The sequence below is a fragment of the Bombina bombina genome, chromosome 5 (assembly GCF_027579735.1).
Source record: "Bombina bombina isolate aBomBom1 chromosome 5, aBomBom1.pri, whole genome shotgun sequence".
In the NCBI taxonomy this organism is placed as follows: domain Eukaryota; kingdom Metazoa; phylum Chordata; class Amphibia; order Anura; family Bombinatoridae; genus Bombina; species Bombina bombina.
The window spans coordinates 67,975,176-68,089,669 of NC_069503.1; the positions used below are offsets into that span (position 1 = coordinate 67,975,176).

At 38.7% G+C, this 114,494-nt stretch overlaps 1 protein-coding gene across 1 annotated transcript; it reads right to left on the reverse strand.

Moving 5' to 3' along the window:
* Window positions 1–20,807: 20,807 nt before the first annotated feature.
* LOC128661317 (oocyte zinc finger protein XlCOF6-like) lies at window positions 20,808–76,826 on the reverse strand (the record flags this gene model as incomplete). The annotated part of the gene is made up of 4 exons (XM_053715585.1): window positions 76,655–76,826; window positions 76,208–76,432; window positions 75,378–75,863; window positions 20,808–22,336 (listed from the first exon to the last, which is right to left on the reverse strand). Coding segments are annotated over exons 1-4 (2,412 nt in total), but the record flags the coding sequence as incomplete, so codon positions are not given.
* Window positions 76,827–114,494: the final 37,668 nt, after the last annotated feature.

Genomic DNA, 114,494 nt, shown 5'->3' on the forward strand with positions numbered 1-114,494 from the left:
CATTCAGTTCACTGGTTCAGCTTGGAGTTCCTGGCGGACTTCTTTTCATGATAACCCTCTTGCTGGACCTTTCCCCTTGTCTTTCCTTTCCCCTTTCCCTTCCCACTGAGTCCGCTAACAGTTTTCTTACAGGTTTTTTCCTGGTTGTTTTTTGTTATCATTTTGTTATGTTCTCAAACCCGGATGTCGGGGTACAAATAATGTTGTTTGTATATTCAGTTCTACAGCTTTATGTTACTGTTGGCAATGTTTATTGTCTTTTCCTCGGCAGGTCAAGGTCTTCTAAGTTGTTGGTTTTCAGGTACCGAATGTATCAGAATGTGTTTAGGGTCCAATCCTTATCTTGTTTATTGTATGCAGGTTCACGTCTCTTGTTAGGGAGAGGTGCACTATGATTATTAAAAGAAATGTATAGCAATGTACACATGTTGAAAGCAGATATTAATCGTTACACATATGTCACTTAAGGTGCTTACGCATAATGTTAAAGGTCTTCATTCCAATGTAAAAAGACGCAAAGCCATTAGCATGTATAGATCCCTTGGGGCACACATTATTTTCATGCAGGAGACACATTTCACCATGACAGCAACCCCTAAATATTGGGACAGAGCATATTCATTACAGTATCACGCCACTTGTGGTAAGAAAAAGTGTGGTGTCTCTATTCTTATGCACAATAGTATCAATTTCCAGGAAGAAGAGTCTTTTATAGATACACAGGGTAGATACATAATTCTCAGAGGTAAAATTCATGACACCCCAGTGGTAATAGGTAATATCTATGCCCCTAATGAATCTCAGGCCCCTTTCTTGGCTAAACTCAGTAAGTTACTAACGTACTGGAAACAGTACAGGCTAATCATTGGGGGAGATTTTAACACGGTGGTAGACCCCGAAATGGACAGATCAGGGACGAGGTCAGCTTCTCAAACACAGAAATTTAGAAAAGTACTATATGATTTTTTGTTAGATCACAACCTATTAGATAGCTGGAGAGTTCAAAATGGAAATAATAGGGATTATACCTTTTATTCCTCAGCCCATAAGGTTTATTCACGAATTGACCATATTCTTGTGAGCCAAATATTGGCACCATTAATTATGAAATCAGACAATAGTTAGCACCTGGTCAGACCATAATGTGGTTTTGACGACACTTTCAGGCTTAATAGACCCGCTTAGAAACAAGAGTTGGCATTTGAACCCTACCCTATTCAAAGATAAATTGTTCTTAGAGTTTTTGAGAAGGGAAATCGGAGTTTTTATTGGCTCTAATCAACAGTCAGTAGAAAATCCTTCATATGTGTGGAGGGAGCTTAAGGCCTTTACAAGAGGCATATTAATTAGAGAATCTAGCTCCAAATTAAAAGCAGCACATGCTTATGGTGAGAGGCTAAAGGAAGAAATTAAGCAATTACACAATCTTCACTGCACCACTCAGAGCGCAAATACACTTAAAAGGCTAAATAGTAAAAGGGAGGAACTGGATAAATTGTTATCTCAGGAAGCATCTAGATCCTTAAAACTTATTGATACACAATATTTCATCCACGCTAACAAGCCTGACAGAATGTTAGCTTGTAGGCTGAAAGATATGACAAGGCTCACAACGGTCCCTCAGTTGCAGAAGCCAGATGGTTCTACCACTAACCATCCTCAAATTATAGCAGATACCTTTGCATCATATTACCAATCATTATATGCACTCCCTCGGGGAGACAGGAATCCCCGACAATTTGAAAACTACCAGGAATTTTTGGGCCATGACGATATGCCTAAGCTTGACGCAGATGATGTAGATGGGCTAAATGCACCTATCACATTAGCTGAAATTAGACAAACAATCAAACACCTAAAAATCAATAAAGCATCTGGTCCGGATGGATACATCAATAAAGCACCTGGTCCTGATGAATTAGGCCCCTTATTAGTGAACACCTTTAACCATATGTTAAAAGGGGGATATATCCCGAAATAATTCTTACTAGCTCGAATTTCAGTAATTCCGAAGCCGGGCAAAAACAAGCAACACTGCAAAAATTATCCGCCTATATCTTTAATTAACCAAGACATAAAGATTTTCTCTAAAATTTTAGCCACCAGACTCAACAAACTAATGCCTAAACTAGTCCATCCGGATCAGGTGGGGTTCATAGCGAACAGGGAGGCCCCAGGTAATGTGAGAAAGGTGATTGATTTGATTAATCTTGCGTCGGTTAAAGGGATGCCTTCTCTGTTCCTTTCCTTGGACGCAGAGAAGGCATTCGACCGTATTTACTGGGACTACCTCGATAAGGTATTAGATGCATTTGGCATAACGGGAAACTTTAGAAAAGCGATCGCCACAATATACTCTCATCCTTCAGCATTTGTTAAAATTGCGGGGTATAAGTCAGGACCCATTGAAATTGCAAATGGTACTAGACAGGGATGCCCTCTCTCCCCGCTTCTATTTGCCCTGTGTATCGAACCTTTAGCAGCCAGCATCAGGCGAAATGTAGATATTACAGGCATACATATAAAGGCAAAAGAATATAAAATCAGTCTTTTTGCAGATGACATTATTCTTTCGATTACAAAGCCACTTATTTCCCTTCCAGTACTGTATTCCACTATAGATAAGTTTGCAGCAATATCAGGTTATAAAATCAACAATGATAAGTGTGAGGCTATTAGTGTAAATCTACCAGCACACACTAAAAAACTCATGGAGATTAATTTCTCTTTCTCATGGGCTGAGAAGGGAATGAGATATTTAGGAGTGATACTTACAAATAGGACTGAAGATCTGTATCAATTAAACTACACGCCTTTGATATCACAGATTAAAAACCTGCTACAGAAATGGGAAAAGTTGAAAATTTCGCTATATGGCAGAATAATTGGAATTAAAATGACAATTCTCCCAAAAATATTATACCGATTTAGATGCTTACCAGTCTCTGTGCCATCCAAAACACTCACACAACTCCAGAAGTATGTAATTTTGTTTATTTGGCAAGGTAAAAGAGCAAGAACTAATAGACAAACTCTCTGCAGAAGTAGAAGAGGGGGAGGGATGGGATTGCCAGATTTTCTAGCATATTACCATGCGGCTCGTGTGGCTCAGACTGCGTTATGGCATAACAAGATTGATAATATTCAGTGGGTACAACTGGAGTCAGATATGGTTGGGGTGGAGCCAATTTATAAACTTTTATGGACTAATAGAACCCATAGGCCTAATATATGGAAAACTTTTGCAGCAGTAGCACACTCTGTCTCGCTATGGGACTCTTTGTCTACTAAATTTAAGCTAATCTCAGATACTTCTAAGGCAATGCCATTAATAAACGCTATCTACTACACTTGACGTGGGGCTTCAGAATAAGTGGGCCAATAGGGGGCTGTACAGAATTGCTGACACTTTAAGGGGACAGAACTTTATGGACTTTAACACATATGCTAGCCTTAATGAACAGGATAAACCCAGTTGGTATCAATATCTTCAGTTGAAGGCAAGAGTTTGCGAGGTGATAGGTAACTCATACAAAGGGAGCACCACATACTTAGAACAAATTTGCTTAGCTGGACAGAGAATGAGAGGGACCATTACTGGACTGTATGCCATTTTTAACTCTCCACCAAAGACTCATAAGCTTCCTTTTATGCAAAAGTGGGAAGAAGAATTTCAATTTACTTGGTCTTTAGAAAAATGGAATGATGTTTTGTTTAGGGGACCCTCCTTTTCCATATGCGCTCATTTAAAAGAAAATTACATGAAGACTGCTTTTCGTTGGTATTTTCACCCCTCGAGATTACATAAATTGGAGATAGGTAATAGAAAATGTCTAAGAGGGTATGATGAGTTAGGTACTTATTCACACATGTGGTGGGACTGCCCACGGGTAGCAAACATTTGCATTTACTTTGTTATGTAATTAAGAAGAAAAATACAATAAAAATCTTTTCAATTAAAAATTTATAGGTATATCATGCACATTAGAAGTTGAAGGAACTGCAACTGGCAATGTACTATTACTGATAGAAACATTATCTGCATGTAAAAGTTTATCATGACAACTATTACAAATGACATTTCGGTGGAATAATTTCTACAATTTTACAACAAATGCACTTAGCTTTGGTAGAACCGATGTCAGGCAGCAATGTTCCAGCAGAAACTTCAGAGACAGGATCAGATTGGGACATCTTGCTCAATGTAAGAGAAAAAACAACATATAAAGCACAATTATCTATTTCCTTAAATGACAGTTTCAGGAATGGGAAAAAATGCAAAAGCATAGGCCTCTTGATAGAGAAGAAAGCAGGAGGCAAACATCAATGGGGTATTGAAATAATGGAAAAAATTTGGCGGCAAGTATGACGCACAACATAACGTAAACTTTTTTGGCGCCAAAAATGACCGGAAATGACACACTTGCGTCACTAATGATGCCGCCATGTGAAAGGTCTCGGCATCATGTATGACGCCGGAAATGACGAAGTTGCGTCATAAACGTATTTTTTCACGCCAAAAAAGTTTGCGCCAAAAATGACGCAATAAAGTCTAGAATTTGACGCACCCGCGTGCCTAACACCCGCAATTGCAAAAAGTAGTCAAATTGAAAAAAGACTAAACCCCAGGTAAGAAATAAATTTCTTAAAGTGTTTATATTCCCAAATATGAAACTGACATTCTGCAGAAGGAAATACATGAACCTGACTCATGGCAAATATAAGTACAATACATATATTTAGAACTTTATATAATTGCATAAAGTGCCAAACCATAGCTGAGAGTGTCTTAAGTAATAAAAACATACTTACCCAAAAACACCCATCCACATATAGCAGATAGCCAAACCAGTACTAAAACAGTTATTAGTAGAGGTAATGGTAAATTGAGAGTATATCATCGATCTGAAAAGGGACTTAGGAGATGAATCTCTACGACCGATAACAGAGAACCTATGAAATAGACCCCCATTACATTTGCTGTACTCTGAGAGGAATCAGGCTTCAACAATGCTGAGAAGCACATATCAACGTAGAAATCTTAGCACAAACTTACTTCACCACCTCCATAGGAGGCAAAGTTTGTAAAACTGAATTGTGGGTGTGGTGTGGGGTGTTTTTATAGGCATTTTGAGGTTTGGGAAACTTTGCCCCTCCTGGTAGGATTGTATATCCCATATGTCACTAGCTCATGGACTCTTGCCAATTACATGAAAGAAATAATAATCCTAGGTGAACTCAGGAGCGTGCATGTGTCTTCAGATAGCAGAGTTTGTAAGAACATTTATAGCATTGTTTTACATAGTTACAAACACTGCTGCACAGAGTGCTAAATACACATGCATGCCCCTAAGCTCATATAATATCAGCTTCCTAGGTTAAATCTATAACAAAGATTACCAAAAGAACAAAGCAAATTAGATAATAGAAGTAAAATGGAAAGTTGGGTAAAATTGCTGCTCTATCTAAATTACCAGCGTTAAACTTTCACTGTCAGCTTTGGCTTTTTTTTTTTAATTTATGTTTTTATTGAGGGTAAAGTTACAAGACATACAGTTTGCTCAATTAAACAGAGAAATACATACAGTCAGAAAACTGGAAAAAAGAAAACATGCATAACCTCACACCTGACTGTTGCTAAAAATACACACATCTCCTGGATCAGCAAACAGATAAAGAAATTTGGAGAGCAAACCTATAAGCTACCCCAGTGGAGGCTCCGCTATAGGAACACTTCAGCACGTGAACCCCCTGACCCCACAAACCCCCCTGACCCCTAATGAACAAAAAAAAAAAAAAAAAAAAGAGTGAGATAAAAAAAAACTAATTACATTTTTAAACTTTATTTGCTAACTTAATAAAAAAAATCCTCCAGGCTCCACTGCAGTTTTGACTAAAAAATCATTAAAATTACAGTTTTTTAGGCTGAAGTGGAATGGGCTTTTGCCTAATACTTCTATCTATCGCACATGTTGTGCAGTGCAATAGATAGAAGTATAGGCAAAAGCACTTTCCACTTTCAGCCTGCATTAACTGCAGCGCCACCTACAGGCCAGCCCATAGCCTTCCTAACCGCACAGCTCTTAGTGTGCGAGAGCCAGCTGTCACGTGACACTCGCACACTAAGAGCTGTGTGTGTGTGGTAGAAGGAGCATCGTGGGCTTCCGTTCAGAGACGAGGTGCAGAGGAGAGCAGAGAAGCTGCTGGAAGTTCACAGATAGCTCCTGTTAGGTCTCAGAGTCAGAGATAGAAGTGAGATGTACACAGGAATTGGAGGTAATGTCATTGCTTGATATAATAGGATGGGATTGCCTCTCTATTAAGAGACTTTACATATTTAACTTGGATATGACCCATGTGCTGGATAGTGTTGTCTGTAGCCACTAGAGGCTATTTTTCATTTGCCTTTTGTCATTGTCCTGTTAATATATTTAAATATGCGGCAGCATAGGTGTCACCCTGCTTTGTAGGAGAGTGGTTAGTGCTGGGATATATATATATATATATATATATATATATATATATATATATCAGGTGTATTACAAGAAAAAAAAACGATGAAACACCAGCCATGTGCTCATCATTTGGGTTTTACAAGAAAAACAGAACAAGAAATGCAGGGATTCAATTTTAAGTCAGGGGAACAATTGTAAAAAAACACAGCAGAAAAAATGAATTAAGTGTTGAAAAATGCCCTTAGGTTCCATATTTTCCCTGCGAAAGTGACATGATCTATCTGTATTAACAGCTCAGTGAGGCATGATCAAATACTGTGTATGTGAGTCTGCAACCTCTATACACTGCTGCAGACAGTTTACCAGTTATATTATATTTTTTTATTATATTATATAACTGGTAAACTGTCAGCAGCAGCAGTGTATAGAGGTTGCATGACTCCACTGATTTTGTATTATTTGCACAGGGCTTTTTTTCAGGCAGAATACAAACTTTTCAAATCCTGTCAGAGCAGCCACTGCACGATCTGCAATCCCCTCCCCACATTCTCTCTGCCTGAGACTGAGCCATGCACACTTATACTGCCCCAGTGACAGGACTCTTGTACCCAGTATTAATATATATATATATATATATATATATATATATATATATATATACACACACACACACACACAGGTATATATATATAGTAACTGCAGGGTATATGTGGTGCTCTTGTCTTTCAATATACACAGGTTAGTTATGTACATACCTCACACACAGACTTTAACAACACACAGTAATACACATAACACACTGCCCTCACCTTGTACATAAGGATGTGTTAAGGTAACTGGCAGAGTGTGTGTGTATGTATATACACACACACACATTAAAATTAGCAGAGCCATCTGAGGGGCGGGGCTAGTGCTCCTCCATCTTCAAAAGTCACCAGCCGCCACTGAGCTACCCTCTGATTTTATCCCTCATAAGTAATAAAGGCCACTTTTGGACTTCAAATAACACAACACACTAAACTGAGGGGTTTTGTGGAAGACAGACCACTTTTGGGTCTATAATGCTTCAACGCACCTCCTATGCCTGCCAGGGCTTTGGGTGTGCCCAGAAATCTATAATAACAGAGGAGGGCAAATGATCAATTATGAATAGTGATAGGGCCACTTTTGGGTCCTTGAATAGCATTTGACAACTTATACAGAAAATAGGAACTTTTGGTATAACCAACGTCTATTGCAAAACACTTGTTTAGGAGGGCACTATAGCAGGAAAACGGAAACTTGAACATTAGTGATGTCGCGAATAGTTCGCCGGCGAACATAGCATGTTCGCGTTCACCTCGGCGGGCGAACATATGCGATGTTCGATCCGCCCCCTATTCGTCATCATTGAGTAAACTTTGACCCTGTACCTCACAGTCAGAATACACATTACAGCCAATCAGCAGCAGACCCTCCCTCCCAGACCCTCCCACCTCCTGGACAGCATCCATTTTAGATTCATTTGGAAGCTGCATTCTTAGTGAGAGGAGGGACAGTGTAGCTGCTGCTGATTTAATAGGGAAATCGATAGCTAGGCTAGTGTATTCAGTGTCCACTACAGTCCTGAAGGACTCATCTGATCTCTGCTGTAAGGACAGGACCCAAAAAAGCCCTTTTTAGGGCAAGAACAGTCTGCTTTTTTTTTTTTCCTGTGTAATCTAATTGCAGTTGCCTGCCTGCCAGCGTGTGTGTCAGGCTCACAGCGTATACTGTGCCCACTTGCCCAGTGCCACCACTCATATCTGGTGTAACAGTAGTGTACATTTATAAAAAAATAAAAAAAAATTGACTGTGAAATAATAGCAGACAGCTGCCAGTACCCAAGATGGCTGCCAATAAGGCAGATGGGGAGGGTTAGAGAGCTGTTTTGGGGGGGATCAGGGAGGTTGGGGGCTAAGGGGGGATGCTACACCACAGCATATGTAAATATGCTAAAAAAAAATATATTTTTTTAAAAAACCTTTTATTTTAGTACTGGCAGACTTTCTGCCAGTACTTAAGATGGCGGGGACAATTGTGGGGTGGGGGAGGGAAGGGAGCTGTTTGGGAGGGATCAGGGGGTCTGATGTGTCAGGTGGTAGGCTGATCTCTACACTAAAGCTAAAATTAACCCTGCAAGCTCCCTACAAACTACCTAATTAACCCCTTCACTGTTGGTCATAATACACGTGTGATGCGCAGCTGCATTTAGCGGCCTTCTAATTACCAGAAAGTAACGCCAAAGTCATATATGTCTGCTATTTCTGAACAAAGGGGATCCCAGAGAAGCATTTACAACCATTTGTGCCATAATTGCACAAGCTGTTTGTAAATAATTTCAGTGAGAAACTTAAAATTGCAAATAAATTAAAGTTTTTTTTAAATTTGATCGCATTTGGCGGTGAAATGGTGGCATTAAATATACCAAAATGGGCCTAGATCAATACTTTGGGTTGTCTACTACACTACACTTAAGCTAAAATTAACTCTACAAGCTCCCTACATGCTCCCTAATTAACCCCTTCACTGCTGGGCATAAAACACGTGTGGTGCGCAGTGGCATTTAGCAGCCTTCTAATTACCAAAAAGCAACGCCAAAGCCATATAAGTCTGCTATTTCTGAACAAAGGGGATCCCAGAGAAGCATTTACAACCATTTATGCCATAATTGCATAAGTTGTTTGTAAATAATTTCTGTGAGAAACCTAAAGTTTGTGAAAAAGTGAACAATTTTTTTTTATTTGATCGCATTTGGCGGTGAAATGGCGGCATGAAATATACCAAAATGGGCCTAGATCAATACTTTGGGTTGTCTACTACACTACACTTAAGCTAAAATTAACTCTACAAGCTGCCTACATGCTCCCTAATTAACCCCTTTACTGCTGGGCATAAAACATGTGTGGTGCGCGGGGCGGAGCCTAGCCACGATCCATGATGGCTGCTTTGTAAAAGAGCTCCGGAGTCCACACAAGTAAACAGCAGCAAATTAGTGCATTCCCAGCAGTAATATGAACCCATAACGGTGGCCATAATACCCACACACACCGGAGCCTCAGTACCCTGACCGATTAGCATAATGCCACACCGGACCTGATTACATCCAGCAGCCTGGGAAGACGGCATCCGCAGCAAAGCGCTTATAATAGCGCCAGACAGAGGACTCGGCACCAGGCTTACCTTCTCTGGGCGATTATCCCACCGCGATGGACCACACGCATCCTCCTACACTGACCTGGTGAGGGGTCTGGGCACCAACCGCTCCAAGGGAGGTTGCGACGGTGACGGCTTTAGACGGCGAAAATAGTAGGCCGCATTAACGCGGCTGCATAAAAAACAAGCAGCGCTGTCTGAGCCCCCGTGCAGTCCTTTACTATGTTCAGAGAGGAACAACCTTGAGTGGTAAGAGCACACTTTCCAAATTAAAGGTGGGCACAACAGCTAGAGGAATATTTGATAGTTTTAAAAGGCTCCTCCATCAGATATAAGGGACTGTGACACGTAGGCCTTCTGTTGGTCTCAGCTTTACAGGATTACCACACAGCCATATACAGTAGAGGAAACCTTAATTAACCCCTTGGAGGTAAAAGATGTACTCTCACAAGGAGTCGCAGGAAATAAATCTACACAGGCTCAATAAAAGGGAATGGCAAGCAAAAGGAATATTAAGCCACCCAAGGGTGCTCAATCATCAAATATGGACAGCTATCTGATCCCCACAGAGGCCTCTGCATCCACTAACAAATCTATGGCTGGTGCAGATACACTTGTTGCACTTTTGCAGGCTTCAGGCCCTGAACAGGGTGCTCATTCTTTTGGCTACCTTACCAAGGAAGACATTAGACATCTCTCCTCTAAAGAGGATATCAAGGAGGCTATGCAGGACTTTCGGGCAATGTTTTGGGAGCTAAAAAGAGATGTGGCTCAGGTTGATCAACGAGTTACATTGGTAGAGGAGAGACAGGAGGCCATGAACTCAGACCTACAACACCAGTCTAGTCAGATGCAGGCCCAGGAAGGGGCAGTACAAACTCTGATGGACCGCATAGAGGACCTCGAAAACAGAAGCAGGAGGAACAACCTCCGTCTCCGTGGCATTCCTGAGGTAATAGATCCACCTGCTCTCCCGCAATATCTGCAAGATTATATAAGACATTTAAAGCAAGATGACAATGCGCCTGACATTCAAATTGAAAGAGCGCATAGGGCACTACCTAGCAGAGCACCCCCAAGGGACATAATTGTTAAATTTCTATCATTCCGTGACAAGGAGGAAGTCCTGAGGCAAGCAAGAGGCAGACACCAGCTAGAGTTCAGAGGAGCGGAGGTGCAGGTCTACTCAGACCTTTGTCCAGTCACCCTGCAGAAAAGGAGGGATATGAGGTTTGCAACAACAGCGCTTAAGGAGATGAGGATACCTTACAGGTGGGGCTTCCCCACCAGTATAATCGCCACAAGAAACAACAGATCCCACGTCTTAAGAACAATCGACGACCTACCAAGCTTCAATCAAGCCTTAGGCCTTGACATTAGGCCACCGCGGCCCTTAGAAGCTGTCCCACAGCGACCTCCAGACAGAGGTCAGGAAGAAAACCAGCGGAATCATAATTGACGGTCAGGGGCTTGATATAGGCTCTTTGGTGGGCCTCTTGACTGCTTACTCCACAGACCGAAGGCAGCTTTATTACCGGACACTAAGGGTTGCATTTGCCCTGGTCTTTAAGGTCGTATAATATATTACACATGTATGATTATCTTGGGTTCCACTGTTGAAATGGTTCACTTAGCATAATTTACACACTGCTCTGTTTTTTTTTATATATCTAGCACTTGATATGCTTGGCGTAGGGGCTTATAGACCACTAAAGATGTAGACCCCCAACAGGGATAGTATTCCATGCTTAGGCAAACAATAGCAAGAAATAGGGGGCGCAGCACACGCAAGACTTAGCCCGGGGAGCTTAAACACCAGCCCCTCAAAGAGAGCTAAGAGGAAGGATTAAATTGCAAGCGATAACTGTAGAAGTGGGAAGGAAAAGCAGGGCAGCACCTAACGCAGGCTCCCGGCTGGCCTGAGAACTCAATGGGCCTATACCCTAGCTTAGACAGACTCACTGAGAACCATAACAGCACGTATGGAGGCAGGTGACAAAATGTACACCCTAGCTAGGTCTAATAGAGATCTTAAGAAACACAGGTCACTACCATATTATATTGTACTAAGGAATGTATTGATTTACAGTTGAATGTTTTAAATGTTTATATGCTTAATGTTTACATGGGGACGACTACCCCCCGATTTTGTTACACTTGAATTTTGGAGATCCTCTCCCGAGAGTGTGATCCAAGTTTTGTTAATTGCTGTATATTTAATATTCTTTGTTATCTTATATTATTTTTCTTTTTTGGAACTTTAGCACTTTTTATACAATGTAACCTCCCCAACAGCTACAACCTTAAGTAATTTACTAAAGAAGGTTGCTACTTTCTCATTATCTCATATTCGTTTCTACCCTTCCTTCGTACTCTAATCTTCCCTCCCCTCTACTCCTTACCCTCCTACATATCCTTCCCAACTCCTATTCTCCCATCCCCTCCTAATCCCCCCCTCCCTCTCCTAGCCCCTCCCCTTCTCTTTGCCCCATACCACTACCCTACTCTTGACCCCTTCTTCCTCCTCCCTCTCCCTATCTCCACCTTCTCTCCCCCTCCTAGCCCCTCCCCCCATTCTTTCATAGTCCCCCCCTCCACCCCTCCCTAGCCCCTTCTTCCCAGTCCCCCCCATTTTTTTTTTCCTTCTCTCTCCCTCTTCCCCCAGCCCCCCCACTCTCCATTGCCACACTCGTACTGCCACGTAAACCCTCCTTAAATACAGCACCATGGAGCGGAGGCGAAATCATGCCGAGCCCCCCCCCCCATTTGAAATAATATCAATCAATGCTAAAGGCCTCAATAGCCTCAATAGCCCCAGCAAAAGAGCTATAGCTCTCAGGGATGTATATAGGATGGGAGGGGATATAGTATTTTGGCAGGAGACCCATTTTTCTACTGGTCACGAGCCACAATGGTCTAACCAGCGTTACCCAATTGCATATTTTGCCTCCGGCCCTGCAAAAAAAAATGGGGTCGGGATCATGTTTGGTGCTAAAATGCCATTCAAGCTACAACAGCAATATACAGATCCGGAGGGCAGATTCATTCTGCTTGCGGGCTCACTATTCGGCAGACCTATTACCCTAGCCAACGTCTATTGCCCTAATCGATCTCAGCACCTCTTTCTTTCAGAGGTTATACGCAAGATCACAGAGATAAAGATTGGGATACTTTATGTGGGGGGTGATTTTAATGCACCCATGGACCCCGCACTCGACACATACGATGGCCTATCCAGCACTCCCCACAAAACTCTGAAGCGAATAACGGCCACATTGGCCGAGATAGCAATCCAAGATATCTGGCGCATACATCATCCACACCATAGAAATTACACGTTCTACTCGCACCCTAATAGAAAATATTCAAGAATTGATTATATATACACTGACACTGTAGGCCTAACATACACTAAAAGCAGCAACATACACACAATCACATGGTCTGATCATGCCCCAATCAGCTGCAGAGCAACTTGGCCGGGAACTCCACTCACGCCCTACACGACACTTTGTTGGATGACCCACTATTTTCCGCTGAAATCAAAAAAGCGTTGGTCGAATTCTTTCGCCTGAACGCTGACGATAGTATAGAGAACTCCACCATATGGGAAGCACACAAGTGCACCGTAAGAGGACTCTTAATTAGCTGAAAAGCGAACCTGAACAGGCTGAGGAGAGAGTGCTATCAGTCCCTTCTGGGTCATGTTGAAAAAGCGGAACAGCAGCATAAGAACATCAATGCTTTATTTGAACAATGATAAAAGGTGAACAGCTACAACCGCTGTAAAAATAGCTTGTATACAAAAAGGTACAAACCGCAATAGTTTTCACCACAGCATACTCCAAACAGTACAATGACATTATAAAAATTATGCAAAAACATGCACACATTCTTTCAGGAGATGACATCCTTAGACCCTTCATCGATAACATTAAATATGTTCCCAAGAAATCTAAAACCTTGGAACAAGTCATATCACCTAGCCTAGTCATGAGAAACAAAGGGAATAAACATAATTGGCTAACACACAAAGGAAATTATAAATGTGGCAGACGAAATTGCAAAATGTGCTCACATATTCAGGAAGGGAACATATTCAATAGTACCAGCACAGAGAAAGAATACACTACAGATTTTTATGCCAACTGCAGCACCACCTTTGTGGTGTATTTCCTTACATGCAATATATGCAAATCACAATATACAGGTCAAACCTCTAGAGAAGTCAGAAAGCGATTTAATGAACACGCTAGAGACACCAAATATTATAACAAAGATTCTGCAGTAGCTAACCACTTCAACAGTTTACATTTTTCTAATGAGGCCAATATGAGTATTAAAATAATTGATACTGTAAATATGTCCATCAGAGGGGGTAATAAATTCAAGTCCCTAGAAAGGAAAGAACTTTTTTGTATGTTAAAATTACAAACACGTTTCCCCAAGGGAATGAATCGTGAATGTGATATTAACTTTTTTATTGACAATTAAGGTGTAGAGAATATGTATGTATTTTTTATATTTTTTTCTTTAACTAGTCTATATTTGGAATCAACATTTACATCAACATCCTAGAAGGCCCATCCTTATTTTAGGATGTAAGCAAGAGAAACTTTTTCCTTTCTAGGGATTTATATGCATTATGTGTCCAACTCACATTTCATCTTTACTTCCCACATTTTTGAGTTTCTTTCACATATTACCCTATGACCAGAAAACTCCTAATAGGACAACAATCTAGATCTGTTTACATTTTTGTCCAATAATATTTTTGTCCAATAATATTTTTGTCCAATAATACTTGATATTAATTCATGGAAAATGTATTTTTGCAGTTCTTTTAAAATCTGTAATACATTCTCTTTTTAAATTTAAGAATATCAAGTAGAGTATATTGGTGTTATATACAGAGCGTATACAATATTTGTCAAATGCACCCATTTATCAAAATATCTACTATTGAGAGTATCTACTGTTCAATTGAATAATATGAAACTGAGAATTTCTTTTTTTGTTTTTAACTTTTTCACTAAGGATCAAGAATGGCTTGCCTTTCAGGGGTTAACTTTCTCTGTTTCCCTAATTAACTGAAATAGCTAACAGCTGAATTTTCAAACACAGTTTTCCCTTTAAAGGCAGGCCTTGCTTCCTCCTTTTTATGTCTATGAATAAGAGTCCAGCTTGGACTCAAAACTAGTCAGACAATTTTTTGTGTCTATTTACCCCAGCCTTGACTTTTGCCGGTTTGTACCTTTTGTATACAAGCTATTTTTACAGAGGTTGTAGCCTTTTATCATTGTTCAAATAAAACATTATTGTTTTAAGGAATCCCCAGCAGTGCCTGCATTTTCTCTTTGTCCTGCATCTACATAGTGGCTAGGTTTCGCCACTGCTACGACACTCCGTTGGCTCTCTATGGAAAGACTATACTGAAACCGGTGTCACTTCCGGTTGTCTCGCCAAGCCCGCAGACGCTGCCAGGAATGCCGCTCTCTTGTGTCTAGCATAAGAACAGCCCCCTTGATGGGGACAAACTTAGGCTTCTAACTTCTGCCAGAGCAGATTTATTGTGTTTCTTACAACATGCAGGGGAGGGACGGGGAGGTTAGGGCAGATGGAGCTTCGATTGCGAAAATCTTTAAAGAATATTTCGAATCATTGTATGATTTGCAGAGATCCTCTGGGGACGGGGCAAGCAACTCACCACCGCTGCAGACAGCGGAGGAGGTCCAGAAATATCTGGATGATGTACACCTACCACAGATCACAGCAGAGGAGGCAGAGTCACTAGACTCTCCCATCACCATAGATGAAGTTAAGAAGGCCATAAAGGACCTACCCTCAGGGAAAAGCCCAGGGTCGGACGGCTTTGGTCTTAAATACTATAAGACGTTCACTGATGTCTTAGCGCCAGAACTAGTGACGCTCTTTAACTTGCTGGCCCACAACCCCACACTGCCAAGCTCCATGTTGGAAGCTTTTATAGCGGTAATCCCGAAACCCGGGAAATCTCAAGACAGGCCTGAGAATTACAGGCCTATCTCGCTCTTAAACTCAGATGTTAAAATCCTGGCGAGAATTCTGGCGAACCGGCTGAATAGGCTCTTACCGAGTATTATATCAACTGACCAAGTGGGCTTCATTCCAGCCCGAGAAGCCAGGGATAATACCCTGAAAGTGCTACAGATGATTACACACGCGCATGTCACAGGAGCCCCACTGTCCTTGGTAACAACGGACGCCGAGAAGGCGTTTGACCGCGTGAGCTGGTTGTTCATGCGGCAAACGCTAAAGAAATTCGGCTTCGGAACAGGCTTTATAAATCGGACGATGTCCCTGTATTCCTCACCAAATGCCAGGGTCAGTACCAACGGGATGTTATCTGACACCTTTCAGATTAAAAATGGAACCAGACAGGGCTGCCCCCTCTCGCCTCTCCTTTTCGCCTTAACCATCGAGGTCCTGGCAGCCAAAATTAGACACAACCCTAAGATAAAGGTTTTCGTAATAGGAAACACGGAGCACAAACTATCCATGTACGCGGATGATGTGCTGTTAACAATCTCAGACTCAGCGAACTCCTTAGCTGAAGAAATGCTGGAACTCACAAAGTTTGGTGCGGTTTCGAACTTCTTGCTTAACCCACAGAAGTCAGAGATTTTGAATATCACAGAATTACCGGCCCTATTCGACACTCTCAAAAACACATGCCCTATCAAAGTAGCCACTCATCAGATCAAGTATCTAGGGGTGTTGATTACGCCTAACTTGGCGGAGATTTGTGATATCAATTATAAAAATATCAGAGATGATATACTCAAAGATCTTGCAAACTGGAAAAAAAAATCCATCTCATGTATGGGACGGGTGGGAGTGATTAAGATGAACGTGCTCCTGAGGATGCTCTATGTAATGCAAGCAGTCCCACTGGCACCGCTCGCAACATATGTCCAACAGGTTCAGGCCGCTATCGAGGCCTATATCTGGAATGGTATAAAACCGAGAATCAGAAGGCACACGATCTATCTACCCAGAGAAAGAGGAGGACTTGGAGTCCCACTTTTGAGGGAATACCAGGGAGCCATCTCTCTTCAGAAACTGGTTGAATGGAGCCAGGGCTCCAGCAACAAGGCTTGGATACAAATTGACAACGAGATCGTTCGAAGGGGTAACATGGGTTCCCTGGCTTGGATCTCTCCTAGTAACCGCCCTAACTTAATCAAGAAGTATCCCATGATCAAAGAAGTACTTCAAAGCTGGGATACGTTACTCAAAGCAGAATCCTGCATTTCTATGCCTGCCTCGCCCAATACCCCGGTCAGGGAGAACCCAGACGTGGGTATGGAGACAGGCAAATTCCAGTCAGGAGTTTACTACTGTCTGGCTGATGCGGCCATATCCAATATCCTGCAGCAGGATAAGCTTAAACCACAGACAAAGATGGTGGAGTGGAACCCGGCCACCTTTGGATCATGGTACAGAGTGGCACAAATCTCACATTTCTACAACACGCATAAACACAAAACAGACATAATCAGAAACAGAACGCTCTTTGAAGCGCTCTGCACTGCATCGCAAGCACCGACCCACCTAATATCAAAGCTTTACAAACTTTTGCTCACCAAGGGAGGTACACTATTCCCATCTTACGCACTCGCTTGGCAAAAGGGAAAGGCGAAAAAAGCGTCGGTCTCAATGAGATTACAGGAGGCGCATTATAAATTCCTGAGTAGATGGTACTTGACTCCTAGTAGGCTCCAAAAAATATACCCAAACACCACGGGGGAGTGCTGGAGGGGCTGCGGGGAGAGTGGAACATTGCTGCACATCTGGTGGACATGCCCTGCTATAAGGCCTTTCTGGGAGGAGGTGCTGGGGGAGATGAGCAGAATCCTTAAAATTCTAATACCTCCAAAACCATCTTACCTTATCTATCACAAACTCCCCAAAATAATAGGGGAAGACAAATACCTACTATTCATGCTGATGCTCAATGGAGCTAAAGGGCTTATCCTGAAATTTTGGAAGAAACCGCAGGCCCCTGACATACGAGAATGGAGATCCAGAGTAACGGACCTCCTTAACCTTGAAATATATCACTTTCTAAAAACCGGCAAAATAGCAACGCATGAAATGATGCTACTAACCTGGGAGGGAAAGGGAATCTAGTTAGTGACATTCAATATCTTAGTGGTAGATGCCGGCACCGTCCACCAGCACCGCCTTCCTTCCCTCCCCCTTTTTTTTTTTTCTCTCTCTCCCTTCTCAAATTCCCTTTATCCCTCTCTTTGCTTTCCTGTCATTCACTGCCTATATATTCATTGCCCTCAATGGGCTAACACACCAGGAGACAGGTTAGAGCCCAGCTGTATGTTTCACGCAAGCTGGGCAATCAGACTCATAAGATGATCAAGCCCCTGGTTTTTGGCTTCAGAGATTTAGATTGTTAATTAAAATTTGTGAGGATACGTCCTCACTAAAACAAGCTCAAAATCATTCAATATGATGGACAACACTTTGAATGTAACACTGAAAGACTTATGATTGCCTATATCACTGTTTGTAACTACAATCTTTCGCAAGAATGCCGCTTGTTATATGTTGTTAATTATTTCTTTTCAACGACAATAAAGCTTGTTTAAAAAAAAAAAAACATGTGTGGTGCGCAGTGGCATTTAGCAGCCTTCTAATGACCAAAAAGCAACGCCAAAGCCATATAAGTCTGCTATAATGGCATGTCTGGCATACAGTGTTGGTGCAAGGGTCCATCTGACCACTGATACCTGGTCTGCAAAGCATGGTCAGGGCAGGTATATCACCTACACTGCGCACTGTGAAGTGGGCGTAACCCTTACACTACCTGATCGATACAACATCATACCTGATGTTTTAAAGCACGTTATTCCAAACAATTTAGGAATGTTAGGTGATTTATGCCCTTTATGGATTAAAACCAGACTCTGCATCAACTATGTAATTTTCCATGGGAGTTTTGCCATGGATCCCCCTCCGGCAAGCCACAGTCCAGGTGTTAGTGCCCTTGAAACAACTTTTCCAATCACTATTGTGGCCAGAAAGAGTCCCTGTAGGTTTTAAAATTCGCCTGCCTATTGAAGTCTATGGCGGTTCGCCCGGTTCGCCCGTTCGCAAACTTTTGGGGAAGTTCGCGTTCGCCAACCCAATTTTTTAGGTTCGCAACATCACTATTGAACATATCTAAGCTTATAACTAGGCTGTATTTGAGGTGCTACTCCTGGGCTTAGATAGAGCTATTATTGGGTAACCTCATATTGGGACAGGGTAAAAAAGGGCAGTAAAGTTACTGGGGCCTCACCTGGACTCCTAGTATATAATATTAAAAAAAAGAAAAGTGGCGTAGGTGGAGACTAATCATAAGCATATGAGAAATGCAGCCCATATAAAATACAGTTAAAGGGTATAAATGAGACTCTAAGGTCTAGATTAGGAATTTCAAAATTCCAGTTGTTAACTTAAAGAAAGGGCAAATAACTCAATGAGAAAAGTAACACTACCACTAAGTGTCAATACCTAGAATTACGTACCTCACTGCCTCGGCCACTGACAGCGGGGCCGCAAATTACACTATCCTGATAAGGGATACCCCCAAGGTAATAACATAAATGTACCCTCTTAACAGGTAAGTGATAAGTGGATGTGGTAGTGACAAATAGAACAGCTCATAGAGTCAGTTTTGGCTTCTGTCTTTGATGATGTTTTCCTAATTATTCTGGGATATTGTGTTTTTAATAATACAAAAAAACATACAATACTGTTCTGGATTACAATCACTTTTTATTTGCATGAAAAAACATTGTATATCATTATATAGTAAGAAGCAGCATTACATGATATATGTACACATGGTATAAATATACCTAACACTTGTGCTCTTGATACAAAGGGATTTATTAGACATATAATGTTCCCTTTATATATACAGTTTGTGTTATTATCAGTTCTTGTGGCTTCTAACTAACATGAAAACATCTAACAGACATAATATCAAGTTACAGAACATGACATACATATTACATACCCAATATACATGTAGGTTATAGTAGCCATTTAAATTAAACTGATTATGATCACGTATGTACTGGTTACTGATATTGTGTCTCATGAAATAAAATCAGTTTCCCCTCAGTAATTCCTCTGGTATATAACGTGTACAATGCTAAGCATCTATTGCTATAAGAAAATGTTTATCCACATGATGTGCACATTAAATATATCTCCCAGATGTCAATCATTTGAGACTGATGTTCTTGTTTACATAATTCTCTAACACTCTATTCATATAAAGACTCCTTTATTCTGTAAATTAAATTATTTCCTCCCCTATGTAAAACAAACGTACAACTCCTAACACTGGCATATTAATAAACAACACTGTGGGTGCTTTAGTGGTGAATCGTTGTATAAACTGGTCGGTATGAGGACAGATTTGTATATTCCTGTGTGGTGTTTGGATTCTATCACATTGATATGAGAGAAACTGAGGTGCACATATATAGAGGAACAATGGACAGCAGGAGAGCACTTCCAATCTGGGGCTTATATAACTGGGATTTAGAAAGTATTATTTACAATAACATCTCTTTTGATGCAACTATAGAGAGTTTGTCCTCTTTAGGATAAATTGTAAAAAGGTTTGCACACTGCGTTTATAAAGTTTATTTGTGTGTAAATATTTGCTGTTCTGTGATACCTGACTTCAATAAAAAACCTTTTCTCCACTTTCTAAACATATGAAAGGTTTCTTCCCTTGTGAATACTTTCATGACTTTTCAGATGACTCTTTTGTGTAAAACTTTCTCCACACTTTGTACATGTGAAAGGCTTTTCTCCTGTGTGAATCATTTCATGATATTTCAGATTACACTTTTGTGTAAAACTTTTTCCACATTCTGTACATGTGAAAGGCTTTTCTCCTGTGTGACTCCTTTCATGAGTTTTCAGTTTACTCTTTTTTGTAAAACTTTTTCCACACTCTGTACATGTGAAAGGCTTTTGTCCTGTGTGACTCATTTCATGATATTTCAAACAACTCTTTTCTGTAAAACATTTCTCACACTTTGTACATGTGAAAGGCTTTTCTCCTGTGTGAATCCTTTCATGAGTTTTCAGTTTACACTTTTCTGTAAAACATTTTCCACACTCTGTACATGTGAAAGGCTTTTGTCCTGTGTGACTCATTTCATGATATTTCAGACTACTCATTTGTGTAAAACTTTTTCCACACTCCGTACATGTAAAAGGCTTTTCTCCTGTGTGAGTCATTTCATGATATTTCAGATTACACTTATGTGTAAAACTTTTTCCACATTCTGTACATGTGAAAGGCTTTTCTCCTGTGTGAATCATTTCATGAGTTTTCAATTTACTCTTTGTTGTAAAACTTTTTCCACACTCTGCACATGTGAAAGGCTTTTCTCCTGTGTGACTCATTTCATGATATTTCAAACAACTCTTTTCTGTAAAACATTTCTCACACTCTGTACAGGTGAAAGGCTTTTGCCCCGTGTGACTCCTTTCATGAGTTTTCAGACTACTCTTTACTGTAAAACTTTTTCCACATTCTGTACATGTCAATGGCTTTTCTCCTGTGTGAATCATTTCATGAGTTTTCAATTTACTCTTTGTTGTAAAACTTTTTCCACACTCTGAACATGTGAAAGGCTTTTGTCCTGTGTGAATCATTTCATGAGTTTTCAATTTACTCTTTGTTGTAAAACTTTTTCCACACTCTGTACATGTGAAAGGCTTTTGCCCTGTGTGAATCATTTCATGAGTTTTCAGACTACTCTTTTCTGTAAAACATTTCTCACACTCTGTACATGTGAAAGGCTTTTGCCCTGTGTGACTCATTTCATGATATTTCAGATTACTCTTATGCGTAAAACTTTTTCCACACTTTGTACATGTGAAAGGCTTTTCTCCTGTGTGAATCCTTTCATGACTTTTCAGATCACTCTTTTGTTTAAAACCTTTTCCACACTCTGTACATGTGAAAGGCTTTTCTCCTGTGTGAATCCTTTCATGACTTTTCAGATCACCCTTTTGTATAAATCTTTTTCCACACTCTGTACATGTGAAAGGCTTTTCCCCTGTGTGAATCTTTTCATGAGTTTTCAGATTACTCTTTTGTGTAAAACTTTTTCCACACTCTGTACATGTGAAAGGCTTTACTCCTGTGTGAATCTTTTTATGAGTTTTCAGATGATCCATTTGTGTAAAACATTTGCTGCACTCAGTACATGTGTGTGGTTTCTCACCTGTGTGAATTTTGTGGTTTTCTAGTAGATGAGACTTCCATCTAAAGCTTTTCTCACATTCTGTAGATTTGAAAAGTTTCTCCTTTGTAGGAATCATTTGGCTAGACTGTAGACTTTTCCCTTCTTTAATATGTTTTGAAAACTCAGTAAAAGTGTGTGGTTTATCCTCAGGGATAATAATTTCACTAGATAAGGCATAAATGTTGTCCTCTTGTTTGATGACTAAATTACTCTCTGCACATAATGATTGCTGCCCAGTTCCTGCCAATTCACCATCTTCTTTAAATATCTGCTGTGATATCCCCAATGTTTGTGAATAGTCATTAGTGTCTAAGACTATTGGAGTTGGCGGTATCAGACTGCTGCTTCCTATAGTGAAGGATGAATATGAACTATTGACGTGTTTGTCTACATGAAAAGAAATGGAATAAAGAAAAATAAGACTGTTTATTCTTTATAATATAATCCATCTTAATAAAAAAATGTTATACTCGAAAATGTCTTCTGTTTTGTATTTTTTTAATTTATTTACCTGTAAATCATATATTTAAAAAGCATGACATAGAATGTAAACATTACTACATCATAGTAACCTAAATTAGTGATTACTGATGAAAACAAGTTATAGGGCTGCATTAAACAAGGTGCGTCTGGATAATGTTCTTAGCCAGAGAACAAGTACATCTGTATTCTGGGCAAGAGAGGTGGCATCCACCATCCTCATTTAACATTGCACCAGCAACTGCACATACAGCCCTGCCCGGCTTATGCTCAACCAGTTGGTGAGAACATGATGTCTTAATCATCACAAACTAATAATCAGTGTGAGATGTTTTAAGAGGGTAAGAAGCAGTGACCTTATGATAATCTTTAGCTTTTGACTGTGGTTGTTCTATTTATATAAACAGCCAAAAACTTTATTAGTTTAATAATACTTACTGTAAAATTAAGCACAAAAATCAGTGGTTGTTCTGGGGTGGGGAACACTCACTGGGGGAGTTGTGGGTGTTTCACACATGGGAACAAGCTAGGCTTAAAGGGCCATGACACCCAAATGTTGAAACACTTGAAAGTGCTGCAGCATAGCTGTAGAAAGCTGACAGGGAAATATCAACTGAACATCTCTATGTAAAAAAGAAAGATATTTTACCTCAAAATGTCCTAAGTATTCACATCCCATTGTAAAGGGCTTTAAGCAGCAAATCAGTATTCCTGTCACGGGACAGGCAAGGGAGTGAGCATCGTGCACACTCATCTTATTTCCCTATTCAGTTTAAGGAAGTTTACTATGAAAACTCATGAGAGTTAAGTGAAGTCTCATGAGATCACAGTAAAAGAGTTCATGACCTTAGCACTGCTGATTGGCTGCTGTTCATTTATTCCTTTTTTTTACCTGCAGCTGGACAGCAGCTTAAGTATAACTGTTTACACGGCACTTACTCTGCTGAGCTGAGGAAATTGTGAGGTAAAATTTGTTCCTTTTTTACATAGAGATTCTCATGTGATATTTTCCTGTCAGCTTTTTACAGTTCTACTGCATCAGTTTCAAGTGATTTAGCAAATGAGTATTATGTCCCTTTAAGTGTAGTTATGGGTGTTCCATGAGCGAGGTTAGGGCATGGGGAAGGTGAAGTTGATGGTGTTCTGAGTACAGAATCAGGTCAGGGGGTGAGGTTAGGCAGTTGTTGGACATGATTTGTCCAAAAGGACAGAGGGGGGAGTAGTATTTTTTTACCCTCCTTCTCAGCTCAATGGGGGTTGCTCCTTTTTTATAACGTCACTGACACAAATGTTCTTAAAGATGCAGATATAAATATAATAGTTTATATTTGTTTAATGAGTGATCTATTCTATTTTCCCAGTAATTAAAGTCAGTATAATATCTATTTTACTCACCTAACACATAGGAGTTCATGATGATAACAGGCTTCAATGTCTGTGCTCAGGAAGAAGGTTCCCTTATTCACTCCAGTTACATCAATACCTGATATCTCTCAGTGCTCTGGCCGTGTCTGTAAAAAGTATATTAAATGGTTTAGACAGATAATAATAAATAATGGTTCTGATTAACTGTACGTATGGTATAATTAAAGGCACACATAACAATTCATGTGATACAGATCAGCTGATTAGGTTATGACATATGTGCTATTGATTCAGCACAAGCATTTAGTACAGTTAGCTCTGTGGGTGTTATAATTGCCCCTTAAATATGAATCAGATCTATACAACATAATGGTAGAAAATCTATTTAAGTGGGGCCATATCACAACTTTACAAATATATTATAATCTTTGTTTTCAATCATTTATATGAAACAATATTTTCTCCTGAAAGAATTGTTAAATCAGTTGTTTAAATATTATAATTGCATACTGCAGTATTGGTATTGTACTTCCTACTAATTCTCACTGTCAGACATTTTGTCATGTGCTCCACCCCCAGTCCTTTAACTTCTCTTGGTCAATACAGAGTTGTGTTAAATCACATTGCAAGGGTGTGTGGGAGAAATAGGCACTACAATGTTCATTTCAATTGTTTTCTTGGATAGAGTTAAGAAAATAAAGAATTTGTGTTTACATAGAGTGATAATATAATGAGAGATGTTCTTTTGGCAAATTCAGTCCTTCTAAAAGGATCATAAAAACATAATTTATGTAAGAACTTACCTGATAAATTCATTTCTTTCATATTGGCAAGAGTCCATGAGCTAGTGACGTATGGGATATACATTCCTACCAGGAGGGGCAAAGTTTCCCAAACCTCAAAATGCCTATAAATACACCCCTCACCACACCCACAATTCAGTTTAACGAATAGCCAAGAAGTGGGGTGATAAGAAAGGAGCGAAAGCATCAAACAAGGAATTGGAATAATTGTGCTTTATACAAAAAAATCATAGCCACCACAAAAAAGGGTGGGCCTCATGGACTCTTGCCAATATGAAAGAAATGAATTTATCAGGTAAGTTCTTACATAAATTATGTTTTCTTTCATGTAATTGGCAAGAGTCCATGAGCTAGTGACGTATGGGATAGCAGATACCCAAGATGTGGAACTTCCACGCAAGAGTCACTAGAGAGGGAGGGATAAAATAAAGACAGCCAATTCCGCTGAAAAAATATTCCACAACCCAAATCAAAAAATTTAAAATTATAAGCAGAAGAATCAAACTGAAACAGCTGCCTGAAGTACTTTTCTACCAAAAACTGCTTCTGAAGAAGAAAAAACATAAAAATGGTAGAATTTAGTAAAAGTATGCAAAGAAGACCAAGTTGCTGCTTTGCAAATCTGATCAACAGAAGCTTCATTCCTAAAAGCCCAGGAAGTAGAAACTGACCTAGTAGAATGAGCCGTAATCCTTTGAGGCGGGGATTTACCCGACTCTACATAAGCATGATGAATCAAAGACTTTAACCAAGACGCCAAAGAAATGGCAGAAGCCTTCTGACCTTTCCTGGAACCAGAAAAGATAACAAATAGACTAGAAGTCTTTCTGAAATCTTTAGTAGCTTCAACATAATATTTCAAAGCTCTTACTATATCCAAAGAATGTAAAGATCTCTCCAGAGAATTCTTAGGATTAGGACACAATGAAGGGACAACAATTTCTCTACTAATGTTGTTAGAATTCACAACTTTAGGTAAAAATTTAAATGAAGTCCGCAACACCGCCTTATCCTGATGAAAAATCAGAAAAGGAGATTCACAAGAAAGAGCAGATAACTCAGAAACTCTTCTAGCAGAAGAGATGGCCAAAAGGAACAAAACTTTCCAAGAAAGTAATTTAATATCCAGAGAATGCATAGGTTCAAACGGAGGAGCCTGTAAAGCCCTCAGAACCAAATTAAGACTCCAAGGAGGAGAGATTGACTTAATGACAGGCTTGATACGAACCAAAGCTTGTACAAAACAATGAATATCAGGATGATTAGCAATCTTTCTGTGAAAAAGAACAGAAAGAGCAGAGATTTGTCCTTTCAAGGAACTTGCAGACAAACCCTTATCCGAACCATCCTGAAGAAACTGTAAAATTCTAGGAATTGTAAAAGAATGCCAAGAGAATTTATGAGAAGAACACCAAGAAATGTAAGTCTTCCAGACTCAGTAATTAATCTTTCTAGACACAGATTTACGAGCCTGTAACATAGTATTAATCACTGAGTCAGAGAAACCTCTATGACTAAGTATCAAGCGTTCAATCTCCATACCTTCAAATTTAATGATTTGAGATCCTGATGGAAAAATGGGCCTTGAGAGAGAAGGTCTGGCCTTAACGGAAGTGTCCAAGGTTGGCAACTGGCCATCCGAACGAGATCCGCATACCAAAACCTGTGAGGCCATGCTGGAGCTACCAGCAGTACAAACGAACGCTCCATTAGGATTTTGGAAATCACTTTTGGAAGAAGAACTAGAGGCGGAAAGATATAAGCAGGTTGATAATTCCAAGGAAGCGACAACGCGTTCACAGCTTCCGCCTGAGGATCCCTGGATCTGGACAGATACCTGGGAAGTTTCTTGTTTAGATGAGAAGCCATCAGATCTATTTCTGGAAGTCCCCAGATTTGAACAATCTGAAGAAATACCTCTTGGTGAAGAGACCATTCGCCCGGATGTAACGTCTGGCGACTGAGATAATCCGCTTCCCAATTGTCTATACCTGGGATGTGAACTGCAGAGATTAGACAGGAGCTGGATTCCGCCCATACAAGTATCTGAAATACTTCTTTCATAGCATGAGGACTGTGAGTCCCACCTTGATGATTGACATATGCCACGGTTGTGACATTGTCTGTCTGAAAACAAATAAACGATTCTCTCTTCAGAAGAGGCCAGAACTGAAAATCGCACGGAGTTCCAAAATGTTGATTGGTAATCTCGCCTCCTAAGATTCCCAAACCCCCTGCGCTGTCAGAGATCCCCATACAGCTCCCCAACCTGAAAGACTCGCATCTGTTGAGATCACAGTCCAGGTTGGACGAACAAAAGAGGCCCCTTGAATTAAACGATGGTGATCCAACCACCAAGTCAGAGAAGATCGAACATTGGGATTTAAGGATATTAATTGTGATATCTTTGTATAATCCCTGCACCATTGGTTCAGTATACAAAGCTGGAGAGGTCTCATGTGAAAACGAGCAAAAGGGATCGCGTCCGATGCAGCAGTCATGCACAAAGCTACCGAAGGGAACGATTGAGACTGAAGGTTTCGACAAGCTGAAACCAATTTCAGACGTCTCTTTTCTGTTAGAGACAAAGTCATGGACACTGAATCTATTTGGAAACCCAAAAAGGTTACCCTTGTCTGAGGAAACAAGGAACTCTTTGGTAAATTGATACTCCAGCCATGTCTTTGAAGAAACAACACAAGTTGATTCGTATGAGATTCTGCAGAATGTAAAGACTGAGCAAGTACCAAGATATCGTCCAAATAAGGAAATACGGCAATATCCTGTTCTCTGATTACAGAGAGAAGGGCACCGAGAACCTTTGAAAAGATCCTTGGAGCTGTTGCTAGGCCAAACGGAAGAGCAACAAACTGGTAATGCTTGTCTAGAAAAGAGAATCTCAGGAACGGATAGTGATCTGGATGAATTGGAATATGAAGATATGCATCCTGTAAGTCTATTGTAGACATATAATGCCCTTGCTGAACAAAAGGCAGAATAGTCCTTATAGTCACCATTTTGAATGTTGGTATCCTTACATAACGATTCAATATTTTTAGATCCAGAACTGGTCTGAAGGAATTCTCCTTCTTTGGTACAATGAACAGATTTGAGTAAAACCCCAGACCCCGTTCCAAAACTGGAACTGGCACAATTACCCCAGCCAACGCTAGGTCTGAAACACATTTCAGAAACGCCTGAGCCTTTACTGGGTTTACTGGAATGCGTGAGAGAAAAAATCTTCTCACAGGTGGTCTTACCTTGAAACCTATTCTGTACCCTTGTGAAACAATGTTCTGAATCCAAAGACTGTGAATCGAATTGATCCAAGCATCTTTGAAAAATCGTAACCTGCCCCCTACCAGCTGTGCTGGAATGAGGGCCGCACCTTCATGCGGATTTAGGAGTTGGTTTTGACTTTCTAAAAGGCTTGGATTTATTCCAGACTGGAGAAGGTTTCCAAACGGAAACTGTTCCTTTAGGGGAAGGGTCAGGCTTCTGTTACTTATTCTGATGAAAGGAACGAAAACGATTAGCAGCCCTATATTTGCCTGTAGATTTTTTGTCCTGAGGCAAAAAAGGCTCCCTTTCCCCCAGTAACAGTTGAAATTATTGAATCCAACTGTGAACGAAATAATTTATTACCTTGGAAAGAAAGAGAAAGCAACGTTGACTTAGAAGTCATATCTGCATTCCAAGACTTATGCCATAAAGCTCTTCTAGCTAAAATAGCTAAAGACATATACCTGACATCAATTCTAATGATATCAAAATGGCATCACAAACAAAGTTATTAGCATGTTGAAGAAGTTTAACAATGCTATAAGCATTATAGTCTGACATTTGTTGCGCTAAAGCCTCCAACCAGAAAGTGGAAGCTGCAGCAACATCAGACAAAGAAATAGCAGGTCTAAGAAGATTACCTGAACATAAATAAGCCTTCCTTAGAAAGGATTCAAGCTTCCTATCTAAAGGATCCTTAAAAGAAGTACTATCTGCCGTAGGAATAGTAGTACGTTTAGCAAGAGTAGAGACAGCCCCATCAACTTTGGGGATTTTTTTCCCAAACTCTAATCTATCAGATGGCAAAGGGTACAATTTCTTAAACCTTGGTGAAGGAGTAAATGAAGTACCCAGACTATTCCATTCCCTAGAAATTACTTCTGAAATAGCATCAGGAACTGGAAAAACTTCTGGAATAACTACATGAGGTTTAAAAACTGAATTCAAACGCTTATTAGTTTTAATATCAAGAGGACTAGACTCCTCCATATCTAATGCAATCAACACTTCTTTAAGTAAAGAACAAATAAACTCCATTTTAAAAAAATATGAAGATTTATCAGTGTCAATATCTGAGGCAGAATCTTCTGAACCAGATAGATCCTCATCAGAAAAAGATAAGTCAGAATGATGGCGGTCATTTAAAAATTCATCTGAAATATGAGAAGTTTTAAAAGACCTTTTACGTTTACTAGAAGGAGGAATAACAGACAGGGCCTTCCGAATAGAATTAGAAACAAATTCTCTTACATTAACAGGAACATCCTGAACATTTGATGTTGAAGGAACAACAACAGGTAATGGATTATTACTAATGGAAACATTATCTGCGTTAGAAAGTTTATCATGACAACTAACACAAACTACAGCCGGAGGAACAGTTACCAAAAGTTTACAACAAATGCACTTAGCTTTGGTAGAACCAACATCAGGCAGCGTCTTTCCAGGAGTAGATTCTGATCCAGGGTCAGGTAGTGACATCTTGCAATATGTAATAGAAAAAACAACATATAAAGCAAAATTATCAAATTCCTTAAATGACAGTTTCAAGAATGGGAAAAAATGCAAAACAAACAAGCCTCTAGCAACCAGAAGCAACAAAAAAGTGAGACTGAAATAATGTGAAAAAAACTGGCGCCAAGAATGACGCCCACATTTTTGGCGCCAAGTGTGACGCCCACATTTTTGGCACCAAGAATGACGCCCACATTTTTTGGCGCCAAAAACGTCTGTAACACACATGAGTCAAAAAATGACGCAACCATGTGAAAACTTGTGCATAATTCATCTAGTAAATGTAATTGCAGCGTTATTCAGCTCTCTTCTTCCCACGGAGCATGCCACTCCCCCTCCTTCCTCCCCCCTCTGTGTATCTTCAGCTCATTCCTTTCCCCTCCGTGTAGCATCAGCTGTTGCTATTAACTAAAACAACAGCTCCTCTCAATAGTGCAGTCAGACATATTTCTTCTAGCTTAGAAAAAGTTTTGAGTTCTTTGAAATTAATAAAATGCATGCGCAACAGAATATTTATTTATATAAATATGAGGCACATATGAAAACTGTTTATACATCTAATTACAGCACTCACTTAGCACACCTGTGAGACAGCATTCTGGTAATCCTCATGTGCATCACGTGACTACTGTGCCTGTGAGCAACGTGCATAACAACATGGCAGCACACATAGCAGCACTCAGCTCAGTATCACCATTCCGTTTAACAACACTTTTCTTGAATACAATAGGGGTAAGCTGCACAGACTCCCTAAAAATCCTTTATTACTACATTTGAAGTAGATTTATGGACTGACAGCAGAAGTTAGTTTGCAGAATCTGCATCAGGTGTTTAGTGTCCCTTTAAGAATCTGTTGCTCATTGGATAACAGGAACAACCCCACAAATGTATTATTGGACACACCTCCTCAAGCTTGAAAATATGGTTTGGTTCTGATACAAACTGCTGTAAATCATTATGTATTAAATTAGGCTTTTTAAATGAAAGAACTTAACGTAAAATTCATTAAAACAGCATGAAAAATACAGAAAACAAATTTAATAAGTACAGTTGAGATTTTTTAATTTAAACTCAGTTTCTTATATGAAGTGAAATATTTTATCTTTATCATAACAAAATACAGAACAATATTTTCTCATCATTATATAAAACACAACAGTGTGAGGCTGTTAATAAAGATTTAGGTCAGGGTTTGCATATTACCGTTTAGCAGAAGCTCTGTAAGTACGAAGTCTCTCTGGTTCCTCCTGTGATATCACTGAGTGTTACACAGATATTTATACTAATGTGGGAGGGTCACCTTTCTCTGTGTGACTCACATGAGTACAACTTGTCAATTGGGAGACAATGAGAGGGTCACACCTGGCCTTTTGTTCTCATATAGATGTCTATTGTCCCCTCTGGTGTCACATGAATACAGAGTCCCTGCCTCCCCCTCAGGGTGTGATTATCATATGGATAAGTAAGGAGGAAACAAACTGTTTATTTAAATGTAAGATGTTTCTGTTGTGTCCTAAAATATCTCAGGATACAGCATTATATTATGTCTTTATTGATGATAATTGTTATTTGAACAGAACTTAGTTGCAAACAGATGTATAATATTAACAAGTTATTAGATACATATGAGATACAATACTGAGTATTTCAATATTAATAATTTGACCCTTTTATTGTTTGTTCACCAACTGTATTATTTAATGTTTCTTTTTCTAATCTTTCTAGCATACTATATATATATATATATATATATATATATATATATATATATATATATATATATATACACACAGTATCTCACAAGAGTGGGTACACCCCTCACATTTTTGTAAATAAATATTTTATTATATCTTTTCATGTGACAACACTGAAGAAATGACACTTTGCTACAATGTAAAGTAGTGAGTGTACAGCCTGTATAACAGTGTAAATTTGTTGTCCCCTCAAAATAACTCAACGCACAGTCATTAATGTCTAAAGCATTGGCAACAAAAGTGAGTACACCCCTAAGTGGAAATGTCCAAATTGGGCCCAATTATCCATTTTCCCTCCCCAGTGTCATATGACTCGTTAGTGTTACAAAGTCTCAGGTGTGAATGGGGAGCAGGTGTTTTAAATTTGGTATTATCGCTCTCACACTCTTTCATACTGATCACTGGAAGTTCAACATGGCACCTCATGGCAAAGAACTCTCTGAGGATCTGAAAAAAGAATTGTTGCTCTACATAAAGACGGCCTAGACTATAAGAAGATTGCCAAGACCCTGAAACTGAGCTGCAGCACGGTGGACAAGACCATACAGTGGTTTCACAGGACAGGTTCCACTCAGAACAGGCCTCGCAATGGTCAACATGCTCAGCGTCATATCCAAAGGTTGTCTTTAGAAAATAGACATATGAGTGCTGCAAGCATTGCTGCAGAGGTTGAAGGGGAGGGGGGTCAGCCTGTCAGTGTTCAGACCATATGCCGTATAGTGCATCAAATTGGTCTGAATAGCTGTTGTCCCAGAAGGAAGCCTCTTCTAAAGATGATGCACAAGAAAGTCCACAAACAGTTTGCTGAAGACAAGCAGACTAAGGACATGGATTACTGGAACCCATGTCCTGTGGTCTGATGAGACCAAGATAAACTTATTTGGTTCAGATTGTGTCAAGCTTGTGTGATGGCAACCAGGTGAGGAGTACTAAGACAAGTGTGTCTTGCCTACAGTCAAACATGGTGGTGGGAGTGTCATGGTCTGGGCCTGCATGAGTGCTGCCAGCACTGGGGAGCTACAGTTCATTGAGGGAACCATGAATGCCAACATGTACTGTGACATACTGAAGCAGAGCATGGTTCCCTCCCTTCAGAGACTGGGTCGCAGGGCAGTATTCCAACATGAAATGGACCACAAACACACCTCCAAGATGACTACTGCCTTGCTAAAGAAGCTGAGAAGCTGAGGGTAAAGGTGATGTAGTGGCCAAGCATGTCTCCAGACCTATATATATATATATATATATATATATATATAAAAAATTGTGACAATAATAAAAGTGACAATTATAAGCAATGTGCTCATATAGCAAAAACATGTGCATAATAAAACACATAAAATGGATCATTTAAAGAGATATGCATCATCTAGATTAAAAACATAGTACACAGAGAAATTGCTGTACTCTGCAACTAACTGTGTGCTTTTGTAATTAGTCATTGTGTTACTTTTTGTATTTAAAAGAAGCTACCATCATATATGTAACATTTATTGCCATACATAATATATATACTTACATACACATACACAAAAGGTATTGCTTTGTCATTTTTTAACATAAATCCATACTTTGCAAAAGCCTAAAATATAAGATTTTACCAGAATTTCTAAAAATAACCGACCTGCAGGTAAGACAGGGGGCAAGTCAGTGTCCTTTTCAGAAATTGAAGGAGAATATTCCTCAGACGAAAGATCATCAGGCAATGAGGATATGGGAGTCACACACACAGGCATTTTGAAAAACACCACAGTAAGCCCTGTAGCTGAGCATTCACAAGTAGTCAGACCAAAAAATAACAAAAATCAATATAAAAAACAGGGGGTACTAAGTACACTTCTAGGGCCACTACTCAGGGAGCAGCTGCAACAGATTTAGATCAGGTTTTTCCACTGGACACAGGATTAATGTCAGTTCCTTTGGAGAGCCACAATCAACAGGAGAGGTATCAGTTGAGACTGAGGGTCGAGAGGACAAAGCAAATATAAGTAGGAAATGTATTAAATTTATCACATAAACAATTAACCGAGGAACAATTTAAAGTTATGGTCTTTCATTTGCTCCTACTACAAACTTCAATGTCTTCCAGACCATAGTGGACGTGAATCATTTGATAAGAAATGTAACTTGAACAAACACAATATAAGAATGGAACACAAATCACAGATTTTTATTCTACAGTTCTGACTTTCCAAGAAATGTGTGACACGGTTTCCTTACAAGAATTACATTTTGACAATCCTGATAATGAAGGAAATAAAAATGCAGGTATCTCTCTCAAACCTACATCAAGTTTTTATCCCAAAACAGCAGAGGGGGAATAATAGAAACATTCTTCAATCGAATAGAAAAAGATCTTATAAATATAAAATCTACAGAATGTTCTACTGAACATAATTTAAGTAGGAAAAAGAACAGTTACAGGAAGATCCTGATATTGTAATAAAAAATGCTGATAAGGGAGGTACAGTAGTGATTCTCAACAAATCAACATATATAAAAGAAGCATTAAAGGACCAGTCAACACAGTAGATTTGCATAATCAACAAATGCAAGATAACGAGACAATGCAATAGCACTTTGTCTGAACTTCAAATGAATAGATTTTTTTTATGACAATTTTAAAAGTTATGTCTTTTTCCACTCCCCCTGTACCATGTGACAGCCATCAACCAATCACAAATGCATACACGTACCATGTGACAGCCATCAGCCATTCACAAATGCATACACACTTATTCTTGCACATGCTCAGTAGGAGCTGGTGACTCAAAAAGTTGAAATATAAAAATACTGTGCACATTTAGTTAATGGAAGTAAATTGGAAAGTTGTTTAAAATGGCATGCTCTGGGGGGCAGAGCCAACTGCCAAGCAGATCAGTCGCACTGGAGAGGAGCTCCACATATATTGCTGCTTATAACTGCAATTTCTGCAGACAACTTAACTAAAAAGACCTTAAAAATTGTCCAGAAGTGGTGGACAATCATATATTGAAGCCTTGGAAGCTAACCTGAGATGCGAGAATAAATTGGAGGCGATGTGCTTAGGTTGAGGCCTCCGTTCACGCTGTCATTACCCTTCCTTCTGCCTCACTGGGGTTGAGCGGTGGCGATTCAGCTGCAAAGCAGAGTACACCCTAGCTAATCTACCCTATTCGACTATGGAGGGGGACTACTGAATACAGATCCAAGAGCTCCTCATAAAACTAACCCTGCAAATGTAAGATAACTTTACCGCACTCACACAGGTCCTGAGGAACTAATGCGCCCAAGGAGTTAACAGTATACCTAAGATGGCGGAAAGAGATTTTGTCTTGCAGTATCCAGAGTCACTGAACATTACAAGTACCTCTTATCCCATAATAGCTGAGAATCGGAGCTGTATATTGCAGAGTGGCAAGATCGAAGTTCCACTGCAATCTCCTTTACCTAAATGGGAATATGATACTCCCTCTGCCCCCGCTGGATATGGCACGCTACAGAATAGCCCTCACACAGCATTCTTCATAGCCGGAACTAGGAAGGGGCGGCCGACCTTCAGATTTGCGGTGATAATATTGCCTTTACAGAGAGCGGAGGTAATCAGTCTCTAGCAAGGCGACGGAGTAGCTCCCGACAACACTCAGCAGCCAAGGAGAGACAATGGACTATAGGGTATGAGACGCATGTTTGTTCAGACCCAGTGACATGCGGTAACCCTAGTTAACAGAATTCACATGTCCAGGGGGGTATCTTTCCCGTTTGATCCAGAACTTACCTCAGCCTTGTAGTTGGTTGATTATGACCCAGTTTGTCACTTCTGGCGTGGGTTGAACAGTATCTAGCTCCGGGACTTCCCATAACATGTAGCTGGGATAGCACTTCATCTGCTTATATTGTCATTGTGCCTAGCTCTAGTTTTTGTTTTTATTTTTGTGCACATGCCCTCTAGACAATCTAATTATTAGAAACAGTTATGCTCTCGCAGTTTAGATATTGTTTAATATAGATTAGCATTTTAGGTCCTGTTGGGTTTTCATTATATATATTTTAACTGCATTTGGTGCTGAGTCCTACTCTACTTTGATCATATGTTGCCTACATCTCTCTCAGCCGGCGAGGAAGGTGGGGATATGGGCTAGCACCCAATAATAACATCATATAGTACAGCTGATTGTGTCATGATGCCTTAATACTTATTATGTTGGCAGCAGGTTTTCATCTTGCTCATGTTTCTCTGATAACTGAGAGGTCACAGGACAGAGAATATATGGTTGAGGAAACTTGCTATTTGATATTTTTGTATTGCTCTCTTTCCATGTGCCCAGATTTTTATTTACTTCTATAATTATTAGGTATTCTAAGCATTTTTTAATGTTCTGAAAATAGTTTTGTCCTGGTTGCATTGGCTACAGCAGTAAGTTTCATTGTAAAATTTCTATATCATAGGCAGTTACACTACGTTTTGCTTCAATTTGAACCTCTCCACCCACCTATCTTCCTTATTTTAAGGTCAAGCGGTGTTTACCCGCTGTTCTACTATATAAGAGCTAATATTACAATCATATGCTAGGGCCCACAATTGGACCCATCCTGATATATATATTTTCATATACCTATATAATTGCTTATTACTACTTTAAATCTCCTTTCTTTGAAGTATCTGTTTACCTGAGGTATACATATTGTAATAAGCCAAATGTAAATTATCACTTTTGCAAATAAGCTTTTGAAATACATTTGTTTGTAGTTCTAGTATAAGACTTTGGTATAAGGTATGTTCCTTTAAGACAAAAATTATGGTCAAGGGAATTTGCAAACAGTGTAAAAAAAATATATGAATGTTCCTTTTCCTCTAATATGTGCCTCTGCTTTTAGGCATTAATATGAGGAAAAGGTAAATTTTATTTAGGTGGTAGTTCTCACATCAACAAACTGGTAATTGTGATGTAGAGACCTTTTACCTAAGAAATTGTTATTGATAATATGTGGACTTGTGAAAAAAAATAGAAGAAATATATTGAAACAGGATTCCCTATGAGCAAAGGGAGAACATAAGATTGCAGGACTCACATAAGGTAAAAAGTTATTGCCAAGATGAATAAAATGTCAGTACTACTCTCAGTATCAAGCGTCTAGTTAAATGTGCCAGAAAATGAATTAGTCAATAGTTGAATTGCAGGACACACTCTATGAGACACATATTGCCATGGGTAGTAATGGGGTTTACTCACAGAAGCTAGCGTGTAGGAGACCGGAGCTGCAGCTAATCCTCAGTGTGTGGAGAAACCGGAAGTGCTGGAGCGGCCGCCCGTGACGTCAGCGTAGTCGGCTGGCTTTGTGGAGTGAGGGCAAAAGCTGTAAGATGCAGTACTGGAGAATACTGAGCAAGAGACCGGTGAGTTGCTGGTTCAAGGTTAGAAGTAATCCAATACAGGAACGATAGGTGCAAAGTACTATAGCAGGAACAATAGCACAGGCTGGTATTATGACTCATTCATAACACAGAATACCAAGCAATGAATGAGTGAGAGAGTGCCCTTAATAAAGGAGGTGTGAATGTGAGAATGAGGCTGCAGGTAAATTAGCTTAAAGAGACAGTACATTACACATATGGAGAATTTGTATTAGAAAATGGAGGTTTCAGTTACCTATGTTCATCATGTTCGCTGATATGGCTACTTCCCAGTGCACTTCTAATTTATTTGGTGTGGTCTGTGTAAGAAGTTTATATTTGTGTCTTTTTTTTTTCTTTCTCTATGTGATTGAACACATTATTTGTATTGTTTTTGCTACAAACCTCAATAAAAGAATTAAAATAAAAAAAATAAAAAAAAATGGCATGCTCTATCTGAATAATGAAAGTTTAATTTTGATTGAGTGTCCCTTTAAGGCAACTTTCCAACAAAGATAATTACACTGTATTACCGAGAGATCCAACAAATAATTTTAAGAAAGAATGATGTCAAAATTTGGATGATGGTAAAGAACAGGGGTACCTGGATGCTAAAACAGCAGAATATCTCAATGTGGAGAATCCAAGAATACCCCTGTTCCATCATTTACCAAAAGTTCACAAAACCCTAACACAAATACAGAGTCATCCAATAGTGAGCGAGATTGGCTCACTATTGGAATACTTATCTCAATAGTTAGACACTATACTTCAACCCCTTGTAGTTTCCTTACCATCACATATTAAAGATACAAAAAACAGGTTCTTAATATAATGGAGAAATTTCAGTGGAGAGATACAAATATTTTGGTGACAGTAGATGCTCTCTCCCTCTATTCATCTATTCCCCATGAGGAAGGCCTGAAAGCTATTGCATTTTTTCTCAGAAATTACACTGATTATTCAGGAGAATTCCAAAAATATCTAAGAATCAACAAATTTCTGTTGACTCACAATTTCTTTGAGCTCCAGGGTGTGTCTATCTCCAAAGGTGTGGAACGGTGATGGGGGCAATATTTGCCCCATCATACGCCAACCTATTTTTAGGTTGGTGGGAATTCTTCCACATCTTTGGAGATAGAAACCCCTTTATAGAAAACATTTACTCGTATGGAAGGTACATTGACGATCTCCTGTTTAAATGGAATGGTCCACAATCTGAAATTGCAAAGTTTGTAGACTATTTAACTCCAATATAATTGGTCTCAAATTTACATATGAATGTCACACATGAGAGATCAACTATTTGGATCTCACTTTAGTTGGATCCAAAAAAGGCACTATTCAGACAAAATCAGTGGTAATTCGCTGCTTCATGGCAAGAATTTTCAACCCGATCACACTGCGGATGCAGTGGCCAAAGGCGAATTAATCCAATTAAGGAGAAATTGCTCGGAACAAACTGACTATTGCCATGAAGCAAGGGAATTGGAGAACAGACTGAGAGAAAGAGGTTACTCACAAAAAAATTATTGCCAAAGCAAGAAATCAAGTAGACAGCGGTCATAGAGTATCCTTACTAGCAAAGAAACCACAACAAACTTCCAATGGAGTCAATTTTATAACTAGCTACAGTGTCCAATTTCCACAGATTGCTGCCATAATTCGGAAACATTTTCCAATTTTGGCCGCAGATGATAAATTGACTGATCTAGTAAAGGCAGAGGGTAGATGCACCTCAAGGAAATGTCCAACTCTGGGAACTATGCTCTCCCCTACTGCCCTTAAAAATTAGCAGTCAAGAGCAAGCACATGGATGAGTACCAGAGGTATGTACAGCTGTGGCAATAGAAAGTGCCACCCATGTGAATTCCTAGAAAAAACTAAGACCTTCACATCCTATATAACTGGAGAGGAATTTGAAATCAGAACTTGTATGAATTGCATGTCGTCCCAAGTTATATATATGTTGAAGTGTCAGACATGTGGGGTTCAATACATTGGACCTACCTCAAGAGATATAAAGTCACGCATTCGTGAACATATCTCAACTATAACTCGGGGTAGATCTACTACTCCCCTGGTATGCCAATTTGTGGAAAAACATGATGGAAAAATATGTACTCTCAAGTGGTGTGCTATTGAACATGTCAAATTACCCGAGGGGTGGGAACATTGATAAATTGCTGGCCAGAAGAGAGATCTTCTGGATGTTTAAGTTGAGAACCAGACATCCAGAAGGTCTGAACTCTAGATATGATCTCATCAACTATTGGTAATAATCTAGTATCAGTTTATTTCCCACTACTCTTCGTTTAAACACTAAACCTCAAGAGTGGCACATTACAATATAGCGGCTATTTATTGCCCTCTAAAATAAACTAGATTAGTAGTTTTATAAGTGGAATAACAATAAGACTTATTCACATTAGTTTATTAATATATTCAATGATTGGTGTAAAACAATAAGGTAAAAAGGACATAGTCAGTACAATAAGATCTAGGTAGAATTTGTTCCACAACAATTTTCTTGGGACTTAAAAAGTCGCAGATTACATTATTTCTTACATAGGATACATCAAAGTGTTTAAAGCTTGAGTAGCAAAAACATGTATATGTAAAATGAAATATATATATATATATATATATATATATATATATATATATATATATATATATATATATATATATATATATATATATATATATAAAATGTATTTCTTATTTCTTCTTGGCATAGTAGCTAAAGATAATGTCTAGATTATATCTAATACCGACATAATTTATATTGTCCATACTGTATTATGCCATTTAGTACGGACATACTATTTGGATTTGTTTTTGAACTGTCATGTATTACCTGTTAATAACTACAATATTTGTTTTGTTTCGAAAAGAGAGTTAAAGGTTAGTGTAACCAAACATATCATTTGTTTGTGATAATCATCTTGCTTTAAAAGCATATATTCCTAGATACATATGTTCCATGTATATCTAGAGTTGTTTTAATGGTAACAGAATCCACAGGTGTTTTCCATATTCCTTTAATGAGGCATTAGAGGGAGGTTTAGCGCATTCTGTTAACCAATAAGAATTTGTTTTATGCTTTTAAAGGACACGGAATAACGTACACATTAGGCTTAAGACTATGGCTGCTTGCCGAAACGCGTAAGTCGGTGCGCTGCGCTTTTCCTTCCATGTGTGCTTTTGGATGGACTGCTATCCAATTTTTAAGTAAAGAAATAAAAGTTTATGTTTTACGGAGCAAAGGTTTTTTTTTCTCTTTTTTATATTACATTTATTTCTATACATAATATATACTTACATACTTATACACAAAACATATAGCTCTGTCATTTTTTATCATAAATCCATACTTTGCAAAAGCCTAAAATATAAGATTTTACCAGAATTTCTAAAATAATAGACCTATAGTTTAGTGTGTTTGTTATAACTTGCATCATCTAGCATTTTGGTAAAATAAGAAAATAGTAAAAAGAAAAACAGCTACATACAAATTGTTAAATGACGGTAAAGCTGCATATATTTCAACTAAAAGGGTTAGCTTTATAATTTTAAATTATAAATATTTCTACTTCTTAAAACATTTAAAAAGCTACCCTATATGGGTCTCCAATTGTTTTTACATCTAAATGTTACCACACTCAGTACTTTAAGTTACGGAATTTACAATCTGAAACAAAAAAACATAGATCTGCATTGAAATCAAATTTGTTTGTAAACACATTTTATCTCAAGGAACAAAGGAAGTCCACAGTGAAAAATATGCACAAAGTACAGTTTAGTTCATATTCGAAAATTTACAATATCTTATTTGGCATAAAGATAAGTTAGAAACCTATAGGAAAATACAGGATTCTGGTTGGCTGATACTTAAGAATCTGTTGCTCAATGGATAACCGGAACAAACCACACAAATGTATTATTGGACAGAACACCCTCAAGCTTGAAAATATGGTTTGATTAAACTACAAGCCTTCATTTTACAAACTGCTATAAATCATTAGGTATTAAGGGAATAAATACACTTACATATTCCAAAGCACCTCCAGGTGCAATAAAAACAGGCTGGGGCTTCTCAGCCGCCCAGCTGACTGATTCCAAGGGTTCAGCAGGTAACCAAAGTAACTCCCAAAAAGGTTCAGGGATAGTAGATATCAGCAGATAAAACAGCAGCAAGTGTATAGGTAAAAAATACTTTATTAAAAATAAAAATGTATTACTACATAATGAAAATGATAGAAAACAAATTAAATAAATACAGTTGTTTTTATATAAACTCAGTTTTTTATATGAAGTGAAATATTTTATCTTTATCACAAAATACAGAACAATATTTTCTCATCATTATATAAAACACAACAGTGTGAGGCTGTTAATAAAGATTTATGTCAGGGTTTGCATATTACCGTTTAGCAGAAGCTCTGTAAGTATGAAGTCTCTCTGGTTCCTCCAGTGATATCACTGAGTGTTACACAGATATTTATACTAATGTGGGAGTGTCACCTTTCTCTGTGTGACTCACATGAGTACAACTTGTCAGTTGGGAGACAATGAGAGGGTCACACCTGGCCTTTTGTTCTCATATAGATGTCTATTGTCCCCTCTGGTGTCACATGAATACAGAGTCCCTGTCTCCCCCTCAGGGTGTGATTATCATATGGATAAGTAAGGAGGAAACAAACTGTTTATTTAATTGTGAGAGATTTTCTGTTGTGTCCTAAAATATCTCAGGATACAGCATTATATTATGTTTTTATTAATGGGAATTGTTATTTTAACAGCACTTAGTTGCAAACAGATGTATAATATTAACCTGTTATTAGATACATATGAGATACATATATAGGAGCAGCAATACACTACTGGGAGCTAGCTGAACACATCTAGTTAGTCAATCACAAGAGATAAATGTGTGCAGGCACCAATCAGCAGCAGCTCTCACTAGTGTAGGATATGTGCGTATTCTTTTTAACAAGAGATAAATGTGTGCAGGCACCAATCAGCAGCAGCTCTCACTAGTGTAGGATATGTGCGTATTCTTTTTAACAAGAGATAAATGTGTGCAGGCACCAATCAGCAGCTAAGTCTCACTAGTGTAGGATATGTGCGTATTCTTTTTAACAAGAGATAAATGTGTGCAGGCACCAATCAGCAGCTAGCTCTCACTAGTGTAGGATATGTGCGTATTCTTTTTAACAAGAGATAAATGTGTGCAGGCACCAATCAGCAGGTAGCTCTTACTAGTATAGGATATGTGCGTATTCTTTTTAACAAGAGATAAATGTGTGCAGGCACCAATCAGCAGCTAGCTCTCACTAGTGTAGGATATGTGCGTATTCTTTTTAACAAGAGATAAATGTGTGCAGGCACCAATCAGCAGGTAGCTCTCACTAGTGTAGGATATGTGCGTATTCTTTTTAACAAGAGATAAATGTGTGCAGGCACCAATCAGCAGCTAGCTCACACTAGTGTAGGATATGTGCGTATTCTTTTTAACAAGAGATAAATGTGTGCAGGCACCAATCAGCTGCTAGCTCTCACTAGTGTAGGATATGTGTGTATTCTTTTTAACAAGAGATAAATGTGCGCAGGCACCAATCAGTAGATAGCTCTCACTAGTGTAGGATATGTGCGTATTCTTTTTAACAAGAGATAAATGTGTGCAGGCACCAATCAGCAGCTAGCTCTCACTAGTGTAGGATATGTGCGCATTCTTTTTAACAAGAGATAAATGTGTGCAGGCACCAATCAGCAGCTAGCTCTCACTAGTGTAGGATATGTGCGTATTCTTTTTAACAAGAGATAAATGTGTGCAGGCACCAATCAGCAGCAGCTCTCACTAGTGTAGGATATGTGCGTATTCTTTTTAACAAGAGATAAATGTGTGCAGGCACCAATCAGCAGCAGCTCTCACTAGTGTAGGATATGTGCGTATTCTTTTTAACAAGAGATAAATGTGTGCAGGCACCAATCAGCAGCAGCTCTCACTAGTGTAGGATATGTGCATATTCTTTTTAACAAGAGATAAATGTGTGCAGGCACCAATCAGCAGCAGCTCTCACTAGTGTAGGATATGTGCGTATTCTTTTTAACAAGAGATAAATGTGTGCAGGCACCAATCAGCAGCAGCTCTCACTAGTGTAGGATATGTGCGTATTCTTTTTAACAAGAGATAAATGTGCGCAGGCACCAATCAGTAGATAGCTCTCACTAGTGTAGGATATGTGTGTATTCTATTTAACAAGAGATAAATGTGTGCAGGCACCAATCAGCAGCAGCTCTCACTAGTGTAGGATATGTGCGTATTCTTTTTAACAAGAGATAAATGTGTGCAGGCACCAATCAGCAGCAGCTCTCACTAGTGTAGGATATGTGCGTATTCTTTTTAACAAGAGATAAATGTGTGCAGGCACCAATCAGTAGCAAGCTCTCACTAGTGTAGGATATGTGCGTATTCTTTTTAACAAGAGATAAATGTGTGCAGGCACCAATCAGCAGCAGCTCTCACTAGTGTAGGATATGTGCGTATTCTTTTTAACAAGAGATAAATGTGTGTAGGCACCAATCAGCAGCTAGCTCTCACTAGTGTAGGATATGTGTGTATTCTTTTTAACAAGAGATAAATGTGTGCAGGCACCAATCAGCAGCTAGCTCTCACTAGTTTAGGATATGTGCGTATTCTTTTTAACAAGAGATAAATGTGTGCAGGCACCAATCAGCAGCTAGCTCTCACTAGTGTAGGATATGTGCGTACTCTTTTTAACAAGAGATAAATGTGTGCAGGCACCAATCAGTAGATAGCTCTCACTAGTGTAGGATATGTGCGTATTCTTTTTAACAAGAGATAAATGTGTGCAGGCACCAATCAGCAGGTAGCTCTCACTAGTGCAGGATATGTGCGTATTCTTTTTAACAAGAAATAAATGTGTGCAGGCACCAATCAGCAGCAGCTCTCACTAGTGTAGGATATGTGCGTATTCTTTTTAACAAGAGATAAATGTGTGCAGGCACCAATCAGCAGCAGCTCTCACTAGTGTAGGATATGTGCGTACTCTTTTTAACAAGAGATAAATGTGTGCAGGCACCAATCAGCAGGTAGCTCTCACTAGTGTAGGATATGTGCGTATTCTTTTTAACAAGAGATAAATGTGTGCAGGCACCAATCAGCAGCAGCTCTTACTAGTGTAGGATATGTGCGTACTCTTTTTAACAAGAGATAAATGTGTGCAGGCACCAATCAGCAGCAGCTCTCACTAGTGTAGGATATGTGCGTATTCTTTTTAACAAGAGATAAATGTGTGCAGGCACCAATCAGCAGCAGCTCTCACTAGTGTAGGATATGTGTGTATTCTTTTTAACAAGAGATAAATGTGTGCAGAACCAATCAGCAGCAGCTCTCACTAGTGTAGGATATGTGCGTAATCTTTTTAACAAGAGATAAATGTGTGCAGGCACCAATCAGCAGCAGCTCTCACTAGTGTAGGATATGTGCGTATTCTTTTTAACAAGAAATAAATGTGTGCAGGCACCAATCAGCAGCAGCTCTCACTAGTGTAGGATATGTGCGTATTCTTTTTAACAAGGGATAAATGTGCGCAGGCACCAATCAGCAGCAGCTCTCACTAGTGTAGGATATGTGCGTATTCTTTTTAACAAGAGATAAATGTGTGCAGGCACCAATCAGCAGCTAGCTCTCACTAGTGTAGGATATGTGCGTATTCTTTTTAACAAGAGATAAATGTGTGCAGGCACCAATCAGCAGCTAGCTCTCACTAGTGTAGGATATGTGCGTATTCTTTTTAACAAGAGATAAATGTGTGCAGGCACCAATCAGCAGCAGCTCTCACTAGTGTAGGATATGTGTGTATTCTTTTTAACAAGAGATAAATGTGTGCAGGCACCAATCAGTAGCAGCTCTCACTAGTGTAGGATATGTGTGTATTCTTTTTAACAAGAGATAAATGTGTGCAGCACCAATCAGTAGCAGCTCTCACTAGTGTAGGATATGTGCGTATTCTTTTTAACAAGAGATAAATGTGTGCAGGCACCAATCAGCAGCAGCTCTCACTAGTGTAGGATATGTGCGTATTCTTTTTAACAAGAGATAAATGTGTGCAGGCACCAATCAGCAGCAGCTCTCACTAGTGTAGGATATGTGTGTATTCTTTTTAACAAGAGATAAATGTGTGCAGCACCAATCAGTAGCAGCTCTCACTAGTGTAGGATATGTGCGTATTCTTTTTAACAAGAGATAAATGTGTGCAGGCACCAATCAGCAGCAGCTCTCACTAGTGTAGGATATGTGCGTATTCTTTTTAACAAGAGATAAATGTGCGCAGGCACCAATCAGTAGCAGCTCTCACTAGTGTAGGATATGTGCGTATTCTTTTTAACAAGAGATAAATGTGTGCAGGCACCAATCAGTAGCAGCTCTCACTAGTGTAGGATATGTGCGTATTCTTTTTAACAAGAGATAAATGTGTGCAGCACCAATCAGCAGCAGCTCTCACTAGTGTAGGATCTGTGCGTATTCTTTTTAACAAGAGATAAATGTGTGCAGGCACCAATCAGTAGATAGCTCTCACTAGTGTAGGATATGTGCGTATTCTTTTTAACAAGAGATAAATGTGTGCAGCACCAATCAGCAGCAGCTCTCACTAGTGTAGGATATGTGCGTATTCTTTTTAACAAGAGATAAATGTGCGCAGGCACCAATCAGCTGCTAGCTCTCACTAGTGTAGGATATGTGCGTATTCTTTTTAACAAGAGATAAATGTGTGCAGGCACCAATCAGCAGCAGCTCTCACTAGTGTAGGATACGTGCGTATTCTTTTTAACAAGAGATAAATGTGTGCAGGCACCAATCAGCAGCAGCTCTCACTAGTGTAGGATATGTGCGTATTCTTTTTAACAAGAGATAAATGTGTGCAGGCACCAATCAGCAGCAGCTCTCACTAGTGTAGGATATGTGTGTATTCTTTTTAACAAGAGATAAATGTGTGCAGGCACCAATCAGTAGCTAGCTCTCACTAGTGTAGGATATGTGCGTATTCTTTTTAACAAGAGATAAATGTGTGCAGGCACCAATCAGTAGCTAGCTCTCACTAGTGTAGGATATGTGCGTATTCTTTTTAACAAGAGATAAATGTGTGCAGGCACCAATCAGTAGATAGCTCTCACTAGTGTAGGATATGTGCGTATTCTTTTTAACAAGAGTTAAATGTGTGCAGGCACCAATCAGCAGCTAGCTCTCACTAGTGTAGGATATGTGCGTATTCTTTTTAACAAGAGTTAAATGTGTGCAGTACCAATCAGTAGCTAGCTCTCACTAGTGTAGGATATGTGCGTATTCTTTTTAACAAGAGATAAATGTGTGCAGCACCAATCAGTAGCAGCTCTCACTAGTGTAGGATATGTGCGTATTCTTTTTAACAAGAGATAAATGTGTGCAGGCACCAATCAGCAGCTAGCTCTCACTAGTGTAGGATATGTGCGTATTCTTTTTAACAAGAGATAAATGTGTGCAGCACCAATCAGTAGCAGCTCTCACTAGTGTAGGATATGTGCGTATTCTTTTTAACAAGAGATAAATGTGTGCAGGCACCAATCAGCAGCAGCTCTCACTAGTGTAGGATATGTGCGTATTCTTTTTAACAAGAGATAAATGTGTGCAGGCACCAATCAGCAGGTAGCTCTCACTAGTGTAGGATATGTGCGTATTCTTTTTAACAAGAGATAAATGTGTGCAGCACCAATCAGCAGGTAGCTCTCACTAGTGTAGGATATGTGCGTATTCTTTTTAACAAGAGATAAATGTGTGCAGGCACCAATCAGCTGCTAGCTCTCACTAGTGTAGGATATGTGCGTATTCTTTTTAACAAGAGATAAATGTGTGCAGCACCAATCAGCAGCAGCTCTCACTAGTGTAGGATATGTGCGTATTCTTTTTAACAAGAGATAAATGTGTGCAGGCACCAATCAGCAGCTAGCTCTCACTAGTGTAGGATATGTGCGTATTCTTTTTAACAAGAGATAAATGTGTGCAGCACCAATCAGCAGGTAGCTCTCACTAGTGTAGGATATGTGCGTATTCTTTTTAACAAGAGATAAATGTGTGCAGGCACCAATCAGCAGCAGCTCTCACTAGTGTAGGATATGTGCGTATTCTTTTTAACAAGAGATAAATGTGTGCAGGCACCAATCAGTAGCTAGCTCTCACTAGTGTAGGATATGTGCGTACTCTTTTTAACAAGAGATAAATGTGTGCAGGCACCAATCAGTAGCTAGCTCTCACTAGTGTAGGATATGTGCGTATTCTTTTTAACAAGAGATAAATGTGTGCAGGCACCAATCAGCAGCAGCTCTCACTAGTGTAGGATATGTGCGTATTCTTTTTAACAAGAGATAAATGTGTGCAGCACCAATCAGCAGCAGCTCTCACTAGTGTAGGATATGTGCGTATTCTTTTTAACAAGAGATAAATGTGTGCAGGCACCAATCAGCAGCAGCTCTCACTAGTGTAGGATATGTGCGTATTCTTTTTAACAAGAGATAAATGTGTGCAGGCACCAATCAGCAGCTAGCTCTCACTAGTGTAGGATATGTGCGTATTCTTTTTAACAAGAGATAAATGTGTGCAGGCACCAATCAGCAGCAGCTCTCACTAGTGTAGGATATGTGCGTACTCTTTTTAACAAGAGATAAATGTGTGCAGGCACCAATCAGCAGCAGCTCTCACTAGTGTAGGATATGTGCGTATTCTTTTTAACAAGAGATAAATGTGTGCAGGCACCAATCAGCAGCAGCTCTTACTAGTGTAGGATATGTGTGTATTCTTTTTAACAAGAGATAAATGTGTGCAGAACCAATCAGCAGCAGCTCTCACTAGTGTAGGATATGTGCGTACTCTTTTTAACAAGAGATAAATGTGTGCAGGCACCAATCAGCAGCAGCTCTCACTAGTGTAGGATATGTGCGTATTCTTTTTAACAAGAAATAAATGTGTGCAGGCACCAATCAGCAGCAGCTCTCACTAGTGTAGGATATGTGCGTATTCTTTTTAACAAGAGATAAATGTGTGCAGGCACCAATCAGCAGCAGCTCTCACTAGTGTAGGATATGTGCGTATTCTTTTTAACAAGAGATAAATGTGTGCAGGCACCAATCAGCAGCAGCTCTCACTAGTGTAGGATATGTGCATATTCTTTTTAACAAGAGATAAATGTGTGCAGGCACCAATCAGCAGCTACCTCTCACTAGTGTAGGATATGTGCGTATTCTTTTTAACAAGAGATAAATGTGTGCAGGCACCAATCAGCTGCTAGCTCTCACTAGTGTAGGATATGTGCGTATTCTTTTTAACAAGAGATAAATGTGTGCAGGCACCAATCAGCAGGTAGCTCTCACTAGTGCAGGATATGTGCGTATTCTTTTTAACAAGAAATAAATGTGTGCAGGCACCAATCAGCAGCAGCTCTCACTAGTGTAGGATATGTGCGTATTCTTTTTAACAAGAGATAAATGTGTGCAGGCACCAATCAGCAGCAGCTCTCACTAGTGTAGGATATGTGCGTACTCTTTTTAACAAGAGATAAATGTGTGCAGGCACCAATCAGCAGGTAGCTCTCACTAGTGTAGGATATGTGCGTATTCTTTTTAACAAGAGATAAATGTGTGCAGGCACCAATCAGCAGCAGCTCTTACTAGTGTAGGATATGTGCGTACTCTTTTTAACAAGAGATAAATGTGTGCAGGCACCAATCAGCAGCAGCTCTCACTAGTGTAGGATATGTGCGTATTCTTTTTAACAAGAGATAAATGTGTGCAGGCACCAATCAGCAGCAGCTCTCACTAGTGTAGGATATGTGTGTATTCTTTTTAACAAGAGATAAATGTGTGCAGAACCAATCAGCAGCAGCTCTCACTAGTGTAGGATATGTGCGTACTCTTTTTAACAAGAGATAAATGTGTGCAGGCACCAATCAGCAGCAGCTCTCACTAGTGTAGGATATGTGCGTATTCTTTTTAACAAGAAATAAATGTGTGCAGGCACCAATCAGCAGCAGCTCTCACTAGTGTAGGATATGTGCGTATTCTTTTTAACAAGGGATAAATGTGCGCAGGCACCAATCAGCAGCAGCTCTCACTAGTGTAGGATATGTGCGTATTCTTTTTAACAAGAGATAAATGTGTGCAGGCACCAATCAGCAGCTAGCTCTCACTAGTGTAGGATATGTGCGTATTCTTTTTAACAAGAGATAAATGTGTGCAGGCACCAATCAGCAGCTAGCTCTCACTAGTGTAGGATATGTGCGTATTCTTTTTAACAAGAGATAAATGTGTGCAGGCACCAATCAGCAGCAGCTCTCACTAGTGTAGGATATGTGTGTATTCTTTTTAACAAGAGATAAATGTGTGCAGGCACCAATCAGTAGCAGCTCTCACTAGTGTAGGATATGTGCGTATTCTTTTTAACAAGAGATAAATGTGCGCAGGCACCAATCAGTAGCAGCTCTCACTAGTGTAGGATATGTGCGTATTCTTTTTAACAAGAGATAAATGTGTGCAGGCACCAATCAGCAGCAGCTCTCACTAGTGTAGGATATGTGCGTATTCTTTTTAACAAGAGATAAATGTGCGCAGGCACCAATCAGTAGCAGCTCTCACTAGTGTAGGATATGTGCGTATTCTTTTTAACAAGAGATAAATGTGTGCAGGCACCAATCAGTAGCAGCTCTCACTAGTGTAGGATATGTGCGTATTCTTTTTAACAAGAGATAAATGTGTGCAGCACCAATCAGCAGCAGCTCTCACTAGTGTAGGATCTGTGCGTATTCTTTTTAACAAGAGATAAATGTGTGCAGGCACCAATCAGTAGATAGCTCTCACTAGTGTAGGATATGTGCGTATTCTTTTTAACAAGAGATAAATGTGTGCAGCACCAATCAGCAGCAGCTCTCACTAGTGTAGGATATGTGCGTATTCTTTTTAACAAGAGATAAATGTGCGCAGGCACCAATCAGCTGCTAGCTCTCACTAGTGTAGGATATGTGCGTATTCTTTTTAACAAGAGATAAATGTGTGCAGGCACCAATCAGCAGCAGCTCTCACTAGTGTAGGATATGTGCGTATTCTTTTTAACAAGAGATAAATGTGTGCAGGCACCAATCAGCAGCAGCTCTCACTAGTGTAGGATATGTGCGTATTCTTTTTAACAAGAGATAAATGTGTGCAGGCACCAATCAGCAGCAGCTCTCACTAGTGTAGGATATGTGTGTATTCTTTTTAACAAGAGATAAATGTGTGCAGGCACCAATCAGTAGCTAGCTCTCACTAGTGTAGGATATGTGCGTATTCTTTTTAACAAGAGATAAATGTGTGCAGGCACCAATCAGTAGCTAGCTCTCACTAGTGTAGGATATGTGCGTATTCTTTTTAACAAGAGATAAATGTGTGCAGGCACCAATCAGTAGATAGCTCTCACTAGTGTAGGATATGTGCGTATTCTTTTTAACAAGAGTTAAATGTGTGCAGGCACCAATCAGCAGCTAGCTCTCACTAGTGTAGGATATGTGCGTATTCTTTTTAACAAGAGTTAAATGTGTGCAGTACCAATCAGTAGCTAGCTCTCACTAGTGTAGGATATGTGCGTATTCTTTTTAACAAGAGATAAATGTGTGCAGCACCAATCAGTAGCAGCTCTCACTAGTGTAGGATATGTGCGTATTCTTTTTAACAAGAGATAAATGTGTGCAGGCACCAATCAGCAGCTAGCTCTCACTAGTGTAGGATATGTGCGTATTCTTTTTAACAAGAGATAAATGTGTGCAGCACCAATCAGTAGCAGCTCTCACTAGTGTAGGATATGTGCGTATTCTTTTTAACAAGAGATAAATGTGTGCAGGCACCAATCAGCAGCAGCTCTCACTAGTGTAGGATATGTGCGTATTCTTTTTAACAAGAGATAAATGTGTGCAGGCACCAATCAGCAGGTAGCTCTCACTAGTGTAGGATATGTGCGTATTCTTTTTAACAAGAGATAAATGTGTGCAGCACCAATCAGCAGGTAGCTCTCACTAGTGTAGGATATGTGCGTATTCTTTTTAACAAGAGATAAATGTGTGCAGGCACCAATCAGCTGCTAGCTCTCACTAGTGTAGGATATGTGCGTATTCTTTTTAACAAGAGATAAATGTGTGCAGCACCAATCAGCAGCAGCTCTCACTAGTGTAGGATATGTGCGTATTCTTTTTAACAAGAGATAAATGTGTGCAGGCACCAATCAGCAGGTAGCTCTCACTAGTGTAGGATATGTGCGTATTCTTTTTAACAAGAGATAAATGTGTGCAGCACCAATCAGCAGGTAGCTCTCACTAGTGTAGGATATGTGCGTATTCTTTTTAACAAGAGATAAATGTGTGCAGGCACCAATCAGCAGCAGCTCTCACTAGTGTAGGATATGTGCGTATTCTTTTTAACAAGAGATAAATGTGTGCAGGCACCAATCAGTAGCTAGCTCTCACTAGTGTAGGATATGTGCGTACTCTTTTTAACAAGAGATAAATGTGTGCAGGCACCAATCAGTAGCTAGCTCTCACTAGTGTAGGATATGTGCGTATTCTTTTTAACAAGAGATAAATGTGTGCAGGCACCAATCAGCAGCAGCTCTCACTAGTGTAGGATATGTGCGTATTCTTTTTAACAAGAGATAAATGTGTGCAGCACCAATCAGCAGCAGCTCTCACTAGTGTAGGATATGTGCGTATTCTTTTTAACAAGAGATAAATGTGTGCAGGCACCAATCAGCAGCAGCTCTCACTAGTGTAGGATATGTGCGTATTCTTTTTAACAAGAGATAAATGTGTGCAGGCACCAATCAGCAGGTAGCTCTCACTAGTGTAGGATATGTGCGTATTCTTTTTAACAAGAGATAAATGTGTGCAGGCACCAATCAGCAGCAGCTCTCACTAGTGTAGGATATGTGCGTACTCTTTTTAACAAGAGATAAATGTGTGCAGGCACCAATCAGCAGCAGCTCTCACTAGTGTAGGATATGTGCGTATTCTTTTTAACAAGAGATAAATGTGTGCAGGCACCAATCAGCAGCAGCTCTCACTAGTGTAGGATATGTGTGTATTCTTTTTAACAAGAGATAAATGTGTGCAGAACCAATCAGCAGCAGCTCTCACTAGTGTAGGATATGTGCGTACTCTTTTTAACAAGAGATAAATGTGTGCAGGCACCAATCAGCAGCAGCTCTCACTAGTGTAGGATATGTGCGTATTCTTTTTAACAAGAAATAAATGTGTGCAGGCACCAATCAGCAGCAGCTCTCACTAGTGTAGGATATGTGCGTATTCTTTTTAACAAGAGATAAATGTGTGCAGGCACCAATCAGCAGCAGCTCTCACTAGTGTAGGATATGTGCGTATTCTTTTTAACAAGAGATAAATGTGTGCAGGCACCAATCAGCAGCAGCTCTCACTAGTGTAGGATATGTGCATATTCTTTTTAACAAGAGATAAATGTGTGCAGGCACCAATCAGCAGCTACCTCTCACTAGTGTAGGATATGTGCGTATTCTTTTTAACAAGAGATAAATGTGTGCAGGCACCAATCAGCTGCTAGCTCTCACTAGTGTAGGATATGTGCGTATTCTTTTTAACAAGAGATAAATGTGTGCAGCACCAATCAGCAGCAGCTCTCACTAGTGTAGGATATGTGCGTATTTTTTTTAACAAGAGATAAATGTGTGCAGGCACCAATCAGCAGGTAGCTCTCACTAGTGTAGGATATGTGCGTATTCTTTTTAACAAGAGATAAATGTGTGCAGGCACCAATCAGCAGGTAGCTCTCACTAGTGTAGGATATGTGCGTATTTTTTTTAACAAGAGATAAATGTGTGCAGCACCAATCAGCAGGTAGCTCTCACTAGTGTAGGATATGTGCGTATTCTTTTTAACAAGAGATAAATGTGTGCAGGCACCAATCAGCAGCAGCTCTCACTAGTGTAGGATATGTGCGTATTCTTTTTAACAAGAGATAAATGTGTGCAGGCACCAATCAGTAGCTAGCTCTCACTAGTGTAGGATATGTGCGTACTCTTTTTAACAAGAGATAAATGTGTGCAGGCACCAATCAGTAGCTAGCTCTCACTAGTGTAGGATATGTGCGTATTCTTTTTAACAAGAGATAAATGTGTGCAGGCACCAATCAGCAGCAGCTCTCACTAGTGTAGGATATGTGCGTATTCTTTTTAACAAGAGATAAATGTGTGCAGCACCAATCAGCAGCAGCTCTCACTAGTGTAGGATATGTGCGTATTCTTTTTAACAAGAGATAAATGTGTGCAGGCACCAATCAGCAGCAGCTCTCACTAGTGTAGGATATGTGCGTACTCTTTTTAACAAGAGATAAATGTGTGCAGGCACCAATCAGCAGGTAGCTCTCACTAGTGTAGGATATGTGCGTATTCTTTTTAACAAGAGATAAATGTGTGCAGGCACCAATCAGCAGCAGCTCTTACTAGTGTAGGATATGTGCGTACTCTTTTTAACAAGAGATAAATGTGTGCAGGCACCAATCAGCAGCAGCTCTCACTAGTGTAGGATATGTGCGTATTCTTTTTAACAAGAGATAAATGTGTGCAGGCACCAATCAGCAGCAGCTCTCACTAGTGTAGGATATGTGCGTATTCTTTTTAACAAGAGATAAATGTGTGCAGAACCAATCAGCAGCAGCTCTCACTAGTGTAGGATATGTGCGTACTCTTTTTAACAAGAGATAAATGTGTGCAGGCACCAATCAGCAGCAGCTCTCACTAGTGTAGGATATGTGCGTATTCTTTTTAACAAGAAATAAATGTGTGCAGGCACCAATCAGCAGCAGCTCTCACTAGTGTAGGATATGTGCGTATTCTTTTTAACAAGAGATAAATGTGTGCAGGCACCAATCAGCAGCAGCTCTCACTAGTGTAGGATATGTGCGTATTCTTTTTAACAAGAGATAAATGTGTGCAGGCACCAATCAGCAGCAGCTCTCACTAGTGTAGGATATGTGCATATTCTTTTTAACAAGAGATAAATGTGTGCAGGCACCAATCAGCAGCTACCTCTCACTAGTGTAGGATATGTGCGTATTCTTTTTAACAAGAGATAAATGTGTGCAGGCACCAATCAGCAGGTAGCTCTCACTAGTGTAGGATATGTGCGTATTCTTTTTAACAAGAGATAAATGTGTGCAGGCACCAATCAGCAGCTACCTCTCACTAGTGTAGGATATGTGCGTATTCTGTTTAACAAGAGATAAATGTGTGCAGGCACCAATCAGCAGCAGCTCTCACTAGTGTAGGATATGTGCGTATTCTTTTTAACAAGAGATAAATGTGTGCAGGCACCAATCAGCAGCAGCTCTCACTAGTGTAGGATATGTGCGTATTCTTTTTAACAAGAGATAAATGTGTGCAGGCACCAATCAGCAGCTAGCTCTCACTAGTATAGGATATGTGCGTATTCTTTTTAACAAGAGATAAATGTGTGCAGGCACCAATCAGCTGCAGCTCTCACTAGTGTAGGATATGTGCGTATTCTTTTTAACAAGAGATAAATGTGTGCAGGCACCAATCAGCAGAAGCTCTCACTAGTGTAGGATATGTGCGTATTCTTTTTAACAAGAGATAAATGTGTGCAGGCACCAATCAGCAGCAGCTCTCACTAGTGTAGGATATGTGTGTATTATTTTTAACAAGAGATAAATATGTGCAGGCACCAATCAGCAGCTAGCTCTCACTAGTGTAGGATATGTGCGTATTCTTTTTAACAAGAGATAAATGTGTGCAGGCACCAATCAGCAGCTAGCTCTCACTAGTGTAGGATATGTGCGTATTCTTTTTAACAAGAGATAAATGTGTGCAGGCACCAATCAGCTGCTAGCTCTCACTAGTGTAGGATATGTGCGTATTCTTTTTAACAAGAGATAAATGTGTGCAGGCACCAATCAGCAGCTAGCTCTCACTAGTGTAGGATATGTGCGTATTCTTTTTAACAAGAGATAAATGTGTTCAGGCACCAATCAGCAGGTAGCTCTCACTAGTGTAGGATATGTGCGTATTCTTTTTAACAAGAGATAAATGTGTGCAGGCACCAATCAGCAGGTAGCTCTCAATAGTGCAGGATATGTGCGTATTCTTTTTAACAAGAAATAAATGTGCGCAGGCACCAATCAGCAGCTAGCTCTCACTAGTGTAGGATATGTGCGTATTCTTTTTAACAAGAGATAAATGTGTGCAGCACCAATCAGCTGCTAGCTCTCACTAGTGTAGGATATGTGTGTATTCTTTTAACAAGAGATAAATGTGTGCAGGCACCAATCAGTAGCTACCTCTCACTAGTGTAGGATATGTGTGTATTCTTTTTAACAAGAGATAAATGTGTGCAGGCACCAATCAGCAGCTAGCTCTCACTAGTGTAGGATATGTGCGTATTCTTTTTAACAAGAGATAAATGTGTGCAGGCACCAATCAGCAGCTAGCTCTCACTAGTGTAGGATATGTGTGTATTCTTTTAACAAGAGATAAATGTGTGCAGGCACCAATCAGTAGCTACCTCTCACTAGTGTAGGATATGTGCGTATTCTTTTTAACAAGAGATAAATGTGTGCAGGCACCAATCAGCAGCTAGCTCTCACTAGTGTAGGATATGTGCGTATTCTTTTTAACAAGAGATAAATGTGTGCAGGCACCAATCAGCAGCTAGCTCTCACTAGTGTAGGATATGTGCGTATTCTTTTTAACAAGAGATAAATGTGTGCAGGCACCAATCAGCAGCTAGCTCTCACTAGTGTAGGATATGTGCGTATTCTTTTTAACAAGAGATAAATGTGTGCAGGCACCAATCAGCAGCAGCTCTCACTAGTGTAGGATATGTGCGTATTCTTTTTAACAAGAGATAAATGTGTGCAGGCACCAATCAGTAGCAGCTCTCACTAGTGTAGGATATGTGCGTATTCTTTTTAACAAGAGATAAATGTGCGCAGGCACCAATCAGTAGCAGCTCTCACTAGTGTAGGATATGTGCGTATTCTTTTTAACAAGAGATAAATGTGCGCAGGCACCAATCAGTAGCAGCTCTCACTAGTGTAGGATATGTGCGTATTCTTTTTAACAAGAGATAAATGTGTGCAGGCACCAATCAGCAGCTAGCTCTCACTAGTATAGGATATGTGCGTATTCTTTTTAACAAGAGATAAATGTGTGCAGGCACCAATCAGCAGCAGCTCTCACTAGTGTAGGATATGTGCATATTCTTTTTAACAAGAGATAAATATGTGCAGGCACCAATCAGCAGCAGCTCTCACTAGTGTAGGATATGTGCGTATTCTTTTTAACAAGAGATAAATGTGTGCAGGCACCAATCAGCAGCAGCTCTCACTAGTGTAGGATATGTGCATATTCTTTTTAACAGGTTTGGGCTGGACAGCGTTACCGTCTTGTCTAGCGGCTGTAGAGTTATTAGCCGGTCCGTTCCTGAAATTGCGAAAGGAACGAAAATTAGACTTGTTCTTAGCCTTGAAAGGCCTATCTTGTGGGAGGGCATGGCCCTTACCCCCAGTGATGTCTGAAATAATCTCCTTCAATTCCGGCCCAAAAAGGGTCTTACCTTTGAAAGGAATATTAAGTAACTTAGTCTTGGACGACATATCTGCCGACCAGGATTTTAGCCAAAGCGCCCTATGCGCCACTATAGCAAAACCTGAGTTTTTCACCGCTAATTTCGTTATTTGAAAAGCGGCATCCAATATAAAGGAATTAGCTAACTTTAGTGCGTGAATTCTGTCCATGACTTCTTCATATGAAGTCTCCTTCTGGAGCGACCTTTCTAATTCCTCTAACCAAAAGGACGCCGCTGAGGTGACAGTAATAATACACGTAGCTGGTTGAAGAATGAAGCCTTGCTGAACAAAAATCTTTTTAAGCAATCCTTCCAATTTTTTATCTATGGGATCTTTGAAAGCGCAGCTGTCCTCTATAGGAATAGTTGTGCGCTTCGCTAATGTTGAAACTGCTCCCTCAACCTTCGGGACCGTCTGCCATGCGTCCCTTCTGGGGTCTACAATGGGAAACATTTTCTTAAATATAGGAGGTGGGGCAAAGGGTATACCCGGCTTCTCCCACTCCTTATTCACTATGTCCGCTACCCTCTTGGGTATTGGAAAGGCGTCATCGTGCACTGGGACCTCTAAGAATTTGTCCAATTTGCACAACTTCTCTGGGACTACCTTAGAATCACAGTCATCAAGAGTAGCTAATACCTCCTTAAGCAGGGCGCGGAGATGTTCTAGCTTAAACTTAAATGCTACTATATCAGGTTCTGCCTGTTGAGAAATTTTTCCTGAGTCAGAAATTTCTCCCTCAGACAGCCCCTCCCTCACAGCCAATTCCGATTGATGTGAGGGTAAAATAGATAAGGCATCGTCAGCGTCTAATTGTTCATCCTTTTTATCTGTATTTAAAACCGAACAATCACGCTTTCTCTGAAATGCTGGCAGTTTGGATAAAAGATTTGCTATAGAATTATCCACTACTGCTGTTAGTTGTTGCATAGAAACAAGTATTGGCGCGCTAGAAGGTGTCGCCTGCGCGGGCAAAGCTGGTGTAGACACAGAAGGAGAGGATGTAGAACTATCCCCACTACCTTCATTAGATGAATCATCTTGGGCAACATTATTAAATGTGACAGTACTGTCCTTACTTTGTTTGGACGCTATGGCACAATTATCACATACACTCGAAGGGGGGACCACATTGGTCTCTATACACACAAAACATAGGTTATCTGATGGCACAGACATGTTAAACAGATTTAGGCAGGCAAATAATGCAATAAAAACGATTTTAAGCAAAACCGTTACTGTCTCTTTAAATAATAAAATGACACACTTTATTTCTGAATGTTCAAAAAACTATGAAGGCAATATCCGATTTTTATGAAATTTGTACCCCAGTGTCTTAATGCTTTGAAAGTATTGCACACCAAAAATAGAGACTCTAGACCCTAAAATAAGCAAACCGGAGCTAATTGTTGAATTTAACAGGTTTTACACACTACAGTCCCTGCTACAGCTTTTGCTGTAGCTTTTACCTTCCTTAGGGGTCAACCACCACAGAAATAAGCCTTCCGGAGTCACTTTCTGAGCCACAGGACCCTCTCACATGAAGCTGCATGCACTGCCTTGAAATCAACTGCGCAACTGAGGCGCGAAAATGAGGCCTCCTCCCTCAGCATACTAGAGTGAAGGGGCCTTCCTGACTAGATTAGGCGTCTAATACAAAGCCAGATCTAATAAAAAACGTTTCCAAGTGTATATAAGTTTATAAAACATCTCAAATGCTATGAAATTGTAATAAAAATCAATCGATTTGGCCCACAATAGTGTCTACCAGCATAAAAACTAGAAAAAGTAAGCCTGTTATCTTGTTGCTGAGTTCTAAGAAAAATGGCTTACCGTTTTCCCTGAGGGGAAAAATGACAGTCTTCTAGCAATAGCCTGTGTTGTTAGAAAGGAGACTAGTCATACCTGAAGCAGATGAGTCTGCAAACTGTTACCCCCAACTGAAGATCTCTGGTTTCAACAGTCCTGCGTGGTAACAGCAATGGATTTTAGTTACTTGTGCTAAAATCATAGCCCTCTTTAACAGAAATCTTCATCACTTTTCTGTTGTAGAGTAAATAGTACAAGCCGGCACTATTTTAAAATAACAAACTCTTGATAGAAGAAATAAAAACTACAACTAAACACCACAAACTCTTTACCATCCCCGTGGAGATGCTACTTGTTCAGAGCAGCAAAGAGAATGACTGGGGGGCGGGGCCAGAGGAGGGGCTATATGGACAGCTTTTGCTGTGTGCCTCTTTGCCATTTCCTGTTAGGGAAGAGAATATTCCCACAAGTAAGGATGAAGCCGTGGACTGGACACACCTATGTAGGAGAAAATTAGGTTTTATGCAAAAAGTGTGTAAGGTACTTTCCTACGGAAATTCCAAGAGAACATTTTAAAGTGCAAAGTGCATTCGTTGCAAATATGGTATTAAAATATCTAATGAGTATACTTTACACGAGATATATTTAAAAAAAAGGATTTTTTGCAAAAAGTGTTTTTTAAATTATAGTGTGCAATGTGTCATCATCAAATTAATAGTCTTAGACATATTTAATAGTGTTGAAATAAGATTAGTGGGTGATAGCGTGTATTGGTTCTTATAAATAAAACGAGTTTTGTGAATATTCACATAAAAACTTAGGTTGTTGACAATATTAAAAATAATTTTATATAACCAATCCTATATAAAAGATTAAAAATGATGAGAGTTAAGCTGGAATGTATGTAAAAAACATTGATACAATTTATTAGAATCTCAAAGAAGAGTTTGAAACACAGGCTGTATGAGTCAACGATAAATTCAAACGTTGCATATGAGTTACGGGACATCTCCCCAGAAATGTTAAAAACAAAAATTGCTGACAAATGTGCCGATATTATTATTATCAGAAGCTTGTATCTCAATTACACATTATTTTGTGCACACATTATACATTAATTATAACACACAGTCCCCAGTATTGGATATATCGTATTTGTACGGCTCAGGTTTAGTTACTTAATAGCGATTTTGACCAACAGGAGGTTAAGCCGTATCTGAAAGGCTCAGTGTTACTCACTTCATATAAATTTCTAGCAGAAAAGGATTTAAGCCGTATTAAGTAGAGTTCTTATGTTGTCCAGGACAAAAAAGTCTCTATAGTACACCTTAGGTAAGAGTTAACTTATTTTCTTTACAATTGTGGTTCCACTCGTAGCTTGTTTGTTCCGATACTGTGTCGGCCACGCCGCATGTGTCTTGGCGTCTGACGTCACACTCCCCAGTGAGATGTCAGGTTTTGGAGATTTTTTTCTCTCCTTATTTGTTTAGGCAGTTCCTTATTCGTCAACTGGTACAACAGAAAAAACATAATTCATGCTTACCTGATATATTTATTTCTCTTGTAGTGTGTTCAGTCCACGGGTCATCCATTACTTATGGGATATATTCTCCTTCCCAACAGGAAGTTGCAAGAGGATCACCCAAGCAGAGCTGCTATATAGCTCCTCCCCTCACATGTCATATCCAGTCATTCGACCGAAACAAGACGAGAAAGGAGAAACTATAGGGTGCAGTGGTGACTGGAGTTATAATTTAAAATTTAGAACCTGCCTCAAAAAGACAGGGCGGGCCGTGGACTGAACACACTACAAGAGAAATAAATTTATCAGGTAAGCATAAATTATGTTTTCTCTTGTTAAGTGTGTTCAGTCCACGGGTCATCCATTACTTATGGGATACCAATACCAAAGCTAAAGTACACGGATGATGGGAGGGACAAGGCAGGAACATTAAACAGAAGGAACCACTGCCTGTAGAACCTTTCTCCCAAAAACAGCCTCCGAAGAAGCAAAAGTGTCAAATTTGTAAAATTTGGAAAAAGTATGAAGTGAAGACCAAGTTGCAGCCTTGCAAATCTGTTCAACAGAGGCCTCATTCTTAAAGGCCCAGGTGGAAGCCACAGCTCTAGTGGAATGAGCTGTAATTCTTTCTGGAGGCTGCTGTCCAGCAGTCTCATAGGCTAAGCGTATTATGCTACGAAGCCAAAAAGAGAGAGAGGTAGCCGAAGCCTTTTGACCTCTCCTCTGTCCAGAGTAAACGACAAACAGAGAAGAAGTTTGTCGAAAATCTTTAGTTGCCTGTAAGTAGAACTTCAGGGCACGGACCACGTCTAGATTATGCAAAAGACGTTCCTTCTTTGAAGAAGGATTAGGACATAACGATGGAACAACAATCTCTTGATTGATATTCCTGTTAGAAACAACCTTAGGTAAAAACCCAGGTTTAGTACGCAGGACTACCTTGTCTGAATGAAAGATCAGATAAGGAGAATCACAATGTAAGGAAGATAACTCAGAGACTCTTCGAGCCGAGGAAATAGCCATCAAAAACAGAACTTTCCAAGATAAAAGCTTAATATCAATGGAATGAAGGGGTTCAAACGGAACACCCTGAAGAACTTTAAGAACCAAGTTTAAGCTCCACGGAGGAGCAACAGTTTTAAACACAGGCTTAATCCTAGCCAAAGCCTGACAAAAAGCCTGGACGTCTGGATTCTCTGCCAGACGCTTGCGTAAAAGAATAGACAGAGCAGAAATCTGTCCCTTTAGCGAACTAGCGGATAAGCCCTTTTCTAAACCCTCTTGTAGAAAAGACCATATCCTAGGAATCCTAACCTTACTCCATGAGTAACTCTTGGATTCACACCAATATAAATATTTACGCCATATCTTCTGGTAAATTTTTCTGGTAACAGGTTTCCGAGCCTGTATTAATGTATCAATAACCGAATCCGAAAACCCAAGCTTTGATAGAATCAAGCGTTCAATTTCCAAGCAGTCAGCCTCAGAGAAATTAGGTTTGGATGGTTGAAAGGACCCTGGATTAGAAGGTCCTGCCTCATGGGTAGAGACCATGGTGGACAGGACGACATGTCCACTAGGTCTGCATAACAGGTCCTGCGTGGCCACGCAGGCGCTATCAGAATCACCGATGCTCTCTCCTGTTTGATCCTGGCAATCAGTCGAGGTAGCAACGGAAAAGGTGGAAACACATAAGCTATGTTGAAAACCCAAGGGGCTGCTAGTGCATCTACCAGCACCGCACCCGGGTCCCTGGACCTGGATCCGTAACAAGGAAGCTTGGCGTTCTGGCGAGATGCCATGAGATCCAGATCCGGTTTGCCCCAACGACGAATCAGTTGAGCAAATACCTCCGGGTGAAGTTCCCACTCCCCCGGATGAAAGGTCTGTCGACTTAGAAAATCCGCCTCCCAGTTCTCCACGCCTGGGATGTAGATCGCTGACAGGTGGCAACAGTGAGACTCTGCCCAGCAAAACAGAATTTATGTTTACCTGATAAATTACTTTCTCCAACGGTGTGTCCGGTCCACGGCGTCATCCTTACTTGTGGGATATTCTCTTCCCCAACAGGAAATGGCAAAGAGCCCAGCAAAGCTGGTCACATGATCCCTCCTAGGCTCCGCCTACCCCAGTCATTCGACCGACGTTAAGGAGGAATATTTGCATAGGAGAAACCATATGGTACCGTGGTGACTGTAGTTAAAGAAAATAAATTATCAGACCTGATTAAAAAAACCAGGGCGGGCCGTGGACCGGACACACCGTTGGAGAAAGTAATTTATCAGGTAAACATAAATTCTGTTTTCTCCAACATAGGTGTGTCCGGTCCACGGCGTCATCCTTACTTGTGGGAACCAATACCAAAGCTTTAGGACACGGATGAAGGGAGGGAGCAAATCAGGTCACCTAAATGGAAGGCACCACGGCTTGCAAAACCTTTCTCCCAAAAATAGCCTCAGAAGAAGCAAAAGTATCAAACTTGTAAAATTTGGTAAAAGTGTGCAGTGAAGACCAAGTCGCTGCCCTACATATCTGATCAACAGAAGCCTCGTTCTTGAAGGCCCATGTGGAAGCCACAGCCCTAGTGGAATGAGCTGTGATTCTTTCGGGAGGCTGCCGTCCGGCAGTCTCGTAAGCCAATCTGATGATGCTTTTAATCCAAAAAGAGAGAGAGGTAGAAGTTGCTTTTTGACCTCTCCTTTTACCGGAATAAACAACAAACAAGGAAGATGTTTGTCTAAAATCCTTTGTAGCATCTAAATAGAATTTTAGAGCGCGAACAACATCCAAATTGTGCAACAAACGTTCCTTCTTCGAAACTGGTTTCGGACACAGAGAAGGTACGATAATCTCCTGGTTAATGTTTTTGTTAGAAACAACTTTTGGAAGAAAACCAGGTTTAGTACGTAAAACCACCTTATCTGCATGGAACACCAGATAAGGAGGAGAACACTGCAGAGCAGATAATTCTGAAACTCTTCTAGCAGAAGAAATTGCAACTAAAAACAAAACTTTCCAAGATAATAACTTAATATCAACGGAATGCAAGGGTTCAAACGGAACCCCCTGAAGAACTGAAAGAACTAAATTGAGACTCCAAGGAGGAGTCAAAGGTTTGTAAACAGGCTTAATTCTAACCAGAGCCTGAACAAAAGCTTGAACATCTGGCACAGCGGCCAGCTTTTTGTGAAGTAACACAGACAAGGCAGAAATCTGTCCCTTCAGGGAACTTGCAGATAAACCTTTTTCCAATCCTTCTTGAAGGAAGGATAGAATCCTAGGAATCTTAACCTTGTCCCAAGGGAATCCTTTAGATTCACACCAACAGATATATTTTTTCCAAATTTTGTGGTAAATCTTTCTAGTTACAGGCTTTCTGGCCTGAACAAGAGTATCGATAACAGGATCTGAGAACCCTCGCTTCGATAAGATCAAGCGTTCAATCTCCAAGCAGTCAGCTGGAGTGAAACCAGATTCGGATGTTCGAACGGACCCTGAACAAGAAGGTCTTGTCTCAAAGGTAGCTTCCAAGGTGGAGCCGATGACATATTCACCAGATCTGCATACCAAGTCCTGCGTGGCCACGCAGGAGCTATCAAGATCACCAACGCCCTCTCCTGAATGATCCTGGCTACCAGCCTGGGGATGAGAGGAAACGGCGGGAACACATAAGCTAGTTTGAAGGTCCAAGGTGCTACTAGTGCATCCACTAGAGCCGCCTTGGGATCCCTGGATCTGGACCCGTAGCAAGGAACTTTGAAGTTCTGACGAGAGGCCATCAGATCCATGTCTGGAATGCCCCACAGCTGAGTGACTTGGGCAAAGATTTCCGGATGGAGTTCCCACTCCCCCGGATGCAATGTCTGACGACTCAGAAAATCCGCTTCCCAATTTTCCACTCCTGGGATGTGGATAGCAGACAGGTGGCAGGAGTGAAACTCCGCCCATAGAATGATTTTGGTCACTTCTTCCATCGCCAGGGAACTCCTTGTTCCCCCCTGATGGTTGATGTACGCAACAGTTGTCATGTTGTCTGATTGAAACCGTATGAACTTGGCCCTCGCTAGCTGAGGCCAAGCCTTGAGAGCATTGAATATCGCTCTCAGTTCCAGAATATTTATCGGTAGAAGAGATTCTTCCCGAGACCAAAGACCCTGAGCTTTCAGGGATCCCCAGACCGCGCCCCAGCCCATCAGACTGGCGTCGGTCGTGACAATGACCCACTCTGGTCTGCGGAATGTCATCCCTCGTGACAGGTTGTCCAGGGACAGCCACCAACGGAGTGAGTCTCTGGTCCTCTGATTTACTTGTATCTTCGGAGACAAGTCTGTATAGTCCCCATTCCACTAACTGAGCATGCACAGTTGTAATGGTCTTAGATGAATGCGTGCAAAAGGAACTATGTCCATTGCCGCTACCATCAACCCGATCACTTCCATGCACTGAGCTATGGAAGGAAGAGGAACGGAATGAAGTATCCGACAAGAGTCTAGAAGTTTTGTTTTTCTGGCCTCTGTCAGAAAAATCCTCATTTCTAAGGAGTCTATTATGGTTCCCAAGAAGGGAACCCTTGTTGACGGAGATAGAGAACTCTTTTCCACGTTCACTTTCCATCCGTGAGATCTGAGAAAGGCCAGGACAATGTCCGTGTGAGCCTTTGCTTGAGGAAGGGACGACGCTTGAATCAGAATGTCGTCCAAGTAAGGTACTACAGCAATGCCCCTTGGTCTTAGCACCGCTAGAAGGGACCCTAGTACCTTTGTGAAAATCCTTGGAGCAGTGGCTAATCCGAAAGGAAGCGCCACGAACTGGTAATGTTTGTCCAGGAATGCGAACCTCAGGAACCGATGATGTTCCTTGTGGATAGGAATATGTAGATACGCATCCTTTAAATCCACCGTGGTCATGAATTGACCTTCCTGGATGGAAGGAAGAATTGTTCGAATGGTTTCCATCTTGACGATGGAACCTTGAGAAACTTGTTTAAGATCTTGAGATCTAAGATTGGTCTGAACGTTCCCTCTTTCTTGGGAACTATAAACAGATTGGAGTAGAACCCCATTACTTGTTCTCTTAATGGAACAGGATGAATCACTCCCATTTTTAACAGGTCTTCTACACAATGTAAGAATGCCTGTCTTTTTATGTGGTCTGAAGACAACTGAGACCTGTGGAACCTCCCCCTTGGGGGAAGTCCCTTGAATTCCAGAAGATAACCTTGGGAGACTATTTCTAGCGCCCAAGGATCCAGAACATCTCTTGCCCAAGCCTGAGCGAAGAGAGAGAGTCTGCCCCCCACCAGATCCGGTCCCGGATCGGGGGCCAACATTTCATGCTGTCTTGGTAGCAGTGGCAGGTTTCTTGGCCTGCTTTCCCTTGTTCCAGCCTTGCATTGGTCTCCAAGCTGGCTTGGCTTGAGAAGAATTACCCTCTTGCTTAGAGGACGTAGCACCTTGGGCTGGTCCGTTTCTACGAAAGGGACGAAAATTAGGTTTATTTTTTGCCTTGAAAGGCCGATCCTGAGGAAGGGCGTGGCCCTTACCCCCAGTGATATCAGAGATAATCTCTTTCAAGTCAGGGCCAAACAGCGTTTTCCCCTTGAAAGGAATGTTAAGTAGCTTGTTCTTGGAAGACGCATCAGCCGACCAAGATTTCAACCAAAGCGCTCTGCGCGCCACAATAGCAAACCCAGAATTCTTAGCCGCTAACCTAGCCAATTGCAAAGTGGCGTCTAGGGTGAAAGAATTAGCCAATTTGAGAGCATTGATTCTGTCCATAATCTCCTCAAAAGGAGGAGAATCACTATCGACCGCCTTTATCAGCTCATCGAACCAGAAACATGCGGCTGTAGCGACAGGGACAATGCATGAAATTGGTTGTAGAAGGTAACCCTGCTGAACAAACATCTTTTTAAGCAAACCTTCTAATTTTTTATCCATAGGATCTTTGAAAGCACAACTATCCTCTATGGGTATAGTGGTGCGTTTGTTTAAAGTGGAAACCGCTCCCTCGACCTTGGGGACTGTCTGCCATAAGTCCTTTCTGGGGTCGACCATAGGAAACAATTTTTTAAATATGGGGGGAGGGACGAAAGGAATACCGGGCCTTTCCCATTCTTTATTAACAATGTCCGCCACCCGCTTGGGTATAGGAAAAGCTTCTGGGAGCCCCGGCACCTCTAGGAACTTGTCCATTTTACATAGTTTCTCTGGGATGACCAACTTGTCACAATCATCCAGAGTGGATAATACCTCCTTAAGCAGAATGCGGAGATGTTCCAACTTAAATTTAAATGCAATCACATCAGGTTCAGCTTGTTGAGAAATGTTCCCTGAATCAGTAATTTCTCCCTCAGACAAAACCCCCCTGGCCCCATCAGACTGGGTTAGGGGCCCTTCAGAAATATTATTATCAGCGTCGTCATGCTCTTCAGTATCTAAAACAGAGCAGTCGCGCTTACGCTGATAAGTGTTCATTTTGGCTAAAATGTTTTTGACAGAATTATCCATTACAGCCGTTAATTGTTGCATAGTAAGGAGTATTGGCGCGCTAGATGTACTAGGGGCCTCCTGAGTGGGCAAGACTCGTGTAGACGAAGGAGGGAATGATGCAGTACCATGCTTACTCCCCTCACTTGAGGAATCATCTTGGGCATCATTGTCATTGTCACATAAATCACATTTATTTAAATGAATAGGAATTCTGGCTTCCCCACATTCAGAACACAGTCTATCTGGTAGTTCAGACATGTTAAACAGGCATAAACTTGATAACAAAGTACAAAAAACTTTAAATTTTAAACTGAACACACTTTATTACTGCAATTGCGAAAAAACATGAAGGAATTGTTCAAAATTCACCAAACTTTCACCACAGTGTCTTAAAGCCTTAAAAGTATTGCACACCAAATTTGGAAGCTTTAACCCTTAAAATAACGGAACCGGAGCCGTTTTGAACTTCAACCCCTTTACAGTCCCTGGTATCTGCTTTGCTGAGACCCAACCAAGCCCCAAGGGGAATACGATACCAAATGACGCCTTCAGAAAGTCTTTTCTAAGTATCAGAGCTCCTCTCACATGCGACTGCATGCCATGCCTCTCAAAAACAAGTGCGCAACACTGGCGCGAAAATGAGGCTCTGCCTATGCTTTGGGAAAGCCCCTAAAGAATAAGGTGTCTAAAACAGTGCCTGCCGATATTATTATATCAAAATACCCAGATAAAATGATTCCTCAAGGCTAAATATGTGTTAATAATCAATCGATTTAGCCCAGAAAAAGTCTACAGTCTTAATGAGCCCTTTTTGAAGCCCTTATTTACGATCGTAATAAACATGGCTTACCGGATCCCATAGGGAAAATGACAGCTTCCAGCATTACATCGTCTTGTTAGAATGTGTCATACCTCAAGCAGCAAGAGACTGCTCACTGTTCCCCCAACTGAAGTTAATTGCTCTCAACAGTCCTGTGTGGAACAGCCATGGATTTTAGTGACGGTTGCTAAAATCATTTTCCTCATACAACAGAAATCTTCATCTCTTTTCTGTTTCTGAGTAAATAGTACATACCAGCACTATTTCAAAATAACAAACTCTTGATTGAATAATAAAAACTACAGTTAAACACTAAAAAACTCTAAGCCATCTCCGTGGAGATGTTGCCTGTACAACGGCAAAGAGAATGACTGGGGTAGGCGGAGCCTAGGAGGGATCATGTGACCAGCTTTGCTGGGCTCTTTGCCATTTCCTGTTGGGGAAGAGAATATCCCACAAGTAAGGATGACGCCGTGGACCGGACACACCTATGTTGGAGAAATTATCTTCGAGACTTCCAACATCGCTAGGGAACTCCTGGTTCCCCCTTGATGATTGATGTAAGCCACAGTCGTGATGTTGTCCGACTGAAATCAGATGAACCTCAGTGTTGCTAACTGAGGCCAAGTTAGAAGAGCATTGAATATTGCTCTTAATTCTAGAATGTTTATCGGGAGGAGTCTCTCCTCCTGAGTCCACGATCCCTGAGCCTTCAGGGAGTTCCAGACTGCTCCCCAGCCTAGTAGGCTGGCATCTGTTGTTACAATCGTCCAATCTGGTCTGCGAAAAGTCATTCCTTTGGACAGATGAACCCGTGACAACCACCAGAGAAGAGAATCTCTGGTCTCCTGGTCCAGATTTAGCAAAGGGGACAGATCTGAGTAATCCCCGTTCCATTGACTTAGCATGCATAGTTGCAGCGGTCTGAGATGTAGGCGCGCAAATGGCACTATGTCCATTGCCGCGACCATTAAGCCGATTACTTCCATGCACTGAGTACTGATGGGCTTGGAATGGAGTGAAGGACACGGCAAGCATTGAGAATCTTTGATAACCTGGACTCCGTCAGGTAAATCTTCATCTCTACAGAATCTATAAGAGTCCCTAGAAAAGGGACCCTTGTGAGTGGTAACAGAGAACTCTTCTCCACGTTCACTTTCCACCCATGCGACCTCAGAAATGCTAGAACTATCTCTGTATGAGACTTTGCATTTTGAAAACTTGACGCTTGTATCAGAATGTCGTCTAGGTACGGAGCCACCGCTATGCCTCGTGGTCTTAGTACCGCCAGAAGTGAGCCCAGAACCTTTGTAAAAATTCTCGGGCCGTAGCTAACCCGAAGGGAAGAGCTACAAACTGGTAATGCCCGTCTAGAAAGGCAAACCTTAGGTACCGATAATGATCTTTGTGAATCGGTATGTGAAGGTAGGCATCCTTTAAGTCCACTGTGGTCATATATTGACCCTCTTGGATCATGGGTAGGATGGTCCGAATGGTTTCCATCTTGAACGACGGAACCCTTAGGAATTTGTTTAAGATCTTTAAGTCTAAGATTGGTCTGAAAGTTCCCTCTTTCTTGGGAACCACAAACAGATTTGAATAAAACCCTTGCCCCTGTTCCGTTCGCGGAACTGGGTGGATCACTCCATCACTAAGAGGTCTTGTACACATTGTAGAAATGCCTCTTTCTTTACTAGGTTTGTTGATAACCTTGACAGATGAAACCTCCCTTGTGGAGGAGAAGTTTTGAAATCCAGAAGGTATCCCTGAGATATAATCTCCAACGTCCAGGGATCCTGTACATCTCTTGCCCAAGCCTGGGCGAAGAGAGAAAGTCTGCCCCCCACTAGATCCGTCTCCGGAAAGGGGGCCCTGTCTTCATGCTGTCTTAGGGGCGGAAGTAGGCTTTCTGGCCTGCTTGCCCTTGTTCCATGACTGGTTGCCTTTCCAACCCTGTCTGTAACGAGCAGTAGTTCCTTCCTGTTTTGGAGCGGAGGAAGTTGATGCTGCTCCTGCCTTGAAATTACGAAAGGCACGAAAATTAGACTGTTTGGCCTTTGATTTGGCCCTGTCCTGAGGAAGGGTGTGGCCCTTACCTCCAGTAATGTCAGCAATAATTTCCTTCAAGCCGGGCCAGAATAAGGTCTGCCCTTTGAAAGGAATGTTTAGTAGTTTAGACTTAGAAGTTACATCTGCTGACCAGGATTTAAGCCATAGCGCTCTGCGCGCCTGTATGGCGAATCCGGAATTCTTAGCCGTAAGTTTGGTTAAATGCACTACGGCATCCGAAACAAACGCATTAGCCAGCTTAAGGGTTCTAATCTTGCTCAAAGATTCATCCAATGGTGCTGTGCGAATCGCCTCTTCCAGAGACTCAAACCAGCATGCCGCTGCAGCAGTGACAGGCGCAATGCATGCAAGAGGCTGTAATATAAAACCTTGTTGAACAAACATTTTCTTAAGGTAACCCTCTAATTTTTTATCCATTGGATCTGAGAAAGCACAGCTATCCTCCACCGGGATAGTGGTACGCTTGGCTAAAGTAGAAACTGCTCCCTCCACCTTAGGGACCGTCTGCCATAAGTCTCGTGTGGTGGCGTCTATAGGGAACATTTTTCTAAATATCGGAGGAGGGGAAAAAGGCACACCGGGTCTATCCCACTCCTTGCTAATAATCTCTGTAAGCCTCTTTGGTATAGGAAAAACGTCAGTACACACCGGTACTGCATAGTATTTATCCAGCCTACATAATTTCTCTGGGATTGCCACCGTGTCACAATCATTCAGAGCCGCTAACACCTCCCCTAGCAACACGCGGAGGTTCTCAAGCTTAAATATAAAATTTGAAATTTCTGAATCGGGTCTCCCCGAATCAGAACCGTCACCCACAGAATGAAGCTCTCCGTCCTCATGTTCTGCAAATTGTGACTCAGTATCAGACATGGCTCTCGTGTCATCGGCGCGCTCTGTCCTTAACCCAAAGCTGTCGCGCTTGCCTCTTAACTCGGGCATATTGTATAATACTTCTTTCATAACATTAGCCATATCATGTAAAGTGATTTGTAAGGGCCTTGATGTACTTGGCGCCTCAATCTTACGCACCTCCCGAGCGGGAGACGAAGGTACTGACACGTGAGGAGAGTTAGACGGCATAACTTCCCCCTCGTTGTCTGGTGATAATTTCTTTATCGGTACAGATTGACTTTTATTCAAAGTAATATCAATACAATTGGTACACATATTTCTATTGGGCTCCACATCGGCTTTTAAACATAATGAACAAGCAGATTCCTCTGTATCAGACATGTTTAAACAGACTAGCAATGAAGCTAGCAAGCTTGGAAATTACTTCAATAAGTTTACAAGCAATATAAAAAACGCTGCAGCGCTTTTTTAAAAAACACAATTGAATAACAAAGAACTAGTTCAGTTATAGTCAACAATTCTTTAAATGTATTAATTAGCAGAGGATTGCACCCATTAGCAAAAGGATGATTAACCCCTCAGTACCCAAAACGGATATCAAATTAAGATTTAACGCTTTTATCACAGTCAAACACACTGTCACAGGTCTGCTGAGCTCTCTGGAGACGTCCTGGATCAAAGAGGAAGAAGCAGGAAGACTGTGCTAGAATTTTAACTGCGCAACAAGGCGCTACAAAAGGTCCCTCCCACTCCTATTACAACAGTGGGAGACCTGATATAACGGTTTCTATGCAGAAATATACGTTAGCCGTGTGGAAAAAAATCATGCCCAAAAAGATTTATCACCAAAGTACCTCACAAAACGATTAACATGTCAGTAAACGTTTTAAAAAACAACATTTCAGATGCTGTGTAAAGTTATTACTAAGCCTGCTACCAGTCGCTTCTACTGCAGTTAAGGCTCACACATTATATCAGTATTAACAGTATTTTTTCAGTCAAATTCTAGTCCCTAGAAAATAACTCTACTGTGCATACATTTATCAGCCTGATACCAGTCACTACTACTGCATTTAAGGCTGTACTTACATCATACGGGTAACAGCAGTGTTTTCTTAGTCAATTCCATTCCCAGAAAATATTGTACTGCACATACCTCATTTCCGGGGGCCCCCGCATGCTATTCCCATTTTCTGAAGTTACCCCACTCCTCAGAATGTCGAGAACAGCCAGTGGATCTTAGTTACGCCTGCTAAGATCATAGAAAACGCAGGCAGTTTCTTCTTCCAAACACTGCCTGAGATAGAAAAACAGCACACTCCTGTGCCATTTAAAATAACAAACTTTTGATTGAAGAATAATTAAGTAAAAACTCCAGCTCCTCTCGCGACCTCCTTCTTTGTTGAGGGTTGCAAGAGAATGACTGGGTATGACATGTGAGGGGAGGAGCTATATAGCAGCTCTGCTTGGGTGATCCTCTTGCAACTTCCTGTTGGGAAGGAGAATATATCCCATAAGTAATGGAAGACCCGTGGACTGAACACACTTAACAAGAGAAAGTCCTGCACTTAGTGCTATGCACGCACTTTTTTTTTTTTTTTTTAAATACATTTTTTTATTGAGGTTTTTGAAAACAATGACAATAGTAACTTAACATGCATCAATGTATAAATACATAATTGTGCTTACAAGTCAAACAAATAGAACAGCACTACCACAGATAGCTAATACAAACCAGTTAGGCGTAAATGATTACCACATAGTAAAGCATTTGTCATCATACTGGTAAATATTCTTAATATAAAGAATTAGAGCTTCTTTAAAGGTATTTGGATGCCCTTCCCATTGCTAGTCGTGCTACTTATCGACACTACAGGAAGGAGTGTATTAGTATCATTTGGTAAGGTTACGTATATATAAGAAGTGGCAGTCTGTAGTTGCGGTAATTAAATGCAAATGTCTGAAAATGGAACCTCATTTTTCTTGAATATGATAGAAATGATTCCCTACTTTGTTCTTAAGGTCACTTTTGGACCTGAGAAATCTAATGAGGGGCGATAAGGGAAATTGGTTTTTGCATGGCCACTTGTGGGCCTAGTGAGGGAAGGGGAAATTCAGCGGGTAAGCACCGCTATGCAAATGAGGGAGAAAGTGGAGGGCGGAGCTATATATATATATATATATTCCAAAAGAAATGGTCGCACTCTCAGGTCTTTTTTAGTGAAAAATCGTGGTAAATTTTAATGAAACGTTTTCGGGGTATTCTTCCCCATCATCAGCATAAACATACAGTGCATCAAACAAACTTAAATAGAAGCCTATTGCTCGTTAAACATAAATCAAAAATACCTGTGTGTGAAGATTTCTCAGTGTGGTGGCGCCAAACAGTGTGTGTGTGGAACGCATGTTTGCGTTCCACTATGTGAACCGGAAGTGTTAAGTGCAATATTGTATCCGGTATCCTCATTTCTATACAAAGCTTGTAATGTTATAATATCGATACAAATTTACTGTGTTAATAAATTGAATTACTAAAGTATGTAATAGTGTTTCAAACTCTGTGCCATTATTGACAGTGTATCTTATTCTACATATTGTTACAATTGCGTGAATTTATTTAGCCGGTGCCTTCTGCACTACTCATAGGCTCATATATATGCATGTGCATTGTTCCCTATTATCTAAATTACATCTCCCTTACTGGAGTGTTACTATAGTTCATTATGATGATCTCTGTGACAGGTTCTATAGAGTTCGCTGTCATCTTATAGTTGTCATAGGAACCATTTGTTCTGCCGGTTCTACTTGGGCGGATGGATCTATTGATTTACCTAGTTCAGATTTACCACTATTCTATGGCCAGTATGTATTACCTTCATGTCTCACTATTACCATGATTTTTTTGGACTTCAATCATTTACGTATCACTTGTACTTGTCCTGGAATGTGCTTTGTTAAAGGGGCTAAAAGTATTCTCTGGCACTTAGTGTATGTAGTATATGTATATCATCTTAAGTCTCGTATATGTTTTCCTAGGCTATATTTATAGATTATGTGATTGATCCCCTCCTATAGACCTGAATACCAGTAAAGGAGAATAAAATCCTCTAACCATTTAGCATGGGTAAAAATACAAAATTATTGGTAAAAAATAAGAAATATATAGAAACAAAAAATAGAAAATAGCAACCTAACTACTGTTGCTACATTACACACTTAGCTCTAGTAATGTATAATTGGTATTGATTTTGTTCTAAATTATATCTATCTCTCTTGTGCCTGTATACACATTACGTGTATTATATACATCTTAGCTCTCTTATTGTGTATTAGAGAAAGCTATTGTTGCCCTGTTAGTCCATATAGTTGCTCCGTGTCAAATTTCTATATAGTGATGTCCATCCTTAATTGAATCTTTGAGTTCATCATAGTTGGACAGTCCTAGTACAGTGTCCCTATTTTTTGATGTTGGCACAACCTGACCCTTGGACGTATGGGATGTCTTCCTCAATTGGATGGTTGATGTCCTCTCTGTCATGGTTATGTACCCATGGTTCCTAGACCTGTGTCTTTTCTGGTGTTCCTGTCGGTTGTTCTCTGCACATTAAGATTGTCGCCTTAGACTGGTGCAGATGGATCATCTCTGTGTAGTTGCCATGGATTTAAAGGAAGCTCCGTCTTTTAAGTCTGCATGAGAACTTGTTGGCAATTGGCATTAATATACCGAGTGATGTTGCATTGGAGGCATCATTACCATGACTCCCCCAACGCCAGGTAGTGCACCCTGCGCTGTATGGTCTACCCCCCTAGAGGCCTGACCCTCAGTGCATTGTCACATAATACTCAAGGTGTATTTGCCATGCCCCAGTATGTGTCTCAGCTTAAATGAGCGCTTTAAAATCCGGAGGTGAGTTTAACCCTCCTGGGGCTACCGTGCCCAATCTATATATCCATTCAGCTTCTCTTCTAAGCAGAGCCTTATTTCTGTCACCACCCCTATCAAGGGGGGGGATATGATCAATTAGGATATATCTGATAGTGGACACCTGGTGTCTCATGTCGGCACAGTGTCTGGCCACCGGTTGGTCCGATCCTCCTTGTTCTAATGCCAGCCGTATTGCCCGTCTGTGGTTAGCCATCCTATCGCGGAGTGTTCCGCTCGTCTTACCCACATAGAACCGGGCACATGGACAGAATAAAAGGTAAACTACAAATGTTGTAGTGCAGGATATTGAGTGCTTGATCTTGAATACTTTATTCGTGTGAGGATGGTGAAAGTTCTTAGTTGTTATGAGACCATTACATGTTGTGCACCCTAGGCACCTGTATGAACCTTTGATGTTAGTGTGGGCAGTATCCATGTAGCTTGATTTAGGGTCTGTGCGTACCAAGCTGTCCTTAAGGTTAGTTCCCCTCCGGTATGCTACCATTGGTGTCAGGTTGTGCGTGAAGGTCAATTTAGGGTCAGACTGCACTATTGGCCAGTGTTCTCTTAGTATGTTACCAGCTTGTGTGGTGTTAGGTGAAAACGTTGTTGCCATTATCAATTTGTTCAGCTTCTCTGTCAGATTCCCCTTATGTATCAGGCTGTCCTGTGTGTGTGGAAGGACTTGTTTTAGGGTACTGTCAAGCATCTGTTGCTTGTATCCCCGCTGTAAGAATTTGTCTCGCATGAGCTGTAGCTGTGAGACCCCTGTGGCTCTGTTTGAATTATTCCGCACTACTCTTGTCATCTGTGATTTGACTATCCCTTTTAATAGGGCTGGGGGGTGACAGCTTGTTGCACTTAAAATGGAATTTTTATCAGTAGGCTTGCTGTAGAGTGTGGTACCTAAGGAATTACCATCTATGTAGATAGTGAGGTCTAGGAATTGTATCTCTTTATGGTGGTGCGTGATCTTGAATCTCACTGGTGTAGGGGTATTGTTCCATTTCATAAACCACTCTGACAGCGCCTGTTGTCCGCCACGCCACACCATGAACACATCATCGATGTATCTTGCGTAGTACACAACCTGCGATGTGTCAGTGCTCCATAGGAATTGGTTTTCAAATTGAGACATATATATATTGGCATACGATGGGGCCATGTTAGACCCCATCGCAGTGCCTGTAAGTTGCAAATAAAAAGATGTCTCAAAGCGAAAGTAATTCCTAGTGAGACAGTATTCCATTAGTGTCAAAAAATAGTCAATGGGGGGTCCCTCATACAGTGTACTGTCTATGAGGTGTTGTTTGGTAGCCATGAGTCCTGTGTCGTGAGGGATGATAGTGTAGAGACTGTTGACATCCAGGGTGACCAGGATGTCTCCAGTCTCCACATGCACATCCCTCATCTTCCTAATAAGGTCATTAGTGTCTGAAATGAATGATCTGACAGTCTTGACAATGGGTTGGAGGAAAATATCTATTACTTGTGCCACTGGCTGTGTGAGTGATTGTACTGCAGAGACTATGGGTCGCCCTGGTGGGTGGTGTAGGGTTTTGTGTATCTTTGGGGTGGTGTATAATATTGGGATTCTTGGATGTGTTGTAGTGCAGTATTCAAAGAGTTGTTCCGTTAGGTATCCTTGTTCAAATCCTAATTTAAGGATACCATCCAGTTCTTTCTTGTATTTGACCGTAGGGTCACCTGGTAACTTGCTATAAGTGTTGTTGTCAGTCAATTGCTTAAGTATGTCTTCTTTGTAATCCTCATAGTCCATCAGGACTATTGCCCCACCTTTATCCGCAGGGCGAATGACCAGAGCATGGTCATTTTGTAAGGTTTTAATAGCTGCTCTTTCAGTGTTTGTGAGGTTGTGTCTCCATTTGTTGGACTTATTATGTGTTTCCATATCTTGTGCCACTAGCCTCATAAATGTCTTAGTGCTGGCACTACTGTTTGTTGGCTCGAATGTACTGGGTTTTTTGCACTTATGGACAGGATTAGTAAGTTCTGGTGTTATTGGAGCGTGCTGAAAATATTCTTTAATTTTCATTGTGCGATTCAATTTATACAAGTCCAATTTAAGGTCCATTTCATTAGTTTTATGACTTGGTATAAACGATAGACCTTTATTGAGCATGGAGCTCTCTGCTGCTGTAAGAGCATGCCTACTAAGATTGATCACTATATCCTCCGTCTGTTGCGGCGTGTGGGTCTGTGTCTGTCCCCTTGCCCTCCTGATGTGTGGTCTAGAGTGCCTCCCCCTCCTCTGCGTGACCTCGTGGTAACCCCTAAAAAATGATGATCAGGGGTAGATTGTCCCCTATGTATATATGGGGGATGGTATGGGGGTTGCGTCTGATATGTATTTGGTGATGTGGGTGTGTGTCTAGTGATGCTAGTGTCTGTTTCTGATGAATCAGCACCACTGGTGTCAACTGTTGTAAATTGTACTCTCCTAGGTCGAAAAGGTCTCCTAGGTCTACCCTCTGATGTACCAGTTAGCCACTTGTAGACTCTACCATTAGTGTAGTCTGCTTTCACAGATTCAAGTTTCCTGTTTTTAAATACTGCTAATTCAGTTTTATATTTATCAACCTGTTGCTGTAATTTGGTGAGCCAGTTTTCCTGCTGATCTGCTGCAAGTGTTTCATTATGTATTTGTTCAAATGCTACTATCTCGTTTTTGACCTTGTTAAGTATTGTAGTGACCTCCTCTATTACTAGTAAGATAAGATCTAGGGAGCACTTATTTAATATGTGGCACCACTTCTTTCTAAATTCAGGATTGTCACAACCTATTGTAGGGATATTTTTTACCCTGAAACCCCTAGGGATATGGTTTAACCTGTGATATTCTGAAAGATAGCTACCGTGTAATGTTAGGTCTGTTTCTCGCTTTTTGAGTTTCAATAAGTTATGGTATATATTAACAGGGGTCTCACCAGCCGTCGCTCTGCTGATAGGGGCGAACAGGATTCTTGCCGCATCGTCTGGGGTGTATGTGACTGTGCCAATCTGGGCCCCACGGGCTTGTGCTCCTACATCAGGATCTTGTTCCATGGTAGTTGTCCCAATGGGAGGGAGGGTCAAAGACGTGAGAGGAACTGGTTCCATAACTGCGCTTGCTGTAAGTTGTAGAAATGTTCAGCGTGGATCCCAATGTATTGTAATGTAAGCACTGGAGAAATTCAATACCAAATCCAAAACTATAGTTCACTGAGTGAAAAAATCAGGCTGAGGGGGTACACTTGTATAGAAATATCAAAACCCATCAGTTGTACAGTGTTACCCTCCAATGGTCATCTGCCCGGGTGCCAACATGTAATCAATATTCCAAAAGAAATGGTCGCACTCTCAGGTCTTTTTTTTTTTTTTTTTTTTTTTTTTTTTTTTTTAAACTTTTTATTGAAAAGTTCAGAAGCTTACAGTTTTCAATGGTAAGGTGTACAGTTACAGCTTTGCTTCACATTATCTACTTATACATTTAACATATTATTAACAATTTAACTGCAGAAAGGAATTCCTAGTTATTAGGATTTTGATAAATTAAAACAAAGAAAAGAGAGGGGAAGGAAGAACCCAGAGCGTTTATGTACTTGTGCTTGAATGGTTAAGTAAAAATTTTGCATTCCTTTGCTTATCTGGTGTCTAAGACGTACAAATTACCTTGCTATGGGTACTAAGATTCTCGGCTATTACTCTCACTATTTATCTAGTCAGGCATTTCTATATTCGTCCCATATAAATCGTATTGAGTCTAAGTCGTCTTGTCGGTTGGTCAGCTTGAAGTGGTATTTCTCTAATGTAAGTGCATGTGTTACTGTAGCTTTCCATACCTCCACTGAAGGAAGGTCTGGCTTCTTCCAGTTTAATGGTATTAATTTTTTCCCTGAATTGACCATAATTGTCAAAAGTGTTAGCCTATATTTACAAGTTATTTTAGGGAATGAGTTAAAAAGAAGAGTCCAGCTGTTTAGTGGTAAGGACAGTTGCAAAACTTTCTCAATTTCTCTTTTGATGGCCTCCCAGTAATCTTTTACTATTGGGCATTGCCACCAGATGTGATATGGCGTGCCCCTATCTTGACAGCCTCTCCAGCACATGTCTGAAACTGTGGGAAAAATTTGGTGTAGACGCACTGGTGTATAGTACCACCTGCACATCAGTTTCAAATTCATCTCTTGAATAGAGATGGATGAAGAAGCTTTACTCATGCGTGTGAATATATCATACCATGTTCGCCTGGGCATAGAGCTTTCTGATTCCTTCTCCCATGCGCTGACATAAGATGGCAGTGTTTTAGAGTATATAACTAAAATTTGTCTGTGTGTGAGAGATAATATTCCTCGATTTGGTAGAGGGTTGATACATATATTCTCAAATGGGGTAAGAGGTCGAGTTAGATGTGTTTTGGACGGGTGTGTGGTGAGAAAGTGGGATATTTGCAAATACGCTAGCCAATCTTGAAATCTAGGGCCATGTTGAGCAATAATGTCTTCTTGCGATTTCGGTTTTCCTGCTGTGTAAAATTCACAGACAGGAAGAGATTCTCGTATACTTAAGGGATATTCCCCTCTCTTTATAAGGTTAAGTGGATGGAGTGCGCTCCCCATTATCGGGGTCAGCGGGGAGTATGTCGAGGAGATGTGCGGATATTTCTTGATTACCCTATCCCAACATTTGTAAGTTTCCCATGTCGTTGTGGCTACAGTTTTTGGAAGTGCTCTTTGATTGGGAGGGAGCCAGCAGGAGCCTCCTAACGGAGTATTGTTAGCTAACTGATGTTCTAGCTGGACCCATTCTTTATTGACTGCATTCTTACACCAATCAACGATTCTGGTCAGAAAGGTTGCCTGCCTATAGTGTTGTAGGTTCGGGGCCCCCATGCCTCCTAATTCTCTTGGACGGTAAAGTGTTGCTGTTGCTATGCGTGGTCGCTTATTTGCCCATATAAACTTGGTTAGCATTTTTTGTATCTGGTAGGTTATTTGTTCCGGGAGGGGAATGGGTAAGGTTTGCATATAATACAAAATTTTTGGTAATATGACCATTTTGATCGCATTAAGTCTACCAAGCCAGGAAAGGAATTTATTGTTCCAAGCTCTTAGCAATGAGGATATATGTAGTTTAAGTGAGTTATAATTAAGTGTTAAAATTTCAGAGATATTAGGAGAGATATGTACCCCAAGGTACTTGATCGCTTTATCTTGAATTCTGAATTGAAATTGCTGTTGCAGAGTTTTTACTGCTGCTGGCTCTAAGTTAATACCCAACAATTCAGATTTAGATATATTTATACTGAAGTTAGAGTAGAGGCCGTACTCTTGTATCAAATGAATAAGGGCGGGGACTGACTTGCTAGGGTGCGTTAGTGTGGTAAATATGTCATCTGCATACATTGTAATTTTGTATTCCGACTGTCCTATCCGATGTCCTGTTATGTGTTCGTTATCCCTAACATATGAGGCTAATACTTCCATGGATAACACGAAAAGTAGTGGAGACAGGGGGCATCCCTGCCTCGTGCCATTTGTTATTTGGAATGGGTCTGAGACTGAGTCATTGAGCTTAACTTTTGCTTGTGGGGTGTTATATAATGAGAAGATCTTCCCAATTAATTCCTGATCAAACCCAAATTTAGATAGAACTTGCTTTAGGAAGTTCCAGCTGAGCCTATCAAAGGCTTTCTCCGCATCCATTGAAATGAATGCGGAGGGTGTGTGCATACGGTGTGCATGTTCCATTAGCGCTAAAAGTTTAGTAGTGTTGTCACGTGTCTCTCGTGTCGGCGTAAAGCCGGCCTGGTTGATGTGGACTATTTGGGGGAGGACTTTATTAATACGTGCTGTTAATATTTTGGCATATAATTTTATGTCTACATTCAGCAATGAGATTGGGCGGAAATTTGCCGGGGTGTCTGGGGACTTCCCCGGCTTAGGGACTACTGAGATTTGTGCTTCTAGCATAGAGGGAGGAAACGGGTTATTATCAGTTACTTCATTAAAAAGGGGCGTTAGGTGGGGTACTAGGTTTTGGGAAAAGAGCTTATAATATTTTGATGAGAAGCCGTCTGGGCCTGGACTTTTCCCATTTTGTAATGTGCTAATCGCATGCTGTATTTCATGCGCCGTGATGGGTTTCTTTAAGTCCTGCAATTGGTCTTGTGTAATTTTGGGTATATTACACTTTGCTACATATGACTTGAGATTTATGAGGTGTTCCTCTGAGGGTGGTGTTTTGGAAATGTTATATAGATTAATATAATATTCTCTAAAACTATCTAGAATTTCTTTTGTTGTGGTTAGGAAACTCTGACCTTGTGGTTTCCTAATCTCATAAATATATGACTTAAACCGCTTCTTTTTTAGTGCCCTCGCTAGCAGTTTGCCTGCTCTATTGCTCTCATAATAAAACATGCTGTTTGTTTTCCGTTGTAGGTTATGGTACTCTATATCTAAAAAACTGTCTAGGGCTGAGCGGGCCGTTTGGTACTTCTGGAATATTTCTAAATTATTTGGGTTTTGTTTTATTGCCAGGTCCATTCGGGAAAATTCATCAGCCAGATCATTATATTGTTGCCTCATATGACGCTGTCTCTGGGCTTTTAATTTTATTAGTTCCCCCCTCAGTACACTTTTATGTGCTTCCCAAATCATATATTTATTATTTATAGAATTTACATTGTGTGCAAAATATTCTGTGATCAGTGTTGATATCTTCGATTGGGTGTCTGGGTCGTTCAGTAAAGTGTCATCTAACTTCCAAAGAAACGTATCTGACTGCGTTTCTGGCCAAGAGAATTTTAGTTTTACTGCTGCATGGTCTGACCATGCTGTTGGGGAAATATCACAGCTATGTATATTAGGGAGGCCTTTCTGATTAGTGAAAATATAGTCTAATCTGCTATGCGTCTTGTTGGGGCTAGAATAAAAAGTGTAATCCTTTGTTTCTGGGTGTATAAGACGCCAAAGGTCATATAAGTTAAGGTCTTTTAGGTTTCTCCATAATGTTGTAGTAGTTTTTTTGGATACCATTATTTTAGGATTGGAACTATCTTTATGGGGCTGGAGGGGAAAGTTTAGATCTCCTGCTAGAAACACTGGACCTACTGCCAAATCTAATGTTTTCTTAAACATAGTGTGGAAGAAAGAATTTTGCTTGTTATTTGGTGCGTAAACATTTACTAACGTTATGGGTCTTCCATATAACAGTCCAGTTAGGCCTAGAAATCTGCCCTCCTTGTCTTTACTGATATTTGAAGTCGTGAACGGGAGGTCTTTTTTGATTAGGATGCTCACTCCTGCTTTTTTATGGGGTCCTGAGCTATGGTAATGTGTGGTGTATGTTTTCCCTAGATATTTTGGTTCTCTTTGATATTGAAAATGAGTCTCCTGCAAGAATATTATGTCTGCATGTCGTTTAGCTAGGTCAGATAGTGCTTTGCTGCGTTTATGAGGTGAGTTCAGCCCTTTAGCGTTTTGCGTTAGTAAAGTCAGATGGTGTGAGCGTTTATCTGTGTGTCTCGACATCATTACCTATACTTGATAGAACTTGATCAGGAATGCTGCATTGTACATTGCTCTGGGTTCGGGAGAAAAAGTTTGAACACAGGTTTTTCTGCAAAACAAAATATTAACAGTGAGAACTAAGTTGTGCATTAGAGTAAACACATAACAAACAAACATATATACTGAAGTTTTAGTATATGGATTACAATACAAGTCTCTCTTCCTAACATAGGGTATATTGAGAGAATACATGGGGGATTTGGTGTTGCTAGCCCCTGGGTCTCATCTAACAGAATCTCCTTCATTCTGGTAAATAAACAATTTCAAACTGAAAGGCAATTCTAACGATAAACTATCTTGGTATAAGGCCCTGTAAATTAATATTGACTAGAATTCAGGACACTTCTGTGGAAACAGTTAGATTAGTAACAGGTGATCTAGTTGGTACTGGAATCAAAGTTTTCCCTTTTTTTGTGGAAACAGTCTGCCAATTTGGAATTCTGTCGTTAGGTCTTTTGGTAGAGGACTGGCTGTTGCTATTGTCAGATGTTGGCTTTATAGGTTCAATGTCCAGAGAGGAACAAAAGGACGCTATTTCATCTGGCGTTTTACAGATAAGTCTAATATTATCTTGAATGACCCAAATCTGCGCTGGGAAACCCCAACGGTAAGGGATCTTCTTGTTTCTTAATGCTGTGGTCAAAGGGGAGAATGCCTTCCTCTTCTGCAAAGTCTCATATGACAAGTCTTGATAGAACTGCAATACAGTACCTCTAAAGCGGATTGGCTGGTTTTTGCGTGTCTGGTTCAAGATCATTTCTTTCTCTAGAAAATTCTTGAACCTGATGATGATGTCTCTAGGAGGTGCTGTACTGGGAGGTTTGGGACGAAGTGATCGGTGTGCTCTCACCCATTGTATATCCGTCGTGTGTGAAGTTTCTTTTACATGCTGGAACAGGGCTTGCAGATAAACAGGGAAATCTCGAGGCAAGACTTCCTCTGGTACTCCTCTAATTCTAATGTTTTTCCGCCTACTGCGGTTTTCCATGTCCTCCATTTTTTCTTGGAGGGTTTGGATGACATCTTGCTGAGTATTGACCTGTTCAGTTAAGACTTGGACTTCTTCTTTTAGTTGGTCATGGTTGCTTTCTAGTGATTCAACTTGAAAACCAAGTGTGTGGATGTCTTGAGATAAGGTAGCAAGTTCTTCCCTGATACACGTGCGGACTATATCTGCTATATCTTGCTTTGATGGCAGATTACTTAAGAAAGATGCTTGTATTTGCGGCTCAGGAGTTATCACCATGGTCTTGTGTTGGGAGTTCTGGGAAGGTGTAGGTGATTGTGCTCCTGGGTTGGCTTCATCATGTAATGGTTCCATCACGTCTGCAGCTTGTAAGTATGATGTCATGGTGAGAGTTTTCAAAGGTGTCTGCTTAGTTGTCTTATCAGTTCTAATGTTACGTCTTGCCGCCATGTTTAACACTGAGTGTTTCTCAGGAAGTGTTTCTGTTGCTGTATGCTCTGCAGAGTTTTACCCCTTGAAATCGCTGTTTGCCAGAATAATGTCTATTGTGATTGATTATAAGTAGTTACCGCTGATGCGTCTATGTTTCTGAACTTAGCATCTCAGATGTAGAGTTATGTGCCTCAGGGGAACCTTTCTTTACTTTAACTGCTTTTCATGCTGTTTTCATTCCCCTGACGTTGTCAGTGATAATCTCCCTTCATCTATGTGCCTGTTCCTCGTGTAACACCTGCTGCATATGAGGGTGGTTAGATGCTTAGCAGTTAGCGGGTCTTGTAGCCTTTTAAGCAGAGACCGTGATATGTGTGTCGCAGCGGTTAACTGTTTTGCGTGCAATATGTTTCAGCCACTTATATTAGTAGGGCTCACCTTTGCCACATGTTCCGTTCCATGGAGCGATAGCCTGACAGCTTCCTGGTTCTTCTGTTAATGTGGTCTTACTTTTGGGGTTCGTGATCTGTCTGCGTTGTTCGCTACTCTGCAGGCTCTAGGGTAGGCCTCTGGTATCGTTTCAGTTTCACTTCCGGTATGGCGCAGCTACTTTAGAAGTGCACTAAGATAGTTCTTCTAAATGTCCACCGGCATGTCGTATCTTTCTGCAAAGGGGCTCATCTTGAAGCCTAGGTGTTTAGATTGCCTCTACTTCTCCTCTTTTGCAGTTTTTCAAATATCCACCTAGAATAAACTTGATATTTCAGGGCATCATGCACGGAGCTCCGGTTTTACACTGCTCTCATGGCAGCTTCCGGCTCCGCCCCCACTCTCAGGTCTTTTTTAGTGAAAAATCGTGGTAAATTTTAATGAAACGTTTTCGGGGTATTCTTCCCCATCATCAGCATAAACATACAGTGCATCAAACAAACTTAAATAGAAGCCTATTGCTCGTTAAACATAAATCAAAAATACCTGTGTGTGAAGATTTCTCAGTGTGGTGGCGCCAAACAGTGTGTGTGTGGAACGCATGTTTGCGTTCCACTATGTGAACCGGAAGTGTTAAGTGCAATATTGTATCCGGTATCCTCATTTCTATACAAAGCTTGTAATGTTATAATATCGATACAAATTTACTGTGTTAATAAATTGAATTACTAAAGTATGTAATAGTGTTTCAAACTCTGTGCCATTATTGACAGTGTATCTTATTCTACATATTGTTACAATTGCGTGAATTTATTTAGCCGGTGCCTTCTGCACTACTCATAGGCTCATATATATGCATGTGCATTGTTCCCTATTATCTAAATTACATCTCCCTTACTGGAGTGTTACTATAGTTCATTATGATGATCTCTGTGACAGGTTCTATAGAGTTCGCTGTCATCTTATAGTTGTCATAGGAACCATTTGTTCTGCCGGTTCTACTTGGGCGGATGGATCTATTGATTTACCTAGTTCAGATTTACCACTATTCTATGGCCAGTATGTATTACCTTCATGTCTCACTATTACCATGATTTTTTTGGACTTCAATCATTTACGTATCACTTGTACTTGTCCTGGAATGTGCTTTGTTAAAGGGGCTAAAAGTATTCTCTGGCACTTAGTGTATGTAGTATATGTATATCATCTTAAGTCTCGTATATGTTTTCCTAGGCTATATTTATAGATTATGTGATTGATCCCCTCCTATAGACCTGAATACCAGTAAAGGAGAATAAAATCCTCTAACCATTTAGCATGGGTAAAAATACAAAATTATTGGTAAAAAATAAGAAATATATAGAAACAAAAAATAGAAAATAGCAACCTAACTACTGTTGCTACATTACACACTTAGCTCTAGTAATGTATAATTGGTATTGATTTTGTTCTAAATTATATCTATCTCTCTTGTGCCTGTATACACATTACGTGTATTATATACATCTTAGCTCTCTTATTGTGTATTAGAGAAAGCTATTGTTGCCCTGTTAGTCCATATAGTTGCTCCGTGTCAAATTTCTATATAGTGATGTCCATCCTTAATTGAATCTTTGAGTTCATCATAGTTGGACAGTCCTAGTACAGTGTCCCTATTTTTTGATGTTGGCACAACCTGACCCTTGGACGTATGGGATGTCTTCCTCAATTGGATGGTTGATGTCCTCTCTGTCATGGTTATGTACCCATGGTTCCTAGACCTGTGTCTTTTCTGGTGTTCCTGTCGGTTGTTCTCTGCACATTAAGATTGTCGCCTTAGACTGGTGCAGATGGATCATCTCTGTGTAGTTGCCATGGATTTAAAGGAAGCTCCGTCTTTTAAGTCTGCATGAGAACTTGTTGGCAATTGGCATTAATATACCGAGTGATGTTGCATTGGAGGCATCATTACCATGACTCCCCCAACGCCAGGTAGTGCACCCTGCGCTGTATGGTCTACCCCCCTAGAGGCCTGACCCTCAGTGCATTGTCACATAATACTCAAGGTGTATTTGCCATGCCCCAGTATGTGTCTCAGCTTAAATGAGCGCTACCAAACAACACCTCATAGACAGTACACTGTATGAGGGACCCCCCATTGACTATTTTTTGACACTAATGGAATACTGTCTCACTAGGAATTACTTTCGCTTTGAGACATCTTTTTATTTGCAACTTACAGGCACTGCGATGGGGTCTAACATGGCCCCATCGTATGCCAATATATATATGTCTCAATTTGAAAACCAATTCCTATGGAGCACTGACACATCGCAGGTTGTGTACTACGCAAGATACATCGATGATGTGTTCATGGTGTGGCGTGGCGGACAACAGGCGCTGTCAGAGTGGTTTATGAAATGGAACAATACCCCTACACCAGTGAGATTCAAGATCACGCACCACCATAAAGAGATACAATTCCTAGACCTCACTATCTACATAGATGGTAATTCCTTAGGTACCACACTCTACAGCAAGCCTACTGATAAAAATTCCATTTTAAGTGCAACAAGCTGTCACCCCCCAGCCCTATTAAAAGGGATAGTCAAATCACAGATGACAAGAGTAGTGCGGAATAATTCAAACAGAGCCACAGGGGTCTCACAGCTACAGCTCATGCGAGACAAATTCTTACAGCGGGGATACAAGCAACAGATGCTTGACAGTACCCTAAAACAAGTCCTTCCACACACACAGGACAGCCTGATACATAAGGGGAATCTGACAGAGAAGCTGAACAAATTGATAATGGCAACAACGTTTTCACCTAACACCACACAAGCTGGTAACATACTAAGAGAACACTGGCCAATAGTGCAGTCTGACCCTAAATTGACCTTCACGCACAACCTGACACCAATGGTAGCATACCGGAGGGGAACTAACCTTAAGGACAGCTTGGTACGCACAGACCCTAAATCAAGCTACATGGATACTGCCCACACTAACATCAAAGGTTCATACAGGTGCCTAGGGTGCACAACATGTAATGGTCTCATAACAACTAAGAACTTTCACCATCCTCACACGAATAAAGTATTCAAGATCAAGCACTCAATATCCTGCACTACAACATTTGTAGTTTACCTTTTATTCTGTCCATGTGCCCGGTTCTATGTGGGTAAGACGAGCGGAACACTCCGCGATAGGATGGCTAACCACAGACGGGCAATACGGCTGGCATTAGAACAAGGAGGATCGGACCAACCGGTGGCCAGACACTGTGCCGACATGAGACACCAGGTGTCCACTATCAGATATATCCTAATTGATCATATCCCCCCCCTTGATAGGGGTGGTGACAGAAATAAGGCTCTGCTTAGAAGAGAAGCTGAATGGATATATAGATTGGGCACGGTAGCCCCAGGAGGGTTAAACTCACCTCCGGATTTTAAAGCGCTCATTTAAGCTGAGACACATACTGGGGCATGGCAAATACACCTTGAGTATTATGTGACAATGCACTGAGGGTCAGGCCTCTAGGGGGGTAGACCATACAGCGCAGGGTGCACTACCTGGCGTTGGGGGAGTCATGGTAATGATGCCTCCAATGCAACATCACTCGGTATATTAATGCCAATTGCCAACAAGTTCTCATGCAGACTTAAAAGACGGAGCTTCCTTTAAATCCATGGCAACTACACAGAGATGATCCATCTGCACCAGTCTAAGGCGACAATCTTAATGTGCAGAGAACAACCGACAGGAACACCAGAAAAGACACAGGTCTAGGAACCATGGGTACATAACCATGACAGAGAGGACATCAACCATCCAATTGAGGAAGACATCCCATACGTCCAAGGGTCAGGTTGTGCCAACATCAAAAAATAGGGACACTGTACTAGGACTGTCCAACTATGATGAACTCAAAGATTCAATTAAGGATGGACATCACTATATAGAAATTTGACACGGAGCAACTATATGGACTAACAGGGCAACAATAGCTTTCTCTAATACACAATAAGAGAGCTAAGATGTATATAATACACGTAATGTGTATACAGGCACAAGAGAGATAGATATAATTTAGAACAAAATCAATACCAATTATACATTACTAGAGCTAAGTGTGTAATGTAGCAACAGTAGTTAGGTTGCTATTTTCTATTTTTTGTTTCTATATATTTCTTATTTTTTACCAATAATTTTGTATTTTTACCCATGCTAAATGGTTAGAGGATTTTATTCTCCTTTACTGGTATTCAGGTCTATAGGAGGGGATCAATCACATAATCTATAAATATAGCCTAGGAAAACATATACGAGACTTAAGATGATATACATATACTACATACACTAAGTGCCAGAGAATACTTTTAGCCCCTTTAACAAAGCACATTCCAGGACAAGTACAAGTGATACGTAAATGATTGAAGTCCAAAAAAATCATGGTAATAGTGAGACATGAAGGTAATACATACTGGCCATAGAATAGTGGTAAATCTGAACTAGGTAAATCAATAGATCCATCCGCCCAAGTAGAACCGGCAGAACAAATGGTTCCTATGACAACTATAAGATGACAGCGAACTCTATAGAACCTGTCACAGAGATCATCATAATGAACTATAGTAACACTCCAGTAAGGGAGATGTAATTTAGATAATAGGGAACAATGCACATGCATATATATGAGCCTATGAGTAGTGCAGAAGGCACCGGCTAAATAAATTCACGCAATTGTAACAATATGTAGAATAAGATACACTGTCAATAATGGCACAGAGTTTGAAACACTATTACATACTTTAGTAATTCAATTTATTAACACAGTAAATTTGTATCGATATTATAACATTACAAGCTTTGTATAGAAATGAGGATACCGGATACAATATTGCACTTAACACTTCCGGTTCACATAGTGGAACGCAAACATGCGTTCCACACACACACTGTTTGGCGCCACCACACTGAGAAATCTTCACACACAGGTATTTTTGATTTATGTTTAACGAGCAATAGGCTTCTATTTAAGTTTGTTTGATGCACTGTATGTTTATGCTGATGATGGGGAAGAATACCCCGAAAACGTTTCATTAAAATTTACCACGATTTTTCACTAAAAAAGACCTGAGAGTGCGACCATTTCTTTTGGAATATTGATTACATGTTGGCACCCGGGCAGATGACCATTGGAGGGTAACACTGTACAACTGATGGGTTTTTATATATATATATATATATATATATATATATATGTACTTTAAAGTGAAAGTAAAGTTTATGTTTGTTGACTGTATTTTTTAACATATTATGTGACCCACATTATAGTCGCTAACTTTGTTTTTTCATAACTAAAAGTACTTTGAAATAAATCTTATTTTTATTCTGACCGTTTCTTCGCCGCTTCCTCCTCCCCCTCGTTTCTTCCGGCTTTGTCTCTGAAAATTATTTATGCACTCCACACCTCCGTAAGCGTGCGCGTTCTCGATCAGCAAACCTATGCGCATGCGCAATTTTAACATCTATACTCCGATACATTATATCAATGTGTCAGTTTCTGCTTTCAGCACTTTGAAGTAGGATATCGTACTGAGAAGCATCGCGTCTGTCATATAATCCCGTAGACAACAACGAGCAAAATTTAATATTATTGGTAAGGATAATAATAGTAAATTATAAAGTATAAATAATATACAAAATATATATATATACCATATTATAAATTATTATTTTATATTGATAACGATCTATTTATTTTCATAATTTTAATTCCTTTTATAAAGATTGCAATGTATTAATCAATCTATTGGCAGTGTATATATTCTTATCTTTGTGTTTGCACAAGGCACTACAAAGTTTATAATCATTTTTCTTATTTATGTTCATTTTATTTACGGTACCATTACTAATAGACAATAAGAATAGGGGGGCGCACGAAAAAGGCTAATCTAAAATCGATAAAAGAATTATTCACTTTAATATATACAATTCATATCTATTACAGTTCAAACCCTGGATAAATGTGTGTAGCGATAAAGACAATATATAAATAATAAAAAAAAACTTTTATTAATATATCAATTCAAGAATAAATATCAGAGATGCTGGCAATCCAATAGCGCTATAACGAACAGTCTATATAGGATCCATTTAGTAATAATAACAAAGTGTATATGGGATCAAACTATGAATACATTAGTGTTGATAAAAGTAAAAAAGGAAAACCGGTAATAGTTGAGAGTCGCACTGAGGTTTCAATATACAAATGCTTCCTAACTCGCAAGTGAGCGCAAAAATCTATTGTCTGTGATTGAGCATTTACAATCTAAAAGTTAAAATAATTTTAAAATCAATGTTTGAAAAGGAAAATATGAAAAGCTTACAAAATAAAAATATGTTAAAAATGTTTATAAAATGTTGAAATAATACAAAATTTTTAAATCCAATAAAAAAAGCAATGGTTTATCTTGTGTCCCTTATGGTGAATCTATAATTTCCGTTATTGAATTCGAGTGCAAACATAAAATATTAGAAAAGATCAATAAACGTGTTAAAAATACAGTTTATTGATCTTTTAAATATTTTATGTTTTCACTATTCTGCAATAACTGACATTGTATATTCAATGAAAGGGAAATAGGATAAACAAATATAATTTTTGAGTAGGATATTCAAATTTCAATATTTCATATTATTTAAACATTTTAAGCACATTTTGTATATCGTTTTATGTTTGCACTTTTTCATACATCGTTTTTAGACTTATTTTAACTTTATGATTATAATTGCTCAAGCAACCAAAATTTTAATTTTTGCGCTCACTTGCGAGTTAGGAAGCATTTGTATATTGAAACCTCTTTGCGACTCTCAACTATTACCGGTTTTCCTTTTTTACTTTTAGCAACACTAATGTATTCATAGTTTGATCCCATATAAACTCTGTTATTATTACTAAATTGATCCTATATAGAATAATATTTTATCTTTACATTTATTCATATATATATATACATTATTACTTTTTTGATAAATTTATGTTACATGTAGACTGTTCATGTATTACTACATTTATCCACTATAGACTTTTATTGATACATTTTTCCAATATCGAGTGGTAATTTACTTCTACAATGATACTATATTGACTGTTAATTTATTGCTACATTGATATTATTTAGCGTGTTAATTTATGTTTACATTGATACTATATAGACTTTTAAATTATTGCTACATTGAAACTATATATAATGTTAATTTATTTCTACATTGATACAATTTAGACTGTTCATTATTATGCAATTGCATTCCCACCATCTGTGATATTGTTCACTTTATCTGTGTTAATAACTATATCATTGCATTTATTATTCATATATTTATCTTTTAGTTACACACATGTATCCATGATATGAAAAGTAATAGATATGAATTGTAACTTTGAAATTGCATATTTATTTGTTCAATTTTAGCTTAGCCTTTTACTTGTGCTCCCCTCTTCATTATTATCTCTAAGCTTCTTTTTGGGGTTCGATAGTGAACATATAATGTAGAGCTTTAGTGAATAACATTTTCCCCGGATACACTCCATCCCGTCTCTCTCAAGTACATTATAAATAAATTTAAAAACTTCTGTAGATATCTTTTTTTATTGTATTATGTCCAAGTCTGTGCATATTTTTTATGTACTTTACATATTTATTTTTCTGTTATTTTAGATGTATTCACAATGAATATCTAATGCACTTTCCATAGACACAAGTCAGTACCAATTTATAACATAAGATCATTTATTATTATAATTTTAGTAATCTTTTAATGCTAACACAGGGTTTACTATTGAATTGCTTATTTTATCTCTATAGGCACAAGTCAGTCAATATTGTTTAGGATAAACCCCATTTTTATTTCATCATTATAATTTTTTTTCTAATACATTGATTATAACGGAATATCTTATTATCTTTATATTGTCACCAGTTATTGAATATTATGTTCTATAAGCTCCATTTTTGTTTATTAAAAAAAAATTGATTTCTAAGACAGGTGATACCAGTATATCTATTTTTATAATTCAATATGCACATTTCATTGCATATTGTTGTCGAAAAAATCTACTTTTACTCTCTGATTACCTGTCAATATATTATCATATATCTGTAGGCACAAGTCATTGCATATCTTTTGTAAATAAGATCCTTTTTTAATTCTATCAAAGTAAGCATTGCTTAGCTAACTCATTGAATATTTTTCACAATTTTTTTCATCTTTCTATAGATACAAGTTAGTGCATATTGTTTTAAACCAGCTACATTTCAATTTACATCTTATTAATCATTGCTTATCTAACTCAGGGATAAACTTTCAATATCAAATGCTTTTTCTTTATGCATAATTCAGTTCATATTGTTGTTGATAATCTCCATTCTTAATTACTGTCATAGAAAACAGCAGGATGTAGCTAAGAAAGTGTTAAAGGGACAGTCTACCATAGAATTGTTATTGTTTTAAAATATAGATAATCCCTTTAATACCCATTCCCCAGTTTTGCATAACCAAAACAGTTATATTAAAGGGACAGTCAAGGCCCCAAAAAACTTTTATTTTTAAAATAGGGCATGTAATTTTAAACAAAATTACAATTTACTTTTATCAACAATTTTGCTTTGTTCTCTTGGTATTCTAGTTTTGAGCAAACATAGAAAGGATCATATGATAATTTCTAAGCCCTTGAAGGCCGCCTCTAATCACATGCTTTTGTATTTGCTTTTCACAGCAGGGGGGAGTAGTTCAGGTAAACCATATAGATAGCATTGTGATCACGCCCGTAAGTTGTGGCAGACACTGCACTAATTGGCTAAACTGCAAGTCAATAGATAATAACTAAAAGTCATGTGATTAGGGGCAGTCAGAAGATGCTTAGATACAAGATAGTCACAGCAGTAAAAAGTGTATTAATATAACAGTGTTGGTTATGCAACACTGGGGAATGGGTAATAAAGGGATTAGCCATCTTTTTAAACAACAAAAATTCTGGTGTTGACTGTCCCTTTAATATACTTTTTACCTCTGTGATTACCTTGCATCTAGGAACCTTCTTCCAGCACCCTGATCACATGACTGACTGTTTATTATCTATTTTTGGCCCACATGTACTTTGTGTCTCTTTGTGTTGAAAAGACATTTAAACAGCCTGTGATAAGAGGCAGCCCTCAAAGGATTATAAATTAGCATATGAGACTATCCTATCATTATTTAATACTAACAATAACAATAGAAAAATACAAATTTGTTGATAAAAGTAAATTGGATAGTTGATTTAAATTCAAAGTCCTATTTGAATAATTAAAGTTAAATTTATACTAGACTGTCCCTTTAATTCTGTGTATCTTGAACTCCAAACAGTACTTTTTTGTTACAAATTAATTGTGACTTGTTTTTTCTTTGAAGTGCCCGGATACTCCTAAATAGCTACACCAAATTTTATTGTGTATGCTTTGAGTCATAAAGCCACTCAATATCTTAGTCCCACAGATAGACAGGATAGATTTTATTGCTTAGGTTTTAAATAGAATGCATGATGCAAAAGATGGGCTCAATCACAACAAATGACCAGGTCACTGAAAGGACATTGGTATATTATCTACATATGTGTTATAAAATTTAATAAGATTTAATTAATTTAAATCTGTCATATATTGACTCACATTTATCCACCCAATGAAAATAAGCGGTTAACAATATGTAACTATACATTTTAAAACTAGCAAAGTATTAAATTATTTTTTTCTACTTTTTATTTTAAAACACTGCGTGTGTAATATTATTTTAGAAAACGTTTTAATAATAATGCATTGTGCAGAAATTTTTTTTCATAATAAATAATTATTTAATAAATCTTGGCCTTTCTGTATTAATTTAAATAAGTTTCTTAAATATACTGCAATATTTGAAGTTTTTATTTGACATTATTTATTTAAAAATTGTTTCTATAGAGTTAATGTGTAAAGTCAGTATTTTTTGAGTGGTGTCAATATTGGAGATATAGGATTGTTGGTTTAGTGTGGCTGGCATTAAAATGGAGTTTTGGAAATTTATTTTGCGTATATTACAGACTTGTGAGTGTTGTTAAACATTGCACCCACTAAACTGAATGTCAAGCTTGGCCGGTGTGGCCAGATTGTGACCTATTGGTGACAGTACAAGGTCGCTGATAACCCTTTCATTGCAAAATAAGTCACTGGCGCATGGTTGGATAACCTTGGTTCGTCACAATTACATCTTGTGAAAATTTGATTAGCTAACTCATTGATTAACATTCAATATCTTTTCCTCTTTCTATACGCACAAGTCAGTGCATATTTTTGTTGATAAGCTCCATTACTATTTACTTTTTTGTAAACATTGCTTAGCCAACTCTGGAATTAACATTAAATATATTTGTATCTTTCTATAGGCAGCAGTGCATATTCTTGTAGCTAATCTCCTTTTTTATTTACATCTTATGAAACATAGCTTAACTAACTCTGGTATTAACATCCTATATATGTGGCTCTTTATATAGGCACAAATCATTGCCTATTCTTCTAGATAAACTCCTTTTCGATTTACATATTATTAACCATTGCTTGTCAAACTATGTGATTATTACTCAATATATTGTGATATTTCTATAGGCACATTTCATTGCATATTATTGTATATAAAATCCATTTAGATTTAAATCTTATTAATCATTCCTCTGCAAACTCATGGATTAACAATCAATATCATTTGAATATTCTTTATTTACCAGTCAGTGTATATTATTGTTGATAAGCTCAATTTATAATTATTTCTTAGTAAGCCTTGCTTAGCTACCTCTGGTATTAACTTTCAATATGTTTTGCTATTTATATAGGCACAAGTCAATGCATATTGTTGTAGATAAGCTCCATTTTAATTTACATTTTCAAATACATTTCTTAGCTAACTCAGGCTTTACCATTAAATATCTTTTAATTTTTATTTTAATAAACTATTTAATGTTCACTTCCCAATAAAACAATATTAATTATGATATTACAATTTTGTCGATTATATTCTAATCTTCATTAAAAAAAATTTACAAACAAAATTTAATAATCAATGTGCTTAGTTGTAATTGGTTTATAGTTTAATTAGGTATTATTTCTACCTCAATTTTATTTTTTAATAAATAATCATTTCTTATTATTTTTCAGAAAATCAATAATTATGCCTGATTGTATAGTTATCGGTTGCCAGAGTTCAACAAGAAGAGGAAGAAAGAATCCTAATGTTTCTTTTCACGTTTTCCCAAAAACGATGGACAAAATTCGTATTTGGTTGCAACAGACAAACCAATATAAGGACAATGAATTGGAGCCTATGGTGCAACGTATTTTTGACACCAATAAAACAATACGTTACCGTATATGTTCAATTCATTTCAACCCAGAATGCTACATCGCTCAGGGTGTACATAAAAAATTAACTCCGGATGCAGTTCCAACTATTTTCCCGTCAAGGATAACAACTTATGCAACAACATCAACTACTTCATCACATTCATCCAATGTATCAGAATTACTTTCAGAAGCTTCAACTTCTACAACCTCAAGTGCTTTTTTGATAGAAAATAGAGCACGTATACCAGTTTGCCATGCTTGTGGACACAAAATACATGTTTCCAAACAAGATGCATCGACAAATACTGAATTGAAAGAATATGTAGATGCTAACACTTCATTTGATCACAATTATGGAACTAAAACAGTTGCAATTCAAACTCTAAAAAAAATTGGACATCATAATCGAGGAACATCCTCGAAAGATTTGATTAAAATGTATGACAAGCACACCTGGACTATGGGTGATGTATCCTGTCAAACTTCATTGCCAGTAACATCAATATCATCTTTAAAATCAACCACTCCAAATCAAGAAATATTAATTATTTCAGAAAATCCAGATTCAGAAATGGAATTGGATAGACCAACTGAGGATGTAAGAGATCCATTAAATGAAGATATTATAGAAGAACCATTAATGGAGGAGAATAATGAAGAAGATACAAATATCGAAATAATGGACATTTCACAAATTGAGGATCCAGAATCGAGAATACAAGACCCATCTTACATTCCTGATACTACTTTGGAAACTGAGGGTGAATTCTCTTTGATAAAAGAAACAAGCAACGAGGATCTAGTTTTTGAAAAAAAATACATTGTCTTTGACACTTGTCTAGACCAATTACTCAAATTGATTCCATGTCGATCTATTAAAAATTGTGATTCGCCTATGATGTCCATACAGAAAAGAGAAGTAGGAACATTGCTAACAGTATTTGGCGAATGTGAAGCTGGACACAATACCACACTTTGGGAGAGCCAGCCAACAATAGGTCGTAAACCTGTTGGAAATATTCTCGCTTGTTCATCCCTTTTATTTACAGGAAACAATTTTGATAAAATTGAAGAATATTTTAAATATTTCGGTATATGCTTCCTCACAAAAACTACATTTTACCATTACCAGAATGAATTTCTTTTCCCAACAATTGACAATGCGTGGAAGAAAGAAAGATTGACAAATTTAAATGCAATTAAAGATAGGGCTATCAAAGTTACCGGCGATGGGCAATGTGATAGCCCTGGATTTTCAGCAAAGTTTTGTACCTACACAATAATGGAGGCCAAATCAAAAAAAATATTGGATGTTCAGATCGTTCAGGTTTCGGAGGCAACTTCATCTGTTGCTATGGAGGCTAAAGCGTTCCGTAAATCATTAAATTCATTGGTCAATGATGGTGTTTTTACAATGGTAATAGCTACTGATCATCATGTGAGTATAAAAAAAATACTAAGAGAAGAGTATCAAAAAATAAATCATCAATACGACATTTGGCATTATGCAAAAAGTTTGAAGAAAAAAATTATAACAGTGAGCAGAAAAAGTAGCTGTAGAGAACTTGTGAAGTGGATTCCATCCATTACCAACCATTTTTGGTCATGTTGTATGACATGCAAAGGCGATGTACAAATGCTTGAAAAACAATGGAAATCTTGTCTCTACCACGTATTGAACATTCACTCGTGGGTCGAAGATGGACAACAAATGTCATGTAGGCATGAGGATTTACAACATGATGATGAAAGAGAGCGTAAATGGTTAACTAAGAAATCAGAGGCATTCCATGAATTGGAGAAAATTATATGTAATAATCAGATGACTAATGACCTGAAACATCTGACACTGTTTTGCCATACAGGAAAGCTTGAAGTTTTCCACAGCTTGGTCCTAAAATACAGACCAAAACGTATTCATTTTCAAATGGACGCAATGGAGGCAAGAACCAAGCTGGCTGCAATTGCACACAACAAAAATTCAGAACGAGTCCATGCCCGAATTCAATGTGCAAATGATTTCACTGGTACTTTGGGAGATAAACGTTTTGCATGTTACTTTCCTAAAAGCAAGAAGCAATGGTTAGTCAGACCAATTTATGAAGAGATGGACATGTCCCATATTAATCAACTGAATACAGATGTTTTAAATCTGATTCAAGGACTTGATACCCATACCTGGGTATCAAGAAACATCATGCTACCACCAAACATTGCTTCTACACCAAGACCGGATAAAAAATTGTTGATAGAAAAGCATACCTCTAGATATGGAAAATAACTTATTATATATATTTTTCCAATTACAAAAACGTGATTTAAATGTAAAAATTTTATAAAAAAATAATAAGAACTTCAAAGAGATTTATATTTAAAATGTTGTTGTTTATACTCCTTTTATTATATTTGTTGTATTATTTGTTAGTTCACATGGTTAAAGGGACAGTCTACCATAGAATTGTTATTGTTTTAAAAGAGAGATAATCCCTTTATTACACATTCCCCATTTTAGCACAAACAACACCATTATTACATCTGTGATTACCTTGTATCTAAGAACCTTTTCTCAGTCCCCTGATCACATGAGTATGACTGTTTATTATCGATTGTCTTTCATTTTCCATTGTTTTGAGCTCAATATTAAATAACTCCCTTTGCCTGTACACAGTGTTATCTATATGGACCACATGTACTTTTAGTCTCTGTGTTGAAAAGGAATTTAAAAAGCCTGTGATAATAGTCAGCACTCTAGATTTTCGATAATATCATGAGTTTGCCTATTTTTATTTGCAAATAAGAATAGTCACTTAAAAAATAAAATTTGATGTTAAAAGTAAATTTGAATGTTGATTAAAATTTCACGTCCTATGTGAATATTGAAAATTCAATTTTGACTAGATTGTCCCTTTTGAAGTAATGTTATTTAAAATAAAATACATTTTATTAATTATTTGCATTGCTCATTATTATATATCTAAATATTAGATAATTATCACACGCATAGAACATTGTTCAAAAAATTTTGCTCTCCACAACTCATTGTCTCTATATCTCTACAAATATATTAAGCTCCATCTATCCAAATATATTTTGAAAAATATCTTCAGCTATATAATTTATAAATATACACCCTATCTTCTGTTCTCTTTCTCTCTCTAATTTTATTTCTCTATCAAACCCTCTTTTGCGCAATAAATATTGCTGTCTATGTTATGCTGTCTTTCATAACACTCTATTTTGCACTCTATCTACAAAACTCTTATTTACTCTTTGTGACACCATTTTTTTCTTTCTCCAAAAATCATTTTAAATGTATACAACCTCTATTTTGCAATTTAAAATATATTCTGCTTTGACAATTATCTTTAGCTAATTATATATTTTTGAATATCCATCTCTACTTCTAATAATATCAAGCCTCTATGTCAAACAGATCATGCACGGCCATGACCCATCATTTTCACGCACATTTTAAAATAAAAATGCATGAATATTACTATATAAATTCTTTTTTTTTTTTTTTAAATATGATATCTCTACTCTGCAATTCCTTTTTAATTAACAAAAACTTGTAAGTTTAAATATTATCTCATCTCTTGATTTAAAAATAATATAGATAACATATTGCGAAATAAAAAATGAATTACAGAATTGAATAAAAAAAATTACATATTTTAAAAATTTTTTATTCACTGTGAAATTATTGATAATATGTATCAAAAACGGAAAATGGTGAATTAAATTAGATTTTTCAAATATAAATATAACATCAATTTCAAAATAGAAAATAAATTTTAGCTATATGCAATATATACATAATTTGAACCAATAAAAAAAAAAAACATATTATGATATTCCGGATATAACTGAAAAAAAAAAAAAAACACGACAACAATAAAAAATCAAAATATATCCTTAAAACTATTTATGATATCTAAACCATCAAACTATTTTTTTAATATTAAACAAAAATTATATATATTAATAAGATCAGTCTAAGATCATTTCAAAAGCTGGTCCATCATCCTCTGGGTAGTGGAAACCGACATATATGTTGTCCGCTTCTGGAAAAGATGATCGAATACTATCTACCACACAGGATGGAATAGGTTTTCTATTTTTTGGACCGAGAAAACCATGAATCCAACAAGTATAGTCACGGTATGCAAGTTTTCGAAAGGCTCTACAGATTGTGAAAAAAAAAAAAAAAAAAAAAAAATATTGTTTCAGTAAATACATAGAGAAAAACCAATTGATAAGAAAATAGTTTATTTTTAAATTTGTTTTAATGTTATTTAAATTTAATTCACTGATGTTATCAATACCATAATATACTGTATATTATGAATAAATACGTATATTAACATTAATTTATATAAAATTGAGTAACAAATAAAATTTCAAAAAATTAAAATAAATAGTAATTATTGTGTAATTAATATTTATTTATTTTTAAATCTATTTTCAATTTAATTTTTTTTTAAAAAATTACCTTTCTGGCATGTTTTCAGCTCCTTGTAATCTATACGGTCCCAAACTGTTAGTAATTAAAGCAACACGTTTCAGGAATTCTCTATCTTTGGTATTTTGATGGTAATCATGTTCTGTAATGCAATTATGTTCTTCTTGAATTTTACTGACCACCTCTTCCTTTTCACGACAGCAAAACGATTCGATTACTGTTGGCATCAATTTACATTTTCCACATAAACACCAATCTATATTTTGCAATCGCTGAGAGTCCTCTTCTATCTCACTTCCATCTTGTTCAGTAGACTGTGTATTTAAATATCTCGCCATTTCAACAGCACTTCTACGTGGATCCCAACGATGATTTTGGGTCACATCAAAAAGTAAAGGTTCCGCATTCTGTTCATCAATTAAATTTTGCATCTAATAAAAATGAAATAAAAAATTTAAAAATTTTTTTAAAAAAATATTAAATTAAACATATTTTACATTAGAAAAAAAAAATATATAAAAAAAATACTGAATGATGTTCGATAAAAAGTGTATACATGATTGTAACATTATAAAATATTTTTTTTTTAAATTATGGATGATAATGTTTTTTTTTTTAATTTTTAATGATGCATGTTACATTTTTATATATGACATTTAATTTTAAACATTAAAATAAAAATTACCATTTGAGAAACCTCCTGTTCATCTAGGTAAAACAATGTTCTTATTCTTGGTTCTCCTCCAGAAGCCATTTAGTTCCTGAAATTTGACAACAAAATAAAAATAATTGTTGTAAAAATATAAAAATTTAATATAATAGTTTAAAATTTAATTTGAATACAGCTTATAAAGTAATGTGTAAAATGGGCCATTATACACTAATTTTTTCAGATCGAAAAAGTTTTTAATATGATGTATTTATAAATTTCATAAATTTGTTAATTTTTTTTCACGTTATATTTTTGAATATTTTTAAATATAATTACTCTGAATTTCACAATCCAAAACAATCGACAAAGTTTTATGTGAATACCGTCAGCTACCTTCTCCATCTTGCTTCTGTTTGTGTAAAGGGTCATTTCATATTCAAAAGGTGGTGAGGGGGAGGGTCTTATTTCACACTTGCAGTGGGCTTTCGAAGTACCTTTTCAACAGAGCTAAACTGTGAGCTTATAAATAAAATTTTAAACATTTTTATATTGTTTTTTTATCTCAGTATATGTACATCTAATTATTTATAGTAGTGTCTATTACATGCAATTTTATGAAAATGAGTGTCTACTGTCCCTTTAACATTAAAAAAAACAAATATTGATTAAAGAACTTCATAATTCAATAATATTATCGTATCTAGATATGGTCATTATCTCTAGATTGGTAGATGCACAAAGAAGGCTTGTGTCATTGCCTCACCATGTCCATTTGTTTTTATTGAAATAAGGATATCTAAAATATTAATATAAATTAATTTCAATGTTCTTTTAATTTATATTCTCAATCATAATCATTAGTTAATTTTTTTTAAAATCCATTTAAATAAAGGATCAAAATAATGTAAAATATGTAATTGACATCTGTTATATTTTTTAAATTACATAGTCAATAAAATGTATTTATATTTTATATCTCTGATTGAAATTGAATACGTTTGTATAACTGAATACCTATAAAACCCATGTTAAAAAATATATATATATTAACGTTGAGAATAAAAGAAAATATATATTATAGTGTACTCAACAACAACAAAAAAATCTAAAATCTTTTCTTTCATATCAAGAGATTTTTTGTTCCTTGTTATCATAAAATTTATTTTAATTGTTGATAAAAAGTAATAAACGATGTCTTTCTAAAAAAGAAAATATTTTAAATAAAAGGTTTATTTTTTTATTGAATAGACTATGATAGAATTGATGTTCTTATCATCATTTAATTTAGAAAATGTTGTTAGGATTGGTAGGAAATAATGTGATTTATATGCATCCTTTCTTTTTCAACAATGCAGTTAAAAATTATTAAAATCAAAGGAATGCAGATAAATAAAATAGCTTTGCATCAACACTAACAATGTTTTCCAAATTTTACAATGAAAATAAAAGCCATTCTAAAGTTAGTATAATCAAGAAAAAAACTATAACTATTTGTAAAATCTTTTATTTCTTAGCAAGAGATTGTTTATGACTTGTTATCAGAAAATGGTAATTCATTGCTGAGAGCAATGACTAAAAATTTTGGTAAGAAAGAAAAGATTTTTAAAAATAATTATCGATTTTTTATAGAGTAGACTAATATAGAATTTTTGTTCTTATCACCGTTTCATTTAGAAAACGTTGTTAGTATTGAAAGTAAAAATTAAGATTTGTATGCATCCTTTTTTTTTCAACAATCAAGTGATAATTTATTACAAGCGAAGGAATGCAGATACAGACAATTGCTTTGCATCAAAACTAACATTGTTTGCATAATGTAAGACTGATAAGAAAAGTCAAACTATATTAGTCTATGCAAGATACAAAGTATAAAGCCTTTTTAAAATGTTTTCTTTCTTAGCAAGAGATTGTTTATGACTTGTTATCAGAAACTGGTAATTCAATGCTGAGAGAAATGACAAAAGAATGTCTTGCTAAGAAAGAAAAGATTTTAACAAGTTATATCTTTTTTCTGTTGTAGACTAATATAGAACTGCTGTTCTTATCACCATTTAATTTACAAAACTATTTTATTATTGAAAGGAAATAATAAGATTTATATTCATCCTTTGTTTTTCAAGAATCAAGTGAGAATTTCTTACAAGCAAAGGAATGGAGATAGACAATTGGTTTGCATCAACACTAAAAAGGTTTGCATAATGTAATGCTGATAAGAAAAAGGCAAACTCACAGCTAAGAGGGGAGTGGAGGCTTGATTTTGATGGTTATGTCTCATCCCGAGAAAGCAGGCACTAAAACACTCAGAATGGATGAATGGGATGACACCCCGGGGATGAGGAATAGCGATGGAGGTAAAGGTTAGGAGGAGATAGGCAGGATAGAAAATAAAGTAAAAATGCAGGGACGTGTGTTGGTTCAGTTCATTGTCCTACATTGTTATTTTCTGTACTACCCTTTAATGTAAAGACGTCTCTATGAGTGGAATAGATGTCTATATCTTTTACTATGTATACCAGATGTCAAAGTTTATTTGTTGGACTGGATTTGATGCATGTTCTTGAATAAATAAAGATTTTCAAAAAAAAAAAAGAAAAAGGCAAACTATATTAGTCTATGCAAGATAAAAAGTATAAAGCCTTTTTAAAATCTTTTCTTTCTTAGCAAGAGATTGTTTATGACTTGTTTTCATAAACTGGTAATTCTAAGCTGAGAGCAAATGAGAAAACAATGTCTTGCTAAGAAAGTAAAGTTTTTAAAAACAAGTTATAGCTTTTTTTATGTATTGGACTAATATAGAACTGCTGTTCTTCTCAACATTTCATTTATAAACCTTTGTTAGTATTGAAAGTAAAAAATAATATTTATATGCATCCTTTGGTTTTCAACAATCAAGTGAGAATTTATTACAAGCAAAGGAATGGAGATAGACAATTGGTTTGCATCAACACTAAAACGGTTTGCATTATGTAATGCTGATAAGAAAAGGCAAACTATATTAGTCTATGAAAGAAACAAAGTATAAAGCCTTTTTTAAAATCTTTTCTTTCTTAGCAAGAGATTGTTTATGACTTGTTATCATAAACTGGTAATTCAATGCTGAGAGCAAATGAGAAAACAATGTCTTGCTAAGAAAGAAAAGTTTTTTAAAACAAGTTATAGCTTTTTTTATGTATTGGACTAATATAGAACTGCTGATCTTCTCAACATTTCATTTAGAAACCTTTGTTAGTATTGAAAGTAAAAAATAATATTTATATGCATCCTTTATTTTTCAAGAATCAAGTGAGAATTTATTACAAGCAAAGGAATGGAGATAGACATTTGCTTTGCATCTACACTAAAAATGTTTGCATAATGTAATGCTGATAAGAAAAGGGAAACTATATTACTCTATGCAAGAAACAAATTATAAAGCCTTTTTAATATCTTTTCTTTATTAGCAAGAGATTGTTTATGAATTGTTATCAGAATCTGGTAATTCAATGCTGAGAGATAATAACAAAACAATGTCTTGCTAAGAAAGAAAAGATTTTAAAAAACAAGTTATATCTTTTTTTCTGTAGTTGACTAATATAGAACTGCTATTCTTATCAACATTTTATTTCGAAACCTTTGTTAGTATTGAAATGAAATAATAAGATTTGCATGCATCCTTTGTTTTTCAACAATCAAGTGAGAATTTTTTACAAGCAAAGGAATGCAGATACAGACAATCGCTTTGCATCAACACTAAAACTGTTTGCATAATGTAAGGCTGATAAGAAAAGGCAAACTATATTAGTCTATGCAAGAAACAAACTATAAATCTTTTTAAAATCTTTTCTTTATTAGCAAGAGATTGTTTATGCCTTGTTATCAGCAAATGGTAATTCAAGGCTGAGAGCAATGAATAAAGAATGTCTGGCAATGAAAGAAAACATTTTAACAGAAAGTTACAGCTTTTTTCTTGAGTGGACTAATATAGAATTGCTGTTCTTATCCGCATTTCATTTTGTAAAGTTCGTTAGTATTGATAGTAAACAATGTGATTTATATGCATCCTTTTTTATTACAAGCAAAAAAAGCAGATAAAGCAGATTGCTCTCCTTACACAATAACGATGTTTGCAAAATCTACTGTTGATAATAAAAGGCATTCTATTTTTTTGTGGTCAATCACAAACGAACACAATTTGATGTAAAATCATTTCTTTCTTATCAAGAAATTGTTTAGTCATTGTTTTCAACAATAAATTATAAATTTACATCAATAAAGAGAAGCAGAGAAAATACATCCCTTTGCATTATTAATAACAGTTGGCAAATGCAAAGATGATAAGAAATGATAAATTATATTTTAGTCAACAAAAAAAGATAAATATTATATGCGAATTTTTATGTCTTAGTTTGCAATGTTGGAACATTTATATCATCAAACGATTAAAATTTGATAAAAAAAAATAAGGATGCATATATATCACATTTCTTTAAATCAATAATAACGATGTTTTCACATTGAAAAGCTGATAATCCAATCCATTTTATATTATAGTCTATAGTCAATTAAAATATATATATTATTTTTTGATAAATCTTTTCTTTCGTAGGAAGAGAATATTTGTTCAAAAAATTGTACTATTTTTTTTTTTTTTTGGCATGAATAGACTATAATATACAATAATTTTTATTATCAACATTTCGTTTTGAAAACTTCATTAGTATTGATTAAAAACAACTGCAGCATTTACTTTTTATATTTTTAAAACGATATAAGTTATATAAATCTATGAAACAAAGCACATTGCAAATTATTGATTTATTTTATGTTGATTTGAATATAATATATAAACGATTTTATTTCAACAATTTCGTTTCTGTAAGAAATGTATTAGTTAGTGAAATCGATTTTATGTTCTGCATACCTTGCTATTAACAATATATCAATTAATTAATGATCTAAAAAATATATATATTAGGGCAAAATACAAAAGAAAACAGTGCAAATGCAATTCTTAGTTTAAAGAGAGATAGCAATTAATTTTTATATATTTGCAAGAGTATGAACAGTTCATCAGTAGTATTAATAAGTTATAATATGAAATAAATAATACATTTTTAAAAAATGAATGTTCATTTCATTATGATTATTATTCATAGTTAGAATATAAATTATATAAGTAATTAAAATGTTTATATCTATATAGAACTATATATATATTAAGAAATTAAATGAATTATATATACAGATACAGAAAATCAAAATCAAAGTTGCGCTAATCTTTCAGGTATACATCTTATTTAAAAGTTTTTAAATTTCGATCGATATCAAATTATTTGTGAAACATACATTTTTATTTCTTACAGTATGATATTTTTGGGTTCTCGTTAGTATATATATATAGATATAGAATACCAAATCTACAAACTCACTTGTATTACTGGATCTCATAAAATAAACCTTTTAGTCCGATGACGATCGATAATGTACTAAGGATCAAAGTGCGCATGCGGGAGATGTGAACGCGCAAATCGAGTGGCATAGAGTTTAATCTCTAACGCATGCGCAATATAGGTAGTGGGTGTCTTCAATTCAGATGTAGACGCCAGTGGGGGACCCAATCCGTTAGATACGGATAATAACGTCACGACGAAACGAAAAAAATTTTTTATGCGGGTGGAGGAACGAGGGTAATCGCCGACAAAATAAACAAGTAAATTACTAATGTCAACAACAGTTATATAAAAAATGATGAATTAAACTATAGTTTATTTTTAATATACTTTGCAATGGTTTCGAGTTGTCAGTGTAACTTTACTTTCACTTTAAGGAACATGGCGGAATCTCTGATGTTATTTAACTGCGGGATATAGTGACATTTCGAGCCGTATGATATTTGGCAGCTTATGAACAGGGGAGAAGATATGCAACCTTTGTATTAATAAAACATCTAACTTATGTAGAAAATAAACAATAGAGACACAAAGGAAAAATTACAAAGGAGAGGCAGATAATGCAAAAACATCTGATAGAGCACAATAAACAGTGCCCCAATGTGTACAAACCTTCAAACATCTATAAAGATTTTCAGAGAGGATATGAGCATATATATTAACAATAATATAAAGCCAGCCAAGAAGTGGACAGTATTTGTGAAATTAATATTTGGGCGGGGAGAAAACAAAAAGAAGAAATTTGTATCCCACCTGTAATATATATAGTGGTATCTTATAATAATTACCCATGTTGTACCAGACTACTGCCTAATTTTTGCATAAAAGAAAAATATTAATTTAACAAGGGATAAGTGGATAAGTTAACTATGAATATTCACATGGTCTTAGTTACGGCGATAGTATTAATGGATCCGTGGTATAGGCACTTTATAGGATACAGATAGTATCATAATTATAGTATGTAAAATTATCTTCCCTATATGGGCATACCCGCATCAGAAAAATCTATAGGGAGTGGCTACATAAAAGCCTTGAGGCAATGCTTCATATTTAATTTTATCTTATACCCATCTCAGTGACACTACAAGGGGTTTTATGTATAAATTTTTATGAGCTCCGGTTGTGGGGCTTAAAGTGAGAGAGGAGTAACGGAGTATCTAGACTACTGAGTCCATACTCTTCAGAACTAAGGGTTATTATTTGGGACAAATCAGGGTTATCTGGGTCTAGGGCAAACCTAAAAACAAGAATTGTATATATAAAATACAATAACAAACATTTTGAATGATGCAAGGGTAAAGAACGTTAAACTATATGTACTCATATATGCATAAGAACAATTGAGTAAATCATGAAGTATCCAGTAGCACTAATAAGGCTGCTAATAATCATTCTAAATGGTGAGGGACTTCACGAGAGTAGTGTTCAGTAAAAAACAATCTGTCCTGTTTCTTATAGTTTTATGTATTGACAAAAATCTCCCAAGACTAGAGTAGTTATGGAAAAAGAGTCATATAGCAACAACAGCAGCCTCTCTTTACAAGTAGCGGTGACGTGACAACTCACACAACGTCTAAAAGTATATAGTATAAAGTATGTCTAGTATGGGCTATCTAAATTATGAACCTGCAGTAATATATAGATATAGGTCTCCAAACAATAGCAAGTAAGAAAACAAATATCAGTAATGCAACAGTAAAGAGATATTTAACTAGAGAATGAACACATAAAATCAAACAGAAAAACTAGCATCATTTGGTGTAGTAGATATAAGCCATCCTGTAGTCCACTATATCTAGCATAAGAGCCCAACCAAAATGTCAGCCTATGCCTCCCTTAAGCAATTAATGCGTACAAAGAGCATAGAGGAGCTCAGCTGGAAACTGTAAACCACTAATCAAGTGGGTTACAGCGCAGTTCTGGGAGCCATGTAGATCAGAAACTCTAGCAGCCGTGTGTATAATACTCCCCTGCTGTGGATCCGGGTGTGAGAGCTGAGATCAAGAGGATGCTAGCTTCTCCTTCACAGGGGATGTTGAGGCAAGATCACGGACTCCCTGCACAGGGTTCACATCTAGAGGCGGCAGCCACCAAGAGTCAATCGCCTCCACCGGACCCGCCGCTCCGACAACACAGGCAACAGACCCCCCAGGACTCGACAATAAACTGGAGCCAATGTTCCTGCTCTCCACATGCATAGGTAAACCACCAATCAGCGGCAAACAACCAACAGGTAGCTGGGTGATGTTTCTGGGGAATAACTCAGTCCCATATGGATGTAGTAAATCAGCGCTCTACCATGTTGCAACTATCGGGACTACACACGGGGTTGAAGCAAGTGGGTGAGATTTCCTGAGGATCTGTGATGTGTTCACTTTCCGCTCTAGAAGGATAGTCTCACCTGCTTTCTTTGCGGGCGAGGTTAGCTGCAGGGAAAGTCATAGTGTTCTAAAGACTCTTGTTCCCGGTAGCATGTGTCTAGCCCAGAAAATAGCGCTTTTGCCTTAAGCTGGGAGGACTCGCTGATCCCCTCAGGGTCTATGTTAGTCGCCATTTTAAGTGTTAGGTTGTTCTCTGTACCATGCTGATCCCCGAGTATGAGCGTTAGATCCATAAAGTTGTAATCCATTTTCTCCTCTAAATTGTCCAGCAGGGCTTTCATCTGTTTGTAGAAGTCCTCCATACTTGGTTTGTATTATTTAGGCTATAGATCATAGAAATACTTCTGCCTCGTGGTTAGTTCAGCTGATACAGGGCCAAACATATCATAGTGGATGTAAAAACTTTGTTAGCTTAGGCTGCAAAAAGGCTGCTCCACTTCCCTATTAGTATAGATTAAGGATTTAGGTGAAAAGTATAGGTTATGCTCTCTATAAAGCTAGACATTTGCTAATTTTGCAAGAGCTCAAAAACTATGTGTCCTGTCTCTTCAGTGGTTAGCTCCCAGTGGTGTGGTATAACTTGAGCAGCCAAGTATAAGGCAGTAGTGGTGCATGGAGAAAGATGGATACATAGATAACCCGGGTTATAAAGCCACAATCTTATTCTTAGATTGTCAAAGATGAAACTTCCTCACTTTAAGGTTTACATAAAAGTCACATAGCTCAACGTGTTTCGCTCTATACAGAGCTTTATCAAGATGGGGACTGTGTGTTATAATTAATGTATAATGTGTGCACAAAATAATATGCAATTGAGATACAAGCTTCTGATAATAATATCGGCACATTTGTCAGCAATTTTTGTTTTTAACATTTCTGGGGAGACGTCCGTAACTCATATGCAACGTTTGAATTTATCGTTGACTCATACAGACTGTGTTTTAAACTCTTCTTTGAGATTCTAATAAATTGTATCAATATTTTTTACATACATTCCAGCTTAACTGTCATCATTTTTAATCTTTTACATAGGATTGGTTATATAAAATTAGTTTTAATATTGCCAACAACCTAAGTTTTTATGTGAATATTCACAAAACTTGTTTTATTTATAAGAACCAATACACGCTATCACCCACTAATCTTATTTCAACACTATTAAATATCTCTAAGACTATTAATTTGCTGATGACACATTGCACACTATAATTTAAAAAACACTTTTTGCAAAAAATCCTTTTTTTTTTAAATATATCTTGTGTAAAGTATACTCATTAGATATTTTAATACCATATTTGCAATGAATGCACTTTGCACTTTAAAATATTCTCTTGGAATTACTGTAGGAAAGCACCTTACACACTTTATGCATAAAACCTAATTTTTTTAAAAAAATTTTTAATTCCATATCTGCAACAAATGCACTTTGCACTTTAAAATATTCTCATGAAATTCACATAGGAAAGCACCTTACACATCTTTTGTACAAAAACAGAATTTATGTTTACCTGATAAATTACTTTCTCCAACGGTGTGTCCGGTCCACGGCGTCATCCTTACTTGTGGGATATTCTCTTCCCCAACAGGAAATGGCAAAGAGCCCAGCAAAGCTGGTCACATGATCCCTCCTAGGCTCCGCCTACCCCAGTCATTCGACCGACGTTAAGGAGGAATATTTGCATAGGAGAAACCATATGATACCGTGGTGACTGTAGTTAAAGAAAATAAATTATCAGACCTGATTAAAAAACCAGGGCGGGCCGTGGACCGGACACACCGTTGGAGAAAGTAATTTATCAGGTAAACATAAATTCTGTTTTCTCCAACATAGGTGTGTCCGGTCCACGGCGTCATCCTTACTTGTGGGAACCAATACCAAAGCTTTAGGACACGGATGATGGGAGGGAGCAAATCAGGTCACCTAGATGGAAGGCACCACGGCTTGCAAAACCTTTCTCCCAAAAATAGCCTCAGAAGAAGCAAAAGTATCAAACTTGTAAAATTTGGTAAAAGTGTGCAGTGAAGACCAAGTCGCTGCCCTACATATCTGATCAACAGAAGCCTCGTTCTTGAAGGCCCATGTGGAAGCCACAGCCCTAGTGGAATGAGCTGTGATTCTTTCGGGAGGCTGCCGTCCGGCAGTCTCGTAAGCCAATCTGATGATGCTTTTAATCCAAAAAGAGAGAGAGGTAGAAGTTGCTTTTTGACCTCTCCTTTTACCGGAATAAACAACAAACAAGGAAGATGTTTGTCTAAAATCCTTTGTAGCATCTAAATAGAATTTTAGAGCGCGAACAACATCCAAATTGTGCAACAAACGTACCTTCTTCGAAACTGGTTTCGGACACAGAGAAGGTACGATAATCTCCTGGTTAATGTTTTTGTTAGAAACAACTTTTGGAAGAAAACCAGGTTTAGTACGTAAAACCACCTTATCTGCATGGAACACCAGATAAGGAGGAGAACACTGCAGAGCAGATAATTCTGAAACTCTTCTAGCAGAAGAAATTGCAACCAAAAACAAAACTTTCCAAGATAATAACTTAATATCAACGGAATGTAAGGGTTCAAACGGAACCCCCTGAAGAACTGAAAGAACTAAGTTGAGACTCCAAGGAGGAGTCAAAGGTTTGTAAACAGGCTTGATTCTAACCAGAGCCTGAACAAAGGCTTGAACATCTGGCACAGCTGCCAGCTTTTTGTGAAGTAACACAGACAAGGCAGAAATCTGTCCCTTCAGGGAACTTGCAGATAATCCTTTTTCCAATCCTTCTTGAAGGAAGGATAGAATCTTAGGAATCTTAACCTTGTCCCAAGGGAATCCTTTAGATTCACACCAACAGATATATTTTTTCCAAATTTTGTGGTAAATCTTTCTAGTTACAGGCTTTCTGGCCTGAACAAGAGTATCGATAACAGAATCTGAGAACCCTCGCTTCGATAAGATCAAGCGTTCAATCTCCAAGCAGTCAGCTGGAGTGAGACCAGATTCGGATGTTCGAACGGACCTTGAACAAGAAGGTCTCATCTCAAAGGTAGCTTCCATGGTGGAGCCGATGACATATTCACCAGATCTGCATACCAAGTCCTGCGTGGCCACGCAGGAGCTATCAAGATCACCGACGCCCTTTCCTGATTGATCCTGGCTACCAGCCTGGGGATGAGAGGAAACGGCGGGAATACATAAGCTAGTTTGAAGGTCCAAGGTGCTACTAGTGCATCCACTAGAGCCGCCTTGGGATCCCTGGATCTGGACCCGTAGCAAGGAACTTTGAAGTTCTGACGAGAGGCCATCAGATCCATGTCTGGAATGCCCCACAGTTGAGTGACTTGGGCAAAGATTTCCGGATGGAGTTCCCACTCCCCCGGATGCAATGTCTGACGACTCAGAAAATCCGCTTCCCAATTTTCCACTCCTGGGATGTGGATAGCAGACAGGTGGCAGGAGTGAGACTCCGCCCATAGAATGATTTTGGTCACTTCTTCCATCGCCAGGGAACTCCTTGTTCCCCCCTGATGGTTGATGTACGCAACAGTTGTCATGTTGTCTGATTGAAACCGTATGAACTTGGCCCTCGCTAGCTGAGGCCAAGCCTTGTGAGCATTGAATATCGCTCTCAGTTCCAGAATATTTATCGGTAGAAGAGATTCTTCCCGAGACCAAAGACCCTGAGCTTTCAGGGATCCCCAGACCGCTCCCCAGCCCATCAGACTGGCGTCGGTCGTGACAATGACCCACTCTGGTCTGCGGAAGGTCATCCCTTGTGACAGGTTGTCCAGGGACAGCCACCAACGGAGTGAGTCTCTGGTCCTCTGATTTACTTGTATCCTCGGAGACAAGTTTGTATAGTCCCCATTCCACTGACTGAGCATGCACAGTTGTAATGGTCTTAGATGAATGCGCGCAAAAGGAACTATGTCCATTGCCGCTACCATCAAACCTATCACTTCCATGCACTGCGCTATGGAAGGAAGAGGAACGGAATGAAGTATCCGACAAGAGTCTAGAAGCTTTGTTTTTCTGGCCTCTGTCAGAAAAATCCTCATTTCTAAGGAGTCTATTATTGTCCCTAAGAAGGGAACCCTTGTTGACGGAGATAGAGAACTCTTTTCCACGTTCACTTTCCATCCGTGAGATCTGAGAAAGGCCAGGACAATGTCCGTGTGAGCCTTTGCTTGAGAAAGGGACGACGCTTGAATCAGAATGTCGTCCAAGTAAGGTACTACAGCAATGCCCCTTGGTCTTAGCACAGCTAGAAGGGACCCTAGTACCTTTGTGAAAATCCTTGGAGCAGTGGCTAATCCGAAAGGAAGCGCCACGAACTGGTAATGCTTGTCCAGGAATGCGAACCTTAGGAACCGATGATGTTCCTTGTGGATAGGAATATGTAGATGCGCATCCTTTAAATCCACCGTGGTCATGAATTGACCTTCCTGGATGGAAGGAAGAATTGTTCGAATGGTTTCCATTTTGAACGATGGAACCTTGAGAAACTTGTTTAAGATCTTGAGATCTAAGATTGGTCTGAACGTTCCCTCTTTTTTGGGAACTACGAACAGATTGGAGTAGAACCCCATCCCTTGTTCTCCTAATGGAACAGGATGAATCACTCCCATTTTTAACAGGTCTTCTACACAACGTAAGAATGCCTGTCTTTTTATGTGGTCTGAAGACAACTGAGACCTGTGGAACCTCCCCCTTGGGGGAAGCCCCTTGAATTCCAGAAGATAACCTTGGGAGACTATTTCTAGCGCCCAAGGATCCAGAACATCTCTTGCCCAAGCCCGAGCGAAGAGAGAGAGTCTGCCCCCCACCAGATCCGGTCCCGGATCGGGGGCCAACATTTCATGCTGTCTTGGTAGCAGTGGCAGGTTTCTTGGCCTGCTTTCCCTTGTTCCAGCCTTGCATTGGTCTCCAAGCTGACTTGGCTTGAGAAGTATTACCCTCTTGCTTAGAGGACGTAGTACTTTGGGCTGGTCCGTTTCTACGAAAGGGACGAAAATTAGGTTTATTTTTGGCCTTGAAAGGCCGATCCTGAGGAAGGGCGTGGCCCTTACCCCCAGTGATATCAGAGATAATCTCTTTCAAGTCAGGGCCAAACAGCGTTTTCCCCTTGAAAGGAATGTTAAGTAGCTTGTTCTTGGAAGACGCATCAGCTGACCAAGATTTCAACCAAAGCGCTCTGCGCGCCACAATAGCAAACCCAGAATTCTTAGCCGCTAACCTAGCCAATTGCAAAGTGGCGTCTAGCGTGAAAGAATTAGCCAATTTGAGAGCATTGATTCTGTCCATAATCTCCTCATAAGGAGGAGAATCACTATCGACCGCCTTTACCAGCTCATCGAACCAGAAACACGCGGCTGTAGCGACAGGGACAATGCATGAAATTGGTTGTAGAAGGTAACCCTGCTGAACAAACATCTTTTTAAGTAAACCTTCTAATTTTTTATCCATAGGATCTTTGAAAGCACAACTATCTTCTATGGGTATAGTGGTGCGTTTGTTTAAAGTGGAAACCGCTCCCTCGACCTTGGGGACTGTCTGCCATAAGTCCTTTCTGGGGTCGACCATAGGAAACAATTTTTTAAATATGGGGGGAGGGACGAAAGGAATACCGGGCCTTTCCCATTCTTTATTTACAATGTCCGCCACCCGCTTTGGTATAGGAAAAGCTTCTGGGAGCCCCGGGACCTCTAGGAACTTGTCCATTTTACATAGTTTCTCTGGGATGACCAACTTGTCACAATCATCCAGAGTGGATAATACCTCCTTAAGCAGAATGCGGAGATGTTCCAACTTAAATTTAAACGTAATCACATCAGGTTCAGCTTGTTGAGAAATGTTCCCTGAATCAGTAATTTCTCCCTCAGACAAAACCTCCCTGGCCCCATCAGACTGGTTTAGGGGCCCTTCAGAACCATTATTATCAGCGTCGTCATGCTCTTCAGTATCTAAAACAGAGCAGTCGCGCTTACGCTGATAAGTGTGCATTTTGGCTAAAATGTTTTTGACAGAATTATCCATTACAGCCGTTAATTGTTGCATAGTAAGGAGTATTGGCGCGCTAGATGTAATAGGGGCCTCCTGAGTGGGCAAGACTCGTGTAGACGAAGGAGGGAATGATGCAGTACCATGCTTACTCCCCTCACTTGAGGAATCATCTTGGGCATCATTGTCATTGTCACATAAATCACATTTATTTAAATGAGAAGGAACTCTGGCTTCCCCACATTCAGAACACAGTCTATCTGGCAGTTCAGACATGTTAAACAGGCATAAACTTGATAACAAAGTACAAAAAACGTTTTAAAATAAAACCGTTACTGTCACTTTAAATTTTAAACTGAACACACTTTATTACTGCAATTGCGAAAAAATATGAAGGAATTGTTCAAAATTCACCAAAATTTCACCACAGTGTCTTAAAGCCTTAAAAGTATTGCACACCAAATTTGGAAGCTTTAACCCTTAAAATAACGGAACCGGAGCCGTTTTTAACTTTAACCCCTTTACAGTCCCTGGTGTCTGCTTTGCTGAGACCCAACCAAGCCCAAAGGGGAATACGATACCAAATGACGCCTTCAGAAAGTCTTTTCTATGTATCAGAGCTCCTCACACATGCGACTGCATGTCATGCCTCTCAAAAACAAGTGCGCAACACCGGCGCGAAAATGAGGCTCTGCCTATAATTTGGGAAAGCCCCTAAAGAGAAAGGTGTCTAAAAAAGTGCCTGCCGATATAATCTTATCAAAATACCCAGATTAAATGATTCCTCAAGGCTAAATATGTGTTAATAATGAATCGATTTAGCCCAGAAAAAGTCTACAGTCTTAATAAGCCCTTGTGAAGCCCTTATTTACAATCTTAATAAACATGGCTTACCGGATCCCATAGGGAAAATGACAGCTTCCAGCATTACATCGTCTTGTTAGAATGTGTCATACCTCAAGCAGCAAGAGACTGCTCACTGTTCCCCCAACTGAAGTTAATTCCTCTCAACAGTCCTGTGTGGAACAGCCATGGATTTTAGTAACGGTTGCTAAAATCATTTTCCTCATA